At 41.2% G+C, this 144,179-nt stretch overlaps 2 protein-coding genes across 14 annotated transcripts in view; both read left to right on the top strand.

The window, feature by feature from the left end:
• The first annotated feature begins 39,072 nt into the window (after window positions 1–39,072).
• Window positions 39,073–96,234, top strand: Bclaf3 (BCLAF1 and THRAP3 family member 3). 2 transcript variants are annotated; one of them, NM_001446946.1, is given in 13 exon segments: window positions 39,073–39,198; window positions 56,595–56,663; window positions 59,540–60,130; window positions 60,600–61,250; window positions 62,609–62,781; window positions 64,543–64,657; window positions 65,506–65,569; window positions 67,082–67,197; window positions 73,783–73,897; window positions 75,263–75,358; window positions 81,121–81,273; window positions 94,425–94,450; window positions 95,176–96,234. In NM_001446946.1, coding segments are annotated over 11 exon segments (2,121 nt in total). In that variant the 5' UTR covers window positions 39,073–39,198; window positions 56,595–56,622; the 3' UTR covers window positions 94,431–94,450; window positions 95,176–96,234.
• Window positions 96,235–142,138: 45,904 nt separating this feature from the next.
• Window positions 142,139–144,179, top strand: part of Sh3kbp1 (SH3 domain-containing kinase-binding protein 1) — a 344,981-nt gene continuing 342,940 nt past the window's right edge. For 11 of the 12 annotated variants that reach the window (XM_087600881.1, XM_087600876.1, XM_087600870.1 and 8 more), the window contains exon 1: window positions 142,139–142,550. In XM_087600881.1, coding sequence (XP_087457007.1) covers window positions 142,547–142,550 — 4 coding nt within the window. In that variant the 5' untranslated portion in view covers window positions 142,139–142,546. The remainder of the gene's footprint in view (window positions 142,551–144,179) is intronic. The other variant, NM_053360.3, reaches the window with a different exon arrangement.

Raw genomic sequence — 144,179 nt, 5'->3', positions numbered from 1 at the left:
ATTATGCCCCTCCCTAGGGCCTTTGACACAACTATCCTGTTTAAATTACTTAACTCCACCTTCAATTTCATTAACAAACCTCACTAGAGAAGATTGTTGACTCTGTTTGGACCCCAGGCACCCCTACTATACTGCCTGGACCACCATGGAAAATCTGTTGATACTCTTAGAAAGGTTGCCAAGGTGTTCCTGGGGAAGGACTCTGGTCCTTACCCTTCAAGCAGTAACTGGAAAGGGACTATTTGTAATAGGAAAAGGGGGAAGACTAAATAGATTGCCTCACCTTAAACATCATTGCAATCACACCCTTACTGTAGAAGCCAACAATTCCTGCCTCATGCCTCCCATGGAACTTGGTTTGCATGCACCTCGGGTTTAATTCCTTGTGTCCATCCACAGATACTTTGAAATTCCAACTTATGTGCCTGGTTTCCCTGTTCCCTCAAGTACCTATATGGAGATGGTTCTGAACCAGCCCAAGGAAAAACAAGATTTTGAGAGTTCACCAATCCTACTTGCAGTGCGTGTAGGGTCTGATATAGTTATGGGATTCAGTACTGCTACTGTGGCCCTTGTCAAAGCAGATGAGACTCTTCAAGTCCTAAATAATCTTGTAGACTGAGACTTAGCTCAATTAGAAAAGTCTGTCCATCACTTAGAACAGTCACTAGGCCCATTAGCTGAAGTAGTACTACAAAATAGAAGGGGATTAGACATATTCTTCCTAGAACAGGGAGGCCTCTGCCAGGCCATAGAAGAGCTATGTTGCTTCTACACCAACAACTCAGGCATTATCAGAAACAGCCTGGCCATGGTCAGCCAGAGACTAGAGGAAAGTGCTAAACTCAGGCAACAGAATCAAAACTGGTATGAATCCTTATTTTCCTGGTACCCCTGGCCAACTACACTAATATGGGCACTAGTGGGACCAATTCTGCTCTTGCTAACTGTTGTCACTGTGGACTGTGTGTGGTAAATGCTCTAGTCAAATTCATATGAGAACAAATCTTTACAGTACAATTGATGATACTTAAGCAGCACTATCAGCCCCTGGAGACATCTCAAGGATTTGAGATGGGGCCTTGCTCAAGGGGGGAATTGAAAGGACAACATAAACCCCATCTGTCTCCTTTTAAAGACCAGGCTTGATAAAAAAAAAAAGCCTTAAGGCACCAGCTCCAGGAACAGACTGTAAGTCCCAGAAACTAGGCCGTAAGACACCAGCTCCACGAACAGACCATAAAATCCAGGACAAGATCATAAAACCCCCTCCAAAGAACAGCATGGGGATAACCACAAAGATAGGGAAATATCTCAGGATGGGCCATCTGCACTGGGCAGCTCTATTTTGTATGATTCAACATTCATGACATAGGAATGCAGACCTGTGAACTTTTACATTATCTAATCCTTCTAGAGAGTTCCCCTGGTTCCCTATAAGAAGGTCTGTACACTTTTGTCTGCGGTCGCCATTTTGAAGAGTGGTTGACCCCTGTATGCTGGATGTTTCTGCAGAATAAATGCTCTTTGCTCTTTATTTTTGCCTACCATCTGAGTCTGGGATCTTCCTTCAGTGGTTTTCGAATACTACAATCTGACCATCTTTCCTGTTTCTTCCCCACACCTAATCTGAACCCCCCAATCCCCTCCCCATCCCCTCTCCCATCCAGTTCCCTCCCTCTATCTGCCTCTTATGGCTATTTTAGTCCCTCTTCTAAGTGAGATTCAAGCTTCCTCGATTGGGCCTTCCTGCTTGTTTAGCTGTTTTGGGTCTGTGGAATGTAGCATGATAACTGTATGGCTAATACATTTATTATTTTATGACTAATATCCACTTATAAGCCAGTACATACCATAGCTGTTCTTTGGGGACTGGGTTACCTCACTCAGGATGATATTCTCAAGTTCCATCCATTTGCCTACAAAACTCATGATGTAGTACATAGACATTGAAAGGCTCGAAGTGATTCTTAACTAACTGGGAGACCCCAGCCTTACACCCACCATCTCCGGTCAAGACTAGGCCAAGTACCAGCTTCCTGTCTTGGGTCAAGGCTAGGCCAAGTTCCATTCTCCACCCACAATTCTCTGGAGGAGCAGGGACAGTGACATTCTTAAAAAAAACCACAGAATGTACTGACCGATAGTCACCTGACCTCTGGTCCTAGATAAAGTTTGAATGCATGTCATATGCTTGCTAGCCAATAGATTCAAAGGTCAATATGCTTAGCCAATAAGGTTAAACTGTACCCTTGCTGATGTCACCTGTACCTCTAAAAAGTATAAAAACTGCCTGTTATAGCCATTTGGGGTTGCCTTCTAGTCACTTGCCACGAGGGGCTGATTGAAGGTGGACCCTGATGTGCCAGAAAAGTAAACCTTTTGCATTTGCATTTAACTCCATTCTCGTGCCTCACTGGGGGGGGGGGGCAGGGTCTCCCTGTAGTTAAGATTCACTTCAAGCTTTACATTTGGTGCATTGGCCGGGAAGCCATACCCCACTATGAGATCACAAAGAATGGTGGTCGGAGGAACAGCTTGAGCTTGATGTCAGGTACCGTGTCTGTATCCATATTGTCTGTCTTGCTTTTTGGTTTGCTCATGAGCGTCTGTAAGACTTAGAGAGCTTCTGGTCTGGTGAGGTCAAATTGCAGCTGGCAGATGTGCCTTAAGGTCGTGACAGAGGGGAGTCTAGAGGACACTTCAGCCCCACCCCCCCACAAGGGAAACCGGAGGAGTCTGCTCCTTTTGGAACCTGTTAGACTCGATACCAGCATACCAGCGTAACTTGGCTGCGTCACCTTATTACCTTGTTTCCGTACCTTGTACTTTGGCAGGGACAAGCTTTCTATGTGTTGTCTTCTCTTTGTTTTTGGACTTCAGTATTAGCAGGATCCGATTGAGTGAGTCTTGCTCTGCACCTGTGGCAGGGGTGAACTATCTGTATGTTGATTGTCTCTGTGTTCTTGGACTTGGACTTGGACTGACATTATTTTTGGACATGAGACAGACTGAATCTACCCCATTAAACATCCTAGTTAACTACTGGAGGGAAGTTGGGGAACGAGGAAAAAACTTGTCAGTAGTAGTAAACAAGGGTAGTTTACTCTCTGCTCCTTTGAATGCCACAACTTTGAAGTAGGGTGTCCAACTGTAGGGACCGTTGATTTGCAGATATTCAAAACAGTAAAGGGAGGAGTCTTTAGGCCAGGATCCCCTAGGCACCGAGACCAAGTGCCCCTACATAGTTCCATGGAAGGATCTACTGGTTTTTTGTCTCCAAGACTCTCGCAGGTCCTGGCCATGAAGGAGAAGAACCCTGTAGAGACCAATGAGTCTACAAAGAACATCCTCCAGGACCCTTCCACAGTGGATCTGACACTGATGGATCCTCCACCCCCTTACCCCATACTATGGCCACACTTCCCATGGCCCCTCGTCAAGGATCTCCCTTGAGCCCTCATCCAGTATCCCTTTACCCTTCCCCTTCCTCCAGCCCCAGCAAGGGGGGAGGGTGGAGAAGGACCCTCAGAACCAGGAACAGTCACAGAGACCAGGAGCAAAAGGGCCACTTCACCTGATATAACAGTGGCCCTCCCGCTCTGAGCCAGTGGACCCATAGATGAGGATGGTAATCAGACCGTGCAATGTTGGCCTTTCTTTTCAGCCAACTTGTACAACTGGAAGGCCCAACACCCCCCCTTTTCACATAACTCCAAGGGGCTGATTAATCTCAGACTGTTTTGTTTACCCATCAGCCCACCTGGGATGATATCCAACAACTCGTGAGAGTGCTCTTCACCACCAGAGAGCGAGAGAGGATGATGCAGGAAGCCAGAAAAGATGTTCCCTAGATATGAGGGCAGCATCAATTGATCAGGTTATCATCAACAGTGGATTTCCTCTGACTAGACCTGAATGGGACTTTAATACAGCCGGAGGTAAGGAACACCTGAAGATCTACCACCAGATTCTGTTGGCAGGTCTCAAGGGGCTCATAAGATGACCCACAGTTTGACGAAGGTACATGAAGTTAAGCAGACAAGTCGCCCTCAGCCTTTCTAGAGTGACTCATGGAGCCATTCCACCCATGTACACCCTATGACCCCAGCAGCGAGGAGCACAAAGCTACTGTGACTATGGCTTTTATAGACCAGGCTAGTAGAGATATCAGGTAAAAGCTTCAGAGGCTGGAGGGACTACAGGATAAGTTGTTGAGCGATTTAGTGCAGGTTGCTGAGAAAGTCTTCCATAACAGGGAAACAGAGAAGGAGAAGGAGCAGAGAAAGAGAAAGGAAAAAGATGAAAGGAGATGAAAAAAGAAAAGTGACAGGTGGGATTTGGGGATTTAGCTCAGTGGTAGAGCGCTTGCCTAGCAAGCGCAAGGCCCTGGGTTAGGTCCCCAGCTCCGAAAAAAAGAAAAAAAAGTGACAGGAAAGGAATTTACAGAGAATCTTGACTATAGTAGTTAGGGAAAGCAAAGAAGAGAGACTCCAATCACAGAGAGACAGAAAACCCCTCGAAAAGACCAGTGTGCATATTGCAGGGTGAGGGGCCACTGGGCCAGAGAGTTTTCCAACAAATGGTAGCTGGGGGCAGGAAATCCCAGGCCTTGGGAAAAACACCCCCAAATGGTGAAGGTGTTAGCCCTGGAGGAAGACAGCAACTAGGGAGGGCAGAGTTCGGACCCCCTCCCTGAGCTAAGGGTAACCTTGAAAGTGGAAGGGAAACCCACCCAATTCTTGGTGAATACTGGGGCCCAACACTCAGTCCTCCTCCAAGCTGATGGGCCGGTCTCCAGCAAAAAAATTCATGGGTCCAAGAGGCCACTGCGACTAAACAATACTCATGGACTGCAAAGAATTGTGAACCTGGGTGTGGGCCAGGTGTCCCATTTGTTCTTGGTCATCCCTGACTGCCCCTATCCCTTACTCAGAAGAGATTTGCTGTCCAAAATGGGGGCTCAGATCCACTTCCTTGAGGGGGATCTGCTGATGAACCTGTCCAGGTCCCTATTATTAGGCTGGAAGACAAATACAAATTGTTTGAGACCAATACCCAAAAGACAGAGGATATTACTTGATGACTGGAAAAGTTTCCTCTTGTTTGGGCTGAAATGGCTGGGCTAGATCAAGTGTATCTGAAGGCTGTGTATGTGGAGCTTTAAGACCCAGGCTGACCCTGTCTCAGTGCGCCAGTATCCTATGTCGGGGGAGGCACGAGATGTAATTAAGCCACACATCTCCAGGCTCCTCAAGCTTGGGGTGTTGTTTAGTGCTGTTTGCCAATTAAGAAGCTGAATGCTAACTATTGCCCAGTCCGGGACTTACGAGAGGTAAACCGTGGTAGAGTGACTGACATCCACCCTATTATGCCTAACCCCTATACTCTATTGAGTTCTTTGCTACCTTCCAGAATTTGGTACATGGTTTTAGACTTGAAGGATGCTTTCTTCTGCCTGACCTTGCCACCCCAAAGTCAAAAATACTTCACTTTTGAATGGAAAGACCCAGAGGATGGGACCACGGTAGGCTGACTTGGACTAGATTCTCCACTGGTTGGGCTTAATCCTGCCACCTTGCTGCCCAATCCAGACCTGGAAAGTGGAGCTAATTTTCCTTGGAGCTTGGGGCTGGCAAGAAAATTAACATCTACATGGATAGCAGGTATGCCTTTGCCACAGCCCACGTCCACGGTACTATATACCAAGAGAGAGGACTACTCACATCAGAGGAAAAAGAAATAAAAAAAGACAAAATCTTGGATCTCTTGGATGCCCTGATGAAGCCAGCAACTGTGAATATTATTCATTGCCCAGGACATCAGGAGGGAAGAGACTCAGTGGCCTGGGGCAATAACCAGGCAGATCAAGTGGCTCAAAAAGTGGCTATGCCTGAGCCTTTCCTGCAAGAAATACCTGCTGGGAAATGGGATAAGACTAATGGATGGCCTCACTTAGAATATACAACAGAAGGAAAGGTCCAAATTGCTAGCCATCCCACCACCTATTACTTAGAGGAGGAAGGACAGTGGCACACTGAAGGGGGAAAACTATACTCCCCAGAGAACAAACAAAAGACTCACTTGGCCAAATGCAAAAATGGACTCATTTAGGGGATAAGAAGCTCATCTAAGCAGTCAAGGTGTATGTAATGGACCTTAGGTTTTAGCCAAAGGTATGTCAGCAAGTGAATGCTTATGCAGCCAAGAGCAAACATGGCAAGAGACCTAGGGGAGAATGACCTGGGGTATATTGGGAGGTCAATTTCACAGAAGTTAAGTCAGGAAAATATGGTTACAAATACCTCCTAGTGTTTGTAGATACTTTCTCAACATGGGTTGAGGCTTTCCCCACCAAGCAGGAAACAGCTACTGTGGTAGCCAAGAAGATATTAGAAGAAATTTTCCCAACATTCGGAGTGTTCAAGGTAACTGGACAATAGTCCGGCTTTTGTTTCTAAGGTAAGTTAGGGATTGGCAAAGATATTGGGGACTAATTGAAAGTGCCAGTATATGTACTGTCCCCAGAGCTCATGGCAGGGAGAGAGAATGAACAGAACCATAAAATAGACCTTAATTAAATTGACCTTGGAGACTGGTGCTGACTGGGTGGTGCTCCTCCTAGCTCTGTTCCGAGCCCAGAACACCCCCTACCATTTTAACCTAACCCCTTTTGAGATCTTTTTCAGTTCCCCAACTCCCATCAGTGTCCATTAGGCCCTCTCTGGAGCTATCCCAACTCACTGATAAGAAGCTCTTCTTGAGGCTCCACGCCTTTCAGTCAATATTTCATGAGATTTGGCCCAAACTGTCTGCCTTATATGCTCCAGGAATGCCAGAGACCCCTCACCATTTCCAGACTGGTGACTGGGTCTATGTCCAGAGGCACCAGGCACAGTCATTGGAACCCTGGTGGAAGGGACCCTTCCTGGTGCTGTTAACCACTCCAACAGCCTTCAAGGTGGATGATATTGCGGCCCTGGTGCAGAAGCCTCATTCCCTAGGGATCCCTGCTGCCCCCCTGTGCTAGTCCATCAAACCTGGGCTGTGGTTTCCACTGGAACTGAAAATGAGGTCACCTCCCTGACTGCCTCCAAACCCCTCAACACCTGGTGTCCCGACCTCACTTTTGACCTGTACCAGCTAGTGGCAGGACTGGACTAGTGGGACATCCCCACTCATGACAGGGGTGCTGGCAGAAGCAAACTGCCCATATGGGAGAAAGAGTGCTCTGGGCTGGGTCAGGGAGCTGATAAGATGTTCATTCCCTGCACAGAGGTGTCACCTGTGGGAGACCCCCACTTAAGTTTGCCCTGGTGATGGAAGAAACTGGGCATAAATTCACAGATGTGGGGGTCCAGACCAGTTTTATTTCTCTGCCTGAGGATTCGAGACTACAGAGACACCTACTGGACCCCATCCTCCTCTTGGGACTTGATCACGGTAAAAAAAAAATTACAGTACTGAGGGGCCCTACCAGAGGGACTGAGGATTGGGACACCTTCTGCACACAGATTCCCTCAGAAAGACAAAGAAGTGACAAGATGGATAAAGAAAAAAACTTGGGGACTCAGGTTGTACAAATTGTGGTATGATGGCCAAGGTGAGAGAAGGGCTAGCCAAATGGACTAGAGAAAACAAAGTCAGGGCTGGTTTGAATCTGGGTTTAACTTGTCCCCGTGGCTAACCACCCTCATATCCACTGTGTTAAGACCTCTAATTGTTCTGCTACTGTTGACTTTTGGACCCTGCATATTGAACAAGCTTATAGCCTTTATAAAAGAGAGAATAGGTACATTACAGCTGAAGGTCCTGTGCCAACAATATGAGACTCTGAGGACAGGAACTGAAGAATATGAGTTACTCACTAGAGACCTCAGAGCATAGCTCCAAGATTGGAGCTTGTACAAGAAAAAGGGGGGAATGAAGGACCCTAGGGTCTTTTGCCAGCCTTATACTCACTGCCTCTGGTCAAGACTAGGCCAAGTTCCATTCTCCACCCACAGTTCTTGAGAGGAGCACCCGCAGAATGTTCTGACTGTCACCTGACCCTCTGGTCCCAGATAGAGTTAGAATGCATGTCATATGCTTGCTAGCCAACAGATTCAAAGGTCAATATGCTTAGCCAGTAAGTTTAAAACTGTAACCTTGCTGATGTAACCTGTACCCCTAAAAAGTATAAAAACTGCTTGTTACAGGCATTCAGGGTTGCTTTTCAGTCACTCACCACGAGGGGCTAATTGAAGGTCAACCCCGACACACCAGAAAGTAAACCTCTTGTGTTTGCATCAAACTCCATTCTTGTGTCTCACTTGGCGGGGAGGGTCTCCTAGTAGTTAAGACTCACTTCAAGAATTACACAAGCATCTGTAATGAAATCGGATGCCCTCTTCTGGTGTGTCTGAAGACAGCTACAGTGTACTTATATATATTAAACAAATCTTAAAAAAAAAAACCTGAACCCTAAGCTTACCCCCAAACATTCTCTTCCAAACAAAACAAATCATTTTTGCCTGTGCTCTGCCATTGGCCTGGCTATCACAGAAGCAAAGAGGGGTTAGGCAGATGGATCAGTCAGTAAAGCACTTGTTTACAAGCATAAGCAACTGAGTTTGGGCTCAAAACATGAAAAATGATGACACAATGTTGCAATTCCAGCACTGGGGAGGCAGAAACCAGAGGACACCTGGGTTTACTGGCCAGCCAGCCTACCCCAGTTGAGCTCCAGGCTAAGAAGAACAAACAAAAACACTATCTCAAAGGAGGTACACGATGTTCATCCAAATGGATGACATTTCTTCCAGCACTTATACACACATGCATACATGAGCGCGCGCGCGCACACACACACACACACACACACACACACACACACACATAAATAAAAGATTATCCAGGTGGTGCATGACGGCCATTTCTGTATTGGACAGTGGAGATATGAAGATCAAAAGTTGAAAGCGAGCCTGGACTGCATGAAATCGTGTCTCAAATAAAACAAAACAACAAAAAAGAACAGTGTCCACAAAAAAAATGTATCATAGGCTAGAAGAAAAGGAGGAGAGGGGTTGGGGATTTAGCTCAGTGGCAGAGCGCTTGCCTAGGAAGCGCAAGGCCCTGGGTTCGGTCCCCAGCTCCGAAAAAAAGAACCAAAAAAAAAAAAAAAAAGAAAAGAAAAGGAGGAGAAATCAGGGCTAACAGCATTAGCCATCAAATGTCATTAACAATTAACAGAAAGTACGCATGGTTCTTTCAATTGGTTTATAAACATTCGTGTTAATACTATGACCACACACAATACAACCTAAATTAGAACACATAAAAACTCTGGGGAAATCTAGGCCAGCAGTGTTTTCAGGGGATAAGGGAGCTATGTGTCCTACTTTTTTAAAATTTTTTTTATTCCTATCAGCCTTTACAAAAAAGCCACATAAAAGGGCAGCCACAATACATGTCAGGCCCACCTAGTAATTTTCTGTCTTTCTCCAGCAAATGACATAGATGATGAGTACTTTGCCTACGACTATATAAAAGCATGAATAAATCACCCTTCAAATTTTTCATCTAATTTAAGCATATAATAGTCAGTCATTATTCTCTAAAGGAACAGTAATGTATGACTCTGTGTGTGTGTGTGTGTGTGTGTGTGTGTGTGTGTGTGTGTGTGTGTGTGTGTGTACGTTCTGTTGTGTGGCATTTTTATACTAATGGAAAAATTCCTTCCAGGAGAAAGAGAGAACTAATGATACCCAGAGTGTTTAAAAAGAAATCACGTTTGGAAAAACTGGAATTTGCTAGTTGAAAGCTGCAAGATTTACCGGGCCCCTTCACCAGTGTCCTCCAAGTAGGAAACAGCTGCTGGGGACTAGACTCCGACTCCTCAAGCTGCCTAGGGAAGGCTGGGCTGCCTAAGACGGTGGTACTGGCACCTGCTGAGCCACATGACAGCTGTGCAGAAGCTCCAGGGGTGGAGGGTTCTTGGGCTATCACCCATGTTGTAGTGAACCTTTTAGTGATGCAGTTGCTTTTGCGTCATTTATGCTCCTGCAGGTCATCAGGTTGGTGCTTAACAGCTTTCAACTCTGACCACCTGGAATATATTGCTCCAGATGTACAGAAATGTTTGGAATTTGAGAATGAATATTGCCTTTTCTGTTTGGCCAGAAAGTGTAAGTTAGGTGGACATGGAGGTGTACACTTAGCACTTGGGAGGTAGAAGCAGGTGGATTTTTGCCTGGTCTCACCTGGCCTTAGAGGGGACAGAATGACATGGTTCCAGCCCCTGGGACAAGGCCAGTGGTGGTGGTCCTCCCCAAGTGTCAATGGCTGCCATGGGCATAAGGTTTGTTTGTATAATAATGTACGCATTTGACATTCCTCCTTAGAGGAATGTCCTCCCGGACATTAATGTTAATGATTCCATGATAATCAGAGGCAGCACAAGTCCAGGAGGCAAAGGTATGGCTAATGTCTCAGCAAAATGGTAAACACTGGGACTTTCAGGACAGCCCTTAAGACTGGGGAAAGCAACTCTAAAAAACATGGGCTTAATATATGTATATCAAATTTCTCGGTTGGGGATTTAGCTCAGTGGTAGAGCGCTTGCCTAACAAGCGCAAGGCCCTGGGTTCGGTCCCCAGCTCCGGAAAAAAGAAAAAAAGAAATTCTCAACTATGCAAAATAGAAGGATGCAATGTGAGTTATGAGGGGCTTCATGAGTCTGAAGGAACAAAGGCAGCTCCACCATGAGCAAGCTTGTCAGAAAGATACAAAGGCAGGCAGATTCCTGAGTTCAAGGTCAGCCTGAGATGCTGAGCCCAGGCCCAGGCCCAGGCCCAGGTGTGGTAGGAATGGTAATTACAGGGCAGGGTCCCACCCAGGTAGTTAGAATCTGTGCTTAACAGAGGCAGGCAGGTCTCTGAGTTCTTTTGCAATGTTGAAAGAAAATGTGTGCTTGCTGTCTCCTAAGAATCACAGGGCAGGGTTGGGGATTTAGCTCAGTGGTAGAGCACTTGCCTAGTAAGCTCCAAGCCCTGGGTTCGGTCCTCAGCATTGGAAAGAAAGAAAGAAAGGAAGAAAGAAAGGAAGGAAGAAAGAGAGAGAGAGAGAGAGAGAATGAATCACAGAGGGAGCCTGAATAAATAACTGAATTGATATAAAAATAAAATCAGCTTTTGGTCTGCATGAGATGAGCTAGCAAAAAGCACTTGCACTTCTTTCGAATTTTTCTCTAGCAAGAGCTGTGTTATCTGGTCTTTTCACTTCTCTGGAAAATGAAAATATCTCTTCAAGCCCTGAGGAGTGACTTCAGGCCCAAGACCAGAGGTAAGACCAACGAACACTCTGTTCCCATAACTGGCTGAAAGAAAACAGGAAAAAAAGTCTACAGCACTCCTGACACACAGGCCAATATGAGGTCCAGCCACTGTCAGAAATAGCAGAACAAAGTAACACTAGAGATAATCTGATGGCCAGAGGCAAGCACAGAACCCAAGCAACAGAAACCAAGACTACATGGCATCATTGGAGCCCAATTCTCCCACCAAAGAAAACACTGAATATCCAAACACACCAGAAAAGCAAGATGTAGATTCAAAATCATATTTGATCATGATGCTGGAGGACTTCAAGAAAGACATGAAGAACTCCCTTAGAGAAACGCAGGAAAACATAAATAAACAAGTAGAAGCCTATAGAGAGGAAACACAAAAATCCCTGAAAGAATTACAGGAAAACACAATCAAACAGGTGAAGGAATTAAAAATGGAAATAGAAGCAATAAAGAAAGCACAAAGAGGGGTTGGGGATTTAGCTCAGTGGTAGAGCGTTGCCTACCAAGCACAAGGCCCTGGGTTCGGTCCCCAGCTCCGAATAAAAGAAAAAAATTTAAAAAAGAAAGCACAAAGGGAAGGGGTTGGGGATTTAGCTCAGTGGTAGAGTGTTGCCTAGCAAGCACAAGGCCCTGGGTTCGGTCCCCAACTCCGAAAAAAAAAAAAGAAAAAAGAAAAAAAAAAGAAAGCACAAAGGGAAACAACCCTGGATATAGAAAACCAAAGGAAGAGACAAGGAGCTGTAGATACAAGCATCACCATCACAATACAAGAGATAGAAGAGAGAATCTCAGGAGGAGAAGATTCCTTAGAAATCATCAACACAACTGTCAAAGATAATGTAAAGCGGAAAAAGCTACTGGTCCAAAACATACAGGAAATCCAGGACTCAATGAGAAGATCAAACCTAAGGATAATAGGTATAGAAGAGAGTGAAGACTCCCAGCTCAAAGGACCAGTAAATATCTTCAACAAAATCGTAGAAAGAGGAACACTCCTCCATTGTTGGTGGGATTGCACACTGGTACAACCATTCTGGAAATCAGCCTGGAGGTTCCTCAGAATTCTACTACCTGAGGACTCAGCTATACCTCTCTTGGGCATATACCCAAAAGATGCCCCAACATATAAAAAAGACATGTGCTCCACTATGTTCATAGCAGCCTTATTTATGATAACCAGAAGCTGGAAAGATCCCAGATGCCCTTCAACAGAGGAATGGATACAGAAAATGTGGTACATCTACACAATGGAATACTACTCAGCTATCAAAAACAATGACTTTATGAAATTCATAGGCAAATGGACAGAACTGGAAAATATCATCCTGAGTGAGGTAATCCAATCACGGAAAAACACACATGGTATGCAGTCATTGATAAGTGGATATTAGCCCAAATGCTCAAATTATCCTAGATGCACAGAACACATTGTCCCCGCCAGCGGGGACCCAGTTATTCAGGGTCCCGAAGAGGCTTTCTACCTGTGGGCCAAATGGGGGTGAAGAGAAGAAGGAGACCAAGCAAGATTCTATTGTCAAGGTCTCGTTTATTGGGATGAACGTTACAGCTTTTAAGGCTTTCAGGTAGGGGGGGTGACCTTTGTGAAACACGAAGGAGGGGAAGATGAGGGTATAGGCAGTGATAGCTGGAGGCAAAGACGTCAGGCAGTAGACGATGAGGTCAGGTGGTAGACACCGGGTGTTGACTGAGGAGATAACTGATTTCTGCTTAGGCTGAAGCATCCCGTGAATGTTATCTTCCTGTGCCGTAAATTCATGGGAGAGGCTCTTAGAGGAGTATGTGTGGCCAAGAGTCACGTAGCCACTTTGAGCTATACAGTCAAAAAATGGCCAGCCCCGGAGTTGGGGATTTAGCTCAGCGGTAGAGCGCTTGCCTAGCGAGCATAAGGCCCTGGGTTCGGTCCCCAGCTCCGAAAAAGAAAAAAAGAAAAAAAAAATGGCCAGGCCCAAATCCAATACGGCTCCCTACACACATGAAACTCAAGGATGACCAGAATGCGAATGCTTCACTCCTTCTTTAAAAGGGGGAACAAGAATACCCTTGGGAGGGAATAGGGAGGCAAAGATTAAAACAGAGGCTAAGGGAACGCCCACTCAGAGCCTGCCCCACATGTGGCCCATACATATACAGCCATCCAATTAGACAAGATGGATGAAGCAAAGAAGTGCAGGCTTACAGGAACCGGATGTAGATCTCTCCTGACAGACACACCCAGAATACAGCAAATACATAGGCAAATGCCAGCAGCAAACCACTGAACTGAGAACGGGACCCCCGTTGAAGGAATCAGAGAAAGGACTGGAAGAGCTTGAAGGGGCTTGAGACCCCATATGAACAACAATGCCAACCAACCAGAGCTTCCAGGGACTAAGCCACTACCCAAAGACTATACATGGTCTGACCCTGGGCTCCAACTGCATAGGTAGCAATGAATAGCCTTGGTCTTGGTCTTGGTCCTGCCAAGACTGAACCCCCAGTGAATGTGATTGTTGGGGGTAGGGTGGTAATGTGGAGGAGGATGGGGAGTGGAGCACCCACATAGAAGGGGAAGGGGAGGGGTTAGGGGATGTTGGCTGGAAACTGGGAAAGAGAATAACATTTGAAATGTAAATAAGAAATACCCAATTTTTAAAAGATGGAAAAAAAAGAAAATATCTCTTCAAGTTTTCTTTTCTTTTCTTTTCTTTTCTTTTCTTTTTTTTTTTTTTTCTTTTTCGGAGCTGGGGACCGAACCCAGGGCCTTGCATTTGCTAGGCAAGCGCTCTACCACTGAGCTAAATCCCCACCCCCCCTTTTTTTTTCTAATAGGATTTCTGACTTGGTCAGAAGATTCAATAATTTTCTCGAGAAGCTTCTCTGACTTTTGGCCAGAAAACCTATGAAGTATCCAGATAGCTTTTAGAATTTTTTTTTTATATTATATTAGTTTTAATCACATTACATATAATTTTAATGATTCAAACATATCATATTGAATTCTTATTCTTAGGCAGGTACTTTCTGAGTTCTAGATCTCTCACTAAAAAGATGCAATGTCCTGGGATATTTTCTTGATGTGCTCAAACCATGATGTCACCATTACTAAAAGAGGGATTGATTATATACTAAAATCTATAACTTAAATTTATGTCCTAATTTAATGAAATTAAACACATTAATTAGATAAAAATCCATAAAATGGTTACAGTGATAATTTCATTTCTTAATAAATTTAAGTATAATAATATTAGTTATTTTTCTTTTTCTTTTGGCCATGATTTAGCAGTACCTGTGCATCTAGAAACTATTCATAAGAATCTGAAATTGTAAATCTTTTAGGTTAATGTGATTCTCACCACCTGCCCTTCCTTTAAATAAATCATATCCACAGATTCCCATATTTATTATATTTTAAGTGAAGTTATGTTACAGAATATACTACTTCAGATTCCTGTAGTGTTTTAAATACTTAACAATATCACATGCATATACTTTATGTCTTAATAAAAATAATTCAATTCCAGGTTTCTATTACATCTCATTTTTGATACATATTAAGATAATTATCATAGAAAGTTACAAATAGCAGGGCACATTATGATTTTTTAAGCTAGTATTAGTTCGGATATTATTTGGCAATAGAATATTTAATTTGCCTTTTTTTTTATTTAGAGAATACTTTATTAGTTTTTGTAATCAAACCCACGTATATAAGACCTTACATATTTAATACAGTGTGTTACCCCTGTACAAATGGAAAAAACTTAAGTTCAACATTTCTAGACCAATATGGCTGTTAATTTCTGTACAGTGCCAACTCAACACAGTAAACGGGGATACTTTTTTCGAAAGTTGACAGCACAGGTAAAGTTTCAAAAAATTCAAATTATATATTTGTATATATATATTTATATTTATATAAAAAGACCAATAATAGCAGTGTGTTATGCATCAACAGCAGCAACAGCTTTTCCAGGTTCTGCAGTCATCTGAACAAAACTGTAGAGACATCCAGCACACTCCATTAAAAAAAAAAAAGTAAAAAAACAAAACCCGAGAAAACAGCACAGTTCTGTTACTCTTGTGGTACCTGGCACCATTTTTTTTAAAATTAGCTTCTCAATCATCATCTGGAAAGAAAACATTCTGAGCAACATCATTAAAAACAGCTCTGATAAAGCACGGTCACTACTACGTATCATAAAGCAGGTACAAGCTATTTTACATCCACAGAGGTATGATACAGTACTGTCCTACATCTATAATACTAGAGGATACAATTTAAAAGGCATTATTTGAGACTTGATTCTACTTTTCCAGCAGAGGGCCCAAAGGATGGTGTGACACAGCTTTGTAAAGAAACATACTCTAGACAGGATTTCCTTTCACTAGTGGCACACTTCTAAGGATTCATTCTCTCCATGAATGTCAGCTAAAACCGGTATTAAAAAAAATGAAATATCTCTAGAACAAAACCGTATAACCACCGGATTCACATGAAGATGACCTAGTGGAGACAAGCTGGACCTCACCTTACCAACAAGCTATCAAATCTGTTATGTTTAAACAGTGAGACCTCCAAGGAAGGAGATGCCAAGTAGTGCTTCAAAGCTTCGGACCACAATCAAACACAGCATCCTTTTCAACAGAAGCAGAAGCTCATCTGAATATGCTCATGGATGCTGACATCAACATTTAATCATCTCCTCACTCATCCAGGAAGAGGGGGAGATCAGTTACTACTGTACTTTAGTGTGTTCAACCAAATCACCATATTACAAAAATAGCAAGCTGCCATAATAAAAAATAAGGCTCCTCTATCCAGCACCAGATAGCATCATTTTACTTTCAAGCCTAGAAATTGCACACTTGTATATAAACCAACCGAAGATGAGGATTGAGAGTTCATCTTGGTGGATTTTTCCTTTGATGAATATGAAGTGTCCTTCCTTATCTTTTTTGATGACTTTTAATTGAAAATTGATTTTATTTGATATTAGAATGGCTACTCCAGCTTGCTTCTTCTGACCATTTGCTTGGAAAGTTGTTTTCCAGCCTTTCACTCTGAGGTAGTGTCTGTCTTTGTCTCTGAGGTGTGTTTCCTGTAGGCAGCAGAATGCAGGGTCCTCATTGCGTATCCAGTTTGTTAATCTATGTCTTTTTATTGGGGAGTTGAGGCCATTGATATTGAGAGATATTAAGGAATAGTGATTATTGCTTCCTGTTATATTCATATTTGGATGTGAGGTTATGTTTGTGTGCTTTCATTCTCCTTGTTTTGTTGCCAAGACGATTAGTTTCTTGCTTCTTCTAGGGTATAGCTTGCCTCCTTATGTTGGGCTTTACCCTTTATTATCCTTTGTAGTGCTGGATTTGTAGAAAGATATTGTGTAAATTTGGTTTTGTCATGGAATATCTTGGTTTCTCCATCTATGTTAATTGAGAGTTTTGCAGGATACAGTAACCTGGGCTGGCATTTGTGTTCTCTTAGGGTCTGTATGACATCTGTCCAGGATCTTCTGGCCTTCATAGTTTCTGGCGAAAAGTCTGGTGTGATTCTGATAGGTCTGCCTTTATATGTTACTTGACCTTTTTCCCTTACTGCTTTTAATATTCTTTCTTTATTTTGTGCGTTTGGTGTTTTGACAATTATGTGACGGGAGGTGTTTCTTTTCTGGTCCAATCTATTTGGAGTTCTGTAGGCTTCTTGTATGCCTATGGGTATCTCTTTTTTTAGGTTAGGGAAGTTTTCTTCTATGATTTTGTTGAAGATATTTACTGGTCCTTTGAGCTGGGAGTCTTCACTCTCTTCTATACCTATTATCCTTAGGTTTGATCTTCTCATTGAGTCCTGGATTTCCTGTATGTTTTGGACCAGTAGCTTTTTCCGCTTTACATTATCTTTGACAGTTGAGTCAATGATTTCTATGGAATCTTCTGCTCCCGAGATTCTCTCTTCCATCTCTTGTATTCTGTTGGTGAAGCTTGTATCTACAGCTCCTTGTCTTTTCTTTTGATTTTCTATGTCCAGGGTTATTTCCATGTGTTCTTTCTTGATTGCTTCTATTTCCATTTTTAATTCCTTCAACTGTTTGATTGTGTTTTCCTGGAATTCTTTCAGGGATTTTTGCGATTCCTCTCTGTAGGCTTCTACTTGTTCTCTAAGGGAGTTCTTTATGTCTTTCTTGAAGTCCTCCAGCATCATGATCAAATATGATTTTGAAACTAGATCTTGCTTTTCTGGTGTGTTTGGATATTCAGTGTTTGCTTTGGTGGGAGAATTGGGCTCCGATGATGCCATGTAGTCTTGGTTTCTGTTGCTTGGGTTCCTGCGCCTGCCTCTCGCCATCAGATTATCTCTAGTGTTACTTTGTTCTGCTATTTCTGACCGTGGCTAGACTGTCCTATAAGCCTGTGTGTCAGGAGTGCTGTAGACCTGTTTTCCTGTTTTCTTTCAGCCAGTTATGGGGACAGAGTGTTCTGCTTTCGGGCGTGTAGTTTTTCCTCTCTACAGGTCTTCAGCTGTTCCTGTGGGCCTGTGTCTTGAGTTCACCAGGCAGGTTTCTTGCAGGGGAAAAGTTGGTCCTACCTGTGGTTCCAAGGCTCAAGTTTGCTCGTGGGGTACTGCCTAAGTCCTCTCCGCGGCGGCAGCAACCGGGAAGATCTGCGCCGCTCTTTCCGGGAGCCTCCGTGCACCAGGGTTCCAGATGGCGTTTGGTGTTTTCCTCTGGCGTTTGGATGTGCACAGAGTGCAGTCTCTTCTGGTTTCCCAGGCGTGTCCGCCTCTCTGAAGGTTTAGCTCTCCCTCCCACGGGATTTGGGTGCAGAGAACTGTTTATCCGGTCTGTTTCCTTCAGGTTCTGGCGGTGTCTCAGGCGCAGGGATCCTGCCGCTCCTGGGCCCTCCCCTACGGGAACCCAGAGGCCTTATACAGTTGCCTCTTGGGCCAGGGATGTGGGCAGGGGTGGGCAGTGTTGGTGGTCTCCTCCGCTCTGCAGCCTCAGGAGTGCCCACCTGATCAGGCGGTGAGGTCTCTCTCCCACGGGGTTTGGGAGCAGAGAGCTGCTGCGGGCCGGGATCCGCGGGTCTAGAATTTTTACTAGCAGAGAGAAAGCTATTTCAACCAGAGAGTTTACAGAATAGAAAGAAAATGCTATATATAGCAGAAAACACACACACACACACACACACACACACACACACACACAGAGACAGAGAGACAGAGACAAAGAGACAGAGAGATACAGAGACAGAGAGAGACAGAGAGAATCTGGAAAGCCATCTCAGTAAAACCTAGACTGCCAGCTTGTGCCTGTAAGACCCCAACCCTTGGTCAGTGGTACTTTCTTTGAAATGACCAGAATGAGACACTGAGACACAGATCAAAGCAAAAGGAAGACGTTTATTTTTGGACTTGTCGGGGTTGGCCCCCAGTCAGTCCCTTGAGGCAAGTGACTAGAAGGCAACCCTAAGTGGATTTTACAAGCAGTTTTTATACTTTTTAGGGGCACAGATTACCTCAGCAAGGTTACAGTTCAAACTTATTGGCTAAGCATATTGACCTTTAAATCTACTGCCTAGCAAGCATCAGTCAGTATATTCTGAATTTTTTTTTTAACTCAAGAATGTTCCTGTGGGTGGAGAATGGAATTTGGCCTAGCTTTGACCTGAAGCAAGTGGGTGTAAGACTTGTGAAAGCCCTTAGGGTCCTTCATATCCACTATTCGGCTTCTAGTGGTTTCTTTCTGCTGCTCCCACGCACTTTCTCTCAGGAACTCCTCTCCAAGCCAAGGCTGGTCCTCGGCAGGTAGTCCCCGGAACTGGGACTGAGACAAGGTAGGTAAGTATATTGAGCATGTTTGGTTTGGGATAGATTTCACTTAAAGTGCCTCGAACCGGCGGTGTGAGATAGAGCTGGGCAAAGGCGTGAAGATTCAGTTGATAAAATGGGTCAAGCAAGTTCAAAGAACAGAGAAATGTATATTAGGGTCTTGAAATGAGCCGTTAGTAAGTAAGGTAAAATGCACACACGTCTTTGCAAGATTTGAGTTCATACAGAAAGTTAGTCCGTGGCTCCCTGAAGAGTCACTGAGGGGTTGGGGATTTAGCTCAGTGGTACAGCGCTTGCCTAGCAAGCGCAAGGCCCTGGGTTCAGTCCCCAGCTCCGAAAAAAAGAAAAAAAAAAGGAGTCACTGAGACCTGATACCTGATGCAAGGTCGGTAAAGACCTCTGCAAGTGGGTACAAACCCAAGAAGGTGTAGAAATGCCTGACCACACTCTTTTCTTGTGGAACACAGCTAAGCAACCCTTAAAAACAGAAACCATTGATGATCTGCCTCACCGATGTTCAGCCTTGGTCAAATTGGTTTCAGTAAAGTCAACTAGCTCTGATTTGATTTGTTTGGGGGCAAACTAGGCCGCCATCCTCCCCATCCTGTGCACTCGTTGAAGGCTTTACAGGAAAATGTGCTTCCTGAAAGTGGAAGTGAATCAGAAGACAAAGCACCTGATGCCAGCGGGCCGTCCTTTTGCTTCAGAAGAGGAGGTTGTTAAATATCATAAAGAGGAATGGCCTTCTCTCTTGACAAGCACTACTCAGAATATCGAGGTTAGAAGGAAAGGGAAAACTGAAGGACAGTCTCATAGGACATTGGGAGATGCAGCCCAAGAGGCCACAGCAGGGCAAGATCCTCTGTCTGGATGTTTTCTGTAGCATGCATTCCCTGCTGATGAGGGTGACAGTGACCAGACATGGGAGGTTGTTCCCTAGAAATTACTGAAGGAACTTAAGGAATCCACCTTACTGACCCTACATCTCCTCATGTAATGGCCTTGCTTGATCGTATTGGTTGACACCCCATGACTGGTAGCAGGTAACAAGGGCTTGTCTCTCAGGAGGACAATTTTTGTTGTGCAAAACAGTGTGAGGAGGAGGTTAGAAAAGAATTGTTCTTCAAAGGAGAAGAAAATAGGAAGGCTACATATAAGGCATTGACTGGAACAGGAGCATTTTTGGACCATAAGGCACAATTAAGAATATCAAAAGAAGTCACTAGCCTAAGTTTGTAGGCGTGGCAGGCCTGGTGAAGTCAACTTGCCAGTCACCAGAAGCTGAGTTTGTCACAAAACCTATGTGACCCCATGGAGACCCTTCGAGAAATCACGTCTTGGGGTTGGGGATTTAGCTCAGTGGTAGAGCGCTTGCCTAACAAGCACAAGGCCCTGGATTCGGTCCCCAGCTCCGAAATAAAAAGAAAAAAAGAAAAAAAAAAAAGAGAGAGAGAAATCACGTCTTGACCAGGAGCTAAAGTTGACTGTCGGGTATGGACTACAGAACAAGTATGAGGTATAAAGGGTCAAATTTACCCTGGCAAAGAACCTTAAGGCTGCCTGGTAGCTGTTGACACTAGACAAGAAGGATCCTTGGCATCCATTTGAAGGCAATGCTCTACTGAGGTGACTTGTTCGCACTGGGGTGCTGGATGAGGGCAAGATGAAACTGGATTTCATCCTGGGCCTGAAGGTTAAGATTTCTTGGAGAGACGGCTGCAGACCCAGGTCTTTAAGCTGGGCCTGACCAAATCTATCAACATGCCCATATGCTCATCCGCCAACATCACATCAGGGTCCTCAAGCAGGTGGTGAACATCCCATCCTTCATTGTTTGTCTGGAAAACAAGCACATTGATTTCTCCCTCTGTTCTCCTTATGGTGATGGCTGCCGAGGCAGAGTGAAGAGGAAGAATGCCAAGAAAGGCCAGGGTGGTGCTGGAGCTGGTGATGATGAGCAAGAGGATTAATTAATACCTTGTTGCACTGGAGGATTGTCTAGTTTTCACTTAGTTAAAACAAAGAATATGAGGGGTTGGGGATTTAGCTCAGTGGTAGAGGCCCCAGGTTCGGTCCCCAGCTCCGAAAAAAAGAAAAAAGAAAAAAAAAGAATATGAAAAGAAAATTTGGCTATCTCAAATTAACCTGGAGAAAGTTACCCTCTTCTGGGTCACAAATATTGGCTTTGGCAGACATTCGAACATAAGGTGGAGAAGAACCTTATGCTGATTTTATGGCCTGTCTAAAAGATGTAGTCACAAAAATAATTTGTAATGAAGAGGCAGCAGGTGTCTTGTTGAGGCAATTACCTTATGAAAATGCTAATAAAGCTACAGAGACCTGCTTAGGCCTGCATGGCATTCTGGAAATATTACAGATTTTGTCTGACTCCGTGCTGACTTTATACCCTCGTTGGCACAGTAACTGACAACGGCAGTGGATTTCCAGGGACTTTCCCCATTTCAAAAAGGGGGACCTAAAAATAAAGATCCAAGCACTAGCCTTTGTTTCAACTATGGACTGCCCAAGCACAGAAGCTGCCAATGCCCTCCTGGGCAAAGCGGAAATGGACCAGTGCAGAGTGCTATGGGCTGAGCAGGTGCTGTCCCTCCAGCTACATTATGGCTCTGCTGCCAGAAAGGTTACCATTGGCAGAGAGAATGTAGATCGAAATAGCCCAAAAATGGCATGTCATTCTCTCCCCATTAAAGGGAATTTTCCTCAGTAGGGAATCTTTTAGAGAGCCTAGACTCGGGCCCCTTAAATAATGGGCACCAGCATCAGTCGTTCTGTTCCAGTCGACCAAGGATGCCAGTCAACTCCCTATGTTGGGCCACCCCAGGATTCCTTATTCTCCACCAGTGACCATGCCCACAGGGGTACATGGTCTTTTGCCCATGGGCATGGTGGGACTTATCTTAGAAGCTCTACCTCCTTACGAGGGATACATGTAATTCCAGGAGTTATGGATTCTGACTACACAGGAGAAATAAAAATCATGTTACGGGTGCCCACAACAACAGTACAGATTCCTGCAGGATGGAGGGTTGGTTGCTCAAGTGTAGTTGCCATTCTGTGTTAGGGGGTCAGTCAATACAAACCAGAGGAGAGGGAAGCTTTGGTTCAAGCAATCTAGTGTTTTGGGTGGAAGAATTAAAGAAAAAACAAGCCTTTTTAAGGTGATAACAATACATGGGAAAGTAATCAAAGTCCTTTTACACACCGGAGCAGAAATCTCTTGCATAACTGGCAAAGACTGGCCTGCAAATTGGCCCACTACATCTACTCCCTCCACACTGTGTGGTGTGGGTCATGCCTTTAATGTTGCTCAAAGCACAGCCACTTTGCACTGGGAAGAACAGCAGAATAGAGGAGTCTTCTAGCCTTATGTGATACCCTCTACTCTTCCTACTCTGGGGAAGAGACTTGCTCAGTCAAATGGGAGCTTGCCTACTGACAGATCCTGTCATGCAACAGATACCAAAGATGGGCTTTGATCCTCATAGAGGCCTTGGCTAAAAGGCCACAGGGCATGCTTATGCCCATTGAGCCACCTATGGTCCCGCCAGCAGAGTGCCACTAGGCATGTCTGCCTTTTCTTTTCCTGATCTACTTTCCAGGGTTTGCAGAGAGTGGCACAAACTGCCACCCACCAAGCTGTGGTAACACACAGACAAGGGGACACACATGCAGTGAAGAGGGGCCTGCCAGCCCAGACACTAAAGCTCACTGAAGCAAGAGGCTGGAGCAGGCTGTGGCAGAAAAGCGGGATTCCTCCTTCTCCCTAGGCCAAACACAGATGAGATCCTTCAGGCAAGGGCCCAGCAGGCAGAGAAAAGTGGGTGAAATCTTGCTTCTGAGAACTTGAAATAACAAAGCTCACCCAAAACTGACATTTCATGCTTCTTTTTCTAAAATCTGTTTAAATGTCTGTTCTTCCCTCATAACAGGAACATCTGAAACAATGTTCATGCCTTTTAAACCAAAACTGTTTTAAAAAATTTCCATCGCAGCCTTATTTATAATAGCCAGAAGCTGGAAAGAACCCAGATGCCCTTCAACAGAGGAATGGATACAGAAAATGTGGTACATCTACACAATGGAATATTACTCAGCTATCAAAAACAATGACTTTATGAAATTCGTAGGCAACTGGAAAATATCATCCTGAGTGAGGTAACCCAATCACAGAAAGACATACATGGTATGCACTCATTGATAAGTGGCTATTAGCCCAAATGCTTGAATTACCCTAGATGCCTAGAACAAATGAAACTCAAGACGGATGATCAAAATGTGAATGCTTCACTCCTTCTTTAAAGGTGGAATAAGAATACCCTTGGCAGGGAATAGAGAGGCAAAGATTAAAACAGACACAGAAGGAGCACCCATTCAGAGCCTGCCCCACATGTGGCCCATACATATACAGCCACCCAATTAGACAAGATGGATGAAGCAAAGAAGTGCAGACCGGGGGCTGGGGATTTAGCTCAGTGGTAGAGCGCTTACCTAGGAAGCGCAAGGCCCTGGGTTCGGTCCCCAGCTCCGAAAAAAAGAACCAAAAAAAAAAAAAAAAAAAAAAAAAAAAAAAAAAAAGAAGTGCAGACCGACAGGAGCCGGATGTAGATCTCTCCTGAGAGACACAGTCAGAATACAGCAAACACAGAGGCGAATGCCAGCAGCAAACCACTGAACTGAGAATAGGACCCCCGTTGAAGGAATCAGAGAAAGAATTGGAAGAGCTTGAAGGGGCTCGAGACCACTTATGAACAACAATGCCAAGCAACCAGAGCTTCCAGGGACTAAGCCACTACCTAGGTTTTTTTTTTTTTTTTTTTTGGTTCTTTTTTTCGGAGCTGGGGACCGAACCCAGGGCCTTGCGCTTCCTAGGCAAGCGCTCTACCACTGAGCTAAATCCCCAACCCCAAGCCACTACCTAAAGACTATACATGGACTGACCCTGGACTCTGACCTCATAGGTAGCAATGAATATCCTAGTAAGAGCACCAGTGGAAGGGGAAGCCCTGGGTCCTGCTAAGACTGAACCCCCAGTGAACTAGACTGTTGGGGGGAGGGTGGCAATGGGGGGAGGATGGGGAGGGGAACACCCATACAGAAGGGGAGGGGGAGGGATTAGGGGGATGTTTGCCCGGAAACCGGGAAAGGGAATAACACTTGAAATGTATATAAGAAATACTCAAGTTAATAAAAAAAAAGAAAAGAAAAGAAAAAAATTTCCATTTGTTTAAAAATTCTTTTGAGCTTCAGAAAATCATATTGGAGGGAAAATATTTGAGGGTCTTAGAAGGTGATTGAGGCCGATGACGCCAAGTTATGAAGGATAGAGGGTGTGAATAAAGCTTACATCATTGTAGGAAAGGGATTTATCTTTCTTTTAAACTTAAAGAGATTCTTACAGACGTCAAGGAATACACTCTAATTTACCTTCCTCAGGTCAAACTGAGTAACTTACTAACCATTATTTAATCCTTAATTAATAAAATAATGCTACCTACTTAAGCCAGTTTCTTTTTCACAGACAAGCTGTTACTTCCCATCCCAGATACATAGTTAACATGATATCTTCTTCCTCAGCTAGTTTGTCATCCTTTAGCATGTGAATAAAATATCCCAATTCCCCCCTTTTGCTTTCCTTAATGCAACACAGGTGAATTCTCGTTTAAAGGATTCCTTCCAGGACCAAAATTCTCTAACATCCTTGTCTCTTTTCATGGCCTATAACAACGGAGTGCCAATGTGCTGCCAATCAAACTGTTACAGGTTTAAATGTGCACTACCCCCCTCCTCCCCCTGTAGTGGCTATTCCACAGGCCGATTATTATTGGAAAAATGAAGTCGTGATCAGTCGTCAAGTTCTGCAGATGACTCTGCAGAAGATTCCCAACTCTCCTGATGGAACAAAGGTCCTAGAAGCTCTCAGTCATCTGCAGCTGGATGGCCAGTGGAGACCCACTCTGCATGCAGCATCAATAGAGACAGCCAGAACCTGGTATTTTCTGGGCTAGGTCTCACCCATAATGCAGCCACATTTTTTTTTTCCAGGGAGATTGCCTTTCTCAACCAAATTTGCTTATACAGTCTTTGCATAGAGCTGCTTTGGCTAAAAGATTGATTGTAACCCTGATACTGGGGTTCACAGTCTCAATAAGTATGATTTCTAGTTTCGCCTTATCCACTATATCCTTAGTTAAAGAGATTCAGACAGCACATCATGCTGATCAATTGTCCAAAACTGTGTCAATTTCACTCATGATCCAGGAGAATATTGACAGGGGACTTCAGGATAGGCTTAATACTTTAGAGGAAGCAGTCTTTTTTTTTTTCTTTTTTTTGGAGCTGGGGACCAAACCCAGGGCCTTGCGCTTGCTAGGCAAGCGCTCTACCACTGAGCTAAATCCCCAACCCCTAGAGGAAGCAGTCGTATTTATGGGAAATCAAATTAAAATATATTGTGAGCAGGATCTCAGTGTAGTGCCATTCACTGTTCCATTGGATTTGCATAATTCCCTTGCAATATAACACCTCTGAACATGACTGGTCTAAAATTCAGTCTCATTTAAAGGGGTTTTGGAACAATTTGAATCTGGCTTTGGATATGGATTCCCTACATCATAAGTTCATGGATATTAGTAATTCTAGAGTGGTAGCCATTTCTTTTTTTCCCTCCCCACCCTGGAATCCATTTCTATTGATGTCTGCAGTTTTTGCCTCTGCTGAGCAAGAGTTTCCTCCTCCTCCTCTACCTCCTCCTCCTTTTCTCCTCCTCCTCTCCTCCTCCTCCTTCTCCTCCTCCTCCTCTCCTCCTCCTTCTCCTCCTCCTCTCCTCCTCCTCCTCCTCTTCTCCTTCTTCTCCTTGTCTTCCTCCTCCTTTTTCCTATTCCTCCTCCTACTTCCTCCTTCTTCCTCTCCCTCCACTCCTCTTCCTCTTTTCCTCCTTCTTCCTGGATGACTTTGCTGATGAATGTAAGAATCACAGTTTTATTCCTATTTGATTTGCTTCTCCTTCCAGTCTTCATCAAGCAAGTTGAGCACTTATTAATGACACTCATTATCAGCGTTCACACTCTCAAAACCAAAAAAGAGGGAGATGCTGGGTCCAGCATGGCCTTGGTGTGTTGTGTTTTATAAAAGAGATAAGGAGAGGCAGAGTATGCTTGGTGGATGTGTAGTCAGGTGTGAGGGAAGGGGGTGCCTTGGCAGACCCATGCTGAGGCATCCCTTTCACCTAAGGGACCAGCCACATGACTGTATAGTACAGAATAGAGTTTATTCAGGGCATGGGGAGGGGAGGTTGAAGGTAGTAGAGACAGAGAGAGACGGAGAGAGAGAGAGGACAGGAGTAGAGCATGTGAGGGGAATAGGGAATAAGGACAAAGGGGGAAGGGGTGAGAGGACAGCAGGAGCAAGAAGGCAAGAGCAAGAGGAGAGGGGCAAGGAGCCCCTTTTATAGTGAATCAAGCATACCATTACCAGGTAATGGTGGGGCAGAGCTTGGACAAAATACTAACATTCCTCCATTTTGGTTTAATTAAAAAAGAAAAAACTAGAAAGAGGTGATGGTGGAGCAGGAATAGGGTCGTTGTGGTCTTTAGCTGACTTTGTGGTGATATGTCTCTAGGAAACCTAGGAAAGTGGGTATGGGGATGTTGGCCCGCCCAGTCTTATGAGAGTTGACTGTTTCCTTGCTGTCCAGGGTCTGTGGAACCAGCTGTGGATAGATCAGAAGGAACAGAATAGAAGCTTCTGTGTCTGTGAGAGAAGATAGAAACATCTGGAGGTTGCTTCTCTGGAGCTGTCCTGCATTGTAGTAAGCATCTGGACTTGACAAGATGCTGAAGCACGCGCGCGTGCGCGCGCGCGCACACAGACACACACACACACACACACAGAGACACACACGAGAATAGGATTAAGTACATTTGAGAGAAAACATTTTTTCTTTGATGTACATTTGAAATTCAGAGAAGTCCCACCCCCTGGAATAGGTAGTAAGTGGGAACTTTAGGCACATGTACTTATCTGAATGGAGTCTATTTGGTCCATGAGAGGTAGATCTGAGTGGGTTTACTGTAGCTTATAAGTTTACAAAAGAGATAACAACAGGAGTTAACATGAACAGTTTTTAAGATGAGCTTTTCGTGGAACAGAAGAAACAAGAAGGGCTTTTTCCTTCTGTCTAGGAGACTGAATATATGTCACTTTAAATTTAGTTAAGAGACAACCAAAGGAAACTTAAAAGTTGAATTTGTGATTATACAGTTAGATAGCTTTATGTTAGGACAGTGGCATAGCAAGAAGAGGAAGCATAAAGCATTTCGTTGCTGGAAACCGATTTAGGTTCATCTGAACTTGTGCTTATTGTGACGTCTATAAGAAATCTGGCAGTCTTACTAGTTAACGAATTTGTTAATGAGCGAATATAGTGATGGATTACCTTAGGATAAGGAGCTAGGTCTGTTTTCTAGATGTCACAGTTCAGTTACCTTATCTTGCAAAGTAGTCAGAAATCTGGGAACAAATTATAATCTAAGACTCATGTATTAATTAAAATGACAGAGTTCATCTAAAGTCCACTAGCTAAACAGTTCCCTGTGGTCTCCATGGCAACTTGGGCAGAGTCAGTCTGGTTTTCAAGTCTAGAATACAGAGACTTTTTTTCTCTGTGAAATAGATGCAGAGAATTGAGAAATGACACACCTTGACTTTAGGCAATATGAAGCATTTGGCTCTCCATTTTGTCCACACTGTAGACCAAGCTTGGGCAGGGCAATGGTGGTGCTTTTCAGTGTTTCCCCCCCTCCCCATCTTTATTAAATTGGGTATTTCTTATTTACATTTCAAGTGTTATTCCCTTTCCCGGTTTCCATGCCAACATCCCCCAACTCCTACCCCTCCCCTTCTGTGTACCCTCCCCCCAACAATCACGTTCACTGGGGTTTCAGTCTTGGCAGGACCAAGGGCTTCCCCTTCCACTGGTGCTCTTACTAGGCTATTCATTGCTATCTATGAGGTCAGAGTCCAGGGTCAGTCCATGTATAGTCGTCTTTGGGTAGTGGCTTAGTCCCTGGAAGCTCTGGTTGCTTGGCATTGTTGTTCATATGGGGTCTCGAGCCCCTTCAGCTCTTTCAGTCCTTTCTCTGATTCCTTCAACGGGGGTCCCGTTCTCAGTTCAGTGGTTTGCTGCTTGCATTCGCCTATGTATTTGCCATATTCCGGCTGTATCTCTCAGGAGAGATATATACCACAATCTAGGTAGCCTCTTGTAGCTATGTCTATTATCTTCTGAGACCTTTGCAGGATAAGCTGTTATGCCCCAGGAGTCTCTGTCTGACATAAGTTTAAGTATATTAATAATTGGTAGACTTCTGACAAGTTTGAAAGGTGTATCGATTGGTCAAATTTGAATTAGACAACTTGTGTTTGTTAAATTATTTGAGAATGTATATAGTAAATAAAACATAGCTTAGTAGTGGTAGCAAAAATCATAATTTACTAACGCAGAATAGGAGGGAATATCTTAATTGTTAAGTGACTTTGACAGGTTGCATATTATAGAAAAACACATTTTGCATTAGTAGAGAAACATTTAGCTTAGAGTTGGTGTGGACCAGAATGTAAAGAAATAAGAGAGCCAACAGTGGGGGACTGTGACCATGGTGACAGAAAGTGAGTGTGTCCAGGCAGGTTCAGGCCTATGACACGAACTGAGTGGGTGGGCAGGCCATGGGAACAGCCAGTCTGTGGAGCTAGGGAGAGACAGGCGTCCATGTGCAGTTCTGGTCACGCAGCATGAGGAGCCACAATAACAGTGTGCATGCATGCCCCAGGTAGCATGGGATCACAGCCACACTGAAAGGCAGTGGTGGCAATAGTGATGGGTATCAAGGGGCGGTGCCATTGCACACTCGAGGCTCAGAAGCAAGTAGGTGGGGCGGGGCTTCCCCCTAGCATCTGGAAGCCCCAGCACAGTGATTCCAGCTGTGGGCCCGTGCTGCCCACCCCGCCTATCATGGTGGGTGGCAGAAGGGAAGCGCCTGAGGTTCTCCTAGCAATTCGACTCAAGGCAGAATTGAGAAGGTAGGGGCGGTGCAGGGCTGAGGCAGGAGAAGCCGGTGGAAGACAAAAGTGTGCCTGCAGCAGTCCAGGGCAGGCTCAGGAGACTAGAGAAGGCAGTGGCGACAGCAACAGGGGCAGGTGGAGTGGGTCGGGGTTGGGGTGGGAGAAGCAGCTCTGGTGCAGGGCTGTGTGTACACTTTTCCTGCGGTGGCAGGGCTCGAGCTCAGTTCATGAGCCCTGAGCAAGGTGAGGGAAGCACAAGGGAGCAGGGCAAAAGCTGCTTTTCGTGGCTGTATCAGAGCTCAGGCGGCCAGGCAGAGGTGGTGGCAACCTTGGCTGGCAGAGTACAGGAGCCCCACTCAAGACAGAGTGTAAGTGTAGGGGTGGTGGATGGTCAGGCAAGGGAAAGCAACATCTCAGCAGAAAGAGACACCAGTAAGGGGTGGGACCAGACTTGGTTTTCACCAGGTGAAATGGCAGAGCAGAGCAAATGGCAAGACAATGAGGGAGGGGAAGAGGGAAACCTGTGCTATGGATCGCTAGCAAGAGAGTTGTTTTAAAGTGCCAGTTTAGTGGCCATGTAGAGATATTGCTTGCTGAATACTGTGAACTAGACAGCGACATCTCAGTAGGTAGGGACAAAGCAGTGAAGACCAACTCTTTGGGTGAGACTAGGGTTACTAACTACCCCTACCAGTGTCCTGAGGATACTATTAATAACCATAGAGACTGACAGCCAGCCAGGCAGGACCACAAGGTCGTTGTAAGGTTCAAATCAAGTCTTAACTACTGGGAGACTGTAGGGCGCCCTCCAGTGGTGAACAATGGTACTGCGCATGCGCAGGTTTTGCACCTGGTGTCAGTTGGCCGGTAATATGCTAATGAGGGGGCGGTACCATGCTAGTGAGGTGATTCATTCTCCGCCAATCCCTGGAGGACAAGTAGCAGGGGTGATAGTGGGGTGATAGTGGGGTGATTCGTGCTCCACCAATCCCTGAAAGACAATTAGCATAGCCCCAGCCTGTTTGTGTATATAAGGCGAGCGCTTTTGCTGCTTGAGGTCCCCGTATCAGCAATGAAGGTGTCCTGCAATAAAGACTGTTGACAAGGATCCGACGGTGTTGCGTCTTCCTTGCCACACGAGGTGGGCGCGACAGGAGACCCCCAAGTGAGACAGGAGAATGGAGTTTAATGCAAAAGCGAGAGGTTTATTTTTCAATGCATTGGGGTTGACCTTAATTAGCCCCCTCGTGGTGAGTGACTGGAAAGCGACCCCAAATGCCTGGAACAAGCAGTTTTTATACTTTTTAGGGTTACAGGTTGCATCAGCAATGTTACAGTTTTAAACTTATTGGCTAAGCATATTGACCTTTGAATCTATTGGCTAGCAAGCATATGACATGCATTCAAACTCTACCTGGGACCAGAGGATCAGGTGACTATCAATGGAACTTGGCCTAGCCTTGACCCAAGGCGGGAAGCTGGTACTTTGCCTAATCTTGACCCGAGGCAGTGGGTGTAAAGCTGGTGAAAGCCCTTAGGGTCCTCAAAACCTACATACTTTCTAACAGGCAAAGCCTCTTTTTTTTTTTTTTTTTGGTTCTTTTTTTTTTTTTTCGGAGCTGGGGACCGAACCCAGGACCTTGCGCTTCCTAGGTAAGCGCTCTACCACTGAGCTAAATCCCCAGCCCCCGAGGCAAAGCCTCTTAATAACTCTTATGCTTCAGCAAGAACTAGGGTCCTTCATCGTCACATGATGGTGTGGGTGCTAGGCTCTAGGCTGGTGCCTTGAGTGACAGAGAGCAGTTCACCAGGCCTGGGATTTCTCAGCAGCAAAAAAGGAACCATCTTGGAAGAGAGAGGAAAATCTTATCCAAATGAAAATGTCCTAGAACAAGGGTCAGTGAAAAAAACTGAATGTCTCCATCCTCAAGCACAGGGGTAGCTCTGAACTCAAGAACTCTTCCCTGGGACCACGGGTATGTTTACACTGACCAGTGGGGGAGGGGTCTTACCAGTTCTCAGAAGGTTGGGCTATCGAGCGTTGGCTATACATGTGGTAGCAGGGGGCATGCAAACCTTTGGAGTTTCCTAAATCCAAGTCTCTGCACCAAATGTTGTGGTTTAGAAAAAGTAAGGGAGAAGGAATATGTTTGGTGAATGTGTAGTCAAGTGTAGTCAAGAAGGGCGTGCCTTGGTGGGCCCATGGTGAGGCATCCCTTACCCCTGAGGGACCAGCCACATGACTGTACAATATAGAATAGAGTTTATTCAGGGTGGGGGGTTGTTGAGAGGGTAGTAGAGACAGAGAAAGGCAGAGAGAGTAGAGTAGAGACAGGCCATGAGCATGTAGAGAGAGGGGGGAGGGAATGGGGAGAGAGGGGGGAAGGGGTGAGAGGACAGAGCAAGAGAGCAGAAGGGGTAAGCAGCTTTTATAGTGAGTTAGGTAACTGTGGGGTGGAGCTTAGACAAAATGAGTACGTGGTGCTGACTGAATGACATGATTCCAGCCCCTGGGACAAGGCCAGTGGTGGTGGTCCTCCCCAAGTGTCAATGGCTGCCATGGGCATAAGGCTTGTTTGTATAATAATGTACATATTTGACATTCCTCCTTAGAGGAATGTCCTCCCGGACATTAATGTTAATGATTCCATGATAATCAGAGGCAGCACAAGTCCAGGAGGCAAAGGTGTGGCTAATGTCTCAGCAAAACGGTAAACACTGGGACTTTCAGGACAGCCCTTAAGACTGGGGAAAGCAACTCTAAAAAACATGGGCTTAATATATGTATATCAAATTTCTCGGTTGGGGATTTAGCTCAGTGGTAGAGCACTTGCCTAGCAAGCGCAAGGCCCTGGGTTCGGTCCCCAGCTCCGGAAAAAAGAAAAAAAAATGTCTCAACTATGCAAAATAGAAGGATGCAATGTGAGTTATGAGGGGCTTCATGAGTCTGAAGGAACAAAGGCAGCTCCACCATGAGCAAGCTTGTCAGAAAGATACAAAGGCAGGCAGATTCCTGAGTTCAAGGTCAGCCTGAGATGCTGAGCCCAGGCCCAGGCCCAGGCCCAGGTGTGGTAGGAATGGTAATTACAGGGCAGGGTCCCACCCAGGTAGTTAGAATCTGTGCTTAACAGAGGCAGGCAGGTCTCTGAGTTCTTTTGCAATGTTGAAAGAAAATGTGTGCTTGCTGTCTCCTAAGAATCACAGGGCAGGGTTGGGGATTTAGCTCAGTGGTAGAGCACTTGCCCAGTAAGCTCCAAGCCCTGGGTTCGGTCCTCAGCATTGGAAAGAAAGAAAGAAAGAAAGAAAGAGAGAGAGAGAGAGAGAGAGAGAGAGAGAGAGAGAGAGAAAGAAAGAGAGAGAGAGAGAATGAATCACAGAGGGAGCCTGAATAAATAACTGAATTGATATAAAAATAAAATCAGCTTTTGGTCTGCATGAGATGAGCTAGCAAAAAGCACTTGCACTTCTTTCGAATTTTTCTCTAGCAAGAGCTGAGCCAGAGTTTATAGACTAGCAAGAAATTGCTGTCTAGAGCGGAGCAGAACACAGACACAGGCATGCATGTGCGTTTGCGCGCGCGCGCGCACACACACACACACACACACACACACACACACACGCAGAGAGAGAGAGAGAGAGAGAGAGAGATAAAGAGAGAGAGAGAGAGAGAGAGAGAGAGAGAGAGAGAGAGGAGAACACAGAAGAGAACGAGAACAAACACAATCTGGAGAGCCCTCTCAGCAGAACCTAGGGCTTGTACCCATGATTTGGCTTCCAGTCGTGTCTTTTCCCAACTTCCAAACACCCCTTCTCTCTAGAACCTCTCTCCAAGCCAAGACTGGTCCTTGGAAGATCTCTTAATTCTAGTCTAGCTTGTTCTATATACTTAGTTGCAGGGTAGCCAAGGTTACACAGAGATTCCCTGTCTCAAACAAACACTGAAAACAACAATAAGAAACACGTTTTTCTCTCTCTTTAACTGTGTGTGCATTTTGTCATTATGTGTGTATGTATGTTTCTCTGTTCTGTGTGAATTATTTTTAGACTCATCTCTGACCTTTGTCAAGACAACAGATGGTACTTGGCTCCATTGTCTATCTATTTCTGAAAGGTAGAAGTTTTAAGGTTGCCCCCCTAGACAAAAGTTTAGAGCAGAAAAAAGAAACTGGTTGGGCCCTGGAACTGCAATTACACCAGCCAGTTCAACAACTCTCTCCCAGGAACTAGCTGATCATAAAGTTAGATTAAAATCTTAAAGAACAATTTTAAACCACACAGCATCTTTTTTTTTTCCGGAGCTGAGGACCGAACCCAGGGCCTTGCGCATGCTAGGCAAGCGCTCTACCACTGAGCTAAATCCCCAACCCCCTTAAAGAACAATCTTGAGAAACAGGAAGCTTCTCCCAGGAACTGGCAGACCATAAAGTTAAACAATCTTGAGAAAGAGGAAGCTTCTCCTTGTGATTTTTCACTGGTATTCTCAACATTTTCCAATGACGCCCTCCCTACCCTCTTGGGTTGTGGTTTGTTCCTTTAAATTCCCCTTCTCTTAGCTACTGGGGGTCGAACTCTACTGCCCCTACGTGGGATACGAGTCTCGACCCCAGTGCACTATCAATAAACCTCATGTAAATTACAGCAAGGACGGTCTTACTTGAGTTCTTAGGGGGGTCGAGTCATCCCGAGACTTGAGTGAGGGTCTCCCCGCTCTGGGGGTCTTTCATTTCCATGGAGAAAGCAGGTAAAGAATTTGTATATAGGGGCTGGGGATTTAGCTCAGTGGTAGAGCGCTTACCTAGGAAGCGCAAGGCCCTGGGTTCGGTCCCCAGCTCCGAAAAAAAGAACCAAAAAAAAAAAAAAAAGAATTTGTATATGATGGTGGGAATGATGGCTCTTCCCTGTGATCCACCATTTGTGAGGAGTTCGTGGTCATCCTCAGCTGCATAGCAAGTTTGAGACAAGCCTGGACTACAGGAGACTTTGTCTCAAAATAAAACAAATCCATTTGCACATAGCAACAGTTCTTTGTGTGTATATGAACATTGCCTCTACATATATACGAAGAATACTACTTAGATATGCTATCATTGAACTTTCCTATTACTTTCCTTGTCCTTCATGAAATCACAAACCTGTTACCATATATCAAGTATGCTGAGTATAAGGAGTTTGTATAGTAAGTTATGCTAAAATACCAATCCATGCATTTCAATGGGTTACTTATACCAACAATGTACTAGCATACATACATAGCCATTGAAGGTCTGCTTTGGTTCTTCTGCCTGGAACCGAAACTCAAGGAATCAACCATATGTGAGATCTTACAGGTGTTGTTTTTTTCTTCAAAGAGTTTCTGCATCACAGACTAGTGCTGCCCATTAACTATTAGTACAGTCCACTCTAGTGCCATATTACATCTCTATCCACATGCACTGTATATTAAAAACTTGTGTTTAAAGATATTACTCAGCGGTTGAGGGGGATAGCTAAGCAGTAGCTCTCTTCCCTAAGATTCCCAAAGCTCTGGATTCAATTCCCTCCACCACAATAAGAATAAATAAATGAAAAACATGAGCAAATGTAAAGTTCCCCTACGAGCAACTCTGGAAGTAGGGCTCAGCAAGAAGAGCCTCTGTGTGAGTCTGATATACACTCAAGTTGAAGAACCAGTTCCTGTCATTTGTTTTCCCTGTAAGGCAGTTGAATAGTGGAATCGTGGATACCTTAAAATGTGTTTTGTCATGATCTGACTGTCAACCTGACTATACTGAGATAGATGCCTAGTGACACACACTTCTGGGTGTGTCTGTGGGGGTGTTGTCAGAGGTGATTGACATGTAGAAGAGCAACTGATGGGGAATATAGCGGGGTGTGGGTCGCAACATCCAAATAGGCCTGGGGCTCAAATGTAATAAAGGTAGAGAAAGGAAGATGCCTATCCAGAGTGTGAAAGCTCTATATTTATTCAGTGGATGTGGCCATGGTATCTTCGGTGGCCACCAGATTCTAGTCTTCAGCTTCTCAACACCTACTCCCACAGATACTCTCTAAGATTGTAGGCAATCATGATGCCATTTGTTCTGAGATGTCCAGCTTTCTCGGACTGAGTAGCTAACAGGTTTTTGCTTCTGAAGGGGACAGTCATTGTTTGGATTATCCAGCATCTAATTGTGGGACCTAATCTAACAAATTCTTTTTTGTAGTTGAATATGTGTTTGTGTGTGTTATGAGAGACTTTTCCTCTCACACCATCCATTCCCCTTGTACCACCCATATACACACCACTGCTCAGCCTACATAGGGAACCCTCAACAGACTCAAGTGGTTATTTCAGCCAAGTCCAACTTGGTGAAACAAGGACTTTTATCAGGGTTGCTAAAAGAGTGTGGGTATGGAGTGACCCTTAGGAACATAGATGACTCAGAAGCAGCTCTATCACTAAAAATCCACCCCAATGTGGGTTACAGCCCAGGAATTCTGCACCCCTGAAACTCTGCAAGCTTGTAGGCAACTCAGCAGGTGCCACAAAACACTGTCTTAGGCAGCCCAGCCGTCTCTAGGCAGCTTGACTTGACATATGTGTGTGTGTGTGTGTGTGTGTGTGTGTGTGTGTGTGTGTGTGTTTACAACTAATATATAATATATATTTCACAGATATATATATATATATATATATATATATATATATATATATATATATATATATATATACAACTAATATGTGTCTCCTCTTTCCCTCCCTCCTGCAGAGAATGTTTTAATTCAGAGGAAACTGTTGTTCAAAATATGGGTTTAAGTTGAATAGAAAGTTTGTGGGAAGCGAGAGCTCTATGATCAGTGAAGACTGTGTGCTCAGAATATATAGCAAGGATGAGGACTGTAGCTCCAAATAATAAGATTTGAAAATGGATCATTTTAGAAACAGAGCAGTCAGGTGTTGCCTAACTTTTGCCATCATAATATGGCATTGTCATATATAAAGTTCATGCTCGAGAACCACATAGTTGAGCAACAAAAAAGAACCACATTTTAAGTAGATTTATGATTTTTAAAATGTATATATAGATATATTCAAAGCTATTACAGAATGGGTGGCTCATAGGGTGATGGTTTGGACATGACTGGCAGATTTTCTAGAGCAAGTACCATGAGAATAGATGGGCATAGCAGAAGTTAAGGTTATTTGGTGGCTGGAGAGATAGAACAGTTGGTAAAGTGCTTGCACTACAAGCCTGGGGACTGGAGTTTGATGCCTGAAATTCAAGTAAACAAGCTGTGTGTGGTAGGTGCCAATTTTTCAATCCAGACTGGCAAGAAGATCTCTGGGCTTGCCAGCTAGCCAACTTAAACTAATTGGTGAGCTCTGGTGTTCTAGTTAGGGTTTCTATTGCTGTCATGAAACATCATGACCAAAGAGGAAGTTAAGGGGGAAAAGACTCATTTTCTTTTCACTTCCACATTGTAGCCCATTACTGAAGGAAGGTACAAAAGGAACTCCTGCAGAGCAGGAACCTGAAGGCAGGAGCCGATGCAGAGACCATGGAGGGGTACTGCTTTACTTGCTTGCTCTCCATGGCTTGCTCAACCTGCTTTCCCAGATGTAAGGAGCCGTATTGGATTTGGGCCTGAACCCAGGACCACCAGTCGAGGGATGGCACCACCCATAATGACCACTAATTAAGAAAATGCTCTACATGGAGGTATGTCATGGAGGTATTTTTCTCAATTGAGTTTCCCTTCTTTCGCATGACTCTAGCTCATGTCAAATTGGCATACAACTAGCCAAAACATTGAGGCTCAGTGAAAGACCTTGTCTAAGAAAAGTGAAGGCAGTCTGCTCCTGAGAAACCATACTTGAGATTTACCTGTCACTTCGACTGCATATACATGTCAACGACGGGGTAGGGGGGGCAGAGTGTACCTGGAAGAGAATGGGGGACAAGAGACGCGAAGAAGGACGCCAAGACAAGAGTCTGATCAAGGCAACAATTTTATTTTTCCCCAAGGCTATATTTATACCATAACATGGGTAACAGAGGGAGGGGGGAAGTAAGAAACATTTACGCAGGCCAAGGACACAATATTCGTGTGGTCAGGGAATCAGCTGATGTTGACAGGATGTCAGAAAGGTCACAGGTTTGTCATATCTATTAGTCAGCAGGATGTTGGTTTTTCAGAAAGGTTACAGGTCATCACATTGTGTATCTTGATGTAAGATGTACTTCTCAGCAGGAGAACTTTATCATACTATTATTTATCTTGACCACCAGATTTGTATTAGTCTTCTGCAGCTGGCTGGGGATTTTCCATGAACCCAGTCATACTTAATTCTAACCATAATAATAACATCAACAATGGACGGCTTCAAGGGCATCGCTCCCAACATATATGCACACTTGTATGCCCCCCTTCAGAAACTTTAAAGGTCATTTGGGTTAAAGAGTCTAAGGAAAAATGATTTACTCATTCAGGCTGGATTCCTTGGGATGATGCTAGTAAATGGCAGGAAGAGGAGAAGGAACACCATGCTGTCAGGAGGTGACAGTAACAAGGGAGGTTAACGCTTAGTTCTACCAGGCAGTAGGAAACTCTGGGAGAGATTATTTTATTAGGGAGAAAATGTGTATTAAACCTGTCAGTGGGGGAAACTTCAAAGGAAAAGAGGACACATCCCCTTAGAGACGTTATAGAGTATATGAGAAAAGAAAATTTGAAAGTAGCCAGATTGGGAGCAGAGCTTGCACACTGAGTGCATGGTGCTGGGTTCCATAGACAGAGACAGAGTGATAAATGGTTGGGGGGAGGGCGGCAATCCTAGGGAGATAGATTTATTAGTACAGTGTTTGCTGGATCAGGACCTGAGTCGGAGCCCCAGAACTTGTGCAAAAGAAGACTGGTGTGGTGGCACGAACTTGTTAACCCCAGTAGTGAGGATGCAGAGATAGGAAGATCCTGGGGACTTGCTAGCCAGTCAGCTTAGCCTACTTGGAAAAGTTTCAGACCAGTGAGAAACCCTGTCATACTAAAAGAAAGGTGGACCGTACTCCTCAAGGAACAACACCCAAGGTTACCCTCTGGGGTGCATGCGCGCGCGCGCGCACACACACACACACACACACACACACACACACACACACACACACGGGAAGTACACATGGACATACAAACAGAGTCCTATAGTCAGAAAATAGGAGGAAGAACAGAGGAGAGAAAGGAGGAAGAAAAAAGAAATTATAAAAGAGAGGAGAGCAGACAGAGGGGTTGGTATTTATTGGGACCATTAACCTATATGGAAATCTCCAAAGTTCCCGTTTCCCGTTTCATTTGAGGCTATGGGAAGTGATGAAAAGTTGGAGGGTTGGTTAGAAATTAAATACGTAGGAACAGAGGTCAAGGAGAAGCAGGCTCAGATGTGTAGATTCTGGATAGGCTTTGAGGGCTACATAAAAAGCTAGAAATGCTTGGCGGATACCTATCTCTGCCTCTTGGTGTGTCTATCTGCACACAAGGCAGGAAGACCCAGGCGACCAAGTGAGGGCTGATCTCTAGGCCTTGATCCTCAACTCCAAAGAGCTCTGGACTTGCACCATCTGGTACTTCCCTTCTTCTAGCCTGATAAACTCCCAAGCATTCAGCCTCTCAAGGAGCCACGGCGAGCGCAGCCAGCAAAAGGCGCTAGAGAGCCCGCTGGAGCAGTGTGGGCGGGGCTCGAAGCCGGAGCTTCTCCTTGAAAGCAAGTTTGGCGGGAGGCGGACACTGTGGGCGGGGCCAGAGGGGGTGGGACCAGACCATTCCGGAAGGAAGTGGTTCCTGGTCTTCGGCCCGCGGGGGTAGCTGGGTGCTTGTTGGAGCAGGAGGCGGGAGCTGAGCGAGGGGCTAGGCCTTGAGGGAGCGGCGGCGGCTGTGGTGTCGGAGCCTTGGGCGACAGCGACGGCTATGGTGACAACTTCCCTGAGGGGTGAGCGCTCCGGGGAGCGGGCGGAGTGAGGAAGCCCGGGCCTGCCAGGGAGGGAGGGTGTGTCTTTCGCCCGTGAGTGGCGGTTCTCACGGTGGCGGGAGGGGCGGCGGGAAAGGGGCGGCGGACGGACTTGGCTTTTCAGGGTACCGCATCCCTTCTCCCCTCACGCTGGGCCGGCGCCTTCCCTTTGAGGCTGCCGCCCTAGCAAAACAGGCCCCGGCGCGCGCTTGGCTTTTCTCTCAGGTTCCAAGGCTGTCCCACCCGTGCCTTTCGCGAGCCGCCGCTAGCCTGGGCACCTGCCCACCCCACCCCCCTCAGTTTTCTCCGCCCACGGAGTCGGGCAGGTGCCAGTCTCGTGCGGTGTCTCTCCAGGGATTCAGGGAGGGGGCGGTGCCCCGAGACTGAGCCCGAGGACGCGGAGCCCTCGGGAGCGGAGCTCCGGGCTTTGTCCGCGAGAGATGCTCTAGCTGCAGGAGCCGCATCTTCCCCGTGAACGTCGAAGTATTCCCCTCTGTGAGGAATTTAGTCAACTGTGCCACGGGTCAGGACCGCCCTAGAGAAACTCAGCCCTCCACAAATATTTCCTTTTTCGGGCTTTTCGAGTTACACCTTGAGTGGCTGCTTCCCTGAAACAAATTACAAACTACCAGGAGAAAATAGGGCCCTCGAGGCTCCTGGTCAGGCTACCTTTTGACCATTTTTTTTTCTTTTGTAAGCCTGTAAAGCTAGGCCCTCCCCGATGCCAAGCAAGCACTCCGCCACAGAGATAGTGTCTTGCTCGACGCAAGCTGGTGTTTAGCTTGTTCTGTTGGTCAGGCTGGGCAGTCCTCGAACTTTGTACCCACTCTCCATCCCGAGTACTTGGGATTAGGCATGTTTAAGCGTTTTTTGCCCCCCTAGATGTGAACAGGTCCAAAACTTTAAAAGGCTTTGCTGTACTTTCATAATGAGCCTTGTTGGTTTGTTCATTTAGTTGAGGCTTTCTTTCTTTTTTTTTTCTCTCTCCTTTTTTCTTTTTTTGGAGCTGGGGACCGAACCCAGGGCCTTTCGCTTGGTAGGCAAGCACTCTACCACTGAGTTAAATCCCCACCCCCACCCCCTTTTTTTTAAAAGAGAGTCTTTAAAGAAAGGATGGCCTTGAACTCACTGTAGCCAAGGATAGCCTTGAATTTCTGATTTCCTGTCTCTGGGCCCTAGATGCTAGGATTGCTTGGTGATGCCAGTTGTGCCTGCTTTATTTTCCTCGGTTGATGATAGCAGTTCAGCTTCTCATTTACTCAGTGTTCTAAAAAGTAAAACAAGTTAGTGAGGGTTTTTCTAAGTGAACAAGGGATTTGAAATTATGACTTCTTTCAATTAAAAATATATCTGATTACCTTGACTAAATCACTTAACTTTTCCTAAGGTATTTCCTCAGCAATGATTTATAATGCTTGTCTTACCTTTCTTTTTAGGGTCATATGAGACCTTTATGAAAAGTACATTTCACATACTTTGTCTTACTGCAAGTTTTACTTTCCTGTAAAAATTTTAGAGCACAGAAGCAACTTGAAGCACAAAAAATAAAAATGTGAATTTTTCTGGAGCCGCGGAAAATGGCCTAGTCAGTAAAGTCAGTAAAGTACTTGCTGTGAAATCATGAGAACCGGGGTTAAAATCTCTAGTACTTGAATAAAAAACCAGCACCAAAGTATTTGTCTCTAATCCCAGCTCTCAGAAAACAGCCAGGAGAGTTTCTGAGGCTTGCAATCCATTCAGTTAAGCTGAAATGGTGAGCTTCAGGTGGTATGAAAGATTCCTGTCTTTAAACAAGAATGTAGAGAGCTGCTGAGAAAGATGTATTTCTCCACTCTTCTTGTGCTTGCATACACATGGATACACACACACACACACACACACACACACACACACACACACACACGGACATACATATCATTTTAAAAAGTTCCAGTTTTTGAAAAACTATTCTGGGGGTGTAGGCATGGAGTAGCAGTGATAGAGTACTTGTCTAGCATGTTTGAAGCCATGATTTGTATTTCAAGAACTCAAAAGGTAGAGACAAAAGATTGCAAAATCTGGTGTGTGTTTCTGAAGTGCTGTGAATTGAGCCCAGGATATCCTGCATGTCAGGCAATCACTTTACCAATGTATCTGAATCACTGGCCCTCAGTTTTTGTTTTGTTTTTTGTGGAGCAGGATGTCACTGTATGGCTCAAATTTGCTTTAGGCTCTTGAGCATTTTTGGATTACAGGTATGTGGGACAAAGTCTGGTTGAGAATCAGAAATTTGAGGCCAGTCTAGACACTAATAAGACCTTGAGGGGTTGAGGATTTAGCTCAGTGGTAGAGCTCTTGCCTAGCAAGCACAAGGCCCTGGGTTCCGTCCTCAGCTCAGGAAAAAAAAAAAGACCTTGTTATACTGGGTATAGTGGGTCAGTCATGCCTTTAATTCTAGCACTAAAGAGTAGAGACAGGCAGATCTCTCTCTGAGTTTGAGGCCATCCTGTCCTGTGTAGTGAGTTCTAGAGCTATAGAACTGTCTTTAAATAACAACAACAAAAACAAACAAAAAATACTGTTTCAAAAACTCTGCTGTGATACTCTTTGGTCTCACCACATTCTTTCATACTCTCAAGTTTGAACTTTAAGTTGTTTTTCATAGTATATAAATTGTATATTGAACATAGCTCCCTTTTTCATTTTTTTTTTTTTGAGATAGGGTCTTTTTTTTTTGGTTCTTTTTTTTTTCCGGAGCTGGGGACCGAACCCAGGGCCTTGCGATTCCTAAGCAAGTGCTCTACCACTGAGCTAAATCCCCAACCCCTGAGATAGGGTCTTATTTAGATCATCTTGACTCAAATTTATAGTCCTTTTACCTGGACCTAGATTTTTTATCATCTGCCCCTATATCTTAAGTATTGAAATTTCAGGCATGTGTATATCACACTTGGTTTATACCAGTGAGTGGGTCTCAACCTTCCTACAGTTCCTCATGTTGTGGTGAGCCCCCCCCCCCAACATAAAATTACTTTCCTTGATACTCCATAACTGTAATTTTGCAACTGTTAGGAAACATAATGCAAATATTTGTGTTTTCTGATGGTCTTAGGGGATCCCTGTGAAAAGGTCCATAGACCACTAAAGAGGTTGTGACTCAGGTTGAAAAACACTGTTTTATATGGTGCTAGGGACTGAGCTTACGGCTTTGTGAATGCTAGGCAGACGCTGTACTAATTAAGTGGTATCCTGGGCTTTCTTCCTTTGTTAATTTTTAAATCTTGTAACTGAACACATATATCACATATATATTCTTTAATTTTTACTGATAAATATACTTACCACAGTGAGAGAGAGAGGGAGAGGGAGAGGTGTTTTTATTCATGTCAGTGATGTATGTTAAGACCAGAGGTTTGATATCAAGTGTCTTCCTTGATTGTTGTCTATCTTATTTTTAAATGTTTATTTATTATTAGACTTGTGGGAGTGTATGCATGCATGTGTGCTGGTACACATGTAGAGGTCAGACAACTTCGTGGAGTTAGTTCTCTACTTTTACATGGATTTGAGAGATCAACTCAGTTTGTCAGGCTTATGTGCCAAAAGTCTTTATCTGCTGATCTAGCTCATTGTCCTGTGCCTTATTTTTGAGACAGAGTGCTGGATTGGCTGGCCAGCAAATGCCTTTCCAGCCCAGGAGTTATAGTTGTGCTGCTGTGCTAGCTTCTATGTAGGTAATAGGGATCTGAACTCAGGTCTTCTTACATGGTAAAGACTTTATTGGTGGTGCTGTTCCTTTAGCCTCCTACAATGAATTTTTGACTGGCCACTGTTTTTAGAGAATTTGATTGTTTAGCCTTTTTGTCTATATACACTATAGCCCAGTCTGACTTCAGACTAACTGTATAGCCAAGTCTGGCCTCAAATTCATAGATATCCTCCAGCTTCCAGCCTCCAAAGTGCCAGGATTATAGGTGCAAGCAACTACATTTGGCTTCATTGTCAGTATTACTTTTTTTTTTTAGCTTTTAAATAAATAGCTCTTTAGGACTGGAGAGATAGATGACTTGACAGTTAAGAACACTTGTTTCTCTTTAGAAAACCTGGATTCAGTTCTCAGCACCCACATGATTGTTCACAAATATTGAAACTCCAGTTCCAGGGTATCTGATGATCTTTTTTGGCATTAGTGGGTACTACATGTACAAATAGTCAATACATAGCATACATACAGACCCACACTCAAACACATAAAGTAAAAAATGTTTAAAAATACTATTTTATACTTATTTAGTGTATATATGCATGTTCATGGCATAGCATGTGTGTGGAAGAGAAAAAGACTTGTAGACTCCTAAAAAATGGGTTCTAGAGATCCAACTCAAGTCTTTGTGCTTGTATGGCAAGAACATTTACCTACTGAGCTATGTCCCCAGCCTGTGAAAACATTTGTATTTTTTAGTGGTCTACCTTTGTATTTAGCCTCTTTCTAATGTATTCACTTTTCAAATACTTTACCTCCTGGAACCAAAGTGAGAATGATAAGCAGAGTGGGCTTCTGTGTGTGCTTATGGCTCTTCCTTATAAAGAATGGTGATAATGCAACACACGCTTTGTGACAATGAGAATAAGCCATACCTGCTCTCCTCACTTCTGCTCTCCCCTTTCTTCAGAGCTCCTTACTGATCACCCTCTTATTCCTGTGGTTTCTTGCTACAGAGGCTTTCATGGAGAATTTTTATTCTTTGAATTTGTAAATACTCGATTTGTATTTAGTGTGGAATCTTTTTGCATAATTCACCCATCTTAAGTGTACAGTTAAGTATATTTAGTATTTTCATACAATTGTACAAACATTATCATAAGTCTAATTCCAGCACAGTTCTTCACCCAAAAAGCTCTGTTAGGTGTGGTGCTAAATGCCTGGAATCCCAGGACTTGGGCCACAGAAGGAGGAAGGATCAGGAATTCAAGGTCAGCATCTTTACCTAACAGGAAGTATGAGGCCAGTCTTCCTGATGGTAAACCCTGTTTCAAAAACCTAAAGAAAAAAAACCACTAAAGCCATTAGCCATCATTCCATTTCTGTAGATTTACCTAGTCTAGCTATGAAATGAAATTATACAATATGAGGTCTTTTGTCTTTTTTTTTTTTTTTGGTTCTTTTTTTCGGAGCTGGGGACCGAACCCAGGGCCTTGAGCTTCCTAGGTAAGCGCTCTACCACTGAGCTAAATCCCCAGCCCCGAGGTCTTTTGTCTTTTGACTTCACTCATTTAACATACTGCTTTTAGGTTCATCCATGTTGTAGCATATATTAATATTTGTTCCATATTTTATGGTTAGATATTCTATTATATATGTATGACTTTTTTCTGTTAAGTCAAACATATGATTTAAAATAGGGAAATTTATGTTTTTATTGGATATTTTATTTACATTTTAAATGCTATCCCCTTTCCTGGTTTCCCCTCTGAAACCTCCCTCTCCTATCCCCCTTCCCCTGCTTCTATGAGGGTGCTCCCCTATTTTTTAGTATAAAAGGTTTATTGTGGGAAGGGAGGGGAGTAAGGACCTGGAAAAGGGGTAAAGACAGAAAGGAGAAAGGGGAAGAAGGACAGAAGGGGAGAAAAAGAGAAAGAGAGGCTGGCCAGGAACATGTGGGAAGAGAGGAGAAGGGGGGGGCATATTTTTTCATTCATCTTAATGTACATTTGAATTGTTTCTAGCTTTTGGCTATTATAAATGCTCCTGTGAACATTGTTGTGGTTGGATATACCTGAAATGCAATAATAGTTGGGCCACATGGTAACAACATGTTTGACTTTATTGAGGAACTGCTAGACTTTTCTAAGATGGCTAACTGTACCATCTACCTTTCCACCAGCAGCATGTAAGTATTGTAACAATACTGCATCCTTAAAACACTTGTTATCATGTAATGCTATAGTTATAGCTATCTTCATTGTCATGGAGTAGTATTTATTATAATTTTGATTTACATTCCACAATGACTAGTGGTTTTCTGTGCTTTTTTTTTTTTTTAGTCAGTTTTATACTTTGGAGAAATGTCTGTTTGTTCATCCTCTTTTTTAATTTAAAAAGTTTGATTGTATTCTTTTTATATAATACAGGTGAAATTAAGTACATTCAAGGTGATAGACACTCAAGTATTCATGCATTTCTTTATAAGATAAATGATTTGTAAAGAAAAATTCTCCATTCATTGGGTTATCTCTAGACTTGTTTTTTTTCTTTGTTTTACATTTTGTATTTTTACTTTCTTGGTGGTGGTTTTTTCATATATAAATCTTGACAGGGTAACACAGTTGTTAAAAACAAGACAAACAAATATAAAAATAATAGCTCTAAACTGGGCAATGTGGTGCATGCTTTTAATTCCAGCATTTGGGAGGCAGAGGCAGGTGGATTCCTGTCAGTTTTTAGCCAGCCTGTTCTACAGAGTGAGTTCTAGGACTACACAGAGAAATGTCTGAAAATAAAACAAAACAAAACAAAATAAAAAGCCAGCTCTGCATATTATACAGATCAATTAATTCGTTTGCCTTTTCTAGCCATCCACCAAACAGCTTTTAGATTAGAATTGGTATTTCGCAATATCATGCTCTAACATCGTATAAGCCTATTAATAAGATCTTTTTTTTTTTTTTTTGGTTCTTTTTTTTCGGAGCTGGGGACCGAACCCAGGGCCTTGCGCTTCCTAGGTAAGCGCTCTACCACTGAGCTAAATCCCCAGCCCCAAGATCTTTTTTTTAACTTAATACTCAGGACAGAGCCTGGCTTGGAGTCCTTTTTATGAGTAGGGAAGTAGGCTCAGAGATGAAGCTTCTTACTGCTGCCCAAAGTGCTGTTTTAGGCTGCCTGCTTAAGGGTAGGCTCCTGCTAGGTACACACAGTTGGGGATAAACTCTTGATTGTGTACAGGAACATTCTGAATGCCCAGGGGAAGATCCTCCCAGCTCAGCCTAGATTTGATGAGTTGCTCCTCCATCCTGACGTTGCCAGGGTTATCTTCATGAAGGCCTCAAGCTTCTGAATTTTGTTGTGGACATACTTCATCTCAGCAATTTCGAGTGAATATACTGTGCATCTTTATTGGCCACATGGACAAGTCTCCATGAATTGTGTCCAGCATGATGAACTCATCTAACCAGGCAAGAGGGTCTTCTGTACTGAAATTTAGGGTCTCCACCTTTGGACTTGGGCCTCAGTCTGGCAGGCAAGCAGGCCCGTGCTATTGCAGCACCAGCCTGTTGCAGCCCCTTGTGTCCTTTGGTCCTCAGTGGGTCAGTCTCCCATATCCAATGTACATGATTGCTGCTGTAGCTCCATGATTGGTACCCAGCAGCCTGGCCACTAGAATGGTAGTGAGCCTCTCATCCTCTGGGTGATCATGGCCTGTTTCTGCAACTTAGCTTCCCTTGTTAGAATTCTTAACAGCATAACATTTCAAGTTTGATGAATCCTAATTAATTTTTTCTTTTGTTGTTTGTATTTTTATTGCCATATCTTAGAAACTATTGCTCTATTCAAGGTCATAAGGATTATTTATACATGTTGTAAATTTTGTGTATTTAGTTCTTGAATCCATTTTGTTTTTGTGTACGTGTGTCCATGTGCATGACATTTGGGTTGTAATTATATATTGGCTGATATAAATTCCTTAGTTTACATTTTCTTCTTTCAATGAGGCTTTTAAAATGCTACCTTTATTTTTCTTTGTAGTGTGTGCGTGTGTGCGTGTGTGCGTGTGTGTGTGTGTGTGTGTGTGTGTGTATTTTGAAACTATAATTCCATCATTTCCCTCTTCCCTTTTTCCCCCCAACTCCTCCCATGTACCCTTCTTGCTCTCAAATTCATGGCCTCTTTTTCTCTAATTGCTGTTACACATATACATATATATTCCTAAATACATAAATATAATTTGCCTAGCCTTTTGAAGAATTTGTTATCATGGAGAGCTAGGATAACCCCAAGGCCATATGGTTCAATAGAGATGGAAAAATTGTGCAGGGTTATGGGAAGAATCTGATGAATAGGGAGAGGGTTTTTATGAGAGAAAGGGAGTTGCTACAGTCTGGTCTGTCAGATGAATAAGGGTGTGTTCTGCTAAGGCTGTCGTCTTTTAGTATCAGTGTTCTTTTCAGCATCCTCCTGGGAGTAAATGACCCTGCTATCTGGGTGTTTGTGTTCAGAGGTAGAAAGATGATTCGCTGCTCTGCTCTTTTATGTTTTACTCTGAAGCAGTAATACAATTGGGTTTATCATCTTTCCGACATCTCACTCAATACCATATTGAGTTTACTGTCATTTTATTTCTTTTAAAGCCTTTTTTACCCTTTTAATCAACATTGCTGGCAAAAGAAATGGCATTTAAATAGGATAAACTTTTTCTGCGAAGGCCAGATAGTAAATATTTTATACTTTATATGCTGCATGTATATTTCTATTCTAACAATTCCTCCTTTTTGTGGTACTTTAATACCAGGGTTAGGATCTATCGATCTCTGTTAACCAGCCTTCCAGGTAATTTCAGTGTACACCAAAATTTGAGAGTCTCCATTCCAAGGTGTGTGTGTGTGTGTGTGTGTGTGTGTGTGTGTGTGTGTGTGTGTGTGTGTGTGTAATTGGTAAATTTTTGGATATGGGCATTTTCAATATTTTTGGGTACTATCATGCTGTTTCCAACCTACTTATATATGGATATATTCTAGCAGTGTATTAGGGCTCCTTTTGTGCCACACATTTGTCTACTCACTAAAATAATAACCACTTTTAAAAAAAATTAATGGGTATGAAATGGTTGGGTTTTTATTTGCATTTCCCAATTACTAATTGATCATATGCATAGGTTACTTGAATTTGGGTTTGGGATATACTATTTAGAAACTTTGCCTATTTAATACTACCACATTAAAAAAAATGTGTTGAAATAATTACTGAACAAACCCAGAATCCCCAAGGAGAAAGAAATCCAGAATTTTTAAAAAAGGAAATTCAAGGAAGAACACTGGAAATGATGGTCAAACAACTCAGGAAAGCACAGACAAACTGAGACAAGGGCATTGAAATAGGAGGACCAGCATGACCAGATTAGGGAAAACAAGGAGTTTGATATGGACTACTTATTAAGGTAAGTAGAGGAAAAGAGACCAGAAATTTTTAAAAGGATTGTGCCATATATTTAATCATTCTATTTATTTATTCACTGTTTTTTGAGACAGGTTTTCTCTTACTATCCAAGAACTCAGTTTGTCCATGTTGGTCTGTAACTCACAGAGATCCTCAATCTGTCTCTTCCTCCTGAGTGCCACCACTGAATTTAATATTTCACTTATAGTGAAGCATTTGGATTAATTTGGCTCGGTTTTGCTTTGCTTGTTATAAATATACATTCTCAGGTTTTCTCCTTTTAAATTATTAAAGACTTATTTTATGTGTATGCATGGATGGTTATGTACCACATGCCTAGGTGCCAGAAGTTGTACCCCTGGAACTGGAGTTAAAGCTAGAAATCAAACAAAGGCCTATTGCAAGAACAGCCAGAGATATTAACTACTAAATCATCTTGCTGCTGCTGTTGTAGGTCCTGTCATCGTTGGTGGTGCCTCAGCCCCCACCACTTCCACTGCTGTTGCCACTGACTCTGCCACCACTGCCACCTCTGCTAGGGTTGGGGAAGGGGATACACTTAGATTATTTTCTTGCTGGGCTAAGGCAGACTGACAGGTGGTTTCTGGGGCCCATGAGCCAGCCTCCTGCAATCTCCAGGTCCCAAAAAGAAACAAGGTGGCAAAAAGAAAGGTGGGGGAGTAGAGCACAAACAACTGAAGGTTGGAGGAGACTGGACTCCCGCAGAGCAGGAGATATAAGCTGTTCTAACTTCTGCTGTTCAAGAGCCCCTTATTTGTCCCCCCCTCCCACTTCTTAAGGTTTTTGTTTTTTCCATTGTTGTGCTATACGGGTAGGGGTTGAAAACTCACATCTCCAGAAAGAAGGGTAAGGCTTGATTTTGATTCCTTTTCACCTGCTTTCTTCCCTCTATCACATTCCTTTCTGTGATTTTTTTCCCCTCCCAATTCAGGGTGTTCCCCATTCCCCTTGGTGGCCACTGGTGAGTGGTCTCAGCACCTGGGTTGTGGTGGAGTAAAGGCAGCAGCGGACAGTTGGTAGTTATGTTTGCACCTGCGCAGTGCTCTATGTGGCATTTATAGTCCAAATGAGTACTTAAGAGAAGCTGTGCAGCCGGGTCTGCCCCATCTTCCCCTCTCCTGCACCTATGGTGGTTTGGGAAATATAAGGTTTCTTACTGCAGAAGAGTCACGTATACTCATCTCCTCTGCGAACTCCAGTTGCAGGGTTCCCAGAATTAAATTTTGCTTGTATTTAAGCTAGTTTAATACTATGTCCAAGACAAGTGATTGGCTGCACATAGGGAAGAATGACCAGTTCTATATTTACTTTTAATTTAGAGTTTTTCGTGACAGGGTTTGATTTTTGTAGCTTTTTGTCAGCCCTAAATGCACTATTTAGAGCAGGCTGGCCTTCAAATAAAGAGTAATCCTGCCTCTGCCTTCAGAGTGTTAGGATTAAAGGCATATATATGGCACCATTTTTTATTTTTATTTTTACAGGTTTCTTGTTTTTTGTTTTTGTTTTTGTTTTTTTCAGAGCTGGGGACCGAACCCAGGGCCTTGCGCTTGCTAGGCAAGCGCTCTACCACTGAGCTAAATCCCCAACCCCTATTTTTATTTTTTTCATTTGGTTTTGTGACCGGCTAGCCCTGACTGGCCTGGAACTCCTTTATAAATCAATCTGGCCTCAAACTCATGGAGAAATGCCTGCCCTAGCCTCCTAAGTGCTTTGGTTAAAGGCCTGCGCTGTTGTGTGTGGCCACAATTCCATATTAGAACTGCTATTCCACAAGCTCAGGTGAATCTAAGGGGCAGATGTATTTTTCGAAAAGTCAGATTTAAAGCCAACCTTAAAAGGTTCTCCCTTCTCCTTTCTCCTTCTAAAGCACTTCCTATGACAGTGATTCTTAACTTGTGTGTTAAAACCCCATAGGGATTGCATATATCAGCTAACCTGCAGATCAGATAGATTACAATTCATAACTAACAAAATTAGTTATAAAGTAGCAATGGAAATGTAGGATGATGTCATTATGCAGGTGAAGGCAGGTACTAGATTAGAACAAGGCTTGTCATTGGACGAGAAGGAAGGATGGGTGGGAGAAAAGTTTTAGACTAGAGCGAGAGAGGAGAAGCAGCCCAGAGAACATGGAGGCAGATGTTAAGATTCCTCTCTGTACATTGTACATTACATAATCATTGTTATGATTATTCTTAAGGGATAGATGTGTACAGGGCTTTGTTTGTCTAGATGAGCAAATTATATCTCATCAATTGGATCAGAGGTTATTGTGTTGTGTGTTCTTTCATGTGGCGATTTAATTGAGTTCGAGAGAGTGTGTGGTGGCTGGACACACCGGACCGCCTCGGAATTGGGATGTGTATGTCTGGCATAGTGACAACCGCCTTGGGAACTAGATGGGTAGAGAGATTGTTGCCAGGCTCAGAGAGTAGCCATCGGCAGTATGATATGGGATGGAGCAAATCGGATGAGACGCTTTGCTGCCTGAGATGAAAATATCTAACAGATGTCATGGGGCACTAGGGTGCTGGATCTAGTGTGGGTAAAAAGAAAGTCTTATTATAATGTTACCGCAACAATAGAATAATTTTATGGTTGTGGGTCATCACAGCATGAGGAACCATATTAAAGTATCACAGCACCAAGAAGGTTGAGAACCACTATTCTCTGATACAGCAGAGAAGGCAATAAATGTCAGAAAATAATTAAATAATTCACTTAACGACAAGATCACTAAAATGAAGAGGTAGTAAAGGGGGGCACATCCTGTAAAATGATGCCTGAGGTTGACCTCTGGTCTTCACATATATACACATATATAGAACTTTTTAAGCCAGATCTAAAGATTAAGACCAGATTAACATCTTAAAACATTAATGATTTTCATTCCTGGTTCTATTTTTGTACAGCTGCAGTGAATTTTAACCCTAAGAATTTTAACTTTTAGAAAATTTTAATCATTTTTATGTGTATGCATGTTTTGCCCATGTATATGTCTATGCACCACTTGCACAGTGCTGGATGAAGCCAGAAGAGGGTGTCTGGTTGCCTAGAACTAAAGGTAAAGAGGATTGTATCTATGTGGGTGTTGGTAATTGAACTCAGCTCTGCTAAAAGAGCATACAGTGTTCTTAATCACTGAACTATATCTCTCCAGCCCCTGAACTTGAAAACTTTAACAGCCTTGAATTATAAACATACTATATTAAATGTATCCTTCAGAAAACTTTTTTCCTTTTTCTCAGTTATGCTTATTTAATTAGATAGTAAATTAATCATGTCAGAAATCTTTGTCAGCTGTTTTATCCCTTTGCAAAACCCTGGTCTCTAAACTTAAACATGGAACCTTATTTTATCAATTTTGGTTTTCCTTGCAATAGACTTTGAAGTTTTTGTGAAGAAAATTGAACCCAACCCATACTTCTGTCCATTTCTATTAAAAAGTATAGTGTACTTTTCTTTTCTATTTTTTTTTCTTTTTTTTTTTTTTTTTTTTTGGAGCTGGGGACCGAACCCAGGGCCTTGCGCTTGCTAGGCAAGCGCTCTGCCACTGAGCTAAATCCCCAACCCCAGTGTACTTTTACTATATGGCCAAACTGAGCCAAGTATTTGAGTAGCTCACTTGATGCCATGGTTGAAGAACTTTTTCTCATAAAAGCAAGAAGCCAACTGAGTCTTCTCATTACCAAGTTTGTCGTGTATAGACTGAATGATTCTGAACTAGAGTTACCTCCCTAGAAAGCTTTTGCTAACTTAACTTAGACCCTTTGTGACATTCTTAAACTTTTTGGTCACTTTTCCTTTTCTGTTTTGGGAAAAAAATAGTGTTTTTTTGTTGTTGTTGTTTTTTGTTTTTTGTTTTTTTTTTTTGTTTTTGTTACTGTGCTTTTTAAGCTAGGACCAAATCTTATTTACCATATAAATTTTATAAATTTTTTCTTTTTTGATACTGGTTTTCAAGGAAGGGTTTCTCTGTGTAGCCCTGGCTGTTTTGGGACTCACTCTGTGACCAGGCTAGCCTTGTACTCTGTCTTTGCCCTCCTCTCCAAGAGCTGAGATTAAAGTTGTATATGACTATGCCTGCTATAAAATCTTACCCTAAAATATTCTTTATTTTGTGTATGTACATGTGTATACGTAGGTTACATGTGCACATATGTACATGTGGGAGCCACATGATGAATTACTCTACCTTATTTTTTGTGACAGGATCTTTCATTGAACTTGGAACACAAATCTTCCTGGCTGCTCAGCGAGCATTCAGCTATTCCTCCTCAGTCTCATTTGTTTTTGAGGTGGTTTCTCAAGGGCTTGGACTGTGCCAAGTAGGCTAGTAGCCTGCCTATGTCTATTTCCTTAGCACTGGGATTATAGATGTATACCATGGAGCTATCTTTCCAACCTCTGTCTGTGTTTTTGTTTTCCTTGGTAAAAATACATGGTCATAACTTTCAGATTTTTTTCTTTCTCATACCAGTTCCCTTCTATGTTGTTTTCTTTCTAAATTTAACAAAATAATCAGTAAATGAAGATCTAGTCATGAGACAGAGCAACACAGTAAGTTTGTCAGATTACTAAAAAGGAGTTGCATACAAATTATATATATGATATAATGAAGCAATCTAAGATTACTTGTCCACACATTGTTAGACCACATGTTTTTTTTTTACAGATTTATTTACTTTATGTTGGTATACTATAACTGTTTTCAGACAGATCAGAAGAGGGCCTTGGATCCTATTACAGATGATTGTGAGCCACCATGTGGTTGCTGGGAATTGAACTCAGGACCTCTGTTTTTTTTTTTTGTTTTGTTTTTGTTTTTGTTTTTGTTTTTTTTTTTTCCGGAGCTGGGGACCGAACCCAGGGCCTTGCACTTGCTAGGCAAGCGCTCTACCACTGAGCCAAATCCCCAACCCCCAACTCAGGACCTCTGGAAGAGCAGCCAGTGTTCTTATCCACTGAAGCCATCTCTCCAGCTCCAGATCACAGGATTCTTACTTGGTACAAGTCTTTAGACTTTATTGTTGCTTGGGTTTTAAATATTAAAAGGTTCTTTATACATTTATTTTAAAGCTTAGTCTCACATTAAGTTATAGAATGTTAACATTTCAGGAATAGTTGACCAAGGTATGAAAACTTCAAAATGACCTTGAATCAGGAGACTATCTTAGTACAAGCAAGAAAGGAAGAAAGAACCGAAGATAGAGTCAACAGTCTTTCTATGTTAACCTTGTTATTTTAGTTTGAAATATAAAAGGCATGTGGTCCCCTAAAGTGCTATGGGAAATGACTAGGGTTTAGAGAAGGAACCAGTGGAGCAGGGTATGCACCCAGAATTGCTGTATATCTGCCCTACTTAACATTATTTTTACCAGACAGCTATCTAGGAGTAGCCTGTAACCTGTAAGTTAGTGAAGATAGTAAAGGGAGTCAGGTCTCAGGGCCCCTTATTTCTTAACCTGTGATAGCTCACTGTTCATTCTGAGCAAGTCTGTCTTAAGTAGAGAATAGAAGATCAGAGGGAGTGATAGTTGGATTAATTCGTGGAAAGACTCGGAGGTTATCTCCCTCAGGCTTTGGGTTCCTTAGAGGGATTTGTAGTTTGTCCACCTTTGTATATTCCCTATAACTCCAGTGGCCTTCTGTGAGGATGAGTAGGCTATATAGCCAGTGTCTTTGGATTTAATTTACAACTCTTAAAGAGACCAAAGTTATACCATAGGGTTAGGAGTTTTTGTCCATGAAGAAGGGAAGGAAAGTTTGACTCGATTCCTGGGCAGTCGAGAATGGCTTAAAGATAATCTAACAACTTCTTCATCTACCTATGTAAAATCTCACAATTTTACAAGAAGCCTTGGTGAGTGGCTGAGTGGCAATTCTCATGTCTTCCTCACAAGTCAAAGAAGTGAAATAAGAATGCTGGTCAGTGGTAGAGACCAAAAAGGGGTTAGAGTTGTAGCTAATGGCAGAGATGATAGGCAGGAAGAGTAAAGTTGTAAGTGAATGGTGAAGAGGACTGAGGAAGAGACTATATTTTGTATCTGAAGATCTACTGATTAATTAGGCTTAGAGTAAAGTGCTTGCTTGTTACTACTGAGTTCAGACCCTCAGCCATCTACATAAAAGCCAGATATAATGATACGTGTCAGGAAAACCAGAAATCCAGGGAAGATAACCAAAATCTGGATTCCAGCAGCTAGATGGCCAGTCAGGTTAGATGAAATGGTGCACTCCAGGGCAGTTAAAGACCTTATTGTAGAAAGCAAAAGAAGAAGACACTTGAGGTCAGGCCCTGATTCATTCCACACCCATATACACAAAAATGAAATTGATGCTTAAATCCAGGCTAACAAACAAATCTCAGTGTTACTCCAGAATCACTTACCTAAACAGGTTTCTTTATGGGACAGAGAGGGCACAGAATGCCTTAGGACATGGTGTATATGAGGGGGTGTATATCAGTCTCTTAAGGTAATGTTCTCCTAGGAAAGCTCTTTCACTTAAGAATGAATTTGTACAACTAAGTCATATATTAAATACTGGATAGGTCCCTGACCAGAACACAAAAGAATAAAGAAAGTCCCACAAACCAAAACACGCAAGTATAAAAGATAGTAGTGGTGGCAGTAGAGAGTAGAAGCCTCACTACCTCAACTACTCAGATACACCTGCCTCGAAAATGTTGCAGAAAGGGAATTTTGGGACAAGTTGGGTGGATAGCACAATTTATAGATTTATAGACCATAAAATGTTCACCGGGGTAAGGTGGGCTTTTCACAGCTGCAAAGATGTCAGTCTGCAGTAGTAGTTTTTTTCCTGTTTTTTTGTTGTTGTTGTTGTTGTTTGTTTATGTATATACTGTTTTATTTTTTAGTATTTGTGATAGCAAAACTAGAGGTATGTACATATCTCAGAAGTAGCCTAAGATTATAAACAAAAATCCAAAAATTGGCAAACATACTGGGTGTGTTTGATCCTAACACTTAGTGGGGCAGAGGCAAGTTGATCTCTGTAAGTTCAAGAATAGCCTAGCCTGGTCTAAGTAGTGAGCACTAGGGCTGTTTAGTGAGACTTTGTCTCTAAAAATAAGAATGGAAAATAAACCCAAAAGGGGAGAATCTGAATGTGAGCCTTGGAGCAAGCCAGTAAGCAGCGTTTGGTGATGGTTTGTTTCTGCTTCTATCGTGCCTCCAGGTTCATTTTGTAGCACCTCCTCAGCTTTCCCTCAGTACACTTTAACCTTTAAGCTTAAATAAACTCTTATCTCCACAGTTGCTTTTGGTTAGTGTTTTATCACAGCAACAGAGAAGTAAACTACATTATTTTGCTTTAAAATAGTCTTATGCATCCCAGATTAGCTTTGAACTTGTCATGTAGATGTGGTATAGGATGCTCTTGAACTCATGATCTGCCTGCCTCTATTTCCTGCCATTTTTTTAAGTTTTGAAAATATTTTAACAATATATTTAATACAGTATATACAGTATAGTAAAAGTAATCATTTTAATATGTCAGCAGTAAAATATATTGATGAAGTATTTTACATTCTTTTATTTGTCAAGTCTTTGAAAGCTGATATGTTTTATATTTATAGCACATCTCAAAATGGTCTAACCATGTCTTTTACCCTTTTTAGAAGTAGGGTATTACTATGTAACACAAGCTGGCCTCAAATTTGATACGTAGCCCAGGCTGGTTTCAAAATCATGATCCCTCTTGTCTCAGCTTACTTGGGAAGATTATGCTATCATGCCCAGCTATGTGTTTACATTTTAAGGGATTGTTTTGTGTTTGTTTTGTGGGTTTTTTGTTTTTTGTTTTTTGTTTTTTCTTTTTGGCTTCTTCAAGACAGGGTTTCACAGCATAGCCTTGGCAGTCCTAGAACTCACTCTGTAGATGAGACTGTCCTTGAACTCACAGAGATCTACCTGCCTCTGCCTACCAAATACTGGGATCAAAGGTGTGCACTACCATTGTCCAGCCTTACAGTTTATTTTAATAAAAAGAGAAGGAATAGACTTGATTCGGACCTTATGTTATACAAAGTAAAAATAGTAAGGTGGGTGTTTTTAATCTCTATTTTGTAGATCTGGGAAATAGATGCTCAGAAGAATTAAGCAGCTTTCTCTTGGCAGTCACCAGGTTTTAGAGTACTCTGAAGGCTTTTTTTTTTTTAAATAAAAAACCAAACTTGCTAATTCTGTATTTTTTTTTTTTGCAGTGTAAAAAGTGGATCAGGTGGCTAAAGGATGGCACGGTCACGGTCCAGATCCCCCAGGTGGAAACAGAGGTGAGGAGCTCCATGCTTTTGCACAGTTAACTTGGATTTAGAGAAATTACTGTTACTGCTCAAGCTTCTATTTTAATAAGCTCACTGGACCTGGCTGTTCAGAGTAGGCGATTAATCATGGTAAAGGTAATATTTATAGATTTGGGGAAGCTGATGAATTTGTTTAATTGGGGCTAGAATTACTTTATAATAAAAAGGAGTGCAGTGACCACACCCAGAATGAAAAATATCTTTGAGGTGCCTTATTTTAAGCTATTAAGAGGTTTGCAACTTTTTAGTGCATATCTTGTTTAATTTTTTTCAAGAAATTTAGTCGGAAAATAAAGTATTTCCTATCTTCTTGGCAAACTGGTGGTTTTGAATAGCTCAATTGTAGTTCAACTCTCATTTGTTTTTTCTGGTAGGTGGTATTAGTACTATAGTATATACAAAATCAGATTGGAATAGTTCAACCAGTTTATTGTACATTACATACAGCCCAGTTCTGCGACTACAAGGGTGCATATGCCATCTTCCATGGCCTCAGCAAGCACACAGACTGGAAGACCTACTGTGGGAGAGTAGGCAACTCTGATACAGTGGGGAAAGTACTGTGCTTCTGACAGGGGCAAAGCACTCTGTATCTCTCTAGGGAGATAATTAATTCTGCTTTACAACCAGTAAGTTTCAGACTGACATAAAAGGCCATTATTATGTACAGGAAAGATAAACCATGATTTTTATGTTAATATAGTTTGTTCCGATTATAGAGTGAATCATCAGTCAGTAATTTAGTTTTCATTTTATAAATGTCACAAAATGATGTTGAATTGGGCAGAGAAGTTTCAAAAAGAAAAGAGAATATAAAGACAGAAAGCCTATATAACAAGGAAGATAACACAGAGTGTGTTTTATTTTATTTTTCTTTTAGTATGACCATTAGAGTAATGGCCACAGGACTCTGCCAATGCTTAATGCCTGGTTTTCTAATTACTTACTTATCCAGGGTTTTTTGTTAAGAACTACAAGGAGTTTGGTATTTTGTTTCTACTTAGAAGTCAATATACTAGTTTGCCACAAGGCACTGCCATGTTAGAGACATTCTCTCTACCTTCTAAGAACCCCTGAGGGCCAATGCTCCAGAGTGGCTGTCTGTTTGGTCGGATGATGCAAATTTGTCACAGGTTCTGGGGTTATGACACAGCTGAGGAACTTGAGTCACTTAGAGTAAGCACTATCTTATTATCATGGGCAGCAAACAAATAAGCCCTCTATCCATGAGGGAGACCTGATCTCTGTTTCCAAGGCTGTTTCCTGGGGAACAAAAGTTGCCAGTGCCTCCACTCAATAAGGCATGCAAAACTCTAGAGACTAGAGAATTGTTTCCTAACCTTTAGGAGAACTGGAAATGTTAACAACCTTTATAACAACTTTTTCTAGAAGTGAGTACTATATAATAAGACATAAAACAATATTGGCAGTTTTAAATGTGAATTTAGGGCTAAAGTTAAATCTTGAATATTTCATTCTGCCTGGAAGACTTCTGCCTCTGCCTCTCACATTGTTTGTTTAGCAGTGAAAAGAGATGATATCTTCAGGAATTCCTAAGAGACTCTAGTTATTTCCTCACCTGGGATGAGGTATAGCCATCTCGATGGCAGAGTTTCTGCTTCTGATAAGTAACATTTACCAGTATGTCTAGCTTGGTGACTCTGCAGGACAATATTGTCAAATGTAATGTAAATGTCCTAATGGGTACTAGAGAAGATAGATGTGTTTCCTTTCCTGTGTGGAAGACACAGATTTGTCATTAGAAAAAAAAGATTCATTTGTGATTGTCCCAATTCTTTTGAAGCGTCTTAAAGCAGGTAAATTCTAAAATGGCCATGATGTTCCTTTCTTACTGATTTGGAGTCATTAAACCCTAAAGGAGGAGATGAAAAATTGGACAGGTCACATGGGGGTTCTTACTTGGATGCAGAAGTAAGCTTCTTTCCTGTTTTTTTTTTTTTTTTTTTTTTTTTTTTTGGCTTTGAGACAGGGTTTCACTGGCTGACCTAGTGCTTAGTATATAGACTAGGCTAGTGCCCACCTGTGCCTCACAAGTACCAGAATTAAAGGTGTAAGACACCATACCCAGTCCCTTTCTTATTTTTAAGGCTGAGTGACTTAGAGATTTTCCATGAATATGGGAGTCTTCTTAGTAGGAATACAAGTCTATATGTTTGCAATATCAAGGTAACAGAAAAGACAGATACAGAAGAGCCATAATACTATCTCCTAGAAAGCATTATAGTTACATTAAAACATATTTTGACCAGCGTTCTAAGTTATTTCAACACATATTTCTGTTGATATGTAAGGGTTGAGATTTTGGAAAGAACGACAGTTTATGTTAGAAGTATTTATGGAGGGATAGGCATAGTAGCTGCCCCCCCCCCGACCATCTCCCTCCCCTTCTGCATATTTTTTCTTCATTCATTCTTGTTTCTCAGTTAGCTGTTGAACCTGACGTAAGCTTTTCTTGATTGGCCCTTTGAAGGTACTACATCTACTTTTGCTAGAACTTGCTATCAATAGTCTCTCAAAAGAAAAGATTCTGCTTTCTATCTGATCTGGTCCTCCTCTAATATAACATGTATATTTAACCCACTTTGATGTGTTATACATCAGATAGGATGACAAGAGGATGGTTGTCAGGCAGGTCAAAAATTCATTAACCCATCTCCCTCACACCAATATACAATTCTAAGTACATATAAAACAAATTCCTAGGTTTACCTTGAGTGAGATAGTAAGTAGTAGAAATCTAGGAAAGGGCAGTATTTTAAGTAGATCACGCTAAAACAGTTAATTGTCTCAAAGTGAATTAAATTTCTTTATGCTTGTTTACATAGGTCATTATCACCACAATCTAGAAATTTTGAATACCACGAGGAAAGACATTTCCATGGGCACTATGACCCTGAATATAGAAATGATCCACAAAGACCCTTTACTTGGAGAATGGATGATGAGAAACATGGACAAAATAAACCAAGGATTCCCCCTCGTGTGAATTCCTATTATCGGTCTTATGAAAATAGATCACCTTCCCCAAATGTAAAACCTGTTGAAAAATTTGATACATATAAGCCTCACCAAGAATATTTTCCTGGAAGAGGAGATGATGACAGAAGATCTCAGTATATGCCCACATACACAGAAAATGCAGCAGCGTACATGGAGCATGAAAGGGATTGTTATATTCCTACAGTGCAAGGAAGATATACTGATGAGCACAGAGGTAGAGGAAATGGGAGAGGAGGGAAGCCACCTCAGATGTTACTGGGGATGCCACCTCAGATGTCACTGGCAGATTCCTTTAGATTTAAAGAGACATGGCATGAAGATGAATTGAGACACCAAAGGGTACCAGAAGAAAGCTTCCCTCAGTCACCCAGAAGAGGCTCAGAAGACTTTGACACAAGGAACCCTTTTCAGAAGAGGTACAGGAAATCATTAAGCTTGGGGAATTTGGCATAAAGTCTCCAGTAAAAACATCTGTTACTTTTATATTGAATATCATAATTTTTATCTCAAAAGATAAAATAATTTCTTTTTTGAGTAATTCATGTGGATAGCTAGAATGTATTTTTGTTTGTTTGTTTGTTTGTTTAGTTGGTTGGTTGTGGGTGGTTGTTTTCGAGAGAGAATTTTCCTTGGTAACCATGGGTATCTTGGAACTTACTCTGTAGATATATGTTTACCTTTGTCTCTGGAGTACTAGGGTTAAAGGTATGCTCAAGAATGTTTTTAAAGGATGTTACTTTTAAACTTTCATGCCCCTCTTATGAGTTCACATGAGGCTGCCTTGCCATTGCATGCTGTATTTTAAGGCCAGTCTGCTCAATATTCTAGACATCAAAAGTTTTACTTCTGTATATTGCAAATGTAAACTTTTTTATGTCAATACAGGTATCCAGAGGATCATGATTTCAGAAAGTATGGCTACACATCAAAAAGACCTACAGATGCAGCAAGGTATGAAAATAGAGAGCCAGCCAGAAACCCAAAGTGGAAGCCTGAGCATTCTTTTCTACCTTTCCAAGAAAAGGCAGAAGACTGGAGCTTTGGAACCCAAAGTTACAGATATACTGAGAGAGAATACCCAGAGAGAAGTGCAGCAACGAGAGTATCCTATGACTACCGTCACAAACATCATAAGCTCTCAGATGGTGAGCAGGACTTTGCTGATGGGAGATTTCAGAAGTACTTGAAGGAAGAAGACAGAAAATACAGTTCTCTAAAAATTCCTGGAAATAGAGAGTCAGATTGTTTCAGTACTATAAGAGGAAGAGAAACTGAGAATGAGCAAATCAATGGACCTTTTTATCTCTACCAGAAAGACTGTGTTTCCTATACTCATACAAATATAAAGGAGACTGATTTGGCGTCTTGCAATGACAAATGGAAGAAAAAAACAAATAAAGAAGATTGCAGAAAAGAGAATGCATCTTCTAGTAAACAACTTGATACAGGCCCAAAACCTGAAGACAAATGCTATTCGCTTACCAAGAAGAAATCACTTACCATCAAAGTAGACAGGAACAAGATGGACACATTTAGGTATTGGCTTTTTAAAGAAATGTTAATAGATTTTTGCACTTTAATCTGCAGCTTCCAAGATGAAGTTGGCTAGAGTATATTACATGTTCAAGAGATTATCAGTAATTTCCTCCAAAGTCTTGAAATGAAGATAAATTACGAAGTTAGTAATAGGTAGACTTGTGTCTTCTAGTTTCCATATCCTATTACCAGATAATTCTTGGGTATGGGCATTTCAAAGAATTGTTTCTCATTTAAGAAGTTATGTGTTTTTAAACTGCCAGGTTTTTTTGTCTTTTTAAATTTAGGGATAGACTAAGGAGAATTCAGCTTCTATTCTTTTTTGGTATTTAATTTTGTTTTTTGAGATAGGGTCTCATTATATAGCCCTGGCTGTCTCCTAATTCACTGTGTAGACCAGGCTGACCTCAAGCTCACAAAGATCCATCTGCTGCTGCTTCCTGAGTGCTGGGATTAAAGGCATGAGACACTCACTCCACCAGGCAGGCATCTGCTCTTTATGCAGCTTTTCAGGCTGTCCCTTGCTGCTTTTGACATTCATAGAGCAGGAAGGGATCGTACAGGTTCTTATTCTACAGAGAAAAGTTAGGTTTGAGAGATCAGTAGAGCTAAAATCCTCCTGCCCTCTTGGGATCCCAGGAGACAGATAACTTGATGTAATTTCTCCTGTGATTTTAGCATGACTTCAGTTTAACTAGATTATTCTTCATGATAGAGGGAATGAGAATGTAGTTGTGTTTCTGATATGTGTGGCTGATATGAGAATGCTAGTGCACATGTGCTATGGCAGGTACGTAGAGGTCAGAAAACCTCTTTTGGGGGACAATTTTAGGGAGTTGTTTTCTCTTCTACCACCATGGGTTCTAGGGACCAGGCTTCCATGGCAGGTTTTTGTACCTGCTAAACCATCTTGCTGTTCCACAGTTTTAATTTCTTAATAGATTTAGTTTCAAAACATTATTTTAAGCTTCTCATTGCTTATAGTGAGGATTTTAATAGTTAAGTTTTTTAGGTTTGATAACAGCTTTTAAAGTATGGTGTTATTTCAGAGTGGCTGATTACTTTTTGACAATATTAAAATAGAAAATAGTTTGATTTTTTTTATATTAGGCGACTTTAATGCCTTGTGTGTTTCAAGGAAAAAATCACTTAGAATTGTGATTTTTGTGATTTGAAAATGAGCTCAGAACTATTTATCTATACTTATTTTCCACTCGTTTATTAGATTTATAACATAATTTTGGTGCCTAAATTATGGCAGAATAATTAAATCTTTTTAATATTTAGCTATCTTAATATTAACAAATCCCATCCTTAGCTAAATTGCAAATTTAATTAAATATTTCAAATTATTTTAGGTCTACTAGATATTCTGCAGAGAGACAGACATCACACGACTTGGTTGCCATTGGCAGCAGAAATGATAATTTTCATCCAGTATTTCAACATCTTGACTCAACTCAGAATCCTGAAGACAAACCTACAGAAGAATTTGCTCAGGAAATCATAACAATAATTCACAAAGTTAAAGGTTTGTATGTTTTACACAAATATTAAGGATAGCACAAAAATAATGTACCACCTTTTCCCATGATACAAATGCCTTTGATGTAGCTTAATTGTAATTAGTATTCTGATGGAGAGAGTACCAGACATTCACTCAAGACTAGTTGTACTTTTTATGTATTTTCAATAACTTTCTACTTCAAATGCTAGTGGGTTACAAATCATTAGTCAGAAAAAGATCAGACCACTCCAAATGACAGATATATTAAAAGCCTAACAAAGGAGGAAGAAGCAACAAAAACAGGTATATATCCCAGACAATGCAGGAGTTTAGGTTATTTTGTGATATTAACAACCTTTCCCCAAGACCTTTCTAGGATTTTATGCTATAAGCTTGTTCATGTAGAATCAGTGGATGATTCTGTTCTTTATGACATCAGAGTTAAAGGAAGGCTTTAAAGATTTGCATTAAATTTTTGCTTTTCATAAGTGTCCATTGGAAATTCAGTGATGTAAAGCAACTTTCCCTAGTAGTACTGCATAAATTATAGATATCATAAGCAATAAGCAAGAGATTCTGAAGAATGTCAAATTTTTATTTGCTTTAATCTTTACCTAAATAAAACCTTTTTTTAAAATTTTTGAGACAGGGTTTCCCTGTGTAGCCTTAGCCGTTGTGTAAGTTGCTCTGCAGACCAGGCTGGCCTGGAACTCAGAGGTCTACCTACCTCTGCCTCCTAAGTGGTGGGATTAAAGGTGTGCGTCACCACCCCCTGACTATGAAACATATTTTTAAAATAATATTTTGGACTAAAAAGATGGCTCAGCAGTTAAGAGTACTGACCCTAAATTCAGTTCCCAGTACCTCCATGGCTGCTTACAGACTTGTAGCTCCAGTTCTAGACCTCTTTTGGACTCTTGGGCACAAGTCACACACTTAGTGCACATACAGAAACACTTATGCACATAAGTAAAATACATTTAAAAAATAATTATTTTGCTCTCCTATTCCTTAAGTGAAAATATGTATATTTTTTGAACCAGGTAGATTGGAGCTGAGGGTTTAGGTCACTATTAAAGCTCTTTTCTGAGAATGGGTAAGGCCCTGATTTTGATCCCCTAAAACTTAATTTTGAATATGAAAAAATAAAGTATACAGTTTGTCAGCAATAGTTTACCCTCTCTCCAACTCTTTTTACCCAGAGTATAGTTTTCAGAAAGTATGGTAGTATTACAGAAAAACAGGAGAGTGTTCTAGAACGAGGCTAGTGAATTAAGAGAGAAGATTGCTTATATAACATTTTGATGGATTATGTGTATTCTTTCTGTACTATTAAGAGCTTGTAGCATAGCTGATTTTAGAATGTCTTTATGAACTAAAGTTAATGCAAAAGTAAAGTGGTGTTGGCACTCTGTGGTATTTAAACATGACATAATTTAGCACTTGTTCAGAGATTATTTTGATTAAATTATTATTTAATTTTCACCGTTGAACTGTAGAGTGTCTTCCTAACTTTCTAGAGTGTGGTCTAGAGGAATGATTCTTACTTGCAGAATGTCCCTCTTCTAGACAAGAAAGCAAATGTGGCAGATAGGAAGAAAGTCCTTGAATTCATAAGTTAACTCATTTGGGTTTGGAAAAGCATGTGAGCATTATAAGTTAATATGTAAATAGTTTGGGTCATATTTCTTTTCGAAGGAGAACAGTTTGGATTATTTTAATGGTCCCTTCTTTGAAGGGCATTCAGTTTGACATTGACGTGGGACTATTTGTTTCCTTTTACAGCAGATAGTTTTGTAACACCTGAGATTACTCTACACGAGCGTTTCTCAAGAATAAAAAACAAAATGTATGCAGATTTCAATCAAATGCAATCAAATTCAGATCCAGAATTTCACAGGTAATGATTAATTACTGCCTTTTCACTTACCTCATGAGAATAGTCCTCAGAAGAGATCGGGAAAGGTCTAGCTTTCTGAGCTTTCTTTTCCTAAGCTTGGTACAGATTCTAGGAGTGCACTTTGTACATAAAAGCAAGAACAATCTAAGCAGCTGCTGGACCAGAATACATCGATGAAATAGGTTGCATTAAAGTCATTGAGTTAACACTGTTTGAATGTGTGGACCTTTGAAAAGATTTACCAATACTTTGATTCTGCTATGTCTATAGTAGTTGTGTACTGAAGGGAATGCTGGAAAATGTCAAGCCATTGAAATCAGGGGTTCCTTTAAGTGGTCACAATGATTTCTCTGAGGTCTGATGATGAGAGCACGCATACCTTTTGTTGGCACTTGTCTGAGCAGGTGGTACACCCTGTATGGAGTACTGAGTTGAATCAATGTTATAATGTTATGTATCACCAAAATTGAGTTTGAGGTTGCAATTACTAGTGATTGGAGAACCACCAAGACTTCCCTACAATGTGCCTGTAGGATATGTATGGCTTAGTAGACTGCCATATAGGTGAAAGCCTAGCAGAACATGGTGGCACATGACGTTAGTCCCAAAACTTGGAAGACAGAGGCAGGTAGATACCTGAATTTAAGGGAGTGAGTTTCAAAATAGCCAGGGCTACATTAGAAAGACCCTACCTTAAGAAACAAAAGAAATGAAAAGCTACCTGACAGCAGGTTGCTTTGGCTTTTTCTAAAACCTACTGGTTTATTTCTAATTCTATTCTGTAGTAAAAGAATCAGTGTATAACATAATTAGCATAATTATTTAGTTATGTACCTTTATTATTTTAGGCGAATAGATATGTCTTTGGCTGATCTTCAAAATAAATATACTATGGTGTATGAACCAGATAAGGTAAGTGAGTATAATTATTTTTTTTCTTTTTTCTTTTTTTCAGAGCTGGGGACCGAACCCAGGGCCTTGCGCTTGCTAGGCAAGTGCTCTACCACTGAGCTAAATCCCCAACCCCATAATTATTATTGGTATAGTAGTGGGAAAAGGAGTTAAAGGTCTATAAAGAGAGGATGGCATCCAGGAATCTAAAATTGAAAAAGTTCTCCAAGTGACTGATGGCAGTCCAGGATGGAGTGAGATGCTGAAAAGGACAAAAAAAATTTTTTTGAGAGGCATGGTTATTAAGCGTAACAACTTTAAGAAGTTGATATAAAATTACATTTAATACTCATCCCCAGACCTCTTAGTGTGAAGCTTATAGAAAATATGTTTGATAGCCATTTCGCAAATCTGGTATGTGGGATATACTTTTAATTTTATGTGGAAGAAATGCAAAGGAACTATGACATTTGATGCTGCCTATTTGTTTGCTGTAGAATTCAGGAAAGATTCTGTGGAATAAAAACTACCAAAATAATGGAACTAATACCAAATCTTTTCATTGTCATCATATATGCTTCCTACCCAATACCTACCCTGCCACTTTCTATTTCTTTCCTGGCTAGAAAGACTGCCATGACTGATCAGGTTGGAATCAAGTCTTTAAAAGCATTTCAAATTTTAAATGAATCATTAATTTTCCTTTGAGTATGTTTCTGTAGTGAAGAGATTTTAATTTGATAATCTGATAGACTATATAAATAATTATATATATATATATATATATATAGCTTCATTTATTGAATAATGCTTTTGTAAAATTTCTAACTATAGTTGATCTCCAGGAAATTTGAAGACTTAAAAAATTCATATTTCCAGTATGGCATAGTACATTTTAACAGTCTTTCAGATGCAGTTCAGTATGGTAATCATGGCATCTTTTATATAAAAATTCTAAATTTTCTCCATGGCCCTTTTATAATTGAGGTTTTTAAGTTTTAAAACTTCTCAGTAAATGTTTCTCCATATTGACTTCCATGATTTATTAATTTTTATGGCTGTATAGTTTTGTTTGATTTATTTGCCATAATATCCTACAACATTATTTTTCCCCTTAAAATATTTTGATATTTAAGTGTTTCATTTTTGTTATTTTCAATATTTTTAAAGAGGCAACCTTTTCTCTGGGATAAAATCTTAAAAGTAGAGCTTTTCTGATGCTGGACCATGGTGGCTCACACCATTAATCCCTGTAGTTGGGAGGCAGAAGGCAGATCTCTGAGTTCAAGTCCAGCCTGGTCTACATAATGATGCCCAGGGTAGCCAAAGCTACATATAGAAAACCCTGTCTCCAAAAACAAACAAAATAGAACTCTTCTAATGTCAATTGTCTAAAAGTACTTTTATCAGTATATACTACCATTAGCTGGATGGGTATAAAATAATTAAGGACTTTTATTTAAGTTTCTTGTTAGAAATTGTCTTTGTGCTAACAGTAATGTGAATAATTTGTCTTCTGTCAAAATTCCTCAGACTGTGGTCAAAGTAATAGAACCAAATGATCTACGACATGACATTGAGAGGAGGAGAAAAGAGCGATTACAGAATGAAGATGAGAATATTTTTCACATGGCTAGTTCTACAGAGAGGTAATCAGTAAATGAAAAACATCCTGCTATCAGGAAGTTTTTGGTTTTAGCAGTTTTTACATTTTTTTGTGCTTAATTTTTGTCTAGAATTTTGAGTGTTCAGATCCATTTTTATGTGTTTTTAAAATGTTTCATTTATTCAGTGGTCATCACAAGAAGCTTGATCTAAACATCAAAAGCAATGGTGTGGGTAAATATTTGAGGTCTTCTAATTCTAGATAAGAGGAATATAGCAACTGTTTGAGTATTAGCAGGAGCCATGACCAGCAACCTTTATGGGCTATTTGGATCAAGTAGTTTGAAAATAATAGGTTTAGACCCTTAGATTCTGACTTATGAGAAGAAAAGTTTTTTATGTCAGTACAGTTCTCTTTGGGACTTCTCGAGTCTATGAAGTAGACAGTTGCAGTAGAACAGGTGGAAGAAGCCAGGTGTGGTGGCACGTGCCTTCAGTCTTAGCACCCTAGAGGCAAAGGCAGGTAAATCTGTATAGTGAGATCCTGTCTCAAAAACAAGACAAGACAAAAGCAGAAAAGAAAAGAAACAGCCGAGGGAGACCTCAATTTGAATCTCCCTGACTCTGCCCATTTACAAATTGTCAATAAATTTAATGAATCTTTAGAAATTTCTCCATGCTATACTTATTATACAGGGGCAGCTATACTAGCAAGTCACTGGCATCTTAGCAGAAGTTACAAAGAGATCATTATCATATCATTTTTTTATATTCAACGTCATAACTCTTTTCAGGAGTCTTTCTTTAGTCATCTAGATTGACCCTAGTCTACCTCTACTTCTGAGAACTAATGAAACCTATGACAACTATGTGAACCCAAAGGATTTTGAGGAATAATTGAATAAGACAGACTTTCTAGTTTGGGTAAGGGTCCTTTTGAGTCCTGGAGAAGCAGGACTATGAATAGAAAGTGATAGTGCTAATTGTTTTACCATAACCTTTAATATCAACTTTTAAAAACATTTTAAGTATTTGACTAGATTTTAAAATCAGCTCCAAATTTGACTAGTCTTAACCAAAATACATGGAGCTTGTTTTAACTGGAATTTATTTTCACAATAAGTTTGGAATTGATTAAAAGATAGTGAAATTGTGTTTTGCATGGAAAACAATTGGAAAATGTAAAACTTTTGTCCTTTGCTGGGTGGAAGTCACCAATTTTTTATATGCTTAACACATGGTGTTCAGTGACAAGATATCTACTGTATTTTTCTTAGCCGAGAAACCTTTAGAAATACATTGTACCAAGAAACAGGATTTTTTTCAACATTTATAATGATAACTATCTCATAAATGTCCCAGGGCAGATCCTTACCCTCTGAGGAGATGATTAGAACGTGAGTGTGGCATACTACTTGGGTTTGATGCCCAGCTCTAAGAATCCTAGCTATGTGGATGACTTGGGGTAGGCTACCTAGCCTCTGTTTCCTCATCTGAGAAATAGGAATGAGAACTATGCTTACATCTTACTGCTGATCAGGATTAAGTTAAATATAGCTGATTAGCGTAAAGTTTGTTACTTAGCTCTGAGGACAGTGTTAGAGCATGAGACATGAGAATTTTAAAAATTTTTCAGTATTCTTTGGCATAAAATTCACCCTTTGTAAGTAAGCAATTGAGTTGTTCACAGTTGTATAAGAACCACTTATCCCAAAAATATTTTGTCACTCCAGAAGAAAACAGTGTACCCATCTGTGACCCCCCCCTCTCCCCCATATTTTTCTTTTTCCCTTCCCTGGCAACCACTGTTACACATTTTGTTTCTATGGATTGCCTGTTCTCTACATTTTATAAAAATGCAATAATACGATGTTTGGCTTTTTGTGACGTGACTTATTTTATGTAGCATGTATTAAAATTTTATCCATGCTATAATGTGAGGATTTCTTTTATGGCTAAATAATGCTCCATTGTATGGATGTCTCATGTTGTTTATCCATTTATCAGTTGATGGACTTTTGGTTTGTTTCCATTTTTTGGTTATTGTGAATAAATAGTGCTGTGAACATTTGTGTGCAAGTTTTTGTGTGGTCATGTCTTCATTTTTATTAAGTATATACCTATATGTAGAAGTGATGATAGGTGGTTATTGCCAAACTGTTTTCCAACATGACTACATCATTTTACACTCTATGAGCAGTGTGTGAGAGGTTCAAGTCTGTGTCTTTACCAACACCTGTGGGGTTCTTTCTGGTTTTTGTTTTTGCTTCTTGTTTTCTTAAATGATACCAGGGCTGGGGAGATGGCTCAGTGGGTAAAGGTGCCTGCTGCTGTCAAGCCTGACAACTGGAACTTGAGTTCATTTTCTGGAACCCATATGGAAGAAGAGAGCTGAATTCCACATGCAGTTCTCTGACTTTCACCTGTGCATCATGACAGGGACATCCACACACTTACACACCTATACAAACACCTTTAAATAAAAATGAAATTTAAAAATTTTAAATGATGTAGAACTGTTTTTCTTTGCATTTACTTTCCTTATTAAAGTTTACCCTTTCATCTTAGAAATGAAATTTGCCAAATTGGTCTCATTTTTATATAAGTAAATTTCAGCATGTAGTTTCTAGAGAGATTCAGATAAAGCATAATGCTATAAATCATAGGATTTAGTGATTTCCTCCTGTGGGTTTCCATTCAATTGTAAGTTATTTGAAGGCTGACTGTTTACTCATCGCTCTATTCCAGTCCGTTGAGCTCAGTCCATATTTGTTAAATGTATGATGACTTTACAGAGCAGCAGATGTGGCAGATGATACTTTACCATAGTTCATTTCTGTTTGGATTACTATTCCTTACTGTTTTGGGATCTTTTGCCAACAAGCTTAATTCTTGGGCATTCCATCATCCAATGTCTAAGACCTTGCTGTTCTCTATTAGCTCCTCATTGTGATCAGTATCTTTCCTTGATTTCTCCCAAGTCTTAATGCTGTTTGCAAATCTTCTGACACACTATTTCTTCTAACTAGTGTTACTAAGTCCCCTGCAATGTAATTGAGATGTGTTATATAGATGTGGGCTGTGTGTAATTTAAAAGCTTTAAATTTTATCACTGAACTTAAAAAGGACATGAAACTACCAAAATTTTATTTATCAGTAGGGACCTTAGGGAAAAGAAAGTTTATACAAAACATAGGACTTTATAGAGGTCTTTTTATGTACAAGAGATATGTGTTTATTTCCTTCTTATAAAGTTGCAGTTCTATGCATTGGGGATACAATGAAAATCCACGCTCTTGACTTCTGGTAATTGGAATTTAATGGTCGGAGAAAGAAAATGTCAGTGGAGTAATGGTTAAAAACTAAGGTAGACGTGGAAATTCAGCAGGAAGAATGACTTGTGTAATAGGGTTTTACGGTTTTAGCAGGCATGTGAATTGATTCAGCCAACTACATTACCTGAGATTATACACATTACAGGGAACCAAATGCAGAGATCTTAACCAGAAACATGTTTTCTTTCTGAACTTCTAAGGACTAGAATGAGGCTAGTGGGTTTGCAGTATGGTATAAAGGGGAGATGGCTCAGTGGGCAAAGCACTTGCCTAACAAGCCTGTACTAGATTTAGGTCCCCAGAATAATCCTGTTGTCCTATTGGGAGATTGGAAGGCAGAGACAATATAACAACTGGAGACTTGTGGACTAGCCTGGCAGACACAACAGTGAACAAACAAGAGACCTGGTTTCTAACAAGGTAGAAGGTGAAGAGTGACATCCTCGGTTATCATCTGATTTTCATATGTGCTCAGTGGCCCATGTGTACCTACACCTACACATAGATGTGCAAGAGTGCACAACACATACAAAAAAATTTGTAGATGAGGCCAAATCATGAAGGATATGAAAACAATTTTATAGTGAGTGGAATTAGGAACATTTGAGATTCTAACTAAAGAAAAGTCAGACTCTGAATTTTAAAAGGATTACCATGGCTACAGGGTAGAAGATGGACTGTAAGAATTACAGAAAAAAATTACTCTGTTTTCATTTTATGGCTTATTTCAGTTTAATAATGGTTTTAATTTCATCCATGTTGTGTCATGTGTCAGTGTTTCTTTCCTTAAAGATCTTTAAGGCTGGAGTAGTCTTTGGATATACTGCATTGTATTTACCTGGTTTTATGTGGATATTTTTTTTCTTTTCTTTTCTTCAGAGCTGGGGACTGAACCCAGGGCCTTGCGCTTGCTAGGCAAGCGCTCTACCACTGAGCCAAATCCCCAACCCTTATGTGGATATTTGTAGGCTTTCCACCTTTTGCATTTTATAAGTGGTGCTTTTAGGAACACGAGTGAGACATCTTTTTTATTGTAGCTTTTTTATTCTAGTGAATGTAAGATAACATTTCATTGTGGTTTTGACTTGTATTTCCCTAATGACTAGTGAACATTTTTTTCATATGCTTGTTGACATAATGTGTGTGTGTGTGTGTGTGTGTGTGTGTGTGTGTGTGTGTGTCTGTGTCTTATGTAAAGAAATTTTTGTTCAAATCCTTTGCCCATTTTATAATCAAGTTAATGTTTTTACTGCTAAGGTATAAAAATTTGGGGGTCTCATTTTTATTTTGAGACAAGGTCTCACTACATAGCCTTGGCTGGCCTAGAACTCACTGTGACCCCAAACAAAAGAAATCTCTTTACCTTTGGCTCCTAAGTGCTTGGCATGAGGTCTGAGGCACCGCACCTAGATAAAAGTTCTTTACTGTTCTTCAGGCCAGTGAGATGGTTCAGTGGGGAAAGACACTTGCACCAAACCGGACAGCCTGAGTTCAATTCCTGGGACCCACATGGTAGAAGGAAACTCCTGACTCCAGCATATTTTCCCCTGAATTCCATATGTATGCTTTGACTCACATATAATAAGTAAAACATGTTCTTTATATTAAGGGTTATTTATATATTCTAGATACTACAGGCTGAGTGTTACTCATCGGAAACGTTTGTGATCAGAACTGATTCAGATTTTGGATTACTTGGAATACTTGCATATATATAGAGAGAGAGCTATTAGGAGGATGGGTGCTGTAAATAAATAAGAAATTCATTTATATTATTTCATTTATACACAGAAGGAAATGTTATACAATATTTTAATGTGTCTCTGTTTTGACTGACTTATATTATCAGGTATAGAGTTTTTCTTTATATTTGTGCTTAGAAGGCTTTAGATTTTGGAATATTTCATATTTCAGATTTTCATATTAGAGATGTTTAACCTGTATTCCTTTATTAGATAAGATTTGCAAAGAGGATTTTTAAAATATAAGGCATTTGTAATTTGCTAGATAGAAATGATCACTTTTAATATTTAATCTATTTTTTGACATTTACCCTTTTTATAGGCATCTATATGTACTTTTTAAGTACTGAAATTATCTTCAATACACAGTGTTACAATTGTACCCTGCTGTTTTGCCTTATAATATCACATCACAAACATTTTGATAGGGCAGTAGGTTTTTGAACATTTCAGAAACCCTGAAATCTTAGTTTGTATCAGGTTCTGGGGCCACAAATAAAGCAACTACAGTGGTATTCAAAGCATATTCCATTAAGCCCACAGGTATAAGTAATATCTACAAATAGGAGACATAGGGGTTAGAACCTGTAAATGCTGTATGTGTCACAGTAGGGTTATCTATTCTACCTCAGAGGAGTTTAGGAAAGTTTTTGGACAAGGTACAAATGGAGCCGAACTTTGAAGTTAATCTGAATGGAAGGAAATGACCACAGGAGGAATTGCAGGTACAAAGTTGTAGAAGAGGAAAGATCATGGTATGTGCTGGGAACCATGTATGCACAGTTAACTACTTAAAGTTCAGTATATGTGTTGGGGAGATTGGAGGAAAGCACGTAGTAAAGCCATAAAAGAGATAAGGCAAGAAGGACATGGGAAACCATCAGGAATATGAATTTTATCCCATACAAAATGCATGGTGGGGGTGGGGTAGGGCTGAAGCACGGTAGTTGGTTCACTATAACAGGGCCTGCAAAAGACTAGAAAAGGTCTTAAGAGTATTATGGGGAAATATGGGTATGGCAAGGAAAGAATTGGCCAAGGGCTATAGAAATGAGACTTCCAGGATCTTCCTCCCAAGCAGAACTTCATTGTCAGAGTCTCTTAATCTCATTGTCAGGAGCTGGAAGCCTGTCCTTTGCAGTGTCAGAGCTCACAGTTTTGCCAGTGAGATGACCGTGTTCTACCTTTCCCCTTATAAATGGGATGGGTCAGGAGCCACCAGTGTGTCTGCCAAGCAGAGTCTCAGGAATTGGACAGGAGAGGCAGTGATGCTTTTACTTGAGGGGAAAAACTTGCATGTTATCAACTATAGGCTCCAGGAATCCTGTCCTTGGACCTCAGATTGAGACCCCTAGTACAAGGAATACTGTTTTCTCTACTGGTAATTTTCAGCTTAGTTAAATAATATTTGTTGAAAATGTCAGTCTTAATGACTATCCTTTATAATTTTAGTAGTGACAGAGCATTGAGGTTTTACTGTTGTACTATATGTCTTAAGGTTTCTTTCCTCTTGAGTGATTAAAGTAACAAGATTCTTTTTTTCCTTTATTAGGATTCATCAGTCTTCCAGTTTTCCAAAGGTGAAGACTATTCGTGCTGATGGATTTCAAAAGCCTCCACATTTTATAAAATCAAATTTTAGAAAATTTATTCAGAAACCTTACATAGTAAGATTGGAGTTTCAAGTTTTTCATTTTTGTATATTCTTTATAAATATATCTATACTTTTCAAAGTGCTTGTAACTTCATTATGTGTTATAAGAGCGTTGAGGCTTGAAGATTTTATGATAGAAGATAGCTCATCTCTTGATTTAGTTGAAGTTCAATTTATTAAAGTACTAATTTTCTTAAGATGTTTTGGTAACAACTTAATTAAAATATAATTTATATAATCTAAAGTTCATTCATTTCAGGCGTATAATTTGGTGAGTTTTAGTAATTCTCCAAGATATGTTGCCATCACCATAGTCTAGTTGTTGGACTTGAGACAGGATTTCACTTTGTTGCTCAGGCTAAGCAGGGGAACTCACCGTATATCCCAGGCTAATCTCAAATTTGCAGCCCTCCTGCCTTTACCTTCTATGTGCTGAGATTACAGGCATGTGGCACCATGCCTGAATAGGATATTGTCATTACCAAGTAAAGGTTCTCATGCCTGTTTAATTATTCCATGTCCCCACTACCCACCAAACCACTAATCACTCTATTTTAAAGATTTGATTATAGAATGCATCATGATATAATAGCCAGCCAACAGCTCTTCTGTAAGTGATGACTAAGTGATGGAAGCCTAAGTTAGTTTGTTGCCTAACAAACTAACTATTCTAGAAGTAATAGCCCATTACTTTACCATATGGTTATTACTAGAAGCAAACTACTGGGTCATACCCACAGTCAAAGAGAAGGATCATTGATGGAGATAATTAGGAGCCATGTCAGCAGCTGCGTAGTACAATCCTCCCTCTGGCCAGACTCTACAGAAATGGATTAAGTAGAAGGTAATAAGATTGTTGGTTTTAGAAATAGGAAACTGGAGAATGGGTACCATCTTAATTGTTCCTGCTAGAGGATTTGGGTTCTCTGTAGTTAGAGTGCTCATGTAGCTCTTTTTTCTTTTTGGGCCTTCCCAAGCTACTGTAAGAATATTACCTTCGATCAATTAAAGTTGATGTGTTGGGCTAATTTGCCTACTGGCAATGTGGAAAGTTGGTGTATTTCTTGGGCAGTAGAAAACCTTTTACCAAGTCCTTTCTTTTCAAGATGCATACATGAGTAAATGCTAGATTTATAGTCCACTTTCTAAAAGTCAACCATGGTGTTATACAGAGTGTTTTTTTTTTTTTACACTTCTCACAGGCATGAATGAAACGGGCCCCTCACAAACTAGCATGGGTCATATGAGAGAAGAAGTATGTAAGCTCCATGCTCCCTGGTTTGGGGTCTTAATCTTCAAAATTATGTCTTGAATGGTGAGACTAGTTTTTAAAGGAACCCTTAAGATATATTAACTCATATTAATACTTTTTGTTCAGAACTATACTATGCAGAGAAAAGATGCCATTACTCAGAAGATATTTAGAATTGAGGAAAATCATCAAAACAGAAGAGGCTCTAAAGGACCTTTTAAGGTATTGAGTGTTGTTTTTCATTTATATCCAACTGTGGGGCTTATATATTGGAAGTAATGTTGTGTCAGTACATTAAAGTTATTTTTGTAGTCTTTTAAATAATTATTAACTAGTGTTTCTAGTTTCTGTAAATACTTCTGGAATTTATATTCAAATAGTTACCAGTTTAATACTGACCTGTTTCATCAGGATTTGACTTTGAATTTCATTTTTACTAGTGGAATCCTGTTTTCAAATAGTAATGCAGTTGCTTCTGGAAATTACAAAGGATTTAATACTTAGTAGAGCAGAGGTAGATTCTATATGGAAACAAACATGTGGGCTGGGTCACTTCTCAAACCATTCTAGGAGGTTGCTTGAAAATGCAACTAGCCACAAGAAGTATATGGGAGGAGCGAATGAGGAAGGTTTATAAAATTATTTGGAAAGGTTTACATATGATTGCTTATCTCTGACAAAACTGAAGATTCCTCCTTCCTCCCACCTCCAGCACAAAATGACAAGATCAAAACCATAAATATGTATAGCCCTTTTATGCCTCCTATAGGACAGAATCTAGTTTTCATCATTCATACAATTACTATGTATTATCTTATGGTAAGAAAAGAAGAAGGAACTGGCAGGAATAAATTTTATTTAAGCATCTGTGAATGTATGTACATATATATAGTTTGTTGTAAATATTTAATCTCATATCTGTTTTTTCTGTCCTGATTTTGATCATTCAGTTCCCTGATAAAAGACACATAACCTTTATATTTGAAATAAGCTTTAATCAGCACTAGACTGGGCAGATAATCTACCCTCTATGTTATTGGAATCTACTTTCCCATCAATGATCTTGAGTTAGAATTTGCCATGTTCATCTGGGCTGCTCTTAACTCCAGTTCCCTAGCCCTTGTGTAGGCCTGTGTTCCAGCACTCCTGTAGATCTATTTTCTTTCAACTGGCTCTGAGTGCATAGAGCCACTTCTGGGTATGTGTGACCAGAAGCCTCCAGGCAGGTTGCCTGGTGTAGAAGAGTTGCTCTTACCTCTGCTCTCAGGGGTGTAGGGACTCCTGGCGACTGGCTTTTAGCTCTCAATGTAGGCACAAACGTGAAGGGTCCTGTCCCTGACTGCCCCTAGGTCCCTGTCCTAGGTCCAGAGGGCATAGATGGCACTAGGTGATTTCATCTTCGGTCAGGAATATGGGCAGAAAGTAGTTGTCTCCTCTGAGTTCTCAGGACTGTCCACACTTCTGGGAGTTCAGCTCTCTCCCACTCTCTCTCTAATACTCCTTAAAGTCTAAACATTTCAACACTTCAAAAAGTCCAAGTTCTCTTTGAAAATCTAGTGTCTTAACTATGGGTCTCGGTGAAGTCAAAAGTTAGTTAATGCTTCTTATTTTTTAAGTACTTCGTATTTCAAAAGGGATTTAAAAGTATAAAAAGCTCACTGGTCGGCATCTGGACCTCATGGCTGCCAACACAACTTATTATTTCTAGGACTGGCAGTGTCTAGCCTTTCAAAGTATCTGTCTTCAAACTTTTTTACTTGGGTTACCACATAGCAGGTGTTCAGGTGACGTTTTTATACTCTCATTTCCATGACATCCCCATCACCTCAACTTTCCATACTCTCGCCCCTGTTTGAAGTTTCTTCCTAGTATTTCCCGCTCCACTTTCATTTTGCCTATGTTCTGCTGTTTCCCTTCCCTTAAGGCACCATTGCCCACTGTCTACTTCCTGCTTTCCTAGATTTTATAGGTATTCCTAGTTAAACACCTAAAAGTGAATGTAATAGAGATTGTGTGCTGTTTGTCTTTCTGGGCCTGGTTTACCTCGAATATACTTTGCTAGTTTTATTTATTTTTCTGCATATTCTGTAGTTTCACTTTTTTCATAGCTAAATAAAGTGTCCCCATGCGTGCATACCATACTTTTATTATATATTCACCAGGTAATGGATATCTAGGCTGATTCTGTTTTCTGGTTATTGTGAATAGAGCTATCATTTGGGTGTGCAGATGTCTCTGTAGTGAGATATCAATTTTTTAGAGCGGTATGACTAGGTCATATAGTAGTCTATTTCTAATATTTTTTTAGAAGTGTCGAGACTGATTTCTAAGGTGGATATACCAGTTTACATGTCCACTAGTGGTACTCTTTACCTACAACAAGACTGGTGTTTGTTATTCTTGTATCCTTGATGATGGCCCATCTCAGTGGAGTGAGGTGAAGTCTTAAAAATAGCACTTTTTAAATTTTATGTGTATGGACACTTTTTCTGCATGTATGCTAATACACCAGGGACGTACATTGTTTGTGGAAGCCAGAAGGTGGTGTCAAATTCCTCAAAACTAGAGTTATATACTATTGTGAGCAGTTGTATGGATGCTGGGAATCAAGTTTTTGTCTTCTGGGAGAACAGCCAGTGCTCTTAACTCTAATCCATCTTTCTAGTCCTTAAAATAGTTTTGAACCTACAATTCACTGATGACTAAGTATGTTGACCAGTTTTTAAAGTGTTTTCTAGACATTCCTGTTTCTTTTGAGATTGCTCTATTTAGTCCCTTAGCACATTTGGGATGTTTGTTTGCATGGAGTTTAGATTTTTGAGTCCCTTATATATCTAGTTAATAATTCTCTCAGATATGTAGCTGACAGATATTTTTGCTCATTCTGTGTGCAGCCTCTTCGTTTAGTTAATGGTTTCTCAAGCTATGCAGACGCTCTTTTAGTTCCGTGAGATTCTATTTATCAGTTGTTATTCTTATTTCCTATGCTACTAGAGTCCTATTTAGAAAACCTGTACACCTCTATGTTGAAAATCCTTATGGTTATATGTTAAAGTGTAATCTTTACTTTTTTACTGAGAAGATTCAGAGTTTCAAGTCTAATATTAAGGTTTATAATCCATTGGAGTTGACTTTTGTGCAGGTGATATATAATATAGGGATAAGTACCTGCATCAAAAAAATTTAGAGATCTCAATGCATCTTAAGGCCTCGGGGGGAAAAACAGAACAAACTGAACAAAGTAGTAGAAGAAATAACTAAGATTAGGGTGGAAATAATGAAACAAAAACAAAAATGTAAACAATCAACGAAACAAAGAATTTGGTTTTTTGAAAAAAATAAAATTGATAAACCTTTAACCAGATTAACTCAAAGGAAGAGAACACCCGGATTAATAAAACTAGTTATGAAAAGTATGATATGAAAATAGTTATTAATGAAATGAAAATTACAAGGACATACCTTCAAAACCTATATTCTATTAAAAGGAATGGATGAATTTTTAGGTACATATAACCTACCAAAATTAGACCAAGATAAAATAAGTTAAAAAGCCAACCCCAGTTAGAGAGATGGCTCAGTGGTTAAAAGCACTGAGTGCACTTCCAGAGGTCCTGAGTTCAATTCCCAGCACCCACATGGTTTTTCACAACCATCTGTAATGAGATCTGATGCTCTGTTCTGGTGTGTGTGAAGACAGCTACAGTGTACTTTTATATAATAAATAAGTCTTTTTACAACAATAAAATTTGTCACAACTAAAACTCTCTAGTGCCAGATAATTTAGTTGATGAATTTTATTAGACCTTCAAAAAAAAAAAACCTACCACCAGTGCATCAAATTATTTTACAAAGTAGAAAAGTACCAGGGTGCTTCTAAGTCTTTGTACAAAGCCAATATTGTGCTGATACCAAACTGGCCAAACTGAACCACAACAAAAGAGGGAAGGGAGGGAGGGAGGGAGGGAGGAAGGAAGGAAAAAAAGAAGGCCCAATTTATCTGATGGACATAGATGTAAAAGTTCTCAGTAATTGCATATTGAATTCTGTCTTAAATAAAAAATGTACTTATCATGGTCATGTTACCTTCATTCCAGGGATACTGGGAAAGTTCAATAAATGTAATTCACTGCATAAGGAAATACAGAGATAGAAATTACATGATCATCTCGGTAAATGTTAGAATGGCCTTAGGGAAAAATCTAACATTCCTTCATGATAAGAATCATGAGGATTGGTATGTGCATGTTGCTGGAGAGATAGCTTAGCAAAGATCACTCATTTCTCTTGGAGAGGACTCATTTGTTTTTCAGCACCTAGTAGTTTACAACCATCCATAACTCCAGTTATAGAGGAGTCAATGCCTTGTTTTGGCCTCTTGGGTGTACTGTATGCATGTAATGCCTATATATACTGGCAAACATAACATAAATCTAAAGAAAAATAAGTAATGAAGAGTTTAGAGATAGATGGAGTATATCTCATCATCATAAAGGCATTATGAGGGGTTGGGGATTTAGCTCAGTGGTAGAGCGCTTGCCTAGCAAATGCAAGTCCCTGGGTTCAGTCCCCAGCTCCGAAAAAAAAGAAAAAGAAAAAAAAAATAAAGGCATTATGTCTCAAACCTAGCCAGCATCATACTAAATGAAAAAAACCTCAAAGCATTCCCAGTAAGATTAGAACAAAGCCAGGATGTCCACTCTTGCTGCTATTCTATATAATGTTTGAAATCTTTGCTAGAGCAACAGAACAAAAAGGAAATAAAAGGAATACAAAAAAGTCAAAATATTCCTTTTTGTAAATGATATGATTAGAGACCCTGGGTAAATCTCAGAACTGAGAAAACACTTTCGTGAGGTGGCAGAATGTAAAATTATTATGCAAAAGTTACAAGTCTTCTTATATACTGACAACAAGCATAGTGAAAAAAAATAAATCAGTAAATCTAATTTAGAGCAGCCATATAAAAAATACCTGACAGTAAACTTAACCAAGAAAACAGAAGACTTCTACTATGAAAACTTTAAGACAATGAAGAAAAAAAAGTGAGGAAAATACCAGAGGATAGAATAGCTCATATGCTCATGGATCAGGTTCAATCCTGTAAAATTGGCAGTCCTTCCAAAGGCAATCTACAGATTCTATGGACATTCTTCATAAATGTGGAAAAAGTAATCTTAAAATGTATCTAGAGGCACAAAAGACTTAAGGACAACCAAAATAATTATGAAAACCAAGAATAATACAGAAGGTATCAACATATATAATTTCAGGCTATAGTACAGAGCCTGACAATAGTAATAAAAACAGCATGATACTTGTAAAAAATAGACACAATGGAATAGGGTTGGATTTAGCTCAGTGGTAGAGCGCTTGCCTAGCAACCGCAAGGCCCTGGGTTCGGTCCCCAGCTCCGAAAACAAGAAAAAAAAAGACACAATGGAATAGAGGACCTGGATTCATGCTACCTGAATTTTTATTAAGATACCAAAAAATAAATACTGGAGAAAAATAGTATCTTCCAACAAATGGTTCTGGGAAACTTAAGAATCAACATGTAGAAGAATAAAATTAAATCTACCTTGTTTTCTGAGACAGTGTTGCATTGAACCAGGAGCTCAACAATTTGGATAGGCTGGCTTACCAATGACCTCCAGGGATCTGCTTATCACTACCTCCCTATTCCAACACCCATCACTGGTATAGTCAGGTAGTGGAGATCCAAACTCAGGTCCTCATTCTTGCTTAGCAGGCACTTTACTGAGACATCTTTCTAGCTTTATTACTAGCAATTAAAAAACCTATATAGCAAATTTTTAAAAACTAATACAAAAGAAATATACTTTAGTAAAGGTATTAATGCCTTTTTGAAGTACTCATGGTGCCTAGAATCAAGGCTGTTGTGAATATTATTCTCATGCTTGTTATAGAATAGATTTGGAAACTGTGTTTTTAACCTTTGATTCTCTTTGGATCCTTTACAGAACTTTTTAGGTGGCAGATTCCAGCCCAATTATAAATCACACCTGGTACAGAAGAGCTTGTATATTCAGGCCAAATACCAGCGTTTACGATTTGCTGGACCAAGGGGATTTATTACCAATAAATTCAGGAACAGATTTCTGAGGAAAAAAAAGGTTAGTTTGACAATGCTTTTAAAAATATTGAATAACTTTAAGTGTTTTCTAGATAATTGGATTTTTCACCTAGTTTAAGAAACAACCTAGATTTCAAAAATGAATTTATTGTATGATAGTTGAATGAAAACTTCGAGAGTAATGTTGATAGAATTGTGAAACTTAAATTTTAGCTTAAAATGTTTTTGCCATTTTACCTGAAACAATTTGAATATGCCAGCTTGTTGTATGACAAATCTTTTCCTTGGGAGACACACCACACACACACACACACACACACACACACACACACACACACACACACACACACACACGCACGCACACACGTGACGTGTACACCCCCTACCCACACACCCCTACCCACCCCAGATAAGGGACCCATGACAGAACAAAGTACAGATACCACTAAAGTTTCACTTAGGGAGCCAATGAATTCTATTGAGATTATTTATGGGACAGAAATGATTCAAAAACAGCTGCATCACCAAAACCTACCCAGCATGGGTAACAGCTCACAAAGCTGGGAACGTGGAGTACTGCAGTCTGCAGGCAGCTCTACAGGTTGGAGAGTACTTTTCCAGATGTCTTAAGTTGGTCAGAACTTCCAGGCAGGTAGGCTGCTTTCTTTCAGTTTGCTGAGCTGGTCTCAGAGTCTTTGAATCTCTTCTCCTCTGAGTGTCTTTGAGGCTTACATTGTCAGAGATGTGGCAACTCAGTTCCCATCTGAGAGTCATTTTTGCAGTCAGCTTTCTTCCATCTGAGAGCAACTTAACTGTTTACTCTGGCCAGTTTCAGAGACTTCCTGAAACAATCTTGAATTGTTTACTTCCTGCTCAAGGAGCTTCCCTGAAGGATGGACTATCTCAATCTCAGAGAAAACTGTAATACAACATAGCTCTTTGAACTTTGTATTTTAGCATTTTTGTTGTGTAGGTAATCTTTAAAATGAACATTTAAGTAAAGTCTCCGAATGACCTATAATAAAACAGTTTTACAGTTAGAGGCCAAACCAATATGGGTTTCTGTTTTTCTGTTGCCTTTCATGGTTATTATTCTGATACTTTAGATGTCATCCAAGCACACTGTATTTTGAAAAATCAGTATCAAAACTTGGCATTATGACATGTAAATATAACTTCAGCACGTGGAATGCAGAGGCAGGAGGATTACCACAAGTTGAAGCCAAAAGCTTGGTGTTTACTATTTTTCCTTGTCTAATATTCTTTTACTCAGGCATATTCTTCTGGATTCTACTTCCTTTTTTAAATAAAGCATTTTAATTGATCAATTTGTCCTTTGACAATTTCATACATTTAAGTAATGCATTCTTTTAGATCCCTCCTACCTCTACTACCCTCTCTCTCCTTTCCCACATGTCTCCTTTTTCACATTCACACCTTTGTTTTGTTTGTTTGGTTTTGTGTTTGTTTGTGTGTGTGTGTGTGTGTGTGTGTGTGTGTGTGTCTGTGTGTGTGTGTCTGTGTGTGTTGATTTTTAACCAAGATTATGTTATCCACAGTCTTGGAGCTGATCATTGGAGCCTCATGGGTTCACCATTTAGCAGACTACTGAAGGCAGATTCCAGCAGTTGCTAGTAGTTCAACTGGGAGGGTGTCTTAGTTACTTTTCTTTTGCTGTGACAAATTACCATGACCAAGACAACTTACAGAAGAAAAAAATTATTTGGGGCATTACAGTTTCAGAGGGTTAGAGTCCGTGGCCATCATAGCAAGGGACATGGCAGTAAGTAGGCAAGCATGGCATTGGGGTAGTACCTAAGGGCTGATAACTGTTCCAACAATGCCATACCACCTAATCCTTCCCTTATAGTTCCACCAAATTATGGAGGTGACTTACATAGGAACTTGTAGGGGCCATATTCATTCAGACCACCACAAAGGGGTAATGTCCTATGAGCCTTTCTGTGATCCATGATTGTCTATTGACAGTCCTGTTCTTGTGCAAGCTTAGTGCAAACAGCTGTAGCTGCTGTGAGATCATTTTTGCCATGGCTTTATCATGTCCTGAAGGTAGGCATTTACAGCCCTCCTCCCTATTATCTTGGTCTGACATTCTTTCTACACACTCTTTTCCCATGTTGCTTATGCCTTAGAAGGGTTGGCATAAATGAATGTCCTGTTTTTGAATGCTTACCCATCATTTGAAGCATCTTTTCTATCATTCACTGTGCAGAAAAGCATCTCTGATCAAAGTTAGGATTATCATTTGTCTATAAGTATAAACACATATAGACTTCACTTTAGTGCCATGTTAAATTAACTAAACAACAGTAGTAACCCCTGTCCTAGGACGTAGGACCTTCCCAGCCATAGGGTTTTTTTTTTTTTTTCTCTTTTTTTTTTCTGGAGCTGGGGACCGAACCCAGGGCCTTGAGCTTGTTAGGCAAGTGCTCTACCACTGAGCTAAATCCCCAACCCCAACCATAGGTTTTTTTGACAGGGTTTACAGTACTAGACTTGTATTCTGACCTCTGGAGTGGGCTTCAAATCCAGTCCAAGAGCACTTATTTTACCTTATAACAATTGTACCGCTATTGTACCAGTGGACACATCTTGCCTGGCCAGTTTACATTGTAGCATACAGAATCCAAAGCTGATAAGAGCGTTGATAGCTTTACTCCCGTTGTAGCCTGTATAGCAGACTCCAGCACATGAAATCTAGCTATCAGGGAGAAAAAACATTCAGCTCAATTACAGCTTGTTTTCTGTATGTCTGGTAAAACCAAGGTCTTTAGCAATAAGATTTTGTCATTTAGTTCTGGTAGGCAACCAAGAGGAATGGTCATAGCTTGTATTGTTGTGAGAGTCTCTGAGGCCTCTTTGGCTAAGAATTAGTAAGGACATTTCCCATACCTGCCACTGGGATTTTTGTTTAATACACAATGACTTCTAGAAGCAGTATTATACAGCTATGCAGAATACCCTTCCACTGTTAAGATTTTTAATTGGCTTACAAAGCAATAAATTTCCATATTTTTTAATAAACTGAACTCTTAATTCCTGACTCTTAGTATTATATATATGTTGATTTTTGTCTCTTTCACTCTGGCTACTGACTGTGCCTGTGAGCAGTGTTGAGAGGCTTCCATAGTTTTGTTTAAACAAAGTCCAACTCTTGAATGTAACATGAAATTAGATTCCCTACTATGATTAGCATGCTCCATAGCAATTTAGCTCAATTTTCTTAACCTTTGGAGAAAGGAATGAGATATGACAGCTAATATCTCTGCCAGGTTTGAGCTAAGACCTTTAGATTATCCCTCTAGCACATGCTACTTTGAAACTACATCCCATGTGGGAAAATTGATGACTGGTCCCATTTTACCTCAGTCTTTAGGCCACTTTCTCTTCTATTAAATTCAGTGTATCTTGTGTTATGTTGAAGTCCTTGATCCACTTGGACTTGAGCTTTATACAGGGTGATAAACATGGATTAATTTGCATTCTTCTACATGCAGGCTGCCAGTTAGACCAGTGCCATTTGTTGAAGATGTTTTCTTTTTTCCACTGTATAGTTTTGGTTTCTTTGTCAAAAATCAAGTTTCGGTAGTTTTGTGGGTTTATTTCTACATCTTTGATTCTATTTCATTGATCAACCTATCTCTACCAATACCATACAGTTTTTATCACTATTGCTCTGTAATATTGCTTGAGGTCAGGGATACTGATTTCTCCAGAAGTTCTTTTATTGTTCAGAATTGTTTTTGCTATCCTTGGTTTTTTGTTTTTCCATATGAAGGTGAAAATTGCTCTTTCAAGGTCTGTAAAAAATTGTGTTGGAATGTTGATGAGAATTACATTGAATCTGTAAATTGCTTTTGGTAAGATGCCCATTTTCACTATATTAATCCAACCAATCCATGAGCATGGGAGATCTTTCTATATTCTGAGATCTTACTCAATTTCTTTCTTTAGGGATTTGAAGTTCTTATCATATAGAACTTTCATTTACTTGGTTACTGTAAGACTAAGATATTTAATATTATTTGTAGCTATTGAAACGGGTGTTTTTCCCCCAATTTCTTTCTCAACCCATTTATTATTCATAGGAAGGAGGGCTACTAATTTCTTTGAGTTAATTTTATATCCAGCCACTTTGCTGAAGTTATTTATCAGCTATAAAGGTTCTCTGGTGGTATTTTTGTGGTCACTTATGTATACTGTCATATCATCTGCAAATAATGATACCTTGACTTTTTCCTTTCCAATTCGTATCCCCTTGATCTCATTTTGTCGTCTTATTGCTCTGACTAGAACTTCAAGTACCATATTGAATAGACAGGGAGAGAGTAGGGTAGCCTTGTCTTGTCCCTGATTTTAGTGAGATCGCTGAAAGTTTCTCTCCACTTAATTTGATATTAGCTGTTGGTTTGCTGTATATTGCTTTTATTGTGTTTAGGTATGTGCCTTGAATACCTGATCTCTCCAAGACTTAGCATGAAGGAGTGTTGAACTTTTTTGAAGATTTTTTAGCATCCAATGAAATGATCATGTGGTGTTTTTTCCTTTGAGTTTGCTAATATAGTGAATTATATTGATGAGTTTTCAATTCATCAATTGAATTGAACCATCCCTGCATCCCTGGGATGAAGCCTACTTGATCATGGTGAATGATTGTTTTGATGTGTTCTTGGATTCAGTTTATGAGAGTTTTATTAATCATTTTTGCATTGATATTCATAAGAGAAATCAATCTGAAGTTCTCTTTCTTTGTTGAGTTTTTGATTTTGTTATTAGTTGACTGTGGCTTCATAGAATGAGTTAGACAATGCTCCTTCTGTTTCTATTTTATGGAATAGTTTTAGGGGTATTGGTATTAGCTCTTTTTAAAAGATCTGCTAGAATTCTGCACTAAAACCATCTGGCCCTGGTCCTTTTTTGGTTGGGGTTTTTTAAATGAATGTTTCTATTTCCTTAGGGATTACAGAAACTGTTTACATAGCTTACCTGATCTTAATTTAACTTTGGTATGTGGTATCTATCTAGAAAATCATCCTTTTCATCTAGATTTTCCAGTTCTGTTGACTATCAGCTTTTGTGATAAGACCTGGTGGTTTTTTTAATGTCCTCTCTTTCTGTTGTTATGTCTCCCTTTTCATTTCTGATTTTGTTAATTTGGATACTGTCTCCCTCCCCTCTGGTTAGTCTGGCTGAGGGTCTGTCTATCTTGTTGATTTTTCTCTAAGAACCAGATCTTGGTTTTGTTGATCCTTTGTATTCTCTTTACTTCCAATTGGTTGATTTCAGCTCTGAGTTTGACTATTTCTTGGGACAGTTGGTTTGGAAAACATTTTTCCAGTCCTTTACTCAGAGGTAGTTCCTATCTTTGTTGCTGAGGTGTGTTTCTTGTATGCAGCAGAATGATGGTTCCTGTTCATATATCCAGTCTGTTAGCCTGGGTCTTTTATTGGGGAATTGAGTCCATTGATGTTGAGGCATATTAGTGACCAATGATTGTTATTTCTTGTTATTATATTGTTGGTGCTAGTAATATGTGCATGAGTGTGTGATCTCTTCTTTTGGGTTTGTTTTGAGATGATTAATTTCTCGTGTTTCCTTGGGTCTAGTAGTTATATACTTTGTTGGAGTCTTCTTTCTAGTATCCTCTGTAGTAGAAAGATATGTTGTTTAAATTTGGTTTTGTCATGGAATATCTTGGTTTCTCCATTTATGGTAAAGAGTTTTACTGGCTATACTAGCCTGGGCTGGCATCTGTGGTCTCTTAGGGTCTGTATGACATCTATCTGTTCAGAATCTTCTGACTTTTAGAGTCTCTGTTGAGAAGTCTGGTGTAATTCTGATAGGTCTGCCTTTATATTTACTTGGCCTTTTCCCCTTACAGCTTCGATATTCTTTCTTCTGTACATTTAGTGTTTTGATTATTATATGACAGGAGGAATTTCTTTTCTGGTCCAATATATTTGGTATTCTATCTTGTACATTTATGGCGATCTCTTTCTTTAGATTAGGATGTTTTTCTTCTATGGTTTTGTTGAAGACATTTCCGACCCAAAATCTTCACCACCTCCTATTTTTATTATTCTTAGGTTTGGTCTTCTTTTTTGTATTCCAAATTTCCTGGATGTTTTGGGTTAGGAACTTTTTTTACACTTGGCATTCTTTGATCAGTGTATCAATATCTTCTATGGTATCTTGTACACCTGCGATTCTCTTTTCTATCTCTTGTATTCTGTTGGTGATGCTTGCATCTGTAGTTCCTGATCTCTTTCCTAGGTTTTCCATCTCTAGAGTTGTCTCCATTTGTGATTTCTTTATTGTTTCTATTTTTTAAGTCTTGAACCATTTTGTTCAATTCCTGTCAGATAGTATTTTCCTGTATTTCTTTAAGGGCTTTATTTGTTTCCTTTTTATAAGGACTTCTACCCGTTTGTGTTTTTCTGTATTTCTTTAGGGGAATTATTTGTATCCTCTTTAAAGACTTCTATCATCTTCATGAGATAAGCTTTAAGGTCACAGTCTTGTTCTTCTTGTGTTTTAGGATATCCAGAGCTTGCTGTAAAAAGAACTGTGTTCTGATGGTGCCAAATTACATTGGCTTCTGTTTCACCATCTAGTTGTCTCTATTGTTAACTGGCCTGGGGGTATTGGATTGGAGCAGGCCTCCTCAGAGGCAGGCAGGACTTATGGGGTTGGGGAGTGGGCATGCCAATCTGCTATGGGTGCAGGTAGAGGTGCGGACTAGAAGCAAGAAGTATTTTAAAATAAATTTTATTTAAAAACTTGCAAGTAAATAAGAATGCCTAGAATTAATGAACTTATATAAAGTTAGAAGTTCTGATACTTTTCTCCAGGGTTGCCTCCACTTTAGATTTCTTCATTGTTTAAATATTGCATTAAATTTTCCATTTTTACCAAAATCAAAAAATTCATGACAGAGACAGAACTAGAAAAAAGAACTAGCTTTATAGTCTCTTTTGTAACTTGTATCCATTATCTGCATTCACTTCTTCACTCCCTTATATTTTAGCCTTTCATGTTTTTTTCTTTGTTGTATTGTACCCATATGTACATGTGTTTACTTATATATGTATATTATTGGCTAGATCTTGCATATGAGAGAATGTGCAGTTTTATTCCTTAGATTGTGTAACCTTGTACTTCAGATAAGGGGCTAGTATCCAGAATTAACAAAGAATTGCATAAATAAAATACCAAGGGGAATCAAACTGCCAGTCAACAAATGGGCAATTGACTAAATACACAGTTTTCAAACAAAGACGTACAAATGAACAATAACTATTTTTATAAATGTTCAGTGTCCCTAGCCATCAGGGATATGCAAACTAAAACCACTTTGAGATACTGTTTTACCAGTCAGAATGGTTGTCATAAACAAATCTGACAATGGGTATTAGAAAGGTTGTAGAAAGAGGGAAATCCATATTTACTGTTTGTAGGAGTGCAGATTAATATGGCACTGTGGAAATCAGTTTGAGATTTCTCAAAAAATTAAAAATAGAACTACTTTATGATTCAGCTTTCTAACTCTTGGGCATATACACAGACAACTCCATATCCTACCATAAAGATATTTATATACATGCTTCTGTTTCTTACTGCTTTATTCACAATAGCAATGAATTGGAATCAATGTAGTTGTCAGTGAACAGATGAATGGATAATGAAAATTTGGTATATATGAAAATGGAATACTACTTAACCTCTAAAGAAAGGAAGTTAAAAATTTGCTGGATAACAGATGGATTTAGGATTTCTTCAATGTGTCAATATTAGCCTGTTATCTGAAGTGTGGCTGGTAAACATTGTCTCCCATTCTGTGTGCACTCTTAGCTCTGTTTGTTCTTTTCCTTGCTATACAGAAACTTTTTATTTTCATGTAGTCACATTATTTTGATTTTAGGGTTAGCTCTGTGCTCTTGCTGTTTTATTTTAAAAGTTCTTGTCTACCCCAATATCCTGAGGGGTAGCCCCTGTATTTTCTTCAAAAGCTTTTAGTGTTTCAGGTTTTAAATGTAGGTCTTTGATCCATTCTCAACTGATTTTTGTAAAGGGTAAGAGATAGATGTAAATCCAGTTTCTTTTTTCTTTGGCTAGAAATTCAGTTCTGCTGCCACTTTTCTTTAATGGGCTCCTTTTTCCATAGTATGTTTCTTCCTCCTTTGTCAAAAAAAAATTAATGGAAATGACTTTGCCATTCTATTTCCTGGTCCTCTCTTCTATTCCATTGGTTTTCCTGTCTATTTTTATTTAAGTACAAGCTGCATTTATGACTATAGCTCTATAGTATAATTTGATGTTGGTACTGAACTACCTCCAGCATTGTTCTTTCTCCTTGGGATTCCTTTACTCTCTGTGGTCCTTCGTAGCTGCATATGAATTCTTGTTTTGTTTTTAATCCTGTTAAATATGTCATGGGAATTTTGTGTTTCCTATCTTCAGTGCAGTCTGGTTTCTGTGCCATCCGATACATACTCCTGGTTTCCTGCCTCCACAACCCAGCAGTCTTAGAAAGTAGTAAGGGTTGATACTAGATATGCTCTTTTTTTTTTAAGATTTATTCATTTATTATATATAAGTACACTGTAGCTGTTCTCAGACACACCAGAAGAGGACATCAGATCCCATTACAGATGGTTGTGAGCCACCATGTGGTTGCTGGGAATTGAACTCATCACCTCTGGAAGAGCAGTCGGGGCTCTTAACCACTGAGCCATCTCTCCAGCCCTAGATATGCTCTTAATACATCATCTTCAACTGCTTAGCATCATAATAATGATTTTCCTAAAACTGCGTTTGACCCTCAGCTTCCCACGAAGTTTTATTCCAAAACAGAAATAAAAAGGTAGAGAACTGAAATTGTTACATATTCATAACAGGCTTACCTCAAGGAGAGGAGATGGGTCTAGAGTTGAATGTCTGGGCTTTTACATATTCATACATGCACATGCACAGACAGACAGACAGGCACGCGCGCGTGCGTGCGCGTGCGCACACACACACACACACACACACACACACACACAATGTGAATTAATGTTAGGTCTTCTCCTTGAACTGAGCACAATGCACTTTGTGAGTTGAGTCACTTTAAATAATAGCAAGAACCTGATTGGATGAGACAAGGGTGGGACTTTAGAAATTCCCACAGAGGGAAAGAAAAGCCCAGTAATAGAAATGTGACAAAGAGGGGTTTTTTTTTTTCAGACAAGATCCTGGAATCAGACCATCTTGGACCAAAGAGAAAGTGATCTGAGAACAGCCTGATCTGATCCAGGACCCTTAGCTGGGGAATTAATACTGCCTTCACTTATAATAGGTTTCTTCATTCTTGAGTTTTGTATTTTAACTAGAAGATGAGGGACATATGTTCATTACTTCCTTGAAGAGGGCTTGTTTTTAATGTCCTAGTATCAGAAGTATCTCCCATAATAGCTTCTGCTTCTCACAAAAAGTTTTAGAAAGCTTGATGAACAGCTGCCATGGTGATTCAGGTGTGTAATCTCAGACTAATATGAAAGGTCATGTATTCAAGGCAAACTTGGCTATGTGGTAAGTTCTAGGAGGAGGGTAAGAACCTGCCTCAAAAAATTTTTTTATGATCTCTCTCTCTCTCTCTCTCTCTCTCTCTCTCTCTCTCTCTCTCTCTCTCTCACACACACACACACACACACACACACCTATTAACTACAGGGTCAAAAGGGGGAAAAGATGCAATTATATTTTAATTTCAATAAAAAAATGTAAGTGGTAAGATAGCCACTGAAAACCCATCAGCAGTTGTGCATTTGGTCAGGAAGGCACAAAGTTCCTTAGAATCATCTATCCTTCAGTAGTCCTTCAGTCCACATAGGTTATGTGCCTATTAAAACTGACTGTAACTAGAAAAGGCATAAAAACATACAGAAAGAAATTAGAGACTGGGATTTGTGGCCTTGGGGATTGCAAGGAAGCTTGAAAGTATGGCATCACAAAGACAAAGAACCAAGATCAGATTAATCATCAAGAATTTACTAAGTGCCTGCCAAGTCTGAGTTGTAGCATACCAACATAAAAAGGAAGTGTTATCTGTGTGCGTCATCACTTTTGAGTCTTTGTGACCTGAAGTCTGGCTTCTCTGGCTTTTTGAGTGTTTTCTCTTTTCTTCTTAAAGAAAAAAAAATTGAGGCAATAGTCTACCATATAGCTTAGTTTGGCCTTGAATTCATGATCATCCAACCTCAGCTACCCAAGTACTAGGATCATGACATGTATACCTAGTTTCTTTCATACATTCTTAAAGAGGGTAAGCATTTCTACAAGGTACACTGGTGGACACCTATAATTCCAGCACTTAAAAAGACGTGTTCAGTACTGACACAGAAAATTTGCAAGTTTGAGGTCAGTCTAGGCTACCCAGTAAGTTCGAGTTTAGCCTGGTCTGCATATTCAAACCATGTCTCAAAAAGAAGGGAAGGGTATTTCTTAGTGTATTGTTACTTATCCTATTTGATTACCCTCCCCATTTCCCAAGATTTTACCATTACTTCTTTTGATGGCTGATCCTGACAACTCCTCAGATTCTAGATGTTTTGTGCCTCACAGATGCTCTCAAATTGTTGTTCTAAATCAAGTCAAATTCATTTACACCTGTTTTGAACCAAGTTGCAGCATGGATATAACTTTAAACTGTGATGCTGAGTGAATATTAGAGACATCCTGGGATTATTGGTAATGGGTATATGGCTACTTTTTAAAGTTAAAAAAAAAACTATTCTAAAACTGATTGTCTCGGTTGTTTGACCAGTACTGTGAATATACTTTTTTTTTTTTGGATTTTTTTATTTATACTTCAAATGTTATATTCCCTTTCCCAGTTTCCTGGGCATAAGGCCCCTATCCCATCCCCCTCCCCAATAAGGGAGTTCCCATTCCCATCCACCCCCACCTTTCCCGTCCTCCCCTGACATTCCCATACACTGGGGGTGTGGGGGTGGTCCAGTCTTGGCAGGACAAAGGACTTCTCCTTCTGTTGGTGCCCAACAAGGCCATTCTCTGCTACTTATGCAGTTGGAGCCATGGGTCTGTCCATATGTATGTAGCCTTTAGTAGTCCCTGGGAGCTCTGCAGCCATTGAATTGTGGTTTTGTTTTAAGTTTTTTTATGTATATAGTTGTTTTGCCTGCATGCACGTCTGTATACCACATGTGTGTCTGGTGCCTGAAGAGGGCAGATGAGGGCATCAGATCTCCTAAAACTAGAGTTACAGATAATTGTGAGCTGCCATGTTGGTGGTGAGAATGGAATTCTGGTCCTCTGGAAGCACAGCCAGTGCTCTTATTCACTAATTCTCTTTCCAGTCCCAAAGTTGATGAATTGTACACTTTAAATAGGTGAACTGCTTAAAATGGGAGGAAAGTAAAGTTTTATTTTAAATACCTTCTTACTTATTTTTCAATTGCAGTGACAAAAACCATGACCAGAAAGAAGCAACTTGGGGAGAAAAGGGTTCCCTTACTTGTCCTTATCACAGTCCATCATTGAGGGAAGCCAGAGCAGGCACCTGGAGGCAGGAACCGAAGCAGATGCCATGGAGAAACACTGCTTACTTACCAGCCCGCTTCCTGTGGCTTGTTCAGTTTGCTTTCTTATATGACCCATGACCATCTGCCCAGTCAATCAAGAAAATGCCCCACAGACTTGTCTATGTGCCAGTCTGATGGAAGCATTCTCTCAGTTGGGCTTCCTTCTTCCCACATTAGTCTAGCATCTATCAAGTTGACAAAATACCTATCCAATACAATCTCAAACATGGTCTCCTCCATAGACAATTTCTCCCATTAGGATCCATAGCTGTTACAGCCAGCCAAGCCAACCTAAAAGCTTGTCCCAATAGGCAGTCCTCCTCGTTCTCCTTCCAACCATTAATATTTTAAATTGTACTTCTTTCACAACTGCATTCAGTTAATTCATTTTAACAAATGCATATTCTGTATGGGTATATTAACAAACATATATTCTACTATATGGGTATATTAATTATTTCAGTTTCCCAAGCCTTTTTACTTATATACTCAATAACTAATTTTCAGTTAAAAGATACACAAGTGGGGCTGGAGAGAATGCTCAAAGGTTAAAAGCATGTGCTGCTTTTACAGAGGACCTGGGTTTGGGTCCAGCATCCACATGGTATCGAACTGCTTGTAACTAGTTCTAGAGGATCCAACTCTCTTCTGAGGCGAGGGGGACACACAGAGAATGTGTTTATATAAATATATAAACCAGGCTAGCATGGAAGTCCCTATATAGATGATACTGGACTGAAATTCATAAGAGATCGATCCGCCTACCTCTGCTTGCTAAGCTTGGGATTAAAAAGTATGCCATCATGACCTGGCAAAACCAATTTTTTGATTGTCTTAAGACAAGGCCTCACTACATGGTACTAGCTGGTCTATGTAGGTTGGGCTTGCCTTGAATTCACACAGATCCAGGTGGCTCTGCCTTCAAAGTACTAGAAGGCCAGCATTCCCCCATTCTTGGTTCACTTTCTTGACACCATCACTCATAATTCAGAGTGTTCCTTGCCATGGGGGCCTGGCCCCAGTTAAGACAAAATAATAGATTCAAGGAGCCTGTAGAGGTGGCTCAGTGAGTGTGTAAGTGTGCATATCCGAGTTTCAGTTCCCACACTCTCCATAATTCTAGAAAAAGCAGTATACACCTGCAGTCCCGGCATCCACCAAGATAGGGGAGATAGGAGAATCTCTGGAAGCTTGCAGGGTGGCTTGTACTGAACAATAAGATGAGTTGGAGAGATGATGAGAAACTATGTCAGGATGAAAGTAGTTCAAAAATTGCATGCTTCTATAAGATTTTCAAGTAAAATTTTCTTTAGAATTATTGTACTTAAAATTTCCTTTCCAAGTCGTTAGTTGGTACCATGTTATTTGAAGATATAATTGTATGGTTTTATATTGTGCAATTAATAAAGAATAAAACACAGTGCCACCTACCAGTTTTCGATAATGTTGAAAATGTATGTGCATGTGTTTGTTAAACAAAATAGAAGAAATAATAAGATTTTTCTACCAGCATTGTTTTTATTTGGAATTAAACATTTCCATTCTAATATAAATGCTAAAAATAAATACACTTTTGCATTTCTTTCAGTTTTAATGTAAGAGCCTAGTTAAAAGGTAAGGATATATTTGAATAAATTTTTATTTTCAGTGTTTCTGAAATACATGCCATTCTACCATTTTTAGATTTATTATTTGTATAGTTTTATATCAAGTTTGTAGTTGGTAATTTAGGGGTTTTGCATCATGCCACAATATAAAACCCATATCTGTTACTTTTATCATAATCTTCCTGTTCTTGTGAATTTTTTTCTCACATTTATTGAAACCTTATGTCTTTATGTTGACAACCATCTAAAAGTGAGGAAAGTTTTTCAAAAGCTTTCTTTGCAATTATCAGTCATTACAAGAGTTCATATAGTTTTGGAATAAGAAGTCATGGATATGATGGAAAGGATAATATGCTAGTTTGCACATGGGTTACCTCTGTTGTGTCAGGCTGGGGACTGGAGAGGCAACATTTGAGGCCAGAGTGCTTTCTTTCCCTGAAAATCTCCCAAGAAGCACAATGCAGCTTTCTCCTTGTGCCAATAATACCAGTGCCCTCTCGTGGGGTTTCTTGTCTTACCTATTTACCATTTTTGACTGTTTTGATGCACTCTATGTTTAAATGATACCTTTAGGGTTACACATTCATTACTTTTATGTGAATTGGGAGGTGCAAGTTAGCACTATACAGATTAAAGTATTTTGAGAACTGTACTGTGGCCCAAACTCTAGCTCAGATATTGAAAACTGACTCTTCTGTTGAAACCCATATTTCTCTTGTTTTCTCTTGATAGGAATACCCGATATTGCCAAGGACAAACCACCTCGAATTGTTGCAGATGGAGTCAACACTATATGAGGACTTAACTGAGCATCTCATTTTGTCAGGAATTGGATTGACACTAAGACACTAATACTGTAACTTTCTTGATAAAATATCTTTATTTTTCAGTAGTAGAATGCTGCAACTTTTTTACACTCAACAATCACTGTTAATCACAGTATTCAATTTCAAAAGTTGTATTTAACTACAAGCTCTTTTGCAAAAATTCTCAGCAGATGCATTCGACGGGCATTATTTGTTGATGCATCTTTCTCTCAGCATGGTTTCACTGAGAGAGTTTAATTGAGTTACATGTGAAGGTTTATATGTTGAAAGCTTTGTGTTATAAGAACAGGTATCAGAATTATTTAGTGTCTGTATATTAGAGAACTTTAAACAGTGGCCTTACAGTAGCAAATTTTATACTGGCTTTTCTTTTTCTGATGACATTTTGGCTTCTAACTTGAAGTTTTCTGAAGTTTCTGAAGATCAAGGCCTGTGTGTGTCATCCATTTCATAATACAATATAAGAAGCCTAGAGAAGAAGTGCATCCTCTCCATCAGGTCATGGCGAGTGCACTGAATTATTAGTAATGCGTATCTTGGGTTTTCCCCTGACTATTTGCTCTTTTCTAGTTTCAAGTGCTATTGTGGAAAATATGTAAGGATTTTATAGTCTCTATTCCATCTTCTTTTCCCTCAGGGCAAGCTTGTGCATATTATATTTTTAAAGGCTTTTAAAATCTGACAGACAAAATTGCATATTTGAACATTGTACTTTACTACTACTGTATTACACCTTTTGCAGACACATCTTACAGACATATCTTTGGTTCAATTGATAGGTGTTGCATACCTACTATGTGTAAGATAGGATCCATGGGATAGTAAATACAGACTGTAGGTCCAGAAACTTAATTCTTTGTTTTCTTTCTTCTGCTTAAAAGTACATATACATTCCCAGTCAAAATTTTGTGACATGTTTATTTGTAAGAAAATAAAATATTGTTCTTTCTGCTTGAAGCTGCTACCTGGCAATGGTGAGAACATTCTTTTTTCATGAGACTGCCAACCCTGGGTAACACCTGTTGATATTGAATAATGGGGAGCACATAGGGATCTATATTAATTTTTTTCACACAAGAGCCACTCTTCCTTAAACGAGTCAGTGATGAGGGAAGTCAGAGCCTTGATTCAGTGCTAATTGCGTGATATGTAGATGATGCACACAAATGACTTTGTATTGTGTGCTACCTCTATAAATCGGATTTTCCAACCCTTCTAAATGTGAGGCTTAGGGCAAGGGAGAATTTTATGTGTGCAACAGTAGAGTAGGTTTGTGTTTTTTGGATATTTTTAAAAAAATCTACTTTTAATGTTTTTGAGTCAGGGTCTCATGTAGCCCAGGCTAACATGGAACTCAGTATATAGCTGAGGATGACCACGATGACCTCTGGAGTGTTGGGATTACAGGCATGTTTCCACTATACATGGTAGGCAAGAATTCTGCCAGCTGAACCACATCTTCAGTCCATGAAGCTTAATTTTATTTGTATAGGTGTTTTTGCCTGCATGTATATCATACATGGCCCACAAAGGCCAGAAGAAGATGTAGGCACTGGAACTGGAGTTAAAAAATAGTTGTGAGATGCCACTGGATGTTGGGAAATGGATCAAGATCCTTGGATAGAGCAGCTTGTGGTCCTAACTAATGAGCCATCTGTCCAGCTTCTAGTTTTAAAATAACTGATTTCATTTGTTCCCATGTTCTCGTAAATAGTCATAAAACAGTAGTAGTTAGTCATTTGACTGGCAGCTCCCCACCTGGGTGGGTGAGTGTGTGTGTATGTTTCATGTATTGGTGAACAAGAAAAAGGATGAGACACATGGGCCCTGTTTGCCTGTGTAGTTTCTGCAGTCTCATAAGGAAAATGGCCATTGAACATAGAAATGAAGCTTGGTAAACAGCTTGATTATAGATGGTTTTAATCACTGTAGCACCTAAGGGTAAGATTGTTAATTTAGCATTTCATTTCACAACTGATTCCCCCATTTAGGCGTATTTGTATAAATTTTTGACAGTGTCTCAAAAATCAAAGCTTTTTAATCTGGCAGAATATATACTCAGATAATAATTGCTATAAGATTGATAGCCTAAAAAGATACACTTGTTTTATAATTTAAAGTACACACACACACATCAAGTATGTAATACCAACACTTGGAGTCTGAGGCAGAAGGATTACCCCAAGTTTGAAGTCTGCCTGACTTACATAGAGAGTTCAGGCCAGCCTGAGTTACTGTATGAGATACTGTCTCAGAAATTCATGAGATAAGAATAAACCCAGACAAATTAAAATTATGATAATTTATAGCATTCAGTCAAACAGACCATGTCTATTTTTTCACCATAATCCCCAGCATATAACATTCTAATTAAGTCATTAAATATTAATTGAGGCATCTGTAAATAGTAGAATTTATGTATGCAATTTTCATATGGGAATTGAACAAGACCACTTTCAATAGCCTCAAAAAAAATCTGAATTCTTAAATGCTTAAGACGAGAACTTTACTTTTATTTTAGCATATGTGAGTACAATGTTCTTATTTCATTATACATGAAGGAAAAGAGGGTAGATGATCTCAGGTATTAGGCCTTGCCTTCTACCTTGTTTGAACAATGTTTCTTGTTCACTGCTGCATATGCCAGGCTTACTGTCCTGCAAGGTTCCAGGGGATCTTCCTGTCTCCATCTCCTGTCTTGCTGTAAGAGTGTTGGGATTACAGACATGTGCTACTTTGTATGGCTCTATTTGGGTTCTGGGCATCTGAACCCAGATCCTCATGGTTATGTTTCAAGTGCTTTTACCTTCTGAACCCTTACTCCACCCCAGAAATGTTTTGACTGAGTCCCATACCATTGCCTCCTTTCAGTTCCTCATGTGCTAGCCTTGTCACTGGTAATAGGGTGGCAATAGTAAGATCATCCCTGCTCTAAAGAATCTCAAACCAGAGCAAAAGATCTACAAAGATAAAGAACAACATTAAGTACTGTAACAGAGACATGAAAGATTGAACAGTTCCTTTAGAGTTCTTGACTAGTGACAAGACAAATTTGTTCTCTAGGTGGGTTTTCTGGTTTTAAAGATTGATGTTAGTTAATAAGTAAAAAGTATCCAGGTTCCATCTGTATTACTTTCCTTTGTTTTGTTTTTGTTTTTGAGGGAGAATTTCATTCTGTGATCCAAGGGCTAAACTCAAAGTTGTGTGCCTGCCCTTTTCTGGGGTGTGTGTGTGTGTGTGTGTGTGTGTGTGTGTGTGTGTGTGTGTCTGTCTGTCTGTCTGTCTGTCTGTCTGTCTGTCTGTTTTATACCTGTTAACCTATAATTATCTCAGCACAAATTTTAAAAGTACCCATCACCATATCACAGAGAAAACTCATATTTTAGAGTACATATTTTTCTGTTGAAAATATCATTTACGTTAAAACATTTAAATAGATGCATATGAACTTAATCATATTTTAGTTCATGTCGTAGTCACAATTGTGATAAAATGCCATGACCAAAAGCAACTTAGAGAGGAAAGAGTTTATTTCGCTTACAGTTCCATCATCAAAAGCGGTGAGAGCAGAAACTCAAACTGGAGGCAAGAACCTGCAGATAGGAGCTGATGCAGAGGGCATGGAGGGGTGCTGCTTACTGGATTGCTCCCCATGGTTTGTTCAGCCTACTTTCATATAGAACCCAGGATCACCAGCCCAGGGACTGTTCCACCCACAATGGACTTGGTCCTTCCCCCATCAATCATTAGTTAAGAAAATGCCCTATAGCCTTGCCTTCAGCTGGTTTTTATGGAGGCATTTTCTAATTGAGGAACCCTCTCTAGCTTGTGTCAAATTGGCATAAAACTGGCCAGGACAGTTTTGTTGTTATTGTTTGCTTGATGATGCTTGGGCTCTAATCCTCGGACTCACTGCTTTGGTGTTGAAAACCTGGAGCTAAAAACTGAGAGGTTATAAGATAAAAAAAAATCTTTTATGGCTGGGCCAAACTTGCAGTCTCCTACAAATAGGAGAGAAGCAGCTAAGACTAAAAGTCTTTTTTTTTTTTTATAGCATTCGAGCAGGTGATTATAAAAATCAGATATTTGCAGTTATTTTTATGATAATGGAGAAAGTACATGTTGTGGGTTTATAGTCAGACAGTTCCTGGAACATACCATGAGACATTTTATGGTCAGCCAATTCTCGGAACATACTATGAAATAATTTATAACATGTAAATCACAAAGTTATAGAGGAAGAACAAGTCAAAAAACACATTATTATAGAAAAGCACCATAGAGAACAATATAGAAAGCAAATTCTAACATGTTAAACTAGGAAAAGGGAAAATGGAGTCAGCTGGCACTTGCAGGGCAGATATTTTATCATTGAGCTATATCTGCAGCATTTGGAGGTCTTTTTAGGGAAAGGTGGGGATGCGTTGAGGCACAAACAAAAGTAAAGCTAAGTCAGAAAGTTTGTACCAGCTAGCAACAACTAAGCACATAATGTCTAGCAGCCACCAGCCAAGGAAGGAAAATGGATAGAATACTAAAACTGTCTTTCCATGGTAAGTTGTGCTGTCAAGTCATAATATCCTAAGGTTGGAATCCAGAAGGCATGAATCTTCAGCCACGTGGTGGAACACTTGGGTAGCATCAGTGAAACCCTGTGGTAGTTTGAATAAGAACAGCTCCCATAGGCTCACATATTTGAATGGTTAGATACCAGGGATTGGCACTGTTTGAGAAGTATTGGGAGGTGTGGTTTTGATGGAGTCAGTGTGCACTTGTTAGAGGACGCATGTAACTGGAATAGGACTTTGAGGTTTCAAAAGCCCATGCCAGGCTGAGTCCCGTGTCCCCCATGCAATCCCCCCTCCCTCCTGTGTTTCAGGATGTAGCTCTTAGCTGCTACTACAGCTCCATGACTGCTGCAGTGCCCCCTGCTATAAAAACTGTGGACTAAATCTCTGAAACTGTAAGCAAGCCCCCAATTAAATGCTTTCTTTTCTAAGGGTTGTTTTGGTCATGGTGTCTTCACAGTAATAGAACAGTGACTAAGACAGGGCTAAAAGTTACATTTTTCACAGCTTCTTGATGTTAGCACAGTGCTTCTCAATGTGATCCCAATGCTTGACAGCATTCAGCAGCTCCTATTTCACTTCTGATTCCTTTTCTACTGCATTTAATTAAAATAAGAAATATAGTGAGTTATTGCCATCATTCCTGGGTTTACATGCGAATGCATAGAAGTCTGAAAACATACTCATTGTTAACACCTGGTTACTTAACTGGTGGGATTTGAAGAGACTATTTCTATTATCTGTCACATAACAAAAACCCTAGTATTAAAGTTATTCTTTTAAAGTGGTATGGACATTCCATCCTTCCCATCACTGAATGTCAGTCACTACAAACATGTCAACAAGCATTACCTTCATTTGCATTCCGTTTTACATTAGCCCAGTGGGGTTTCATTTCCTGCTGTTTCTCCTCCTACATTATAAGTAGTGAACTTAATTATGTGTGATATGACATTTTAGTATAAATTATTAATGCAAAGTGTGATATATAAAAGTTTTCATCTCAACTGTTTCTTTTGTTTGTTGTTTTGGTATTTCGAGGCAAGGTTTCGCTGTGGCTAAACAGTACCCCACTTATGTGTGCACATATGTGAAAATTGTAGACCTTCCAAAGTCCATTCTTTCCATAGGACCCAGTGAAAGAATTAAAGTCTTCAGGCTTGGATGGTATAAGACACCTCTATTCGCTTAGGACCTCCAAGAGCAAGTTCTTGGCACAAAGAAGATTTATTTGCTCCAGAGAGACAGAGGGCAGGGAATAAGGGACAAAGACAGGAGATAAAGGAAGAGGGAGAAGGGGAAGGGGTATTTGTTCCACAGGACAAAGGACTACCTCTGGATAGAAGAGACAGACCTGGCCCATAGGCAAATAGCGGTTTATAAAAGTAAAAAGGGGAAACCCCATGTTAGAATGAATGTTTCATTTTAATTGGGCATGCTAATTAGGTGAGCCAAAGGGGGCTTTTGATTGCTGGACTTCAATACTTTGATAGCTGGACTTCGATAGCCTCCGTGGGAGGAAGTGACCAAATAAGGGAATAGACCATGGAGGTTACCTTTAGGAATGTAATCGAACAGTTTTTAGTGAGGCAGAGGGAATAAGGGCGAAAGGCAAAGCCTGCCAGAGCAGTGTTTGCCAGGCTGGGCTGACCAGATTTCCATCAGAAGGCAAGCACTCTATATCTGCTGAGCCATTTCGCTAGCCCTTGAAGAGCATTTAGACAGATTCCATAGCATAACCGCCAGCAGTGCAGCAATGCAGGTGTGCAGGTTTTTCTGGCTTGCTGACTTCATTTCCTTTGAATCTATACCTGGAAACAGTAGTCTTGGTTTTCTGAAGATACTACATACTGGCTGGATTCATTTCCATTCCCAGCAACAAAGTCACCAAGTTTCCTGTTGCCACACCCTCACCAGCATTACTTTTGTAATAGTCACTGTGGCTGGGATTACATGCTACACTACTTGTTATAGCTTAATTTCCTATAGTTCCCTGAAAACTAACGGTACTGAGAGCACTTTGCATATTTTTTTGTTTGAAATGTGTCTTTCCAGATGGGTTGTCCAGTTTGGGGGTGACTACTGTGACACAAACTCATGCTAAGCAAGTGCACTATCACTGAGCTACATCTCCAGCTTAGGCTCATTTGCTGTCTTATACTTTGATTACTTAACCTACCCTCACCTTTTCTGTTTTTGTGTATTGTGACAGTGTCTCACACTGTACTCCAGACTGTTCTAGAACTCACTCTGTATACCAGGATGGCCTTGAACTCATAGAGATCCCTCTGCTTCTGCCTTCTGAGTGCTGGGATGAAAGTTGTGTACACACCTGGATAACTGTTGTTTATATCCATAGTTGTGCCTTTTCTAGAATGTTGTATAAATAGGCTTACACAACATTTGGCTGGTGTTCCTGACATTTTTTGGTTTTGTTATTGTTTGTTTGTTTGTTTTCTCTGTATAGCCCTGGTTGTCCTGGAACTTCCTCTGTAGACTGAGCTCAGATCCACCAGTCTCTGCCTCTGGAGTGCTGAGATTAAAGGAGTGTGCCACCACGTTCCAGTTATATCTGACATCTTAAGATCATCTTTTTCTTGGCCTGGAGATAGGGCTCAGCGGTTAAAAGCACTGACCGCTCTTCCAGAGGTCCTCAGTTCAATTCCCAGCAACCACATGGTGGCTCACAACCATCTGTAATGAGATCCGATGTCCTCTTCTGGTGTGTCTAAAGACAGCTACAGTGTACTTAATATAATAAATAAATCTTTAAAAAATAAAGATCACTTTTCTCAAGTTCCATCCATTTGCCTGCAAAATTCATGATACCTTTGTTTTTATTTAACTAAATAGTATTCATTGTTTAGCTGTACCACATTTTCTTTATCCATTCTTCAATTGAGGAACATCTAGATTGTTTCCAACTTCTGGCTGTTATGCATGTAGTTGAGCAAGTGTCCCTGTGGGATAGTGGGGCATCTTTTGGATATATGCCCAGGAGTAATATAGCTGGGCCTTGAGGTAAAACTATTCCCAGTTTTCTGAGAAACCATCAAATTGATTTCCAAAGTGATTGTAAAAGTTTGCACTCCCACCAGCAATAGAAGAGTGTAACCCAGAGCCAGAAAGACACATCTGGTATATACTCATAAGTGGACATTAGCTGTAAAATGCAGGACAACTGAGTTACAATCCATGGACCCAAAGGAACTGGGTAAGGAGGATGCACAGATCTTATTCCAAAGAGGAAACTAAATAGTAATCAGAGGTGGGTGGAGAGAGGGAACTGGGTAGGACGGGTGGGGGAAACATGGCAATGGGGGGGCAGCATGGGATGGGAGTAAGAATAGAAATCGGCAGGGGGACATCTCTGGCGACTAGCTGGAGGCCTGGGATGGAGGAGGATGTGGAGAGTCTGTGGGGGTGACCCTACCTGAGATTCTACTAGAGGGAGATAGAGATTGAAGTGCCCACCTCCAGTAGCCAGGCGGGACTTCCTGGGAGAGAGGGGGACATCAATATACCCATAAAACCTTCAACCCAAACTCTGTCCTGCCTACAAGATGCACAAGGATAAAGATGGAGCAAAGACAGAGAACAGCCAACCAGTGACCCATCCCATGTGTGAGAGAGAGAGACACTAATAATGATAATCTCTTATGTTTGTAGACAGGACCTGTCTCCTGAGAGGCTTCATCCAGGAGCCAAACATCAGGAAGAGCCCTGGGAGTCTTAGGAAAGAGTGAGGGATAGAAGTGAGCAGGTCAGAGGGATCAAGGACACCACAAGAAGACTCACAGAATCAACTAACCTAGGACATGGGGGTTCATGAAGCCTGGGCCACCAACCAGGAAGAATGCAGGAGCTAGATGTAGAGGCCCTACACATTTGTAGCTAATGTGCAGCTTAGTGTTCATGTGGGTCCCCTAGTAAGTGGAGCTGGGACTGTCTCAGTCTGTTTCCTGCCTTTGGATCCCCTTCCCCTTACCTGAACTGCATGGTTGGGAGTCAGTGGGAGAGGATGTGCCTAGTACAGCTGGCTCCAGTTGCCCCAGGGTGGGGTGGTACCCAAGGGGGAACTCCCCTTTTCTGGCCAATGCGGGGTGGGGGGATGCTTGTAAGGGCAGGGCTGGGCGGTGATTGGGATGTAAAGTAAATAAAAAGAAAAACATTTTTAAAAAGATTGGCTTTTAAAGATAAATCTCTGTACCTCAAATTTCATTCTTTGGTTATGAAAGCCTTTGTTTATTTTTATGAATACTTGCTAAACACACTAAAAACTTGAGTCTCATTGCTTTGCATCATTAAAGAGCCCTCCCCTGCCTCATTGCTCCAAATCCATCCTTCGTTATTGCTAGTAGTATTTATTGTCTATATATAGCATCAATTAGTTGCTGCCTTGCTACTTGATCACTATTTGTTGCTTCCATATTTTGGCAATCATAAATAAACTAAGGTCTACACTCCAGCCTGAATTTATTTCATGTAAGGAAATGTCCAGAGGTAAGGTTGTCAGATCATGTGATCACATGGACAGTTTTGTAATAAAAATACCGAGCTATTTTCCTGAGTTAGTTTCAGTATTTTAGACTCACCAACAATGCATGAGTTGCTCCACTTTGACATCAACTTCACATCTCTTTTAATTAATCTGACAGATATGTTTTCCTAGAGGAGTGATATTGCTGCCTTTCCAGCAGAATGCATCAAACAACTTGACACCCATTTGAGTGTACCATACTCTAGTTTTCTCTTTTGCCTTGTGTGTGTTGTGCATGTGGGCATAGATGTTTTTGTATATGTGTGGCTGCACATGTGTGCATGCTGGTTGAGGTCTGAGGTTACTGTTGGGATCCATCCTTGATCACCCACTCTATTCACTGAGACATTTTTAAAGAAAGGGTCTGTCTTTTGTGCTTAGATTTATTTCATGTGTATGAATTTATTTTGCACGAATGGATGCATGTACACCACATGCCTGACTGGTGCTGAGAGAGGACAGGAAAAAGCATCAGAACTCCTGGAACTGGAGGTACAAACGGTTGCGCTTCCATGTAAGTGCTGGGAATCAAACTCAGGTCCTTAGCAAGAGCAATATATGCCCTTAGCTGATAAGAACTGGAGAGTCGTCTCTGCAGTTGTCCAGACAAGCTTTTTCAGTCAAACCCAGAGTTCACTGATACAGCTAGTCTTACTAACCAACCTACTCTGGGGTCCCTCATCTCCATCTTCGGAGCTCAGAATAGAGGTTGAGAGTCATGACCAACCAGCGTTTCTATGGGTTTCTGGGAATCTGAACTCATGCTCATATGACAAGCACTTTAACTGCCAAGCCTTCATCCATATATTTTTTGCTTTTCTGCCTTTGCAGATGTTTGCCCAGTTTCCATCCTCTCAAAGGCTCTTTCTTTGTCTGCATCATGGAGTGCCTAGTCCCTGACCCTCCGGCCTCACTGGATTAGGTGTCTCAGTATATACCCCTGTGAAGACCCTACTCACTAACTAGAAACCACAGTCTATTCATTTCATCCTGCTCCTCATTCTGTCTCTGACTTGCTAGAGTAGCTCAACATTACTTACTGAGGTACAGTCTCCATGTTAGCCGAAATCTTCTAGAAGCAGCCTAGTACCAGTGGAAGATAAATTCAAATTCTGGGAGCTGGCCTATGAACAATTTGAAGAGAAAGCATGAAGGTGGTCTGCTCTTGAGGGTTCCGATATGCCCACACTGATCTCCCAAGAGCTCTCTGTTTTATGGTTAACCAAAGAGGGACCGAAGCATGCAGGAGTCCTCTGCTATGGACCAAGTGCTGCCTGAGAAGTTGCCTTACTGGTCACCCCAGTGAGCTTCCTCTTCATCCCAAGCAGTGCCGTTTTGATTCTCTCACCCAGCATCTCCCCTACTTGCCATTGGACCAAGTTCTACCTATTTTCTCAGGTGGACCCTTACGGCTTGGACATATAAATCAATTAATTTTCATCTGTACTTAATTAGAAACGGATAACATCATCATATAGAACAATCTATTCAAAGGTTTTCTTCAAGGGCTGGAGAGATACTTCCGTGGTTGACAGCGTTTGCTCCTCATGCAGAGGACCCCACTTCAGTTCCCAGCACCCTCATGGTGACTTATAAACCATCTGTAACTCCTGTTCCAGGGGATCCAACACCCTCTTCTGGCCTAGAGGTACCATGCACTCAGTGTACTTACACACATGCTGGCAAGACACTTGTACACATAAAAAGTAATTTTTTAAAAAAAGTTTTAAATTTATCAATAGTTGTAGCGAGCATGCATATAGTATTTGCCAGACTATACTACAACATCTCCCATCCTCTCCCTCACCCCCTCTCTTTCTCAGTCTGAGTGATAGCATTAGAAAGGGATTCTTAGACCCTTATGCTCACTGCTGCTTAGGACTTTATTTCTATAAATCTTTTCATCAGCCATATCTGGGAAACATATGCATACATGCTTACACATATTAACATATACATATGTATATGTTAGGAATTATTAATTTATGTTGACACATCCCATCCACACCCATAAGATTCTTCTGGAACTCCTGTCTCAAATGTTCACTTCTCTCAGAATCCCAACAATAGCCAATTCCTTCATCAGTCAATCATCCAATACATCTGCCAGTCAGCGTTTTATCCTGGTAACAAAGTGTTCTTAGATGATCTACTTTCAAGGGGAAAACCAGAACATGTTTTACAACATGGATGATGCGCACATATAATCTGAGTACTTGGCGAACTGAGGCAGGTGGATTGACAAAAGCTCGAGGGTAACCTGGGTTAACAGAGCAAAACCTGGTCTCAAAAACAAATAAAGAGATGGAAAAAAAAGCGTTTCCCCCCTCTTAGTCTTGGAGATTATAGTATCCCAATATATCCTTGTAGATTTCAGTTCAGGTTTGTTGCTTTGGGGACTGTAATGAGGCAGGTGGTCACAGCAGGAAATGTCCCCAAATTATTTCCACCAAGAGACAAGGAGCAGAGAGAAAAGGACCTATTAGCGCCTTAGAAGGTCACAAAAAAAAAGTCACACTCCCAAACATTTTAAAGACTTCTCTGGAGACCCCAGGCTTCCATCCCCTCCAAGAGCACCTCCCCGAGGACCACACCTCCTACACACAAACCACAACTTCTGCGAAATCGGGAGTCTGAGGCAGGCCACAGCACCCAGCCTTTCTCATGAGTTCCGGTGGTCCGAACACTCTAACAGTTGAACTGTCTCCTCGGAGCCTCACTTGGAGAACCTTAAAAATCTTAGGAAAAGGGTTGGGGATTTGGCTCAGTGGTAGAGCGCTTGCCTAGGAAGCGCAAGGCCCTGGGTTCGGTCCCCAGCTCCGAAAAAAAAAATGAAGCAAAAAAAAAAAAATCTGAGGAAAAGAAAAATCACTTAAAAATCTTAGGAAAATGCCCCGGTTACAGGTGCACTTATTGTATCGAAACATTTTGTGTTTCAACTCCAGTTTTCACTATAAAACTCTGAAAACAGTTTTTGTCCTAAAAAAAACTCATCTCACCAAACGGACTGGGGATGACTTCTGGGTCCTCCAACTACATCAGCAATTGGCTCTCCTGCTCCTATTTCAGCTGATTGAGTCTCTTAAAGCTTTCTAGCCCCACCTAATGGACAAGAGAGGGACTGCCGATTTTTAAAGCCACCTAGCAACCAAAGGGCCGGCATCACACATCAAGTTGGAAAGACTTCATAGACCGTACGATAAAATAAGAACAAGAACTGTGCATTTATGGCAATGGCTTTAACACACTTCTAAATCACGTTTCCTGGTGCATGAATTACTAATGGGAATTGACAGATGTTGTAGCAATGTCACTATCTCATGCCTAGTCTTTGATGTCAGCTGCTGTAGTTAGCCTCTAGGTTTGTCCTACAATTGTCCTACAATTCCATTCATTTTGTTTTACTTAACAGAGTTTCATTTTTCTTTATGGCTAAAACATATGCCATTTTCTATATGGATTGCCTGGATGAATGTCTGTGTATGAGTGGTGGCTATGGGGGCCAGCAATTTAGAATAATAGCCATTCTGAAAGGAGTAAGATGATATCTTGCTGTAGTTTTGATTTGATTTTACCTAGTGGATAATGAAATTAAACATTTTTCCAGTAATTTATTGTCCATTCGTATTTTCTTTTAAAAAGTTTAAAAGATTTATTAATCTATCTGTGTCTTAGTTACGGTTTTACTGCTGTGAACAGACACCATGACCAAGACAAGTCTTATAATAACAACATTTAATTGGGCCTGGCTTACAGTTCAGAGGTTCAGTCCATTATAATCAAGGCAGGAACATGGCAGCATCCAGGCAGGCATGGTGCAGGAGGAGCTGAGAGTTCTACATCTTCATCTGAAGGCTGCTAGTGGAAGACTTGTTTCCAGGCAGCTAGGAGTAGAGCATTAAAGCCACACCCACAGTGACACACCTACTCCAATAGGGTCACACCTCCAAATAGGTACTCCCTGGGCCAAGCATATATAAATCATCACACAGGGGAAATTTTCAAACATCTGTGTGGTTAGCCTGTTTTTCCAACATCTTTTGTGGAATAAGCTGCTTTCCCCCAATGTCTATTTTTGATAACTTTGTTGAGAATCAATCGACAGCAAGTGCATGTACTAATTTTTGTGCACTCTTGGTCTGTGTGTCTGGTTGTTTCTTGCTTTTGGTCTGGCTTTTGTTTTGAGACACTGTCTCAAACCGTCCTTCACTGTCCTGGAACTCGCTATTACAGAGGCTCAAACTCACAGAGCTCTATTTGCCTCCGCCTCCCAAGTGTTAGGATAATTTGGCCATATTCCCTCCCAGCTTTGTGTTTTTAAATTGTAGAAATCTTTTACTGCCTTGCTTAAATTTATTCCAGTGTGTTTTATTTCTCTTTAGTGGATATCACAAATAGGATTGCATTTGTGATTTCATGTGTATGGGGTGTTATATGTTTGTACATGTTTGTATGGGGGAGTACACATGCATGCACCAAAGTTGGGTGTCTTCTTCAGTCTCCGAATCTTAGTTTTTACATTTAATGTTTTTATTATCATTGTGTGTGTACGATGTGGTGGGGAGGTGGACACTGCTGTGCTAATGTGTGTGTGGGGAGAGCAAAGGACAACTCTCTCTCCCTTGACCTTTACATAGATTCTGGGGATCAACCTCGGGTCATCATGGTTGCTGGACAAGCGCCTTTACCTGCTGAGCCATTTCAATGGCCTGCATTCATGATTCCTTTATTTAAAAATTCATTATTGATATATGTATAGAAAAGGTACCGATGTGTGTATTGATTTTGTATCTTGCTACTTTGTTGAATTCATTTATTGATTGCCTTTTGTATGTGCAGTCTTTAGGTTTTACTGTCTGTACAATCAAGTCATCAGGAAATAGTGTTAATTTGACTTCACCTTTTAAGAAACATTTCTTTATATATTGTGTGTGTGTATCTGCACCACCTGCATACAATGACTATGGAGGGTAGAAGAGGGCATTAGGTCCCTGGAACTAGAGTCACAGGAGGTTGTGAGCTGTCATGTGGGTGCTGGGAATAGAATCTGGGTTCTCCGGAAGAGGAGTCAGTGCTCTTAACTACTGAGCCATCTCTCCAGCCCCAAGGCTCATATATTTTGATTTGACGCTTCTTCCATTATCTGTCGCTGCATGAGTTTGATACAAAGTTTGATACTCACAGTACCCAGGGAAAACTGAATGGGATCCAAGAATGGGAACAGAGGCCTCTAATCCAGGCTGTATCTACCAAGGCTAAGTTCAGAAAATAGAAGCCACTGTCTTTTGGGTCTAAAAGTTTGGAAATAGAATTAGACTTTTACATTGGGGATTTGGCAGAGCCAGACATGATAAATGTCAGGGACACTATCATAAGGCCAGAGGAGTTGATTGTGCCCACACAGGAACTGCATCAATTCTGAAGAATCTCCAGAAAGTGCTCACGAGTGATTACAGTTTGCGGAGGCAATGAGAAGCCACTGAGGAGCTCACATGCCCACACTCTACGTTCTGGTCCTCCAGGGAGCCATTGTCGGCTTGGAGTTTCTCCCATGCTCACACTTGGGGATCACTTGTCCTTGATCTGAGCCTTGAACATTGCAGAAGTTTGGTTGGTTGAGGTGTCCCTTTCAGAGTGTGCTGCAGGTCTCCTCCTAAAGCACTGGCTCTCCAGTCTTCTGTTTGAGTTCTACCCTTGGCATGCCCAGCTCCTTGATGTCTCCTTTCCTGTTCTTGTCATTGGCAGAGGAGTCCCATGTATTCCTTCACTATCTCTTAGCAGGTTTGGGGGAGGAGAGATGATAAACACAAGTAGACAATGTGCTAGATTGATGAAGTGCATTTTTTAGGATATTTGCTGCATTGTTAAGTTGTACACAGTTTAAAACCCTATAATCACTTTAGATATTTGTTCAATTATAGCCATTACTCATTCTAAACTATTAAAATAAGGAAACAGAATACTAAATATATAACACTCTTTTGTGTGTTTCTTTGAGACACAGTCCAGGATGACCCTCTATGAGTCCAGGTTAGCTCCAAACATTCGATGTGTTCCAGGATGACCCTCTATGAGTCCAGGTTAGCTCCAAACATTCGATGTGTTCCAGGATGACCCTCTATGAGTCCAGGTTAGCTCCAAACATTCGATGTGTTCCAGGATGACCCTCTATGAGTCCAGGTTAGCTCCAAACATTCGATGTGTTCCAGGATGACCCTCTATGAGTCCAGGTTAGCTCCAAACATTCGATGTGTTCCAGGATGACCCTTTACTTCCTATCCTTCTCTCTTCACCTCCCAAGTCAGGCGATTACTGGTGTTATGTGGTACCAGGGTTGAACTTATTCAACTTCTTTTATTAAAATTATTCTCACTGAGGAAACTCTAAAACAGTGCCAGACACTATCCTAATACCTTATAAGGGTTGCTATATTCCAGTTCATTAGAGTCCTGTGAGGTAGGTACTGACATTTCCTTTTCTTAGATGAGGAACGTGAACCATAGAGAGAAATCTCCCAAGATTGCAGCCTGGGTCCCTGACTGCACCCTTATACTCTTTTGGCTCAAGAAAAAAGAAAAAGAGCAGCTTGTGGAATTAGCTCAGGAGGTAATAGCGCTCATGCCCAAAGCCTGCAGACCTGAGATCACATCCCTGGTAGCCATGGAAGACTTTTCATTTATTCATTTAGGTGGCTATGAAAAGCTGAAACACATATACGACTCTTAGATTTTTCATTCTTCTTTAAAAATTTTAAATTGGGGGTTGGGGATTTAGCTCAGTGGTAGAGCGCTTGCCTAGGAAGCGCAAGGCCCTGGGTTCAGTCCCCAGCTCCGAAAGAAAGAAAAAGAAAAAGAAAAAAAATTTAAATTGTTTAAAAAGCCAGATGAAGTTAGTGAGAGCATTGGTCATCTTACCACGCCTAAAGGGGGACTAAGGATGGAGCAGGAGCAGCTCCTGACACTCACACAGCAGCTGGCTTGGCTAACACAACTGTGACGCCCAATCAAGGGAGAAAGGCGAGGGCTGACTCTGACATCCACATACATAGGACGGGATGTTTGTGCCTGCACTCACATGAACAGGCACCCACATATACTTATATAACAGAGAGACAGAGACAGGGACAGAGATGAAGACAGAGACAGAGAGACACTTGGGAGGGGAAGTCGTTTCTGGGACCACTTCACTGTAAGATAGCCTGGTAACCTTTGGGGAGTGGTTGTCTTTTTCCTTTCCTTCTCTTTCTCTCTTTCTTTGTTTCTTTCTTTCTTTCTTTGTTTCTTTCTTTCCTTGTTTCTTTCTCTCTCTCTTTCTTTCTTTCTTTCTTTCTTTCTTTCTTTCTTTCTGTCTGTCTGTCTTTCTTTCTTTCTCTCTCTCTCTTTCTTTCTGTCTTTCTTTCTTTCTTTCTCTCTCTCTTTCTTTCTTTCCTTCTTTCTTTCTCTCTCTCTTTCTTTCTTTCTTTCTGTCTTTCTTTGTTTCTTTCTTTCTTTGTTTCTTTCTTTCTCTCTCTTTCTTTCCTTCTTTCTGTTTTTCTTTCTTTCTTTCTCTCTCTCTTTCTTTCTTTCTTTCTTTCTTTTTCTGGCCATCAATAAGAAATTTACTTACTTTTAAAAAAAATCCAAATGCTGGCATTGTCCAGAAAATTTTAACATGTTCATTTATAATTGTTATAAAGTTGAAATGTTGAAATGTTGAAATGTGTTCACTGAAACATTTTGCTTGCATTAATGCTTTACATCTTGCATTTATATTAAAAATTCACACACAAATGAACGTGGAGAAACTGCCAATACCTGATTCTATCCCCTATGTTTCCACTTGCCATCATAGACTTAGGTACATTGACCCCATGGAAAAATTATCTAACATTCAGGACTACTGATAACAAGAAAAAGAGGAAAAAAATTTCTGAGAATGAAATGTTTCCCTTCATAGTGTGCTCTTAAGCACATTTTCCGCGTATGCGGCGTGCTGGCTGGATGTCTTTTGGCATAATTGTTTCACATTTGGCATGGATAGCACACAGGTTGGTATCTTCAAAACGGCCAACCAGATAGGCCTCACTTGCTTCCTGCAAAGCACCAATCGCTGCACTCTGGAAGCGCAGGTCTGTTTTGAAGTCCCGAGCAATTTCTCACACCAGACGCTGAAAGGGGAGCTTGTGAATCTGAAGTTCGGTGGACTTCTGATAGCGTCTGATTTCACGGAGTGCCACAGTACCAGGACTTTAATGATCAGGTTTCTTCACCCCTCCAGTAGAGGGCGCACTTTTGCGAGCGGCTTTTGTAGCCAGTTGTTTCCTGGGTGCTTTACCACCAGTTTGCAGGCAGTCCGTTTTGTAGGAGCCATGGTATGGACGTCTCCTTACTTACCCCCACTCAGCAAGCGAGAGGTGGCCCTGGCTTGAGAGAGTGGTGGCGGCGCAGCGAAGCCTGTGAACACAATTCTGTCTTTTCTAAGTTAAAAGAAAATGTGAGTGCCTGAGATAGGTAAGTGTGGTATCTGTGTCTTATGTAGTGTTATGCCATGAGCATTTGATGTGCATCCAGATTGCAAATGCATTCAGATCCCTTCCAAGCAAAAGATCTATGAAGATGCACTGAAATTCTGTGTAAAGACCATTAAGTAGGAACTCTCAACCATGACAAAGCAAATAGGCCGTTTAGTTAGATTTCAGACAATTTCGTCATTTCTAATCCGATCAGTCACAATTGACTTACTGTTCTCTGGACTGCTCTCTTCTGGGAAGGAGCACAAAAGGAGCATGCCGTTTAGCTTCTTCCAACTCCAGTCCTCTCAGTCGTTAAAATAGAAATAAGGCTTGGCTCACACCGACATTAGAGATGAGCAGACGAGGATGAGGGACTATCCCAGACCCTTCTTGTCCATCAGCAATGGCGATTACCTGAAAATCATCCTCCTTGCTGCACAGAGACACAGGAGCAGTGTCAGTGATGCCATGCCTCTGTTCCTAAGATACATAACACTGGAAATGTTTGTCATACGGAACTTCTTTATTTGGGGTCAGGAAAGGTCTAGTACCTATATGATAGGTTACCTGTGTTCTTTATGGGTATGAAAGACATATATATATATGTATATATATATATGTGTGTGTGTGTATATACATATATATATATACTTTTTATGTGTCTTATGTATTCATGTGCGTGCACACACATCCATGTATATGCAATGTATGGAAGTCATAGATGCCTTCCATAATTACTATCCTTTTAAAAATTATTTTTATTATTTTTAATTCTTTCCAAAAACTTTATATTGAGACAGGGTCTCTCACTGGACCTGGAGCTCACTCACCTGGCTAGATTAGCTGGCCATGGAACTACAGGAATCTAATCATCCCTCTCACCACCCTACCCTTGGCACGGGAGGGTGGTGGTGGTACAGGATATAAACATTCGGTGCTGCTCTGGGATTTTATGTAGTTGTCTTGGGACCTAAATTCAAGCTCTCAAGTTTGTACTTTACTAACTGAGCCATCCTTCCAGCCCCTGACATTTAATTCCGAATAAGACAAAATTTCAAGATTCTCTCTTGCAGCCTGGAATGGTGGTGGAGGGTCAACCTGGTTGGCATGAGACTCTGCCTCAAAAACCAGCCAATCAACCAACCAGCCAGCCAAAGATTTCTTCTTGCTCAGGATATTTTCTGGGTTGCAAATGGCTAGGTAGTCATAGTCAAGCTGGGCACAAGGAAGAAGCATCTCAGGTTAAGCATCGTTAGCCACGGTTAGTGGTGATGCCGCTATGCTGCACAGAGAGGCCGTGCGCAGGAAGCTTTCCAGCATAGGCCGGCTCAGACTAGACATGCGCAGAGAACAGACTCCCGGAAAAAGGCATATCACCTCAGTTAAGAGGATCACGGAATGACTTAAGTGTTTTTTTTTTTTTTTTACATTTTATTTTATTTTTTTTATTTTTTATTTATTTATTTATTTATTTTTTGGTTCTTTTTTTCGGAGCTGGGGACCGAACCCAGGGCCTTGCGCTTCCTAGGTAAGCGCTCTACCACTGAGCTAAATCCCCAGCCCCTTATTTTTTTTTTATTAACTTGAGTATTTCTTATATACATTTCGAGTGTTATTCCCTTTCCCGGTTTCCAGGCAAACATCCCCCTCCCCCTCCCCTTCCTTATGGGTGTTCCCCTCCCAAACCTCCCCCCATTGCCGCCCTCCCCCCACCAGTCTAGTTCACTGGGGGTTCAGTCTTAGCAGGACCCAGGGCTTCCCCTTCCACTGGTGCTCTTACTAGGATATTCATTGCTACCTATGAGGTCAGAGTCCAGGGTCAGTCCATGTATAGTCTTTAGGTAGTGGCTTAGTCCCTGGAAGCTCTGGTTGCTTGGCATTGTTGTACATATGGGGTCTCGAGCCCCTTCAAGCTCTTCCAGTTCTTTCTCTGATTCCTTCAATGGGGGTCCTATTCTCAGTTCAGTGGTTTGCTGCTGGCATTCGCCTCTGTATTTGCTGTATTCTGGCTGTGTCTCTCAGGAGCGATCTACATCCGGCTCCTGTCGGCCTGCACTTCTTTGCTTCATCCATCTTGTCTAATTGGGTGGCTGTATATGTATGGGCCACATGTGGGGCAGGCTCTGAATGGGTGTTCCTTCAGTCTCTGTTTTAATCTTTGCCTCTCCCTTCCCAGCCAAGGGTATTCTTGTTCCCCTTTTAAAGGAGGAGTGAAGCATTCACATTTTGATCATCCGTCTTGAGTTTCATTTGTTCTAGGCATCTAGGGTAATTCAAGCATTTGGGCTAATAGCCACTTATCAATGAGTGCATACCATGTATGTCTTTCTGTGATTGGGTTAGCTCACTCAGGATGATATTATCCAGTTCCAACCATTTGCCTACGAATTTCATAAAGTCGTTGTTTTTGATAGCTGAGTAATATTCCATTGTGTAGATGTACCACATTTTCTGTATCCATTCCTCTGTTGAAGGGCATCTGGGTTCTTTCCAGCTTCTGGCTATTATAAATAAGGCTGCAATGAACATAGTGGAGCACGTGTCTTTTTTATATGTTGGGGCATCTTTTGGGTATATGCCCAAGAGAGGTATAGCTGGATCCTCAGGCAGTTCAATGTCCAATTTTCTGAGGAACCTCCAGACTGATTTCCAGAATGGTTGTATCAGTATGCAATCCCACCAACAATGGAGGAGAGTTCCTCTTTCTCCACATCCTCGCCAGCATCTGTTGTCCCCTGAGTTTTTGAACTTAGCCATTCTCAGTGGTGTGAGGTGAAATCTCAGGGTTGTTTTGATTTGCATTTCCCTTATGACTAGAGATGTTGAACATTTCTTTAGGTGTTTCTCAGCCATTCGGCATTCCTCAGCTGTGAATTCTTTGTTTAGCTCTGAACCCCATTTTTTAATAGGGTTATTTGTTTCCCTGCGGTCTAACTTCTTGAGTTCTTTGTATATTTTGGATATAAGGCCTCTATCTGTTGTAGGATTGGTAAACATCTTTTCCCAATCTGTTGGTTGCCGTTTTGTCCTAACCACAGTGTCCTTTGCCTTACAGAAGCTTTGCAGTTTTATGAGATCCCATTTGTCGATTCTTGATCTTAGAGCGTAAGCCATTGGTGTTTTGTTTAGGAAATTTTTTCCAGTGCCCATGTGTTCCAGATGCTTCCCTAGCTTTTCTTCTATTAGTTTGAGTGTGTCTGGTTTGATGTGGAGGTCCTTGATCCACTTGGACTTAAGCTTTGTACAGGGTGATAAGCATGGATCGATCTGCATTCTTCTACATGTTGCCCTCCAGTTGAACCAGCACCATTTGCTGAAAATGCTATCCTTTTTCCATTTGATGGTTTTGGCTCCTTTGTCAAAAATCAAGTGACCATAGGTGTGTGGGTTCATTTCTGGGTCTTCAATTCTATTCCATTGGTCTATCTGTCTGTCTCTGTACCAATACCATGCAGTTTTTATCACTATTGCTCTGTAATACTGCTTGAGTTCAGGGATAGTGATTCCCCCTGAAGTCCTTTTATTGTTGAGGATAGCTTTAGCTATCCTGGGTTTTTTGTTATTCCAGATGAATTTGCAAATTGTTCTGTCTAACTCTTTGAAGAATTGGATTGGTATTTTGATGGGGATTGCATTGAATCTGTAGATTGCTTTTGGTAAAATGGCCATTTTTACTATATTAATCCTGCCAATCCATGAGCATGGGAGATCTTTCCATCTTCTGAGGTCTTCTTCAATTTCCTTCTTCAGTGTCTTGAAGTTCTTATTGTACAGATCTTTTACTTGCTTTGTTAAAGTCACACCGAGGTACTTTATATTATTTGGGTTTATTATGAAGGGTGTCGTTTCCCTAATTTCTTTCTCGGCTTGTTTCTCTTTTGTATAGAGGAAGGCTACTGATTTATTTGAGTGAATTTTATACCCAGCCACTTTGCTGAAGTTGTTTATCAGCTTTAGTAGTTCTCTGGTGGAACTTTTGGGATCACTTAAATAAACTATCATATCATCTGCAAATAGTGATATTTTGACCTCTTCTTTTCCGATCTGTATCCCCTTGATCTCCTTTTGTTGTCTGATTGCTCTGGCTAGAACTTCAAGAACTATATTGAATAAGTAGGGAGAGAGTGGGCAGCCTTGTCTAGTCCCTGATTTTAGTGGGATTGCTTCAAGTTTCTCTCCATTTAGTTTAATGTTAGCAACTGGTTTGCTGTATATGGCTTTTACTATGTTCAGGTATGGGCCTTGAATTCCTATTCTTTCCAGGACTTTTATCATGAAGGGGTGTTGAATTTTGTCAAATGCTTTCTCAGCGTCTAATGAAATGATCATGTGGTTTTGTTCTTTCAGTTTGTTTATATAATGGATCACATTGATGGTTTTCCGTATATTAAACCATCCCTGCATGCCTGGGATGAAGCCTACTTGGTCATGGTGGATGATTGTTTTGATGTGCTCTTGGATTCGGTTTGCCAGAATTTTGTTGAGTATTTTTGCGTCGATATTCATAAGGGAAATTGGTCTGAAGTTCTCTTTCTTTGTTGTGTCTTTGTGTGGTTTAGGTATAAGAGTAATTGTGGCTTCGTAGAAAGTATTCGGTAGTGATCCATCTGTTTCAATTTTGTGGAATAGTTTGGATAATATTGGTATGAGGTCTTCTATGAAGGTCTGATAGAATTCTGCACTAAACCCGTCTGGACCTGGGCTCTTTTTGGTTGGGAGACCTTTAATGACTGCTTCTATTTCCTTAGGAGTTATGGGTTTGTTTAACTGGTTTATCTGTTCCTGATTTAACTTCGGTACCTGGTATCTGTCTAGGAAATTGTCCATTTCCTGAAGATTTTCAAGTTTTGTTGAATATAGGTTTTTATAGTAAGATCTGATGATTTTTTGAATTTCCTCTGAATCTGTTGTTATGTCTCCCTTTTCATTTCTGATTTTGTTAATTTGGATGCACTCTCTGTGTCCTCTCGTTAGTCTGGCTAAGGGTTTATCTATCTTGTTGATTTTCTCAAAGAACCAACTTTTGGTTCTGTTGATTCTTTCTATGGTCCTTTTTGTTTCTACTTGGTTGATTTCCGCTCTGAGTTTGATTATTTCCTGCCTTCTACTCCTCCTGGGTGTATTTGCTTCTTTTTGTTCTAGAGCTTTTAGGTGTGCTGTCAAGCTGCTGACATATGCTCTTTCCTGTTTCTTTCTGCAGGCACTCAGCGCTATGAGTTTTCCTCTTAGCACAGCTTTCATTGTGTCCCATAAGTTTGGGTATGTTGTACCTTCATTTTCATTAAATTCTAAAAAGTTTTTAATTTCTTTCTTTATTTCTTCCTTGACCAGGTTATCATTGAGTAGAGCATTGTTCAATTTCCAAGTATATGTGGGCATTCTTCCTTGATTGTTATTGAAGACCAGTTTTAGGCCGTGGTGGTCCGATAGCACGCATGGGATTATTTCTATCTTTCTGTACCTGTTGAGGCCCGTTTTTTGACCAATTATATGGTCAATTTTGGAGAAAGTACCATGAGGAGCTGAGAAGAAGGTATATCCTTTTGCTTTAGGATAGAATGTTCTATAAAGATCCGTTAAGTCCATTTGGCTCATGACTTCTCTTAGTCTGTCTACATCTCTGTTTAATTTCTGTTTCCATGATCTGTCCATTGATGAGAGTGGGGTGTTGAAATCTCCCACTATTATTGTGTGAGGTGCAATGTGTGTTTTGAGCTTTAGTAAGGTTTCTTTTACATATGTAGGTGCCCTTGTATTTGGGGCATAGATATTTAGGATTGAGAGTTCATCTTGGTGGATTTTTCCTTTGATGAATATGAAGTGTCCTTCCTTATCTTTTTGGATGACTTTTAGTTGAAAATTGATTTTATTTGATATTAGAATGGCTACTCCAGCTTGCTTCTTCTGACCATTTGCTTGGAAAATTGTTTTCCAGCCTTTCACTATGAGGTAATGTCTGTCTTTGTCTCTGAGGTGTGTTTCCTGTAGGCAGCAGAATGCAGGGTCCTCGTTGTGTATCCAGTTTGTTAATCTATGTCTTTTTATTGGGGAGTTGAGGCCATTGATATTGAGAGATATTAAGGAATAGTGATTATTGCTTCCCGTTATATTCATATTTGGATGTGAGGTTATGTTTGTGTGCTTTCATTCTCTTTGTTTTGTTGCCAAGACGATTAGTTTCTTGCTTCTTCTAGGGTATAGCTTGCCTCCTTATGTTGGGCTTTACCATTTATTATCCTTTGTAGTGCTGGATTTGTAGAAAGATATTGTGTAAATTTGGTTTTGTCATGGAATATCTTGGTTTCTCCATCTATGTTAATTGAGAGTTTTGCAGGATACAGTAACCTGGGCTGGCATTTGTGTTCTCTTAGGGTCTGTATGTCATCAGTCCAGAATCTTCTGGCCTTCATAGTTTCTGGCGAGAAGTCTGGTGTGATTCTGATAGGTCTCCCTTTATATGTTACTTGACCTTTTTCCCTTACTGCTTTTAATATTCTTTCTTTATTTTGTGCGTTTGGTGTTTTGACTATTATGTGACGGGAGGTGTTTCTTTTCTGGTCCAATCTATTTGGAGTTCTGTAGGCTTCTTGTATGCCTATGGGTATCTCTTTTTTTAGGTTAGGGAAGTTTTCTTCTATGATTTTGTTGAAGATATTTACTGGTCCTTTGAGCTGGGAGTCTTCACTCTCTTCTATACCTATTATCCTTAAGTTTGATCTTCTCATTGAGTCCTGGATTTCCTGTATGTTTTGGACCAGTAGCTTTTTCCGCTTTACATTATCTTTGACAGTTGAGTCAATGATTTCTATGGAATCTTCTGCTCCTGAGATTCTCTCTTCCATCTCTTGTATTCTGTTGGTGAAGCTTGTATCTACAGCTCCTTGTCTCTTCTTTTGGTTTTCTATATCCAGGGTTGTTTCCATGTGTTCTTTCTTGATTGCTTCTATTTCCATTTTTAACACCTTCAACTGTTTGATTGTGTTTTCCTGGAATTCTTTCACGGATTTTTGTGACTCCTCTCTATGGGCTTCTACTTGTTTATTTATGATTTCCTGATATTCTTTCAGGGATTTTTGTGTCTCCTCTCTATGGGCTTCTACTTGTTTATTTATGTTTTCCTGGAATTCTTTCAGGCATTTTTGCGATTCCTCTCTGTAGGCTTCTACTTGTTTATTAATGTTTTCCTGTGTTTCTCTAAGGGAGTTCTTCACGTCTTTCTTGAAGTCCTCCAGCATCATGATCAAATATGATTTTGAAACTAGATCTTGCTTTTCTGGTGTGTTTGGACATTCCATGTTTGTTTTGGTGGGAGAATTGGGCTCCGATGATGCCATGTAGTCTTGGTTTCTGTTGCTTGGGTTTCTGCGCTTGCCTCTCGCCATCAGATTATCTCTAGTGTTACTTTGTTCTGCTATTTCTGACAGTGGCTAGACTGTCCCTATAAGCCTGTGTGTCAGGAGTGCTGTAGACCTGTTTTACTGTTTTCTTTCAGCCAGTTATGGGGACAGAGTGTTCTGCTTTCTGGCGTGTAGTTTTTCCTCTCTACAGGTCTTCAGCTGTTCCTGTGGGCCTGTGTCTTGAGTTCACCAGGCAGGTCACTTGCAGCATACAAGTTGGTCTTACCTGTGGTCCCGAGGCTCAAGTTCGCTCTCGGGGTGCTGCCCACGGGCTCTTTGCAGCGGCAGCAACCGGGAAGACCTGTGCCGCCCATTCTGGGAGCTTCAGTGCACCAGGGTTCCAGATGGCCTTTGGTGTTTTCCTCTGGCGTCCGAGATGTGTGTGCAGAGAGCAGTCTCTTCTGGTTTCCCAGGCTTGTCTGCCTCTCTGAAGGTTTAGCTCTCCCTCCCACGGGATTTGGGTGCAGAGAACTGTTTATCCGGTCTGTTTCCTTCAGGTTCCGGCGGTGTCTCAGGCAGGTGTCCTGCCGCTCCTGGGCCCTCCCCCACGGGAGCCCAGAGGCCTTATACAGTTTCCTCTTGGGCCAGGGATGTGGGCAGGGGTGGGCAGTGTTGGTGGTCTCTTCCGTTCTGCAGCCTCAGGAGTGCCCACCTGACCAGGCGGTGAGGTCTCTCTCCCACGGGGTCTGGGAGCCGACTTAAGTGTTTTAAAGTCAGAAATTTGAGTTACTTACCAGAGTAAGGTTATAAAATACAGTATTGGCTAGTCTTATATCAACTTGACATATTAGAGTTATCTGAAAGGAGGAAATTTTAATTGAGGAAATATCTCCATAAGATCTGACTGTAAAGGCATTTTCTATCTATCTTTCTTTCTTTCTCTCTCTCTTTCTTTCTTTCTCTCTCTCTCTCTCTTTCTTTCTTCCTTCCTTCCTTTCTTTCTTTCTTTCTTTCTTTCTTTCTTTCTATAAAGTGAGATGTTTTTATTAGTGAATTTTTTCCTTTTATTGAATTTTTTTATTTATTTACATTTCAGATGTTATTTCCTTTCCCAGTTTTCCCTCCAGAGACCCCTGCTTCTATGAGGGTGCTCTCCCCCCTGCCTCCCCACCCTGATATTCCCCTATACAAGGGCATCAAGCCTTGACAGGACCAAGGGCCTCTCTTCCATTTGGTGCCCAACAAGGCCATTCTCTGCTACATATGCAGCTGGAGCCATGGGTCTGTCCATGTGTACTCTTGGGATGGTGGTTTAGTCTCTGGGAACTCTGGTTGGTTGATATAGTTCTTATGGGGTTGCAAACCCCTTCAGCTCCTTCAATCCTTTCTATAACTCCTCCACTGGGGACCCTGTTCTCAGTTCAATTGTTGGCTGCGAGCATCTGCCTCTGTATTTGTCAGACTCTGGCAGAGCCTCTCAAGAGACAGCTATATCAGGCTCCTGTCAGCATGCATCAGCAATAGTGACTAGGTTTGGTGGCTGTATATGGGCTGGATCACCAGGTGGGACAGTCTCTGGATGGCCTTTCCTTCGGTCTCTGCTCCACTCTTTGTCTCTGTATTTCCTCCTGTGAGTATTTTGTTCCCCCTTCTAAGAAAGACTGAAGCATTCACACTTTGGTCTTTCTTTTCTTGAGCTTCATATGGTCTTTAAATTTTATCATGGGTATTCCGAGCTTTTGGGTAATATCCACTTATCAATGAGTGCATACAATGTGTGTTCTTTTGTGATTGGGTTACCTCATTCAGGATGATATTTTCTAGTTCCATTTACTTGCCTAAGAATTTCATGAAGTCATTGTTTTTGATAGCTGAGTAGTTCTCCATTGTGTAAATGGATACATTTTCTGTATCCATTCCTCTGTTGAAGGGCATCTGGGTTCTTTCCAGCTTCTGGCTATTAATAAGGTTGCTATGAACATAGTGGAGCACGTGTCTTTGTTATATGTTGCAGCATCTTTTGGGTATATGCCCAAGAGAGGTATAGCTGGGTCCTCAGGTAGTACAATGTCCAATTTTTTGAGGAACCTCCAGACTGATTTTCAGAGAGGTTGTACCAGTCTGCAATCCCACCAACAATGGAGGAGTGTTCCTCTTTCTCCACATCCTCTCCAGCATTTGTTGTTAAATGAGTTTTTGATCTTAGCCATTCTGACTGGTGTGAGGTGAAATCTCAGGGTTGTTTTGATTTGCATTTCCCTTATGACTAAAGATGTTGAGCATTTCTTTAGGTGTTTCTCAGCCATTCGATATTCCTCAGCTGAGAATTTTCTGTTTAGCTCTGTAGCCCATTTTTAAAGGGTTATTTGATTCTCTGGAGACTAACTTCTTGAGTTCTTTGTATGTATTGGATATAAGCCCTCTCTCGGATGTAGGATTGGTAAAGATCTTTTCCCAATCTGTTGGTTGCTGTTTTGTCCTATTGACAGTGTCCTTGCCCTTACAGAAACTTTGCAGTTTTATGAGGCCCCATTTGTTCATTCTTGATCTTAAATCATAAGCCATTGGTGTTTTCTTCAGGAAGTTTTCCCTTGTGCCCTCGTGCCAAGGCTCTTCCCCACTTTCTCTTCTATTAGTTTCAGTGTATAAAGGCATTTTCTCAATGATCAGTTGGGGAGGGCCCAGTCCATTTTGGGAGGTGCCATCCCCGGGCTGGTGATCCTGTGTTCTATAAGAAAGCATGTTGAGCAAGCCAGTAAGCAGCACTCCCCCATGGTCTTGGTACCAGCGCCTGCCTCTAGGTTCCTGCCTTGCTTGAGTTCCTGTCACTTCTTTCAGTGATGAACAGTGATGTGGAAACATAAAGTAAAATAAACCCTTTCCACCCCAATTTGCCTTTTGCTAATGGTACTCAAACACAGCAATAGTAATCCTAACTAACACAAATGTTTCTCAAAAAAATCTGTTGCTGACAGAATTGATATTTCCCAACCAAATTTATGTGAAAAAGAAAAGGTTAATCTTTACTGTCTACATGTCTGGATTCAGAATTACCTAGGAGACATAATTCTGGGCAAATCTGTGGGTAAGTTTCAGAGATAACACTGAGGAGGGAAGAACCTCTTGAATGTGGGGATGACCATCTTATGGGCTGGGATTCCAGACTGAATAAAAAGCAAACAAAACAAAACAAAAATAAAAATAACCCGAGAATGAGCATTCCTCTGTCTCTCCCTCTCCCTGTCTTTCCCTCTCCCTGTCCTTCTCCCCTCTTCTCTCTCTCTCTCTCTCTCTCTCTCTCTCTCTCTCTCTCTCTCTCTCTCTCTCTCTCTGCCTCCTAGCTGTAGACACAATTGCACCAGCTGCCTCATGTTCCTGCTGCCTCCATCAGGATGGGCTTTATCCTCATACTGTGACCCAATGGCTGTCACTCTTCCTCTGTTAGATTGCTTTGTAAGTATTTGAGCACAGCAAGGACACATTTATGTGAAGCATTTGGATAAAATAACTAACATAGGTAACTTGAGAATCTTCTAAGGAAAGGACTGACCCATTCTGTGAAGAACTCCATTTCCTTTTTTCCAACATAACATTTTTTATTGATTATTTGGGCATGTCACCTAATACACCCCAATCACACTTACTTCTCAGTCTTCTCAGGAATACACCTAATCTTGTGATCTCCTCCCTGAAGCAAAAAGAAAGAAAAAAGGAAAAATTCCGAGTCCAATTTGAGTTGCTCATATACACACTGGAGCATGGTCAAACTCCCAGGGGTCATCCTCTTAAAGAAACTCAGTTTAACGAAAACTGAGACCTTCCCTGTGCCTGCCAGAAACCATCAACTGTGAAGAGCTACACTTCAGCAAACGATCTCCAGGCTCATCATTAGAACAGTAGGAAAGAGTTATGGAAAAAAATCACAATGACAAGAGGTAGGGTAATTTCTGGAGGAATGTTTTATATACACAGTGAATGAAAATGAGGGCATGATAGCTCCTTGTTATGGTTGAAAAGAGGTTTATTGTAAATATGAGGGAAAAACACATCCAGAGGCATCTGGAAGGTCCAGGCTGAACCTGGTCAAGAGAAGAGGTGGAGAGATTGAGAGAGGATGAAGGTGGCAAGTGGACCAAGGGAGACTGCTCAAACATGGGTTTAAGGCAATAGAAATTCTTTAGTAGCTGGCCAGTGTTTGGCACCCCAGTGTAGCACTGAGCCTTTCTCAGGTTGAAGTCTAAAGCCATGTCCTGGGTTGACATACTCCAGTTAAAAAGAACAGTTAGCAGAACTACTGAATCCAAAAAACAAGGTTAGCACATTTAGAAACTTTCCCAGAACTAAGAACTTTAATGGATTAGGTCTTTGTTTTCCTTTTGGCAGGTGCTGCTGTTTACATGCTGAGTTGTACAGCCTGAACGGTTCTTTCATTGTGGAGTGGAGTCAGCTCTGCTAAGGTCTGGGGGCCTACTAAGGTCTGGGTCTCTGTTACAGAACTATGAAACCAAGAGAGGAACCAGGAGCCAAAAGGCCAAGAAGGAACATGGGAACCAAGAGCATGCAAAGCTAAAATGGCTGAGTTATATATGGATCAGGTTGGGAGAAGAGAAGCCCGGGCCCTGGTCTGGTGAGGTTTAGGGTTCAATGTGGGGTGAGAAGTGCTTGGAGGAGCCACAGGTACTGAGACTTGTCCTAGGTTTCTATGGGACCTGACAGTTAATAGTGATGATTATCTCTGCAAGAATTGGTAGTAGTAAAATTAGAGATTTGATTAAAATTTCTAAAGCTTTGTTTTATGTATATGAACATTTTGCCTGCACATACAAAAGAGCACCGTGTGTGTGTGGTGTGTGTGTGTGTGTGTGTGTGTGTGTGTGTATGTGTGTGTGTGTGTGTGTGTGTAGAATTCTGATTTTATAGTACATGTCTTTTTTTTTTTTTACATTTCTTTTTTTTTTTTTTTATTAACTTGAGTATTTCTTATATACATTTCAAGTGTTATTCCCTTTCCCGGTTTCCGGGCAAAATCCCCCTCCCCCCTCCCCTTCCTTATGGGTGTTCCCCTCCCAACCCTCCCCCCATTGCCGCCCTCCCCCCATAGTCTAGTTCACTGGGGGTTCAGTCTTAGCAGGACCCAGGGCTTCCCCTTGCACTGGTGCTCTTACTAGGATATTCATTGCTACCTATGGGGTCAGAGTCCAGGGTCAGTCCATATATAGTCTTTAGGTAGTGGCTTAGTCCCTGGAAGCTCTGGTTGCTTGACATTGTTGTACTTTTGGGGTCTCGAGCCCCTTCAAGCTCTTCCAGTTCTTTCTCTGATTCCTTCAACGGGGGACCTATTCTCAGCTCAGTGGTTTGCTGCTGGCATTCGCCTCTGTATTTGCTGTATTCTGGCTGTGTCTCTCAGGAGCGATCTACATCCGGCTCCTGTTGGTCTGCACTTCTTTGCTTCATCCATCTTGTCCAATTGGGTGGCTGTATATGTATGGGCCACCTGTGGGGCAGGCTCTGAATGGGTGTTCCTTCAGTCTCTGTTTTAATCTTTGCCTCTCCCTTCCCAGCCAAGGGTATTCTTTTTCCTCATTTAAAGAAGGAGTGAAGCATTCACATTTTGATCATCCGTCTTGAGTTTCGTTTGTTCTAGGGATCTAGGGTAATTCAAGCATTTGGGCTAATAGCCACTTATCAATGAGTGCATACCATGTATGTCTTTCTGTGATTGGGTTAGCTCACTCAGGATGATATTATCCAGTTCCAACCATTTGCCTACGAATTTCATAGACTCGTTGTTTTTGATAGCTGAGTAATATTCCATTGTGTAGATGTACCACATTTTCTGTATCCATTCCTCTGTTGAAGGGCATCTGGGTTCTTTCCATTTTCTGGCTATTATAAATAAGGCTGCGATGAACATAGTGGAGCACGTGTCTCTTTTATATGTTGAGGCATCTTTTGGGTATATGCCCAAGAGAGGTATAGCTGGATCCTCAGGCAGTTCAATGTCCAATTTTCTGAGGAACCTCCAGACTGATTTCCAGAATGGTTTTACCAGTCTGCAATCCCACCAACAATGGAGGAGTGTTCCTCTTTCTCCACATCCTCGCCAGCATCTGCTGTCACCTGAGTTTTTGATCTTAGCCATTCTCACTGGTGTGAGGTGAAATCTCAGGGTTGTTTTGATTTGCATTTCCCTTATGACTAAAGATGTTGAACATTTCTTTAGGTGTTTCTCAGCCATTCGGCATTCCTCAGCTGTGAATTCTTTGTTTAGCTCTGAACCCCATTTTTTAATAGGGTTATTTGTTTCCCTGCGGTCTAACTTCTTGAGTTCTTTGTATATTTTGGATATAAGGCCTCTATCTGTTGTAGGATTGGTAAAGATCTTTTCCCAATCTGTTGGTTGCCGTTTTGTCCTAACCACCGTGTCCTTTGCCTTACAGAAGCTTTGCAGTTTTATGAGATCCCATTTGTCGATTCTTGATCTTAGAGCATAAGCCATTGGTGTTTTGTTCAGGAAATTTTTTCCAGTGCCCATGTGTTCCAGATGCTTCCCTAGTTTTTCTTCTATTAGTTTGAGTGTGTCTGGTTTGATGTGGAGGTCCTTGATCCACTTGGACTTAAGCTTTGTACAGGGTGATAAGCATGGATCGATCTGCATTCTTCTACATGTTGCCCTCCAGTTGAACCAGCACCATTTGCTGAAAATGCTATCTTTTTTCCATTGGATGGTTTTGGCTCCTTTGTCAAAAATCAAGTGACCATAGGTGTGTGGGTTCATTTCTGGGTCTTCAATTCTATTCCATTGGTCTATCTGTCTGTCTCTGTACCAATACCATGCAGTTTTTATCACTATTGCTCTGTAATACTGCTTGAGTTCAGGGATAGTGATTCCCCCTGAAGTCCTTTTATTGTTGAGGATAGCTTTAGCTATCCTGGGTTTTTTGTTATTCCAGATGAATTTGCAAATTGTTCTGTCTAACTCTTTGAAGAATTGGATTGGTATTTTGATGGGGATTGCATTGAATCTGTAGATTGCTTTTGGTAAAATGGCCATTTTTACTATATTAATCCTGCCAATCCATGAGCATGGGAGATCTTTCCATCTTCTGAGGTCTTCTTCAATTTCTTTCCTCAGTGTCTTGAAGTTCTTATTGTACAGATCTTTTACTTGCTTGGTTAAAGTCACACCGAGGTACTTTATATTATTTGGGTCTATTATGAAGGGTGTCGTTTCCCTAATTTCTTTCTCGGCTTGTTTCTCTTTTGTATAGAGGAAGGCAACTGATTTATTTGAGTTAATTTTATACCCAGCCACTTTGCTGAAGTTGTTTATCAGCTTTAGTAGTTCTCTGGTGGAACTTTTGGGATCACTTAAATATACTATCATGTCATCTGCAAATAGTGATATTTTGACTTCTTCTTTTCCGATCTGTATCCCCTTGATCTCCTTTTGTTGTCTGATTGCTCTGGCTAGAACTTCAAGAACTATATTGAATAAGTAGGGAGAGAGTGGGCAGCCTTGTCTAGTCCCTGATTTTAGTGGGATTGCTTCGAGTTTCTCTCCATTTAGTTTAATGTTAGCAACTGGTTTGCTGTATATGGCTTTTACTATGTTTAGGTATGGGCCTTGAATTCCTATTCTTTCCAGGACTTTTATCATGAAGGGGTGTTGAATTTTGTCAAATGCTTTCTCAGCATCTAATGAAATGATCATGTGGTTTTGTTCTTTCAGTTTGTTTATATGATGGATCACGTTGATGGTTTTCCGTATATTAAACCATCCCTGCATGCCTGGGATGAAGCCTACTTGATCATGGTGGATGATTGTTTTGATGTGCTCTTGAATTCGGTTTGCCAGAATTTTATTGAGTATTTTTGCGTCGATATTCATAAGGGAAATTGGTCTGAAGTTCTCTTTCTTTGTTGTGTCTTTGTGTGGTTTAGATATAAGAGTAATTGTGGCTTCGTAGAAGGAATTCGGTAGTGCTCCATCTGTTTCAATTTTGTGGAATAGTTTGGATAATATTGGTATGAGGTCTTCTATGAAGGTCTGATAGAATTCTGCACTAAACCCGTCTGGACCTGGGCTCTTTTTGGTTGGGAGACCTTTAATGACTGCTTCTATTTCCTTAGGAGTTATGGGGTTGTTTAACTGGTTTATCTGTTCCTGATTTAACTTCGATACCTGGTATCTGTCTAGGAAATTGTCCATTTCCTGAAGATTTTCAAATTTTGTTGAATATAGGTTTTTATAGTAAGATCTGATGATTTTTTGAATTTCCTCTGAATCTGTAGTTATGTCTCCCTTTTCATTTCTGATTTTGTTAATTTGGACGCACTCTCTGTGTCCTCTCGTTAGTCTGGCTAAGGGTTTATCTATCTTGTTGATTTTCTCAAAGAACCAACTTTTGGTTCTGTTGATTCTTTCTATGGTCCTTTTTGTTTCTACTTGGTTGATTTCAGCTCTGAGTTTGATTATTTCCTGCCTTCTACTCCTCCTGGGTGTATTTGCTTCTTTTTGTTCTAGAGCTTTTAGGTGTGCTGTCAAGCTGCTGACATATGCTCTTTCCTGTTTCTTTCTGCAGGCACTCAGCGCTATGAGTTTTCCTCTTAGCACAGCTTTCATTGTGTCCCATAAGTTTGGGTATGTTGTATCTTCATTTTCATTAAATTCTAAAAAGTTTTTAATTTCTTTCTTTATTTCTTCCTTGACCAGGTTATCATTGAGTAGAGCATTGTTCAATTTCCACGTATATGTGGGCATTCTTCCCTTATTGTTATTGAAGACCAGTTTTAGGCCGTGGTGGTCCGATAGCATGCATGGGATTATCTCTAACTTTCTGTACCTGTTGAGGCCCGTTTTTTGACCAATTATATGGTCAATTTTGGAGAAAGTACCATGAGGAGCTGAGAAGAAGGTATATCCTTTTGCTTTAGGATAGAATGTTCTATAAATATCCGTTAAGTCCATTTGGCTCATGACTTCTCTTAGTCTGTCGACATCACTGTTTAATTTCTGTTTCCATGATCTGTCCATTGATGAGAGTGGGGTGTTGAAGTCTCCCACTATTATTGTGTGAGGTGCAATGTGTGTTTTGAGCTTTAGTAAGGTTTCTTTTACGTATGTAGGTGCCCTTGTATTTGGGGCATAGATATTTAGGATTGAGAGTTCATCTTGGTGGATTTTTCCTTTGATGAATATGAAGTGTCCTTCCTTATCTTTTTTGATGACTTTTAGTTGGAAATTGATTTTATTTGATATTAGAATGGCTACTCCAGCTTGCTTCTTCTGACCATTTGCTTGGAAAGTTGTTTTCCAGCCTTTCACTCTGAGGTAGTGTCTGTCTTTGTCTCTGAGGTGTGTTTCCTGTAGGCAGCAGAATGCAGGGTCCTCATTGCGTATCCAGTTTGTTAATCTATGTCTTTTTATTGGGGAGTTGAGGCCATTGATATTGAGAGATATTAAGGAATAGTGATTATTGCTTCCCTTTATATTCATATTTGGATGTGAGGTTATGTTTGTGTGCTTTCATTCTCTTTGTTTTGTTGCCAAGACGATTAGTTTCTTGCTTCTTCTAGGGTATAGCTTGCCTCCTTATGTTGGGCTTTACCATTTATTATCCTTTGTAGTGCTGGATTTGTAGAAAGATATTGTGTAAATTTGGTTTTGTCATGGAATATCTTGGTTTCTCCATCAATGTTAATTGAGAGTTTTGCTGGATACAGTAACCTGGGCTGGCATTTGTGTTCTCTTAGGGTCTGTATGACATCAGTCCAGGATCTTCTGGCCTTCATAGTTTCTGGCGAGAAGTCTGGTGTGATTCTGATAGGTCTCCCTTTATATGTTACTTGACCTTTTTCCCTTACTGCTTTTAATATTCTTTCTTTATTTTGTGCGTTTGGTGTTTTGACAATTATGTGACGGGAGGTGTTTCTTTTGTGGTCCAATCTATTTGGAGTTCTGTAGGCTTCTTGTATGTCTATGGGTATCTCTTTTTTTAGGTTAGGGAAGTTTTCTTCTATGATTTTGTTGAAGATATTTACTGGTCCTTTGAGCTGGGAGTCTTCACTCTCTTCTATACCTATTATCCTTAGGTTTGATCTTCTCATTGAGTCCTGGATTTCCTGTATGTTTTGGACCAGTAGCTTTTTCCGCTTTACATTATCTTTGACAGTTGAGTCAATGATTTCTATAGAATCTTCTGCTCCTGAGATTCTCTCTTCCATCTCTTGAATTCTGTTGGTGAGGCTTGTATCTACAGCTCCTTGTCTCTTCTTTTGGTTTTCTATATCCAGGGTTGTTTCCATGTGTTCTTTCTTGATTGCTTCTATTTCCATTTTTAATTCCTTCAACTGTTTGATTGTGTTTTCCTGGAATTCTTTCAGGGATTTTTGCGATTCCTCTCTGTAGGCTTTTACTTGTTTATTAATGTTTTCTTGTGCTTCCCTAAGTGTGTTCATGTCTTTCTTGAAGTCCTCCAGCATCATGATCAAATATGATTTTGTAACTAGATCTTGCTTTTCTGGTGTGTTTGGATATTCCATGTTTGTTTTGGTGGGAGAATTGGGCTCCGATGATGGCATGTAGTCTTGGTTTCTGTTGCTTGGGTTCCTGCGCTTGCCTCTCGCCATCAGATTATCTCTAGTGTTACTTTGTTCTGCTATTTCTGACAGTGGCTAGACTGTCCTATAAGCCTGTGTGACAGGAGTGCTGTAGACCTGTTTTCCTCTCTTTCAGTCAGTTATGGGGACAGAGTGTTCTGCTTTCTGGCGTGTAGTTTTTCCTCTCTACAGGTCTTCAGCTGTTCCTGTGGGCCTGTGTCTTGAGTTCACCAGGCAGCTTTCTTGCAGCAGAAAATTTGGTCTTACCTGTGGTCCCGAGGCTCAGGTTCGCTCGTGGGGTGCTGCCCAGGGGCTCTCTGCAGCGGCAGCAACCAGGAAGACCTGTGCCGCCCCTTCCGGGAACTTCAGTGCACCAGGGTTCCAGATGGTCTTTGGCTTTTTCCTCTGGCGTCCGAGATGTGTGTGCAGGGAGCAGTCACTTCTGGTTTCCCAGGCTTGTCTGCCTCTCTGAAGGTTTAGCTCTCCCTCCCACGGGATTCGGGTGCAGAGAACTGTTTATCCGGTCTGTTTCTTTCAGGTTCCGGCGGTGTCTCAGGGACAGGGGTCCTGCCGCTCCTGGGCCCTCCCCCACGGGAGCCCAGAGGCCTTATACAGTTTCCTCTTGGGCCAGGGATGTGGGCAGGGGTGAGCAGAGTTGGTGGTCTCTTCCGCTCTGCAGCCTCAGGAGTGCCCACCTGACCAGGCGGTTGGGTCTCTCTCTCACCGGGTCTAGGAAGCGCAAGGCCCTGGGTTCGGTCCCCAGCTTCAGTTTCTCCAGGTCATGGGCTTCTGCTCCATCTTCCTTCCAACTCGCTGCCTCTGTCCTCCAACTCAGTACATGTCTTTTGAAGTGGAAATTTCTGGTTGTGTCATGTAAGGCTTTCTGGAGCAGACTCATGTGATGTTTTGCTGAAGCAGACCCGTGAGAGGGCACTTGATGTTTGGAGAGAGTATAAATAAAACTGAAACGACAGTGATGGTATGCTTGCATTGCTAGCTGTGCAAAGCTTTGGTGGTCTTGCTTCTTTGCTGGACCTTCGTTTCATAGAGAGAGGCATGGAAGAGAACTTCTCCTGGCATTCCAGCTGGATTTGGTCTCTCTGATGACTCGTACCCTTTCTGCGGAGGCCTGGCTGTTTCTGCTGGATCATGCTGTTGCTGCTGATTCCTGTTTGGTGACACTTTAAAACTGGACTGTTGGTATCCTGACACTACTGAAGTGGACTGCTGGTATCCTGACAATCTGCATCCCCATTGTCCTATTACCCATCTATTTTTGGATGGTGGGCTAGGAGGGAGTTTGAAATCCTTATTAATGGAGGTTTTGAAAAATCTAAACATACAATCACTAGATTTTTATTTTAAAAGGCCTTAGTAGGTATCACTTTTGTAATGCTAATGATACACATATCTGTCATAAAACATCAAGTTAGTTTTGTTAGGTCAGTGTGTGTGTTACTAGTCACTTCCTTCAGTTCATTTTCTTTTAAGTAACATTCAAAACTTCAATTATTAATGTATTTATGTATGTATGTTTGTTTGTTTATGTGTATGCATGTTTGCATATGTGTGTGCTCCATAGCACATATGGGGAGGTCAGAGAGCAACTTGAGAAAGTCGGTTTTCTCCTTTCACCATACGGGTCCTAGGATTGAACTCGTGTCATCAGGCTTGCTGTGAAGCACCTTTACTCACTGAGCCATCTTGCTCCCATTTTCACTGCTAAGCACCTATCCAATTCTCAGATGAGCCAGTCATTCACCTTGGGCCTGTGAAGCAGAGGTATAGTGATGTTTTACTCCGTTAGCTGGATTAGAACCCCCCAGACAGTTGGTAAATGCATGGACCAGTACATTTCCAATTGTGCAGCTCTGGGATATGGTGTACAGTGCGCGCTGCTAGTTTCCACCCATTGCTGCTGGACACCAAACCTGGTGCTCCCCTGTGTCATAAACAAACAAACAAACAAACAAACAAAAAACAACCGAACCAAAATCCATTGGGAATAAAAGACGCTCAGGCTCAGGACCGGCAAGGCCAACATGGGGACAGACTTCAGTGACTCCACTTTTGCCTGTGGCTAGACTGTAGTTATTTTCGAGGAGGTGAACTTGATTTAACTGACTCTATTTAATAAGACCTTGTGCTACATAAGGGTTGTGCCATATCTTATTAGGTAAGTGCCTGCTTCAGAGACTTTTCAATTAACTCCCATGGCCTCTGGGGCCTGACAATGCATCTTGGGTTGGCTCTCCACCCTGGGAGCTTCCCAACCTGGGAGATGCCTGTGACTCCTCATCCTCAGCTCACATCACTGGGCTCAGAGTCTCAGCACCCAAAAATGGTGGTGTTGAGTGTAGTGGGGTAGTATTTATTGCAGTAGTGACTTCCTAATGAGAAGCAGCATGGGGACATTACTGGAGGAGGGAAAGCATAGGCGAAATCTCCTGCTTGGCCTCATAATCCATCAACCACAATTTTTTTTTCTGGTGGCAAAAGATACATAACATTTATCCTTTTAGCCACTTTTAGAAGATGTATTTATTTTATTTGACATGTATGGGTGTTTTGTCTGCATGTATGTATATGCACAACATGCAATTTCTGGGGGACTATTTTATGTAATTAGCAGTAATAATCAATTTTCTCTGGAAATCTTGGTAATAGTGAGCTCATCGGATTAAAATTTCTAAGGCTTGATCTTATGTGTATAAGTGTTTTCCATGCATATGTGTAGAACTGGAGTTACAGGCTGTTGTCCCCCCAGGCCCTCTCTGCAAGAGCAGCAAGTGCCTTCAATTTCTGAGTCATCTGTCCACCCACCTCCACCTCGAACCATTTTAAGTGTACATACAATACACTGGCATTGAGAGTACTATAATCATCACTACAGTCCAGCTCTAGAACTTTTCCATGAGTCCCGCACTGACATTTTGCAATGACTATTACATATAGTTCTGCTTCTGAGAAATAATTCACATGTTGCACAAATGGCTATTTAAAGTGTACAATTCACCCATTTTAGTATTTTCACAGTTGTGCAACCATCCGAACAGTTAACTTTAGAACATTTTGTCACTCTAAAAACAAAACCCTGTACCCGTTAGCCAGCTCTCTAACTCCACCAGCCAATAGGGATCACTAACTTACTTTCTGTCTTTATGCATTTGCCTGCTCTGGAGATGGAGTCATATAATAAATGACCTTTGTGACTGGATTCTGGTGGCTACCATCTTATTTTCCAGGATCATCTGTATTATACAGTGAACAATATTTCAGACTCTTTTAAGAAGATTCAAATATTAGTTCATTATCTTGCACTCATCCCAACCCAACAGAAACTTTTGCCCCCAGATTGCAAGCCAGCGAACAAAATCCTTGTTTAGAATTCTATGTCTTGGGGCTGGAGAGACAGCTCAGGGGTTAAGAGCACTAGCTGCTCTTCCAGAGGCCTTAGGTTCCTCTCCTAGCACCCACATGGCAGCTTACAACAGTCTGTAACTCCAGTACCAGAGGATCCAGAGCCTTCTTCTGGCCTCCACAGACGCTAAGTATCATATACACAGTGCACATGGAAAAATGTAGGCAAAATATTCACACACATAAAGTAAACATAAATAAATCTTTAAAATCTTTTATATAGATACACCATTGCTGTCTTCAGACACACCAGAAGAGGGCATCAGATCTCATCACAGATGGTTGTGAGCCACCATGTGGTTGCTGGGAATTGAACTCAGGACCTCTGGAAGAGCAGTCAGTGCTCTTAACCACTGAGCCATCTCTCCAGCCCATAAATAGAATTTAAAACGAAATCCCCCAAGCTCATTCCTTTAATCCCAGCACTCAGTGAGGCAGAGGCAAGTGGATCTCTGAGACCAGCCTGGTCTACAAAGTGAGTTCCAGGACAGCCAGGACTATACAGTAAGATGCTTCTGAAACAAACAAACAAACAAACAAACAAACAAACAAACAAAGAATTCTCCACGTTGGCTTCTTTACCGATGTAAATCATCTGCATAACAGAATCTACATGGCATATGTCAAATATACTTTGAAAATGGCTTTCAAGAACTGGAAGTGGTGGTGCATGCCTTTGTCCCCAGCACTCAGGAGGCAGAGGCAGGCAAGATCTCTCTGAGTCGGAGGACCGCCTGGTGAACATAGCAAGTTCTGAGACAGCCTAGGCTTCATGTGATAGTGTGAGCCTGTCTTAAAAGAAAAAGGCTCTCAAATAGCCACTCACTCCTCTTGTTCACAATGCTGACCTTTAATTGCAGTGGCCTCTTTCTGCCTTTTCACTTTTCCCAAGACTTTCCTCCTCTGGAGCAGTCTACTGGTGCCAAGTAGGTGCCTGGAGACTTCTGTTGCCTTCCAGACTCACCTGACATCTGGCCGCACCCCCACCCCTTCCACGCAAGGCAATCTGCTCCCCAGAGTCTGAGCATTCTTTATTGTTCTCCCTTCCCTCTGTCTGGAACTGTGGGACACAACAGTTTGTACAGCCTAGAGAGACAGCTCAGGAGTAACAGGGCCTGAGATGGGGCCCCTGACCTTAACTGCTGAAGTTCGGGGAGTGAGGAGAGAGAACCCACTTGTGCAGGTCAATTTTTATCTGAAAATCATTATTGATCATCAAGATAAAAGACGCCTTCTCAGTTAGCGGTGCCCATCTAAGGCCTGCTACACGGGTGTTGTGGCCCAAGCCTTTAATCCAGTGGTTCTCAACCTGTGGGTTGTGTCCCCTGTTTTGGGTCAAATGACCCTTTCACAAGGGTTGCCCCAAACCACCAGAAAACACAAACGCATACATTACAATTCATACCAGTAGCAAAATTATAGCAAAATTACGGTTATGAAGTCATAGCAAAAATAATTTTATGGTTGGGGGTCAGCACAACATGAAGAACTGGAGTAAAGGTTCATGGCATCAGGAAGATTGAGAACTCCCACAGAGGGAGGCAGAGGCAGGTTGATTTCTGTGAGAACAAGGCCAGCTTGATCTATATAGTGAGTTCTGGATCAGCCAGGGCTACATAGTGAAACTCTATTGCAAAAAGAAAAGTCTGTATGTTTATTCCCATGTTCCCATGTTGATTATCAACTTTTCTCACAAAGGACCAGAATGTGTGGGGCTTCCAGAATTTCTTCTGGTTATGTTTTGACTTGCATCTTAATTGTGAAAATGCTGCTTTCTTATAATTTCTTAGCATGAGTAAAAAGCTGTAGAAGTCATATTTCTTCTTAGTCTCCAAGGTCTGTCTTCCCAGTTTGCTTAACCAAAGCAATGTTGAAAAAAAAAGGATGGGAAAACATTATTAACAATTAAGTTCTCCTCTATGCTTGGCCTCTTCTGTGATTTCACATTTGTGTGTGTGTGTGTGTGTGTGTGTGTGTGTGTGTGTGTGTGTGTGTGTGTGTATTGGAGGGTATTTGTGCATAAGCATGACCGTGCATGTGGAGGAATAAGGACAATCTTGGGTGTTGCTCCTCAGGAAACATCACGTTGTTTCTTGAGACAAGATTTCTTACTCTGACTTAGTGCTTGCTGATTAAGCTAGAGTGGCTGGTCAATGAGCCCCAGGGATGTGCTTCTGTCTCCTTGGCCAGTGCTGGGATTAAAAGTATGCATCACTATGCTCAGGTTTTTCTTTTTAATGTGGGTGCTGGGAATTGAATACAGGTCTTCATGTTTGCTTAACAAGTGCTGTACTGACTGAGCTAACTCCCCAGCACCTTCTTTTGTTCATTCTAGATAAAAATTTGCTCTAACTAATTGGTTTTGAAGTTGATTACTTGGTTATTCTTTAGAAATTTTCTGACACTTTTTATTGAGTGAGTGTGTGTGTGTGTGTGTGTGTGTGTGTGTGTGTGTGTAAAATGCATATGCACATGTATCACAACACATACATAGGATAGAGGATATTTGGGGAGTTTGATTTCCTCCTTCCATCATGTGGGTCCCGGGGACCAAATACAGGTCATCAGGCTTGCTGGCCTCCCCTACAAAGTCATCTCACCGGCCTTCATTCTTTAGGTATTTATTAAAACAAGAATGTCTGTAACAGTTTTACAGCTGTGTGCTTCCTTTGCTAGAGAAACTTTTGAAGGAGACCATGATTTAGCCATGCCGTGAAGACCTACTCTGATTGGATTGTTTCTGCCTTTTTGCAGATTGGGTAAACTTTTTTTCCTCTGGGATTTGTTGGAAAGGAGTCAGTGAGAAAGAGAAAGTGGCTTCTTCCAAAATCAGTCTCAAGCTTGTTCAATGCGATACAGCAAAATGTTCACTCTACTGCTTTTGACCTGGACATAAATTACCTTTAACCCAGTACACACATGATGCAAAGGAAGACTGGAAGACTGTCTTAAATTCACCGATAGCAGACGTGCTCACTCAATAAAAGGCTATTGGCTGCTGTTCTCCACCGAGAAGTTACTAGTTTCCCCCATTGCAAGTCTGAAGACATTTATGAAGGGGCAAATAGTTTAAGGGTCTGCAAATGCCCTGCTTATACTTAAACTTTCCCCCACTAATTTGGGAATTTTAGTTAGACTGTGCTTGCACCAACTATTACTACAGTCTTCTTTTGTATTGTTTCATATTTTATTTATGCACATGCATATGGACTTGTGCAGCACTTACATGCAGAGTCAGAACTGGCCAGAAAAGGCCAGTGGATCGGCTGGAGCTGGAATTAATTACAAGTGATTTTGAAACACTATTTGGGTGCTGAACCTGGGTCCTTTGAGAGAGAGTAAAAGCTATTAACTGCTGAACCATCTCTCCAGCACTGTGATAGTTTTTATATGCTTGGCTCAGGGAGTGGCACTATTAGGAGGTGTTGCCTTTTAGAGGAATTGTGTCACTGTGGGTGTGGGCTTTAAGACCCTTTTCCTAGTTGCCTGGAAGCAAGTCTTCTAGCTCCCTTAGGAACAAGAGGTGGAACTCTCAGCTTCTCCTAGCCCATGTCTGCTTGGATGCTGCCATGCTACTGCTTTGATGATATTGAACTGAACCTCTGAACCTGTAAAGCCAGCCCCAATTAAATGTCCTTATAAGAGTTCTCTTGGTCATGGTGTCTCTTCACAGCCATAAAACCCTAAGCTAAGCGCCCTCTTTTTTTTTTCTTTTATTGCTCCAGACTCATTATATCTGTAAGATCTTAATAGGAGCAGTCAAAATTAAGCTGTTAAGATTTACATATCAGTATACATGAAATCAACAAGCAAGGAATGATTTATATCAAGCACCCTCTTTGAGACAGGATCTCAATCTATAGCTCAGGCTAGCCTGGAACTCACTCTATAGCCTATGCTAGCCTCAAATCTGTGAGAATCCTTCTGCTTAAGTCTCTCTAGAGTGCTGTGATTAGTGGTATGAACTGTAATGACTGACCTATCCAGGATTTCTAACGGTGCTGTCCCCAACCCCACCCCATCTTCATGTCTTTTCATTTATTGAAATCTCTCTGTAAGGATGGCTTACTACCTTCTTGTTAATTTCTTTTCTTTTTTAAATAAAGGTTTCATTATTTTTATTTATGTATATGTGCTTGTACCCCTGTGTGTGTGCATGTGCATATGTATATATATCACATATGCATATGTGTTTGTACCCCTGTGTGTGTGTGTGTATATATATATATATATATATATATATATATATATATGTATTCAAGTGTCCATGGAGGCTAGAAGGCACCAGATCCCCTGAAACTAGAGTTAGAAGTGATTGTGAGCCACGTGGAACAGGCACTAGGAACCGAACTCGGGTCATCTGGAAGAGTGGCAAACACTGTTAAGCGCAGCCATCCCTCCAGCACCTGAATTTATTTCATGTGTAATTTGAGCTGTTTCAGCTTTGGCCTCTAGGACACCTTTCATTATTTTTCTTAAGCATGTCTTTACTTTCTGGCACTGTGAGATTTGTGCTCCATAAAGTTCACCAAAAGTACTATATAATGACTACCTTTTGTAAAGCACTCAGTGTGCAATTTATATTAATGTAAAGATGATATTAAAGGTTATCAAAGCAAAGTATCATTCATTACATGTAAATTACGGATGTCGGGCCTGAGCACATGGAGAGAGAGAGGATGACAGATTGTAAGTGCTGGAGAAGCAAAGGCTGAAGTACCTTCAATTATTGTCCCAAACGCTGCTACCACTGAGCAACACAGTGGTGCCATTTTAATCATGTGATGCCATTTTAATGTGACAAGTCAGATACTTTTCATTTTCCAAACCCATTTTCTATTCTTGTAGAAATGGGAGTTCAGTGGGACAAAGATGCAGTATTAAATACAATTGTATTTCTCTAGAAATATTCACAAAATGAATTAACATAATTTGGGTTATGTTTGAAATCCTGCATTAGCTATTCTGTTTAAAAGATCCACTTGTAGGAAGGAGGCAGGATGTGGAATTACACTTGTATTCATGTCAGCAGCTGGATTGGAATCTTTAAGTTCACTTTTCTTGTGCTGGTCAGCAACCGCTTCTCAGAGAAAAATGAAAGGACAATAGGAATGATTCAGAAGAACGGAGCAATAAGTGGGAAAAGGAATGTTCATTCATAATTTAGGGAAACTGAAGATGAGAAATTCTCAAGTTTTGAATAGTATGGGCAATTGGTTGAGTTAAGGCATTAAAGGCAGGGCACACCTCATTGAAAAAAAGTCTTATTATTAGTCTCTCTTTTGTGATAAAATGCTGAGTTTGTCATTGCAGGAAGTCCATTCAGAGTGTGGAATAAGGGTGCAGGTCTTCAGATCAAGAAAGAGAAATTAGGCTGGGTTGCAGCTAGTTGGATTCAAGCCCCTCACCCCCAGCACCACAAAAACAAAGCATCCTTGAGGTAGACTGTAATGAGCATTATATTGGCAAAATGGGCCTGTGCTCTTTGACGTTGGTCACTGAGAAGCTGGCTTGGAATTGGGGTTGCCCCCTTCAACCATTTCAGAACCAAACATGTTTGTTTCAAAGTGTCCCCCAAGGCCCCCTTTCTAGGGTTGGGCTGCTTCCCCTGACTCTGTGTCAGAAAGGAGACTACAGGCAAACAGCCCAAGAATAAAACCACTGTGTCCTCAGGAACAGCTAGAAGGTGAACCATTTCCAACAGAGGTCACCATTGTTTATCCCACGATATAAAAGTGCAGACTGTGGGAAAGAGAAGCCAGGGAAAGTATAGCTATCATAGATCCCTTTCTGGACCATATGAAACACAGACCAAGACTCAAACCTTCAAGGGGCCTATCTTTATCCTTGTGAGGTTGGCAAAGCAGTTCAATTTGAAGGCTAAGATTGAGAGTGATGTTAAGGAGAGAAAACAAGCTCTCTCTAGAGTCCCTTGCTGGTTGTGGAATTGGCTACACTAGACTTTGTGATGTCCAAGGTAAGTCTGGTCGATTTCTTCAACAGTGGTTCAATGATTTTATTTGTACGGATGTTTTACCTGGATATACACTCCGTGTGTGTAGTGCCCACAGAGATCAAAAGACAGCATCAGATTCCTTGGAACTGGAGTTACAAATGGTTGTGAGCCATCATGAGGTTGCTGGTAATTGAACCTCGTTCTCTGGATGAGAATGCATGGGTCAGCAACCACAACTTTTCAGCACCCTATGTGCCAAGCCACCGTAAATCTAGCTCAGCTATTTCCATATTGAACACATGCCCAGCCATTTTTGGGGGGTCTGAATGTTTTTGAGAGAGAATTAGGATAGTCTAATGATCTGGGGCTTAGCCAAGACAGCCACTTTCAGAATGAGACATATCTCCGGTCAGTTTTTGTTGAATTTAGGGGAGAATGTTCTACTGACAACGGGTTAAGTTAGGCTCTGAGTCTCGGTGTTTGTCAACTGCAGGAAAATAAGCTTTCATTGTCTTACTTAGACCATGGAAGTGTCAAGGCATGTAACAAGCAGGACCACTGTATGGATGAGCCTTCTGTTTTTTGATTAGTCTAGGTTGCTGTGACACACATGGATAGTATCCAGAAGGATGCTGCTACTCCTCTTGTTTTTAAAGCCCTGACAGAAAGTCTCTCCTCTTCCCACCTTCTTACTCATCAGGATCATGCTTCGTGTCCCAGGCTAGCCGTTAAGTCAGAACTCATTAACTTCTCCATCTTCTTTGCCTCAGTTTTATGACTGAGTGCCCCCACCTCCCACACTCCAGTATATTTCTACAGAGATCCTAGGCTTTGAGCAATGTACAAACGATGCTGCGTTATTACTCACAGGGTTTGCAAGACAGGTCTCCCTTGGGCACAGGGTCAGCTTTTATTTGTCACCTTTGGGTTCACTAGTCCCCAGCCTTCACTTGCAGGGGCCAATGATCTATTTTCTCTCTTGTCTCACTTTCCCTGTTGCCTATTTTGTCTCCAGTCTAGCTCACTATCTTTTCCTACCACCAGATGGTGGAAAGTGGAAAGGAAACAACAGGCTGCTCAACGAATGCGGTTGCAGGCAAGTCTCTTCGGCTGAAAGGTGTGGTGGAGAATGGGCTCCAAAAAAGGAGCTCATGAGTTGCCCAGGAATTCCTATGAATTTCTTTCTTCATTTTAGTGTCCACTTAAAATTGTTGTCTATCCAGGTTTGAGGATCAATAGAGCACAGCGATGTCTGATGGAGAACCAGCCAATCTTTGTCTCCAGACCTAGAAACATTCCTAAGCAGCCGAGCCAACTGGTCCGGGTACCCCTGGGTCCGATGTAAGGAAGGTCTAATCCTGTGAGGGGCGGTGCCTAGCAGCGGACCTGCTCAGCAACCTGACTGCACCCTTCTTCTCTTTGGGCACCCCTAGCCCAGTCCCTCCCACGCTCCAAACTCGTGCCTGGTCTGCCAGTACTCCAAAGCCTCAGCCAAAGGCCCCTTCCTCCCACAGCCCCCCTACTAGCAGCCTTCTTCCTGATGTTCTCTCTGTTCCCCGCGGGGAGGGGGTGTCACCTGGTAATAACCCAGCATGTGTCCCACTCTTCACCTGTCAGCAGCTTCCCCTCCCCCAGCCCTCCTTCCCCGGGGTTCCGCTTTCGATCCACCTTTTCCACGTGCCCCACAACTCCGACGCCCCCACCCCCACGGACCCCCTAAATCTCCTCCAGTCTCGAGGAGTCTCGCGGCATTTCCCGGGGCGTGAGCGGAGCATTGGCGAATAGGGGGCAAACCCGCTGCCGAGCTCAGGCTGGGACAGAGCCGAGGTGAGGGGGGCGGCCGAGCCCCGCCAACAGAGGACAAGCCCAGGAGTCCGGCCCGACAAGGCTCGGGCCCCGCCCCTCGGCCCCGCCCCCGCCTGGCGGCCGCGCCTCTTAGGCGGGCGGAGCCGCTGAGCTTCGCCGCGGCGGGGAGGAGGGGAGAGCAGGCTCAGAGGCGGCTGCAGGGCACTGGGCTGGGCGGTGCTTTTTTTTTTCTTTTCTTTCTTTCTTTTTTTTTTTTTTTTCGCAATTTCCACTTTCGGAGAGCAGGAAACCCGGAGCAGCCGGGTGCAGCGGGGCCGCGATGCAGCAGCAGCAGCAGCAGGAGTCGCCCCAGGGCAGCAGCGGCAGCAGCAGCAGAAGCAGTAGCGGGCGGCGCTGAGCTGCCACCACCGCCGCTGAGGAAGAAGCCGGCCAAGCAGCAGCCGCGTCCCGACGCCCGCGCCCCCGATCCCCGCGCCGCGACCTCCGCGCCCCGAACCCTACGCCCGGTTCCGCCAACTTTCACTCTGCTTTGGCGACTCAGCTCGGCTTGGCGCCAATGGGTGAGTGCAGGGGCCGCTCGAACCTTCAGCCCTTCTGTGTAGAGGGTCGGCGCGCCCATCCCGGGACCGCGGACCCGGGGAGGGCGCCCTGGAGCAGGGCCGGGAGAGTGACATCGCGCAGAGCGCCCTCCCTCGCCCTGCGGACCCCGATTCACTCTCACTTGCTTTAGTGTCCCTGCGGAGCCCGCGCGCTGCACGGACTGGAACCGGAGGGGGCCTGAGCAGAGAATCGCGGGGGCTGGCTCGGGGGCTGCTTGGGTTGAGGGATTCAGGGGGTGTGGCTGGCTTTTTCGGGTGGGCGGGGAGAGTTTTGTCTTTGCCATTCTCCCACCCAAGTACACCCTCCCCTCTGCTGCGGAAGCGGGCACCAGGATTTGGTGGGCTCTGGCCCTGTACAGGGAGGGCTCTTGGTGCCTCTCTGGACCAGCCTGAGAAGAACCTTGAATGTCGGGGTCTTTGGGGGAGGATTAGATTGCTTTTACCGCCAGATGATGCTGGTGGTGGGAGGTTAGGAAACGCCCCAGTACCGGGCAAGGCAGGCTGTCCTAGGGTCCTGAGCTCTTCATGCACTCCCCACTTCTACCTCTACCTCTGACTCTCTGTCTTCCCCCCACACTGAACCCTTCTCCACTCTGTTATACTCAAAGGCTACTTCCTATATCCTCCTCTAAGTCTGCAGGGCCAGGAACTGGAAATGGTGATCTAGTTTTTGATTTACCTAGCAAACATAATTTTCATGTAGGCAGCTAACACTAGGTTTTCTGGGTCCCTTTTATTATAGACCTGACAGTGTAGGGACCACCTTACTGTCCAGAGGAGCCGGCACTTTATTGAGTAAAGGACTTGTGATTGTCTTGCCTCTATTAAACGTTTGGTTTACCTAGGTCATAGCCTTGCTGATGGCCAGTCTTTGCTTTTTATGCCTCTAGCAGATGTTTTTGGGGTGTTTCTAGGCCAAGCTCAGCAGTCTGCACATTATAATAAATCACTATAAAGTGAGACTTTTTGTATGCAGGTAATAGATCTTACACCAGCTAGCAAGAAATAGGCAGGAGTCACAGGGTGCACATACACGCACAGCAAGCACTGGAGGAGGGTCTAACCCAGTAAGTTGTTCATAAGTGAAGTTCAAATCCCTTTTGTTTGTTTACCAAAATGCCTTTCCCTTTGTCAAAGTGATAATGACTGGGTGGCCTCTCAGCTTAAGAATCACTTTTTCACAGTGTCCTTTTCTGATGATCATAGCACTCCTAGTCTAAATGAGCTCCTTTATCCTACGACATTTTTTTCCATGTCAGGATGACATATTCTAGTGTGTTTAATATTTATCTCCTCTACCTGAGGCTCAGTGACCATTGGGACAGCATTGTGCTGTATGACAATACTCAGAATGTTTTTTCTTCTATGTCTGGTGCAGATCAGGCTCAGAATCAATATTGAATGGATGGGTGGATGGCGTGAAACTCCATGGAAGACACACTTAATTCATACTCTTGCTTTGCCTTGATGAAGATGACAGTCCGTTGGCAAAAGAAAATACTTTAAAACTCTTATAGGTCATTTTAGAAATGCACTGCCTTCTCCTGAGGTGATAAGGAATGTTTTTGGGATCACCTTTCCTTTGGGGTG

The sequence above is a fragment of the Rattus norvegicus genome, chromosome X (assembly GCF_021556685.1).
Source record: "Rattus norvegicus strain SHRSP/BbbUtx chromosome X, alternate assembly SHRSP_T2T, whole genome shotgun sequence".
NCBI classification, from domain to species: Eukaryota; Metazoa; Chordata; class Mammalia; order Rodentia; family Muridae; genus Rattus; species Rattus norvegicus.
This window is presented reverse-complemented; position numbering and strand designations above follow the sequence as displayed.